The following is a 144,179-nucleotide window of genomic DNA, read 5'->3' on the forward strand; positions in this document are numbered from 1 at the left end:
TTTAACTGAAACATTTAATAATGGAACTAGTTAGTATAAAATATTACTGTGTTACTGTTTACTAAACCTCTTCTTGAATCACCAATAGGCTTTCGTTTCCACATAGACACAATACGAAGAACTGCAACTGTATTTATCGCTCCAAGTATTTAACGATAGGATAACAAACCCACGACCTCCCGCACGCGAAGCGGATGCTCTACCACTGTACTATCGACGTGGTTTTGTTTGCATTGGGTTTTTAGCAAACCTATAGATGCAATGTTTTAAAGTCTCTTCGTTGAAAATTTGCGGCAAAGTAGCTTTTATAATAATATAGTTACGAAAAAGTATTGCAAACTTCGTGGCAAATAGCTTTACAAGATATGGCAGATTTCTTGTTGTTTCTCAAAGATAATCAATCATTATGATCTGGTTAGGTCCAACTGAGGAATCAGTGTAACGGCAAACATGTAATGACCAAAAATCGTGACAAAATGCATTTCTTTATGTTTCTTAGATTCTTTTTAGCTATTTATATTACACAATATTTACGTATTGCTTGTTTGCTGAGTTTGTTTGCCACTCTGTAAGAGAGCTGTCCTTTCCGTCGCATAGTGCTTGTGTTTTCTTCTTATCTGTAGAGATACACAGAACAGCATGGCACCTACAAGAATAACCCCAGCTGCTATTAAGAATGGAGTTGTGTATGATCCCAGCAAATCTCGTAATAACCCTGCAAGAAATAAAAGGGGTTGTCAGTATATGAACAAATGCATGAATACATGTTCCAGATAGTTAGATTACTAAGCGAAAATTATAAATGCAGAAAGAAAATAAAACTCTTCACGTTGTAGAATAAAGTAATATTACGTTACATGAATTCGTATCTAAGGTGCACTGTTAGAATATTTTGTTACTTATAATCAAATGCTGAAGTAAAATAGATAAAAAGAAGAAATTTTAAATGCATAACCATTATGCTGACTTGTAAAAGTTTTTGTATTTCTCATGAGTCATGTAAGTTTTTACATGTATTTTTTTTTTATTGAAAATTGTATGTAGCGGCGTAGCAGAGTTTAATGAAGACAACTGAATGCATAATATGATGAAATTCAGTCATTTTTCAGCATTGTCAGATAAATTTAAAGGTATACACATATTATCTAATGTCTACATTAAACATATTTTGCGCTCATCAGTGAATCAAGAGTAATGAATGGCGATGACGAGATTGGACAAGCTGGAACAGAGCACATAGACCGAAATTCAAACATACCGCTGATTGGTCCGGCTAGGCCACTCCCGAGTCCATTCAGCGTAAACAACACTCCAATAGCATTCGATAGTTGTTTTATTCCGACCAGTTTTAGTGTTGTCACACTGAACACTGATACAAACACTCCATACGGAAGACCAATCAGGCAACACAAAAATAAATTGACTTCCAAACTTTTGACAAACGCTAACCCAACCATTGCTGATGATGTTAGCAAAGCAGCAAATATCGGAACTGATAATGATGCTATACGCCTTGATTGCATTACAATTCCAGGTAGCAGCCTACCAAATATACTAAACATATGGACAAGAAGAAGTCCCAGCGAGGCTTCTTCTTCGGTCAAACCAGCATCAAGAAATAAATCCACAATAAATATGAAAAGAATCCCCAATGCAGGGTATGCAACTCCCATTCCAACTGCAAATAGAACAAAACTAGGATTGAATGCTAGTTGTTTCAAACTTTCCCAAACTGTATCTTTTCCACGATTGTTTGCTTTAACCTCGGGGTTTCTTTTATCTTCAGTTTTTCTTCGTCCCTGTTTGTCATCTATTGTAGTCAACTGCCGCTCTATTAGCACACTATCATTATTTTCATCTGCAGTATCTTCAGTTGAAGTTTGTTGATATTTATCATCGCTTTCAAGAAATCTAGTATCTTCTCTGCATTCTTTGTCTACTTTCTCTGTGTGCTTTGCAGGCTTAACTTTTGTCCTGTCTTCACCAGACATGCTTATGTTTATGTTGCCTTCCTTAGAACGCTTTACACGCGGTGTCCATAGTAACGATGCGGGTATGAGTTGCATATAAAGTCCACCAACAATTAACAGAGCACCTTTGAGCCCGTAGCTGTCGCTGTGGATATAGAATAAGAATAAAATAAGATCACATTATTGTGGTTTAAACTGAATGGTATTCTAATGTTATGTTGTTTTTTTTTTACAAATATAGTTTTGCTGAGACATAAGCAATACTTTAGACAAGCAATTCCGTATGATTCCGAAAAAGATTCAAACATATTTTTATTGATAACACAAGCTTGTTGGTTTCGTTACATTACACTATCCATGTCTACTACTATGATAATAGCTTGGGTGATATTAAAGTCCTAATGATAGTGGAATATACTGCAGGTGATTTCGGATATTGACTGCTCTGCAAGCAACTGGTCTGTTGTGACTCTTACCAAAGTCTTCCAGGACTAAAGGATACACTATTCCTCCGAAGGCCGCCTTAGTCACTTTGTGCGAACATTTGCACGGGGTCTAAATGTTTACATTTAAAATAATTATTAGATTGTTGGTTTTGCCGAGTGATGGTCACTCCAACGAATGACCTAAAAGTTATGTCCTATATTTCAATTTAAATGTTGGAAGAAAACTCCTGATGTCCCTACACGGACACTATTTTGAGTCGTGTACAAATGTAGTTCAGGACGACTACTGAGTATAGACGGAATCTTACCCAAGGTACTCTAAGACAAAAGGGTACAACATTCCGCCAAGACCTCCTCCGGCACTCTGTGCGGACATAAGTACGAGGCCTGTTTTACCTTTGAAATGTTGGCCAACCGCTACTGAGGACGCTATAAACAGGCAAGACGATCCCATTGCTAAAACAGAGTTTCAATACATTTTTAAAAAGGTTAGATGTATACAGAGAACACTGAGCAGCAGGACATCAACAAAAGGCATTGCTGGGTCGCTGACTTCAAATTACTTGCCCATTACTGATATTGGTTTGAGTCTCACTTGGGGGGTAGAATTCTTTATATTAGGAAGCCAGCTGGCTTACGGAAGGTCGTTTGTTATACCCAGGTGCCCGGCCGTGATGAAATAATGCACGGAGGGGCACCTGGGGTCTCCGTCCACCGTGAAAAGCTAGAAAGTCGCCATATGACCTATAATTGTGTCGATGTGACGTTAAACCAAACAAGAACAAGAACAAGAACAAGAACAAAAGGTTTGTATATATCAAAAGAATTCATTATTCATGTCCAGTATTAAAATGATACACAGTATTATCCAACAAGGAATAGTTAATGGTAAAACAGTAAAAAAAATCTCATTTAGTGGTCTGAAAATCTATCGATACTGTTTCTTGAGACGTTTTTCATTTGTTTCTTCTAAAGCGTACACATAATTCCTTAATATAGTTACTACAAGGTACAAAAGCAACTGCAGTATCTTATTGTGCTTTATCGATTATCTTAAAATACAAATGTATTTCAAATTTTAAATATGTTATAATAAAATTATCCTGACAAACCTAATATTACTCCCATACTCAGTACCAGAAACATTACAGACGTGGCAAAATACGACAGAACTAAACCAGCTGATGCCAAACATGATCCGAACAAACCAGCTTTCAGAGCCCCAAATCTCTGAACCACTGCTCCACTGACCATTCCTTCAAGGGAATTAATTAAAGTTTCTGTTAAAAATGTACTAGCATATCTAATTCGAAATGTCAGTTACTTATATCTGGTAAAGGGGTCATTTTCTGCAGCTGCCAACTTTTCGACAAACCGCAACGAATGTTTAATTATTACACGCGAATGAATGCCTTTTGAAGTGAAATGTTTGTACATGCCCTTGTCAAGTACACATATGTATACCGTATGCATTCACAATGAAATATTTCTTATTTTGATATCATGTTTTGCGGGCGGTTCAAAGCATTGTAGTTACATTTTTCTACTCGTATGTGTTTTGGTTCAGAAAGTAGATTCTTACCTATCCCAAATCTCACAGCCATAAGAACGGATTGGACTAAAGCAGCCTCAGATCTGCTGGTGGAGAAAGTGGTCATAATGTCGACAAACAAGGCACCAGAGGAAAATATAAATCCAACATCAATCATCATTGACATGTACGCAGTTGCGAACACAAACCACCTGTGGATATTGTTACCATGGTTGCTGTAACAATGGATATGACAATTAAACCATACCCTGCTAATTTTCTATAATGAACTTGTCCATCTTTCAATTCGGGCAGTATCATTAACTGTTAAAAGTGTGGTGTGGGTGGGGTGGGGGGGGGAGCTTACCAAAAAAAAAATACTGATTGAATAGCGAACAGTGCAGACCATGATCAGATTGCACGGATGTGCAGGCTGATCTTGGTCTGCACTGGTCGCAAAGGCAGAATTACTCGCCGCCAGCAGGCTAAAGGTAAATATTGATCAACCGTGACAAAAAAGATATGACTTTTATCAAATTACAAAATTAAATAATTAAATAATTAGTGATAACATGATAATATTATTTTTTTTTATTTTCTCTTATTGTTTGCTTTGGCTTGTGTTTTTATTTTGCTCTACAGGCAGAACTCTTATCTTTCATGTTTTTTTTTTTTGCTTTTTTTAATCCCTATAATTTGCTTTTACGATTGAGATCTTGATATAATTTGTACCTCATATGCTTGTAATTTTCATCATGTATATTGTAATTAGGGTTATGAATATGTAGTACACTGTACTCCAAAAATACCTACATACAGTTTCAACAAAAATCTCCTTATTTTATATTTATATTACGACCAGCAAACATGTAGTTGTTATTATTCATATTAAATCGTGCCAAATGATATATAGGTTATCGACCGATCCGTGACAGCTAGTTGCGTTCATCATTAACATAAATGTATTTTGGCATTATTCAGAAAGATGTAAATGACAGTCCTTAATACTTAATTTCTATTATTTGCTTTGCAATTTATCACGAGATAAGAAACTGGAAAGGTATGTTAAATGAAGACTTGAACCTATATTTTTACATCTCATTAAAACATGTTTTTGTAATGAAATAAATGAAAGAAGCAATTACGCTGCAAAAAAATTCATACCTTCGTTGTGAACCCGAGATGCGCTCCACTTCACGTTCCATGTTAAAAAATGTCCCAAAAATATCATAACATACTTATTCAATGTTCAAATACACCTGTATATGTTCCCTTTACGAGACACCACGTTTATATCTTACGATATATAGTTTTCTGTATATTTTTACGTTGCAACAGTACGGTACATAGTACTTCATATAAGAGGAGTGTTAAAAATCGCTCCACGACAACTCAGTAATTACCTTTGACTTTATACTAAATCTATTTCAAAAACGGCATTGCGAAAGTAATGTGAACTAAGAGCACCCTCTAAAGTGATCTGAGAAGGCTAAACTTCTTTTTATTATACACAGCTTTTGCTCTGAAAATGTTGATCCGCGGGAAAACGATTGTAATGGGAAAGAAAATGCCAGTGTTGCTTCTAGGTACAGTTAGTAGATACTTTTTGCTGTTTTGTGTTTCCATGGTGATGATTATACTTATTGGTAAGAACTAAAGTGAGAAATAAAAGTATCTACCCTTGTAATATTGTTATTGCTTTCAGTAACCCAGGGAGGCATAAACCGATTTTTTTCAGTTGATCTACGATTTTACAATCTCACAAAGTGTTAATGTTATGTCGGTTTCAATTGAATGTTGTTTTTTTTTTTGTATTATGAGATATTGCTCACATATTTATGCTCGTTGATTGCGGAGAAACTGTTTGATAGCTTTTACAGTTGTGTTAATTATAAAGGCACTTACCTCCAGATTTGGCTAAAAAATAATCTTTCTTTCAAACCGAAGTTTGGTCATATTATGAAAATTAGAATATGAATTTTGTTTCTAAAACATTTAAAAAATTCCAAATCTAGAAAAAATGACCGCGTCGGGAATCGAACTACGGACCGCTGCGGCAAAAAAAGACATTTTCCCGTCGTCGTAACCAATAGCGCTATAGCAGTAGTAGTGAATAATGACTTCAAAATATAGACATTTATAATCAAGACAGTTTACCATGAGTAAAAGCGTGACAAACGTTTTTCGATTTTCATCGTAAAAAGTAGTAAAAACAGCAAATTCTCATGTGTTTCCGTAACATAGTTTGTCAGTAATTAAGTTTTAAAGCCTTCTTAAGAAATATAGCAGTTATTTCAAGATATCTAAAAAAATTAAAAAAGATGTTATTGTCGACGATCTGGAGGCATGCCGCTTTAACATAATACTGAACGAAATAAAGCATCGAAACGTTTACCAGTTAACCCTTACCCTGCTAAATTTCTACAATGAACTTCTGCATCTTTCAATTTGGACAGTACAATTAACTGTTAAAAGGGGTGTTCACCAAAAGATACTGACTGAATAGCGAACAGTGCGGATCATGTTCAGACTGCACGGATGTGCAGGCTGGTCATCATCTACACTGGTCGCAAAGGCAGAATCACTTTGTCCAGCATGATAAGGGTTAACTCATGGTGCTGTATTTTCATACTGATTGTTGTAGTTTAAGAAGGGAAAAGATAGGTCGTGATAGGTCCTGATCCAGGGAGCATCCCCGACTTATTACTTTACTTCCAATATAGGGGATATATAGCGTATTGTAACTGTCCGCACGACGAAACAAAGACTGCTTTATATATAGACAGCTACTTTCTGACGTCTCGTCAATAACTAGAAAGTCTGATGACAACCTGTCTGATTATCAAAGTTAAAAATATCCGTCTTCAGCTTTCTTGTTCAAAGCTACGATATCATTCAATCCGTCGATGAAACAGCCATGCAAAACATAAATTCTACAGTTCAATTCGAAATAGATATGCTACTTAATAATATGCCTATATAACAATATAAAATAGTCCATTACACGTTGATTCTACTTAACTGATAAGTGCTTCTACGCAGTGAGGAAGTCTTTACTCTAATAGTGAACCTTCGATAGTGAGGGAAGTCTTCACTCTAATAGCGAACTTCCGATAGTGAGGCAAGTCTTCACTCTAATAGTGAATTTCCGATAGAGAGGAAGTCTTTACTCAGCAACTAGCTTTGCTTATATTGCATTATACAGGATATTGTAAGACAACTTGCACTTTGTCCCCGTTTTTGACTTTTTGAACTTCCCTTTTACTCTTCTAGCTTTCTTATCATCTCGTTAGGAGATATTGACCCTTTCAGTTAGAATTCAATTCACAAGCACTTACATATATCCTTATCATTAATATTTGCATATAATAATAAACTTAAACTTAAGGATGTTCACTTTAGGTACACATAAAGAACAAACATTTCTCACGTTTTGCTGTTTAATTAAAAGTATTATATATCCGAGCAAAATATAAGAACATATAAGATTTAAAGAAATATCAGGGAGCCGTCTCTACGAAATTTCATAAATTATGTATTAAGTTCTGTCAGAAGTTATACTCTAAAGTGTTTCACACAGCTCACTTATGCATGTTCTAATTAAGGGTTTTTTATGACAGAACCGGAGCTCGGGATCGGGAACGCAGAATTTTCGGCCTTGTCCGACCGAGTTTACGGCCTTTACGAATATGATCAAGACGTTTACGGCTGTATTTTTGATTACGAAATTTCATTAAGGTAGCAGGGTAAACTTGGATTCGAACATTTTGGGCACGGCCAGGCTTACATGTAGCGAGTAGTAGTATTGCACTTCCCTAATGAGCAGAATCAGGGTGGCCATTTTATAAATTGTGTGCATGTTTTGTGCTTTTAATTAATGACAAGATCAGGACTCTCATACAAGAATACAGAAAGTTATCCAAACGAAAGTTTTACACCATCCATTAAAAATAACATGCCAAAATCATCAATTTTGCACTTTTTTAACAGCCTGCAATGATCCCGTTGCAGGAACAATGTCCATTTTTTTGCATTTCTCAATTTAATAGTCCCTACTGAACTACAGGATATTAATGGAATGGGGGCCTAGCCATCTCGCTTTTTCACAAAATAGCCAAACTGTTCCCGAGTATCAACCAACAAGCATGGAACCCTTCTATGATTTGAATTTCCCGCGCCAAGATGACTCATCGATTCATACAAAGCTAGCAGCAGTTAGTTTTACAACGGACATCAGAATTTTACATGTATTAGCTGTTTAAATTTTCTAAAGAATTAACAATCATTATCTCTCACTTTGATTTACAGACATCCAAAATCACGATGTTCTAATTATTACAAATATTGACGGGGGCCAAAATTCGAAGTGTACCCTGCTACCTAAGTGTATCTCACGATGAGACACAAGTATGAGAAGAACAATTATAATATGTTTAAAAAGACATCGTGAGTCCTTAACAACAACAATTTCACAGTATTGTTCTGCATGGTTATAAGCCAAAAAAACTGATCATACGAATTTCTGTGGTTTATAATATTTGTTTTGTACATTGTAGTTCTTATTCAAGAAAAAGGTCTACATGGTGTTTATAGACCTGTGCGAACGACGTTTTAAAATCTCATCACAGGACTTTAAACACCATGCAGACCTATACCGAGGATGATAACTGACTTATCTATACTACATGTGTCTTGCCAAATATTTGTCTGCAATAAGGACACGGCATTTATACTGCATGAAAAACGCATTCACATCTGGTAAACATTTTTTTGAAGAGCATTAGTGTCAGTGTATGTTATTTATTATCTCAAAATTTCGAGTTACTAAGTCGAAATTTCGAGTTAATAAGTCGAAATTTCGAGTTAAGTAACTCGAAATTTCGAGTTGATAACACGAAAGTTCAACTTCGTATCTTGCCCTTTTATCCGAAAACTTTGAACGTCTGTCCGTCTGTCAAAGGCCAAAAAATGTAATGGACGACTTTTGACTCTTTGAAGTGGAATCATCTACACATCCATATATTGTATCCAACATGTAGCGACTTGAATATATACTACCATACATCAATGTATGACCTACCCTATAGCCTTCTATGACCTCTGCCCAAAATCTAGATCTATCCAGGTACCCAATCTTGGTCAGACTCATTACTACACGTTCATGTAGGGTATGTCTATATTTCCTTGCCATATGGGCTCAAACTAGGTCGAAAACCTTCCAGACTTAAACATGGTTTAAATAGTGATATTTGCTTATGAGCAAACGCTGCCCGGTCATCTTAATCATATGACCCTGTAGGGCTACCCGATGTATACACCATGTACCTAATCTTAGCCAGGACCTATACATCAACTTAAACTATTGTAGTTAGTAACTCGAAATTTCGAGATACGTAACTCGAAATTTCGACTTAGTAACTCGAAATTTCGACTCAGTAACTCGAAATTTTCGAGATACGCAACTCGAAATTTCGACTTAGTAGCTCGAAATTTCGAGTTAATAAAAAACATAGACCTGGCACTAATGCTCTTCAGTTGATTATGGTCACTTTCTGAAATCAGCAATGTGCGTCGTTTCAGTTATTTAAACAAATCATTATCAGCTAGTTCGTCAGGATCTGACACAGATGGCATTATATAACAGTTTGTTGTTATCTTTGAAGAAACTTTCTTAGTTTCCTAATTAAATATACATGACCGTATACAGTAAACTCCGCTTATAGAGGACTCCTTGGACTCCTCGGGACAAGCAAAATGTGTTCGCGGGCAGATGGAGTACACCATGGCAATTAGTTTACGGTTCCACACGTTTTGATTTACACGAGCGTGAATACTTTTGCGTTTTCCAACGTGTTCCTTGGTTAACTGTTACATGTGTAAGAGATTCAGGCCTGTTTCTGTTGGCACTGTCTTGTAATATGGGTACATGGTGGGGGTTAAAGAGTGACATTTGGCGCCAGTAAACTAGTTTAAACTCCCCAGTGTTGTTTTTGCCATCGACCGTTTCTATGTGTAACCGGCTGAGTTCCTTCTTCAAGCATGCATGTGTCTGTTACTTCATTGTTATTATCATCGCATACGTTTTGTGTTACATATGTTGGTATGCTTAGATTTACTCGTATGAAAGCTTCCAAAGCATCTATCACATTTGGTGTTATAATAGACTGGATCCCGTCCCTATGTTTGTTCTGTCAAACTAACTCATCTCAAAATTTCGGTTATCTCGAAGACATTTTCAGGTCTCGTCCCGCAAATATGTACACAAAATATCCTTTTAAGTCAAATTTCGGCTATCTCGAAGTAAAACGCTTGATCTATTTGACTTTGAGGTACTGAGTTTTAACTGTGATTGTATTCATTAACAGTGGAAGTTACTCTGGCAGGATGTTTTTGTATTGTCATTTTTAAAAATTTACCTAAAAAAGGTTTGCCGCATTTAAAAAAAAACATGCCACCAGGGAGCCAGGCTAGTATTATAATAACCCTTTAGCAATCAAGAGTATGTAAACAATTGAATAATCTTTTTGAGTTTTAGCGGACACGCAGATATTTGGTTGGCAGAACAAATGAGTGATAAAATCCAGAAAATCCTTTAGTAGTATAGAACATGCCCAAATTAAAATAATAGCAAGCTTGTTTTGATCGAGTCTGTTCATGCATGAACATTTGAGCTTGAGTGGACATTCTACAACAACATAACCGGAACAGAAATATTTGGAAATCGTAATTGCTTTTTTTGTCCTTGTGGAAAACGAAATAAGTTTTGAGAGATGTCAGCTTATCAAGAAAGTTGAGTAAGCCAAGTTTGTGAATTTAAACAGACATACTCTCTCTCTCTCTCTCTCTCTCTCTCTCTCTCTCTCTCTCTCTCTCTCTCTCTCTCTCTCTCTCTCTCTCTGAAGTATCTGCTTAGCGAAACAGATTTGTCTGAACCAAGACAGAAATGAGTCTGTACATAAGTTAAGCTTTTAAGTTACGGATAGCTTACACAAAGTGTATATGAGTCTTATTTTGTGACAAGATGACAAACATGTTAAACTAAAACAAACAATGTCAAACAAAAATATGAAGTGGGCAATCATAGCGTTAGTAAATCACAATAAACATGATTAATACACGAATTTAAAACGCTTATCCCTCCAACATTTTACCGGAAACAACAACTTACAGTGTCCGGATATATTTGTTACGGGATGTTTCAATGTGAATAGATAAATGACTTTCATTGTATCATTGACACAAAGTAAGAAACAAGCTGAAGAAAATGGAGCCTGATTATAGATAAGAAGAAACAGATCGTACAAACTCGGATGAATCTGATCACATTTTCGAGGCATCAGATGAGTACTATGATTTTCAATGTTCCACGTGCCTGAAGGAAAAAAAGAACGTGAATGCAGAAATGTACTGCGTAGAATGCGATCACTTTCTATGCCAGACGTGCTTGAAACAGCACAACAAGTTTGACAGTATGAAACAACACCAAGTCGTGAAGAACGCTAGTGGCAAAGGAAAAGATGATAAGCGGAGAGGCAACTGGGTGGATTTACCCTCGCAGAGATGTGATACCCACCATGGGAAACTTATCGATATGTACTGTCGTGGTCACAACGAAGTTTGCTGCGGAGCATGTGCTTCTATAAATCACAGGTACATTTTTTTAAACAACTGGAAACTTGAAATATATATTTTAAAAAAAAAGTGAGAACTACGATGATGATCGTCTTCTCCTGTACATTTCTAGAGGTTTTATTTGATGTTTACATTTATAACGTTTATGCCGAAAACATGATTAGAATGGTGTCTTTATCTATATATTAATGTGAATGTACTTCAAGTAGATGTATAAAAATTATATTGTATTGTTACGGTGGCTGATTTTTGTCATTTCGTCCTGGCGTGTTGGCGCGATTGAAGAGCGTGAACACACCAACACACCGGGCTAATTTTGTCGTTTCGGCGTTTTAGCACGTTTGAAGGGAACGTAATGGCAGAAATCAGCCACCATATTAGTATATAGTTTCCTTATTATATTTGTCTTTTCTTTTCTTGCATTTCAGTTCTTGCGCAGACCTCTTGTATTTGCCAAAGGCAGCAAAAGCTGCAGACGTGCTTGAAGAAGCAAAAGATATGTTGGTAAAAATGGAAATGGTGCAGTCCAATGCCAAGGATTTATCAAATGCGAGACAACTTCATGTTGCTAACTTAAAGGCGGAGAAAGTCAAAATATCTGATCAAATCAAAGATACCTGCTCCAAAATAATAAACCACTTCAAAAGACTAGAAACAGTGCTTTTAACACAGCTTAGTGATAAAGCGTCTGATGATGAAGATGAAGAACAAGCTGCTATAAGCCAAATTGCGGAGGTGATATCATCGCTTAAAAGCGAACACCTTCTCCTGACAAAGTTTCTTACTGATGAAAATAAGTCATCACTGTTCGTTCAGCTAAAACTTGCCGAAAAATGTCAGTTACAATGTACCGATACTTTGATTAGTTTAAAAACGCCTAGTGCATCAACCCTCGAGTTTTCAGTGAATCACTTAGCTATTGATGCTGTTAATGAAATCAAATCTCTTGGTGAAATTATTGAAAATAAGACAATTAAATCGGTCAGTCTGAATGGCGATGTTGATGTGAAATCTCCTAAAGATAAATCAACATGTGATATTACAGATATAATTATGCATATAGACGGAAGTTACTTGATAACTGACTTTGAAAACAAAAGTCTTAAGAAGCTGGACAGCCAGTACCAAGTTGTAGATATTCTGCCTCTTTCTGGCCAACCAAATGCTGTATGTTTTGTTAGCAGTTCCAGTGTCGCAGTTGCACTTACTGATACAAAGACAGTTCAGTTCGTAAATTTAACAAGAAGATTAGCAATGTCGTCCTCATTCAGTGTTACGGGCCACTGCCGTGGCATCGCCCATAAGGATGGACTCATCTACGTTACCTGCGGTGGAAATCATAAATTCGGCGAAGGCAAAGGTTTTCTATGTGTGTATAATTATTCTGGGAACATGCTAAAAACCTTCGATACAGACATGTCATTACCAAAACATATATTAAAACATAAAGATGGGCTCAGAATGTATGTCGTTGATACTCAAAAATGTTTGCTAATCATCACATCTGACGGACGAACCCTTAAAAGGCGCATTTTCAGAGACATAGATAATCCAAAGGGAATTTGTTCAGGCCCTGGTAGCCAACATTTCTTGAGTGGCTATAGTTCAAGCACCATCATTTTGCTGTCGGGAAATGCCTACCAAGTGTGTGTCATAAATGTAGACGATGTCAAGAGACCTCAGGCACTTTGTTTTGACCAGTTTAAGTCAAGATTGATTGTCGCCATGGATAATACAAACACTCTCAAGGTTCTTGATGTGTCGTTTGAATAGAAATATCCAGGAAAGCTCTGGAAGGAGAAAAGACGTTACTCCAAACTGTTAAAATAAAGGCAATTTAGAGAAATAGATACGTTTACTGTAAAGTCATATTATGTCCAAAATTTCATATTCGAAAATTTGAATGTTCATTACACAGTATTAATGTAGACACAAAATAAATATATCTGTAAGATGCATATCTCTGGCTGTGGTTGCTGTGTTCTGTCCTTGGAAATATACCCTTACTTTATCTGCTATGTTGCACACATTTGATCAAGGTATATCTCATTCTCGCATACCAGAGGTCTCCCGTGGTTCCCCGGATGAACGTTCGTCTCGGGATTTTGACGAACATCTGATGGATGAGAATGGGTATATCTAGACACAGTTTGACTTTGTGCTACTGCTATAATGGCATTTTTAAACACATGCCGCGGTATAGAACTTGAATATTAAAACGGGGAGAAAATGTGTAGTCAGCATGGTATCTTAGTCAGTAGAGCATTGAAAAGGTATCCCGAGGTCCCAGGTGCGAGTCTCCTGTTACATGTTTTTGTTGACAACGTTTTATCATTTCTCTTGCGTCACTGGTCTTAACAGTAAAATACTGGTATACATCGCAATGTTCTTTCTCTAAACGGTTGATTATCATTGGCATCGAAAGGCTTTCTATGCTTTAAAATATTCTACAATTGTTGACCACGTTTTTGTCATTACATTGGCATTACTTGCCTGAATGACAAAATATGTGCACTGATCTTTCCGCACCTTTAAACAATTCATCACCGCATTGATATTATCTTGCATGTCTTTTGCCTGAAGTGTTTGGTATGTGAGTCCCGGAATGTTGTGCATAACGTATCCAAATAATAATACGTCATCTAGGTGGAAAAATGGTGTCTTTCATGCAGATACATACAGGGATGGCAGAATATCATTCGTCATACTTACAAATTTCCCTTTACAAAACTTTAAATACGATATCGTATCTTTAAATTGATATTCACTGACATACCATTTATTTTCTTTGGGTTAATGAATTATTTCGGATTTGTAGTCGCAATATACATTAACTGTTTTCAGTGATTCAGCATATTGAATACTTCGTCAATATATGAACATATTAACCATAAAATCATCGTCTACTTTTAGAATGAATTTTGGATTTCGGCAGCGTTCCTTGAGCCATTTAAATCCCATTACACCCTTATGTGTAAGATTGTAATATGTATCTATAAAGTCGCCTTGTAAAAGATCTTTATGCTGGTCAAATTCTTTTTTGTATCCTAGCCTGAATACTCTGGCTAACGGCTCTACCGAGCAGAAAAAGAACTCTTACTGTACCTAGACCAGAATAATATGTGTCATTAGTCCAAGTTTGACGGATCGCTTGTCTAAGTTCGAAGTGATCTGTCGCTGTATTCGCAACTACGAGAACAGTCAGATTTTTGACTGACTTACACAGTTCAGGATTCTCGATCAAATATGGTGCATTGATAGTAAGAGGGAACTTCGGATTCGTCGCGTTTATAAGTCGAGTCAAATTAGGCAGCAATTTGACAGAATATTTCAGTTGTGTAACACCATTAATAATAGCTGAATATCTTGAAGGATGCAGTGTAATATTATCCCCATAAGCAGCATTTCTAGACGAATGTAGTGAAACACTTTCCCGATAAGCAATATGTCGAAAAGGATGTGAGTTAATGGAATTATTAATGAACATTGAAGTGAACATTAATAATATACCGAGTCCTGTTATACATGGTTTCCTGTGTATTGTGCAATGCGGATAATCACGTGACTTGAAGAGTTTCTTCAACGAACGCATTTTTTCTCGGTTCAACCTAAACAATGACATTTATATACCTAAAAGAACAGTAGGACGAACGGCATGTGCGCTTCCTTGTACTTCCAGAATATACCGTTCTTTTTTCATGAAACTCTTTCGTTTTTCCTGAAAGTCGAATAAAGTGTTCTGTCTGTTGCAAACCAGGGGGATTCTTTGAACGAACTCGCTGTAAGTTTCAGCTGTTTTTGCAGGAAAATGATGTAAATGGAAAAATACTTCGCTCCGTTGAATCAAAACATATCTGCATGCTAGGGTTGGGCGAAAAATATCTGTATAAAAAGAACTGCTGTAGAAACTTTTGTCGCAATCATTTTCAAAGGACACTTTATATTGCGGTGGTTTTAATGTTCACAATAATTTCATAGACCGCTTCACCGCTCTCTGTAGAATAAACGTCGGTAATTTATGATATTGTTGTTATTAAAATTTTTTTATACGATATATAACACACATTCATTTTACTGAATAGCTATTTCACTCAGTTAAATCCAAACGGCAATTAAACATAGAACAATCGCACTTTATCTAGTTCCAAGCCGGTTTCATTGGAATACTGGTGCCTCTTATGGTTGTGTACTTTTGTTCGATAAATTCCCACACAATTACACACATACCATTTATACATCGTTGAAAAAAAAACACAGCGATGTGAATTGTATCAAGTTTCAAGTTTTATTTTACAACTTGGTCCATATTGGCTTCAGCGTTACATTACATTTTTTATATCAGAGGAAAATTGATGGAGCTTGAATTACTAGTAGTTTAAAGCAAAATAGTTCAGCTTAAAGCTATGCTTTGAATATTTAAATAGGAGCACACATGAAATGGTTTAAAGCTGTACTGTGATATTCAAATTGAACTTTCAAGTTGAAATAAAAGTGAAAATTAAGTTGAAAGTAGTTTAAAGAATTAAAACTTGAAAATTTGAATAGGAAAGCAAGAATTAGACGAAAGCTGTGCTGTGATCATTGAATTGAAATGTTTTGAAAGAAGTGTGAAAGTTAACTATATTGAAGTAGCTTAAAGCTGGTCAAGAGAAGATAACTCTATATAATAAGTGATAATAATTCTTTTTTCAGACTTGTACATAGTACATAGTCTACAATTCATGATGTCGACGTGAAAATAAACATGAAATAAAGGACATGTTACAGACAACAATTACAAAATGAATATAACTAAACAAATATAATGATAATATCAGATGGAGAATGAACATGAAGAAATAAGAGTTCAACATTTAAAAGTGCATTTCTAAATAGTAAGAGCTTCTTTAACATATCTAGATAGCTGAATAACTTCCGCTTTGTTATTTGTATTCAAAATTGTATGAATTTATATACTGATGGATGTCTATAATAAAAAGCTTTTAAATATTTCTTCCTAATATCGACGTAACACCTACAGATACAAACAAAATGGTATTCATCTTCAATATCCAAAGTTTCACCACATAAGCAATGTCTCCTATAACATCTTGGCAGAATATCTAAATATCGCTCATATTCAAAAGTACATTACTTTTTTATACATTTACAAAACAGAGCTGTTTTCCAAATTAGCATTCCATTCTTGTTTAACAGAGTCAATAATGCGACATTTGAATTCATGCAAAAACATACTAGTATGCTTTTTTATACCGCTAGAATTACCAAATGCATATGAAAACCCATAATCGTTTAAAAGCTTTCTGACGTTTGAAACCCAGTTTGTAAGACCATTATTGCTATCATCCAATGCTAAATTATACATTGTTTTTAATATTGTATTATCAGTATTATATGGCCACAATAACATAGGTGTTTGTCGCTCTATTGTAATGAAAATTCATCTGTGTATTAAGTCTGTGAAGTACAATTACCGATGTTTCTCTGCCCAATCGCTCGGGTGCTTAGGGCAGGATAACGTTATCAATTTAGACAACAATCAAACCCTTACATTGCAAAAGTTTATATGTATATCATCTGAGAAATACACGGCTTTGGTTGAATTCTTTCAGTTTGCCAGTGGACTCATCCTTATACGGCGCAAAGTAAATGAGAACCGCACCCGATATAACATGCCTTAGTACTATCGGGCCAATGTGTCTTAAGTGTTTGTCGCTCTACTTCGTGTCTATTTAGCTTGTGAATTACAATAAGTGATGCATCGCTTTAGAATCGGTGCAGTGGTAAGGACAGGATGACGTTCTCAATTTAGACAAAAATTTAAATTTGACATTGCAAACGTTAATACACATGACCTATTAAATATATTTGGTGCTGGTTGAATTGTTTCATGGCGTCACAAAACTCATCCTTATACGGCTCAACGCAAATGAGAACCGGATACGGTATTACAAGCCTTAGTAATTTTAGTATTTGTTTCTATATTGCAATGAAAACATATCTGTGTATAAAGATTATTATTTGCACTCGGAAAAAAAAACACGATACCCACAGGGGTCCGTTACGGGTATACAGTGTATGAATATTTTTGGAACTTCGTCAAATCGTTCATAGGGTCCTTTTTGACGCTGTCTCAAATGTCTGTTTATGCCTCGAATATCAGATATTTTTGTATTTTAGAGCTGCAGATCTATGCATTTCAGAAATATTTTCAAAATTAATTTCGTGTTATAAATGTTGATTCTACGGCAGCGTGAAAGGGCCACCCGAGGTTTATATGTTTTAGTACGTTACGGCTATGGAAAGGATTATGCTATGAAAGTGTGTCTAGAAGGTAAAAACATGTTGTAATTTGGAATGGTGGAGCTTATGTTCAGTCACAATGATCCGCGTAGACATGTATTTTGCAGGTTACTTGGTTAGATATTCAAGCATCTGTCATCAATATGATAAAAGATTCTTGCACATCTGTCCAACTGACATTTGATTCGTTCTTATCAGATTATGTTGTCGTTTTACTATCGCTTAAATGTATTCAAATGCCAAATGTAACATACTGGTGGAAAGGTCGTCACTTAAGGTTCAGAATGATACCCTGATCTTAAAACTGGTTTGTTTGGAGAACTCGTAGGGGCTCGTTGTCATGATACTATTCAGGAGCCCAGTTAACAGATTTTTTTTCGACTAACCTTACATACATTGATATTTAATATATAACAGTACATTTCACGTGCGGTCATAATGTTAATCAACATTATTGGTAATGAACGAATCACTGAATCTTGCATCTAACGATACTATTACTTGATTGTACGGGTAATATACCACTAAGATATGCCGCTCTTTATGTATAAGCGTAGCATTCTAACACGGTTTTTTTTTCGTTTACTTTCCAGAATTTCATCATTAGTAGAACTTAATTGTGCCAGATCTATATACCCCTTTCAGAAACATGAAACAGACAGTGAATCAATTGACCATGTTGTATCTAAACTGCTTGTTGCTCTATTACAATGAAACTAGACCTGTGTATTAAAGTGGCAGAGGCCAGTTTCGTATTTGTCCCGGGTAGGTTCTTTAAATTAAATAGGTAGATGTACTTTAAAGGCATTTATATTCAACTGGTTATTTATGGAGTTTATAGAACTAAAGATTCCTGCGTACAAGTAATAATTGTGTAAAATGAATAACTTTCCTAGCTCCATGTAGACGGCCGGATCTAAAATCTAACCTTAGGTAACGAAAGTCAGACGAAATATAAACGGCCATCCATCCATCCAGATTAAGCTCAGATCTGGTGAAATAGTAAACGGTTATGACACACCAGTATTTTTGTCTGGTCACATTCTTTAAAACTGTACATGTGTTTTAGGTCTTTCAATTTGGACAGTACCATTAACTGTTAAAAGGGGTGCTTACCAAAAAAGATTCTGACTGAATAGCGAACAGTGCAGACCGTTCTTGTCGGTTATCGTCCGTTGAACATACGTTACATCCGTTGCATTTCCGGTAATAGTCCGGCCGTGACTCTGGTCCATCGAACAAGAACGGATGCGAACCGGACAAGTACAGAATAAAGAACGCAAGAGTAACGAACATAACGCATAGAGAACGCACGAGTAACGAACATAACGCATATCAGCGCATTGCTACCGTGCATCTAATGGACAAATTTGTCCGTGGTGTACGTTCTAAATTTTGAACATGCTCAAAACCTTTCACCGGATGGAACGAACGTCGCCGAACAAGGAGCGCAGCCGCCGCATGAGAAACGGAAAAGAAACGCATGCGAACGGACACGAACGGATTGAAAATTTTGCTTTTCGTTGGACGTCCTTTAACGCTATACGGTGTTGTGTGACTGAGCCTTTAGTCACACTACACCGTATAGCGTTAACGGACGCCCAACGTGTAGAAAAAATGCGACAGAAAGTTATCCGGTGAGGAAAGGTATCCCCCGCTGCTGCTCGGTGCTCTCGCGATCGGTGTATGGGACGCATGAAACGCACAATGACTGCAAAATCAACGCACATATACAGGACGAACAACGTTCAATTTACGGAAATCACCGTACTAAAAAAAAAACGGACTTGTACCGCGTAAAACATAAGCACAACGCATGAGAAACTGATAAAACGTTCTTCGAACGTTTGACGAATCAGTTATCGTCTGTTAAACATACGTTACATCCGTTGCATGTCCGGTAGTAGTCCGGCCGTGAGTCAGGTCCATCGGACAAGTACGGATGCGAACCAGACAAGTACAGAAAAAAGAACGCACGAGTAACGAACAAAAAGCATACCAGAGCATTGCTACCGTACATCTAACAGGCAACTTTGTCCGGTGGTGTACGTTTCAAATTTTGAACATGCTCAAAACCTTCTATCGGATGGAACGAACATCGCCGGACAAGGAGGTCAGGCGCCGCAGGACAAACGGAAAAGAAACGCATGTGAACGGACACGAACGGATTGAAAATTTTGTTTTACGTTGGACGTCCGTTAACGCTATACGGTGTAGTGTGACTGACCCATTATGTTTGTAATTTTTTGGCATGTATATTGTAATTAGGGTTATGAATGAAGTTGTATTGAATTCAATAGTGAATAGAATGTGATATCAGATTACTTGTTCACAATTCTAATTTTATGAAACCACTTCTTTTCAAAGGTGCTTGTTTGATTTGTTACAGTGGTATGTAGCTTCATAGCTAGTGTTGTACTGCTATACCTTATCCGACATAAAATAAAGCTTCTTGTATCTTGAATAATAATTAATATAATAGCGAATACTGGATATCGTGGTAAAAGGAAAGAAAAGAAGAATCGTTGACATTTTTGTTGTCTAGTATTGCTGTAAATCGAGTTCTCCAAAAATACCTGCCTACATACAATTTCAACCAAAATCTACTTATTTTAAATTTATATTACGATCAGTAAACATGTAGTTGTTGTTATTCATATTAAATCGTGCCAAATGATATATAGGTTATCTGCTGATCCGTGACAGCTAGGTACCCTCATCATTAACATAAATGTATTTAAGCATTATCAAAAAAAAGAAGATGTAAATGATATAGGTCCTTAATACTTTTAAATTTAATTTGTTTACTTTGCAATTTACCGCGAGATAAGAAACTGAAAAGGTATGTTAATACATGAAGCCTTGAACTTATATTTTTTACATCTCATCAAGACATTTTTTTTGTAACGAAATAAATGAAAGAAACAGTTACGCTGCAAAAAAATGCATACCTTCGTTGTGAACCCGAGATGCGCTCCGCTTCACGATCCATGTTAAAAAAAATGTCCCAAAAAATATCATAACATACTTATTTAATGTTCACATACACCTGTATATATTCCCTTTACGAGACACCACGTATATATCTTACTATATATAGTTTTCTGTATTTTATGTTGCAACGGTACGGTACATAGTACTTCATATAAGAGGAGTGTTAAAAAAAATCGCTCGACAACTTAATTACCTATGACTTTATACAACATCGATTTCAAAAACGGCATTGCGAAGGTAATATGAACTAAGAGCAACCTCTAAAGTGATCTGAGAAGGCTAAAATTCTTTTTATTATACACAGCTTTTACTCTGAAAATGTTGATCCGCGGGTAAACGGTTCTAATGCCAGTATTTGCTTCTAGGAGGTACAGTTAGTAGATACTTTTTGCTGTTTTGTGTTTCCATGGTGATGATTATACTTACTGGTAAGAACTAAAGTGAGAAATAAAAGTATCTACCCTTGTAATATTGTTATTCCTTACCCAATGAGGCATAAACCGATTTTTTTTCAGTTGATCTACGATTTTACAATCTCACAAAGTGTTGGTGTTATGTCGGTTTCCATTGAATGTCTTTTGTATTATGAGATATTGCTCACATATTTATGCACTTTAATTGTGGTGAAGCGGTTTTACAGCTGTTACAGTTATGTTAACATGATATTGAACGAAAGAAAGGCATTTAAACGTCTATCAGTTAGCCCTTACCCTGCTAAATTTCTATAATGATCTTCTGCATCTTTCAATTTGGACAGTACCATTAACTGGTAAAAGGGTAGTTTGGCTACCGACTAGGTACTTTTTTTTTTTTTTGAGAAAAAATAATTATTTTATATATTCTGACTTCATCAGTCTTGGCTCTGATTATCTATCGTATGTTTTGAGAAGAAAAGGGACATAATTATACAAAATTTGAATAGCCTCAGGAGTTATCTCCTGTGAATAAAAACATAGGGTCTGAACACAGACTATTAAAAGGGGTGCTTACCAAAAGATACTGACACAGTGGCGAACATTGCAGATCATGATCAGACTGCCAGAATGTGCAGGCTGATCATCATCTACACTGGTCGCAAAGGCAGAATCAATCGTGTCAAGCATGATAAGGGTTAATTGATTGTTGTAGTTTAAAAGGGAAAAGATAGGTCGTGATAGTTCCTGATCCAGGGAGCATCCCTGACTTATTACTTTACTTCCAATATAGGGAATATAGCGTAATACAAATTGTAACTGTCCGCACGCCGAAACAAAGACTGCTTTACTGACAGCTACTTCATGACGGCTCGTCAAAAACTAGAAAGTCTGATGACAGCCTGTCTGATTATCAAAGTAAAAAAAAATCCCTCTTCTGCTTTCTTGTTCAAAGCTCATTCAATCCGTCGACGAAGACAGCCATGCAGAACATAAATTCTACAGTTCAATTCGAAAAAGATATGCTTCTTGGTAATATGCCTATATAACGATATAAAATAGTCCATTACACGTTGAACTGATAAGTGCTTCTATTCTAAAAAAAGAAGCTCCGATAGTGAGGAAGTCTTCACTCTAAAAGTGAACCTCCGATACTGAGGGAAGTCTTCACTCTTACAGTGAACTTCCGATAGTGAGGGAAGTCTTCACTCTAATAGTGAACCTCCGATAGTGAGGGAAGTCTTCACTCTAATAGTGAATTTCCGACAGTGAGGAAATCTTTATGCTTATATTGCATTATAGAGGATATTGTAAGACAACTTGCACTTTGTTCCCCTTTTTGACTTTTTGAACGTCCCTTTTACTCTTCTAGCTTTCTTATCGTGATAAAGACAAAAACTCGTTAGGAGATATTGACCCTTTAAGTTAGAATTTAATTCATAAGCACTTACTTATATCGTTATCATTAATATTTGCATATAAAAATAAACTTAAACTTAAGGATGTACACTCTAGGTTCACATAAAGAACAAACATTTCTCACGTTTTGCTGTTTGATTAAAAGTATTATATATCCGAGCAAAATATAAGAAAATATAAGATTTAAAGAAATATCAGGGAGCCGTTCTACGAAAATTTATAAATTCTGTATTAAGTTCTGTCAGAAGTTATACCATAAAGTGTTTCACACAGCTCGCTTATGCACGTTCTAATTAAGGGTTATTTATGAAATAAATACGAATATGATCAAGACGTTTACGGCCGTATTTTTTATCACGAAATTTTATGGAACGCCTAAACTGCCTTGGCATGATACATTTACTAGTTTGTCCTGTACATTTATTAGTTTGTGCTGTACATTTAGCAGTTTGTTCTGTACAATTAATAGTTCGTTATGTGCATTTTCCAATATATCCGGTACAAATAATGATTTGTGATATAGAAAAAACGGTTTGTTATGTACATTTACTAGTTTGTCCTGTACATTTCTTAGTTCGTGCTGTGCATTAAGCAGTTTGTTCTGTACAATTAATAGTTCGTTATGTGCATTTTCCAATATATTCGGTACAAATAATAATTTGTTATGTAGGTAAAACAGTTTGTTATGTACATTTACTAGTTTGTCCTGTACATTTCTTAGTTTGTGCTATGCATTTAGCAGTTTGTTCTGTATAATTAATAGTTCGTTATGTGCATTTTCCAATATATTCGGTGCAGATTATAATTTGTCATGTCCACTTACCAATTTGTCATGTGGATATAACAATTTGTCTTATACGAAAAACAATTCGTTTTGCGGTTTATTTATACAGATAAATATTAGACACTGCAGCGGCAAAAATAGAGGGATTGCTTATTTACAGTCAACTCATCCCCAAATCTTCTTTTCGTTCTCCAGTCTGCTCATCCCCCTGGCAGTTACAAATAAGTCTTTTCGCCCCTATTATTCCACCTTCTTTTTAATACTTATTTTTTACGAAGTTTGCAAATAAATATAAATTAAATTATGATGTTAAATATATGCATGTTCTGCATAAAAATATGAAAATTAATACACTTTAAAAAAACTACATTTTTTTCGCTTTATGAATACCCGACTGTGTGTAATAGTGTAAAGTGCATGCCCGTTTCGTAGTTTAAAGTGTAAAGTTTGCTGGAATGTTGTTATTCTAATTGTGATTGTTTTGAAATGCCTAATACTTAAAAAATCTTGCTTAAAAACTGATGTTATGTGAATTTACTAAACGTGTACCCTTACTGTTTTGTCAATACATGTTGATTCTCATACATATATACTACTTGTGATAATTGAAAAAAATAAGTTCTTTTCGACAATTATCTATTTTCATAAACCAGTGAAAAGAAAATTTAAACATATCTGTTTATTTACAAGACAATTTATTATTTGTACCGAACATACTGGGGTAAGCACAAACTAGTAAATGCACAACACGAACTAAAATTGTACCGGACAATTTAGATAATGTACATAACAACCTGTTTTGTCTACATAACATATTATGATTTGTACCGAATATAGTAGGAAAAGCACTTAACGAACTATTAATTGTACAGAACAAACTGCTAAATGCACAACACAAACTAAGAAATGTACAGGACAAACTAGTAAATGTACATAACAAACTGTTTTACCTACATAACAAATTATAATTTGTACCTGATATATTGGAAAAATGTACATAACAAACTATTAATTGTACAGAACAAACTGCTAAATGCATAGTACAAACTAAGAAATGTACATGACAAACTAATATATATACATAACAAACTGTTTTATCTACATAACAAATCATTATTTGTATTGGAAAATGCACAATTAATTATCATGCCAAGGCGGTTTAGGCGTTCCATAAAATTTCATTAAGTGTATCTCATGATGAGACAAAAGTTTGGTATATCTAATATGTGCAGAACAATTATAATATGTTTAAAAAAGACATTGCGAGTCCTTCACAGTATTGTTCATCATGGTTATAAGCCAAAAATACTGATCATACGAATTTCTGTGGTTTATAATATTTGTTTTGTACAATGTAGTTCTTGTTCAAGAAAAAGGTGTACATGGTGTTTATAGACCTGTGCGAGCGACGTTTTGAAATATCACCACATGACTTTAAACACCATGCAGACCTATTCCGAGAATGATAACTGACTTACCTACATGCTCCTTTGTCTTGCCAAATATTTGTCTGCAATAAGGACACAGCATATAATTATACTGCATGAAAAACGTATTCACATCTGGTAAACATTTTACGGAAGAGCATTGGTGCCAGTGTATGTTATTTATTATCTCGAAATTTCAAGTTACTAAGTCGAAATTTCGAGTTCAATAACTCGAACTTTCGAGTTGATACGAGTTGATAACACCAAAGTTCGACTTCGACTTCGTATCTTGCCCTTTTATCCGCAAACTTTGAACGTCTGTCCGTCTGTCAAAGGCCAAAAATGTAATGGACGACTTTTGACTTTTCGAAGTGGAATCATCTACATATATATATTGTATCCAACATGTAGCGACTTGAACATATACTACAATACTTCATTGTATGACCTATAAACATGATCTTGGTCATACTCATTACTACACGTTAATGTAGGGTATGTCTATATTTCCATGTCATTTGGGTTCAAACTAGGTCGAAATCTTCCAGATTTAAACATGGTTTAAATAGTGATATTTTCTTATGAGCAAACGCTGCCCTGTCATCTTAATCATATGAACCTTAGGGCTACCCGGTGGATGCACCAGGTACCTAAATCTTAGCCAGGACCTAAACATCAACGTAAACTATTGTAGTTAGTAACTCGAAATTTCGAGATACGTAACACGAAATTTGGACTTAGTAACTCGAAATTTTGACTTGGTAACTCGAAATTTCGAGTAACTAATTCAAAATTTTGAGATAAGCAACTCGAAATTTCGACTTAGTAGCTCGAAATTTCGAGTTAATAAAAACATAGACTTGGCACTAATGCTCTTCCGTAACATTTAGATGATTATAGTTACTTTCTGAAATCAGCTATGTGCGTCTTTTAAGTTATTTAAACAAATCATTATCAGCTAGTTCGTCAGGATTTGACACAGATGGCATTATATAACAGTTTTTTGATATCTTTGAAGAAACTTTCTTAGTTTCCTAATTAAATATACATGACCGTATACAGTACACTCCGCTTATAGAGGACTCCTTGGACTCCTCAGGACAAGCAAAATGTGTTCGCGGGCAGGTGGAGTACATCATGGCAATTAGTTTACGGTTCCACTGGTTTTGATTTACACGAGCGTGAATACTTCTGCGTTTTCCAACGTGTTCCTGGGTTAACTGTTACATGTGTAAGAGATTCAGGCCTAATTCTATAGGCACTATCTTGTAACATGGGTACATAGTGGGGGTTAAAGAGTGACATTTGGCGCCAGTAAACTAGTTTAAACTCTCCAGTGTTGTTTTTGCATCGACCGATCCTAGGTGTAGCCGGCTGAGTTCCTTCTTCAAGCATGCATGTGTCTGTTACTTCATTGTTATTATCATAGCATACGCTTTGTGCTACACATGTTGTTATGCTTAGATTTACTCGTATAAAAGCTTGGAACCAGTACATCTATCACATTTTGTGGTATAATAGATCTCGTCCCTATGTTTGTTCTGTCTTATTTCTCACATACAGTCTCGAATTAACTTATCTCAAAATTTCGGTTATCTCGAAGGCATTTTCAGGTTCCGCAAATACGTGCAGAAAATATCATTTTAAGTCAAATTTCGCTTGATCTGTTTGACTCTGAGATACTGAGTTTCAACTGTAATTGTATTCATTAACAGTGGAAGTAACCATTAACAGCGGAAGTTACTCTGACAGGATGTTTCTGTATTAATATTTTTATTGCCCCTAGCTCCGGCTGTATGGTTTAGCCATCAGATAAAATGTACGTGCTATTTTAGAGGCTTAAAATTAACTTATAAAAGGTTTGCTGCATTTAAAAGAAAAAACATGCCACCAGGGAGCCAGGCTAGTATTATAATAACCCTTTAGCAGTCAAGAGTATATAAACAATGGAATAATCTTTTTGAGTTTTAGCGGACACGCAGATATTTGGTTGGCAGAACAAATAAGTAATAAAATCTAGAAAATCCTTTAGTACCATAGAACATGCCCAAATTAAAATAATAGCAAGCTTGCTTCGATCGAGTCTGTTCATGCATGAACATTTGAGCTTGAATGGACATTCTACAACAACATAACCGTAACAAGAAATATTTGGAAATCGTAATTGCTTTTTTTGCCCTTGTGGAAAACTAAATAAGTTTTGAAAGATGTCAGCTTATCAGGAAAGTTGAGTAAGCCAAGTTCGGGAATTTGAACAGACATCTAAACAAAGACATACTCAGATTTGTCTGAACCAAGACAGAAATGAGTCTGTACATAAATTAAGCTTTTAAGTTACGGATATAGCTTACACAAAGTGTATATGAGTCTTATTTTGTGACAAGATGACAATCATGTTAAACTAAAACAAGCAAGGTCAAACATAAATCTGAAGTGGGCAATCATAGCGTCAATAAATCACAATAAACATGATTAATACACGAAATTAAAACGCTTATCCTTCCAACATTTTACCGGAAACAACAACTTACAGTGTCCGGATATATTTGTTACGGGATGTTTCAATATGAATAGATAAATGACTTTCATAGTATTATTGACACAAAGTAAGAAACAAGCTGAAGAAAATGGAGCCTGATTATAGATTAGAAGAAACAGATCGTACAAGCTCGGATGAATCTGATCACATTTTCGAGGCATCAGATGAGTACTATGATTATCAATGTTCCACGTGCCTGAAGGAGAAAAAGAACGTAAATGCAGAAATGTACTGTGTAGAATGCGATCACTTTCTATGCCAGACGTGCTTGAAACAGCACAACAAGTTTGACAGTATGAAACAACACCAAGTCGTGAAGAACGCTAGTGGCAAAGGAAAAGATGTTAAGCGGAAAGGCAACTGGGTGGATTTACCCTCGCAGAGATGTGATACCCACCATGGGAAACTTATCGATATGTACTGTCGTGGTCACAACGAAGTTTGCTGCGGAGCATGTGCTTCTATAAATCACAAGTATATTTTCTTTTTAAACAACTGGAAACTTGAAATATATATTTTGAAAAAAAGTGAGAACTACGATGATGATCGTCTTTCTCCTGTACATTTCTAGAGGTTTTATTTGATGTTTACATTTATAACGTTTATGCCAAAAACATGATTAGAATGGTGTCTTTATCTATATATTAATGTGCATGTACTTCAAGTAGATGTATAAAAATTATATTGTATTGTTACGGTGGCTGATTTTTGTCATTTCGTCCTGGCGTGTTGGCGCGATTGAAGACCGTGAACACACCAACACACCGGGCTAATTTTGTCGTTTCGGCGTTTTAGCACGTTCGAAGGGAACGTAATGGCAGAAATCAGCCACCATATTAGTATATAGTTTCCTTATTATATTTGTCTTTTCTTTTCTTGCATTTCAGTTCTTGCGCAGACCTCTTGTATTTGCCAAAGGCAGCAAAAGCTGCAGACGTGCTTGAAGAAGCAAAAGATATGTTGGTAAAAATGGAAATGGTGCAGTCCAATGCCAAGGATTTATCAAATGCGAGACAGCTTCATGTTGCTAACTTAAAGGCGGAGAAAGTCAAAATATCTGATCAAATCAAAGATACCTGCTCCAAAATAATAAACCACTTCAAAAGACTAGAAACAGTGCTTTTAACACAGCTTAGCGATAAAGCGTCCGATGATGAAGATGAAGAACAAGCTGCTATAAGCCAAACTGCGGAGGTGATATCATCGCTTAAAAGCGAACACCTTCTCCTGACAAAGTTTCTTACTGATAAAAATATGTCATCACTGTTCGTTCAGCTAAAACTTGCTGAAAAATGTCAGTTACAATGTACCGATACTTTGAATAGTTTAAAACCGCATAGTGCAACAACCCTTGAGTTTTCAGTGAATCACAGAGCTATTGATGTTGTAAATGAAATCAAATCTCTTGGTGAAATTATTGAAAATAAGACAATTAAATCGGTCAGTCTGAATGGCGATTTTGATGTGAAATCTCCTAAAGATAAATCAACATGTGATATTACAGATATAATTATGCATATAGACGGAAGTTACTTGATAACTGACTTTGAAAACAAAAGTCTTAAGAAGCTGGACAGTCAGTACCAAGTTGTAGATATTCTGCCTCTTTCTGGCCAACCAAATGCTGTATGTTTTGTTAGCAGTTCCAGTGTCGCAGTTGCACTTACTGATACAAAGACAGTTCAGTTCGTAAATTTAACAAGAAGATTAGCATTGTCGTCCTCATTCAGTGTTACGGGCCACTGCCGTGGCATCGCCCATAAGGATGGACTCATCTACGTTACCTGCGGTGGAAATCATAAATTCGGCGAAGGCAAAGGTCTTCTATGTGTGTATAATTATTCTGGGAACATGCTAAAAACCTTCGATACAGACATGTCATTACCAAAACATATATTAAAACATAAAGATGGGCTCAGAATGTATGTCGTTGATACTCAAAAATGTTTGCTAATCATCACATCTGACGGACGAACCCTTAAAAGGCGCATTTTCAGAGACATAGATAATCCAAAGGGAATTTGTTCAGGCCCTGGTAGCCAACATTTCTTGAGTGGCTATAGTTCAAACACTATCATTCTGCTGTCGGGAAATGCCTACCAAGTGTGTGTCATAAATGTAGACAATATCAAGAAACCTCAGGCACTTTGTTTTGACCAGTTTAAGTCAAGATTGATTGTCGCCATGGATAATACAAACATTCTCAAGGTTCTTGATGTGTCGTTCGAATAGAAACATCCAGAAAAGCTCTGGAAGGAGAAAAGACGTTACTCCAAACGTTTAAAAATAAAGACAATTTAGAGAAATAGATAAGTTTACTGTAAAGTCATATTATGTCCAAAATTTCATATTCGAAAACTTGAATGTTCATTACAAAGTATTAATGTAGACACAAAATAAATATATCTATAAGATGCATATCTCTGACTGTGTTTGCTGTGTTCTGTCCTTGGAAATATACCCTTACTTTATCTGCTATGTTGCACACATTTGATCAAGGTATATCTAGCCACAGTTTGACTTTGTGCTACCGCTATAATGGCATTTTTAAACACATGCTGCTGTATAGAACTTGAATATTAAAACGGGGAGAAAATGTGTAGGCAGCACGGTATCTTAGTCAGTAGAGCATTGAAAAGGTATCCCGGGGTCCCAGGTGCGAGTCTCCTGTTACATGTTTTGTTGACAATGTTTTATCATTTCTCTTGCGTCACTGGTCTTAACAGTAAAATACTGTTATACATCGCAATGTTCTTTCTCTAAACGGTTGATTATCATTGGCATCGAAAGGCTTTCTATGCTTTAAAATATTCTACAATTGTTGACCACGTTTTTGTCATTACATTGGCACTACTTGCCTGAATGACAAAATATGTGCACTGATCTTTCCGCACCTTTAAACAATTCATCACCGCATTGATATTATCCTGCATGTCTTTTGCCTGAAGTGTTTGGTATGTGGGTCCCGGAATGTTATGCATAACGTATCCAAATAATAGTACGTCATCTAGGTGGAAAAATGGTGTCTTTGATGCAGATACATACAGGGATGGCAGAATATCATTCGTCATACTTACAAATTTCCCTTTACAAAACTTTAAATACGATATCGTATCTTTAAATTGATATTCACTGACATACCATTTATTTCCTTTGGGTTTATGAATTATTTCGGATTTGTAGTCGCAATATACATTAACTGTTTTCAGTGATTCAGCATATTGAATACTTCGTAAATATATGAACATATTAACCATAAAATCATCGTCTACTTTTAGAATGAATTTTGGATTTCGGCAGCGTTCCTTGAGCCATTTAAATCCCATTACACCCTTGTGTGTAAGATTGTAATATGTATCTATAAAGTCGCCTTGTAAAAGATCTTTATGCTGGTCAAATTTTTTTTGTATCCTAGCCTGAATACTCTGGCTAACGGCTCTACCGAGCAGAAAAAGAACTCTTACTGTACCTAGATCAGAATAATATGTGTCATTAGTCCAAGTTTGACGGATCGCTTGTCTAATTTCGAAGTGATCTGTCGCTGTATTCACAACTACGAGAACAGTCAGATTTTTGACTGACTTACAAAGTTCAGGATTCTCGATCAAATATGGTGCATTGATAGTACGAGGGAACTTCGGATTCGTCGCGTTTATAAGTCGAGTCAAATTAGGCAGCAATTTGACAGAATATTTCAGTTGTGTAACACCATCAATAATACCGGAATATCTTAAAGGATGCAGTGTAATATTATCCCAATAAGCCGCATTTCTAGATGAATGTAATGAAACACTTTGCCGATAAGCTATATGTCGAAAAGGATGTGAGTTAATGGAATTATTAATGAACATTGAAGTGGACATTAATAATATACCGAGTTCTATTATACATTGTTTCCTGTGTATTGTGCAATGCGGATAATCACGTGACTTGAAGAGTTTCTTCAACGAACGCATTTTTTCTCGGTTCAACCTAAACAATGGCATTTATATACATAAAAGAACAGTACGCCAACGGCATGTGCGCTTCCTTGTACTTCCAGAATATACCTTTCTTTTTTCATGAAACTCTTTCGTTTTTTCCTGAAAGTCGAATAAAGTGTTCTGTCTGTTGCAAACCAGGGGGATTCTTTGAACGAACTCGTTATAAGTTTCAGCTGTTTTGCAGGAAAATGATGTAAATGGAAAAAATACTTATCTCCGTTGAATCAAAACATATCTGCATGCTAGGGTTGGGCGAAAAATATCTGTATAAATAGAACTGCTGTAGAAACTTTTGTCGCAATCATTTTCAAAGGACACTTTATATTGCGGTGGTTTTAATGTTCACAATAATTTCCTAGACCGCTTTACCGCTCTTCGTAGAATAAACGTCGGTAATTTATGATATTGTTGTTATCAAAAAATTTTATACGATATTCAACACACATTCATTTTACTAAATAGCTATTTCACTCAGTTAAATCCAAACGGCAATTAAACATAGAACAATAGCACTTTATCAAGTTCCAAGCCGGTTTCATTGGACTACTGGTGCCTCTTATGGTTGTGTACTTTTGCTCGATAAATTCCCACACAATTACACACATACCATTTATACATCGTTGAAAAAAAACACATCGAAGTGAATTGTATCAAGTTTCAAGTTTCAAGTTTTATTTTACAACTTTGGCTTCAGCATTACATTACATTTTTATATCAGAGGAAAATTGATGGAGCTTGAATTACTAGTAGTTTAAAGCAAAATAGTTCAGCTTAAAGCTATGCTTTGAATATTTAAATAGGAGCACACATGAAATGGTTTAAAGCTGTACTGTGGTATTCAAATTGAACTTTCAAGATGAAATAAAAGTGAAAATTAAGTTGAAAGTAGTTTAAAGAATTAAAACTTGAAAATTTGAATAGGAAAGCAAGAATTAGACGAAAGCTGTGCTGTGATCATTGAATTGAAATGTTTTGAAAGAAGTGTGAAAGTTAACTTTATTGAAGTAGCTGGTCAAGAGAAGATAACTCTATATAATAAGTGATAATAATTCTTTATTCAGACTTGTACATAGTACATAGTCTACAATTCATGATGTCGACGTGAAAATAAACATGAAATAAAGGACATGTTACAGACAACAATTACAAAATGAATATAACTAAACAAATATAATGATAATATCAGATGGGGAATGAACATGAAGAAATAAGAGTTCAACATTTAAAAGTGCATTTCTAATAGTAAGAGCTTCTTTAACATATCTAGATAGCTGAATAACTTCCGCTTTGTTATTTGTATTTAAAAATTGTTGAATTTATATACTGATGGATGTCTGTAATAAAAAGCTTTTAAATATTTCTTCCTTATATCGGCGTAACACCTACAGATACAAACAAAATGGTATTCATCTTTAATATCTAAAGGTTCATAACATAAGCAATGTCTTTACTCACGGGGAATACGATTTCTATTAAATCTGCCAGTCTGTATTCTAAGTGAGAGACCACTCATCCTAAGTCCTATAACATCTTGGCAGAATATCTAAATATCGCTCATACTGTAAACCTAGAATTGTTTTCGCGCTTTTTAAATTAGCGCCTTTCGCGGGTAGTATATTTCCGTGAAATTAAATAGCCGCGAAAAACTCTGTTCTAACAAAAACGCGAAAGATTCTAGCTTCAGCTTATATAGATCGCTTTAAAATGGTTCTGTGCTTACACATACCTGGAAATTTATAATTCATATTCTAGTACCGTAATTGTATAACATGAGTGCACAAATCCACATTATTTCAATTGATTAACAATTTACTTATTTATGAAGCAACAGGATTTTCAATATCGATCCGTAAGGCAAACAGGGGATAAAAACAAAAACAATATGCATCTATCGAACGACATATACATGCAATTTGCAGTCGGCAGCCAATACGATATATTATTTGTAAGTAAAATATTGTGTCTATTTCTGCTAAGTGTGGATTAATCGCCTATTTAAATGGCAAACAAATGACAGTGTAATAACACATGTTACAGCAATTTACTGAATGTTAATAATTCTAATTATAAGCGGTGACAGTCAGGTGATTCCATATTCCAAGCAAGGTTTCGAACTCTAAGCGGTGACAGTCAGGTGATTCTATATTCCAAGCGAGATTTCGAACTATAAGCGGTGACAGTCAGGTTATTCTTTATTCCAAGCAAGATTTCGAACTCTAAGTTGTGACAGTCAGGTGATTTTATATTCCAAGCGAGATTTCGAACTCTAAGCGGTGACAGTCAGGTGATTCTATATTCCAAGCGAGATTTCGAACTATAAGCGGTGACACTCAGGTGATTCTATTTTCCAAGCGAGGTTTCGAACTCTAAGCGATGACAGTCAGGTGATTCTATATTCCAAGCAAGGTTTCGAATTATAAGCGGTGGCAGTCAGGTGATTCTATTTTCCAAGCGAGTTTTCGAACTATAAGCGGTGACAGTCAGGTGATTCTATATTCCAAGCGAGGTTTCAAACCCTACGCGGTGACAGTCATGTGATTCTATATTCCAAGCGAGGTTTCGAACTATAAGCGGTGACAGTCAGGTGATTCTATATTCCAAGCGAGGTTTCAAACTCATATATACGCGGTGACAGTCAGGTGATTCTATATTCCAAGCGAGGTTTCGAACTATAAGCTGTGACAGTCAAGTGATTCTATATTCCAAGCGAGGTTTCGAACTATAAGCGGTGACAGTCAGGTGATTCTATATTCCAAGCGAGGTTTCGAACTATAAGCGGTGACAGTCAGGTGATTCTATATTCCAAGCGAGGTTTCGAACTATAAGCGATGACAGTCAGGTGATTCTATACTCTACGCGGTGACAATCAGGTGATTCTATATTCCAAGTGAGGTTTCGAACTATAAGCGGTGACAGTCAGGTGATTCTATATTCCAAGCGAGGTTTCGAACTATAAGCGGTGACAGTCAGGTGGCTCTATATGCCAAGCGAGGTTTCGAACTCTTAGCAATGACAGTCAGGTGATTCTATATTCCAAGCGAGGTTTCAAACTCTACGCGGTGACAATCAGGTGATTCTATATTTTGAGCAAGGTTTCGAACTATAAGCGGTCACAGTCAAGTGATTCAAATTCAGAGATTTTAACCAATCGGTCACGCAGGTCCCGGTAATCTTACCTACCTTTATCGTATAACAATATATAAGACTGCAATGTATATAAGTTAATGTTTGAAATTAAAACCTGCCATGTCTGGATGTCTACACCCAAATTAGAAGAGGGAAACCTGTCCATCAGCGGGAAAGACAGCTGGTTATATTTTCTTTCTTTGTTTCTACGTGTAAATCGGGATATTAGAAATTCCACCAAAACTGCGAACGGATAGCTGTAGATATAAATTGGAAATTACAGGAGGTCCACTTAAACGTATTTCGCAATTCAATGCACTTCGTATCATGACGTGAAATACTAGTAATAATGTAATCGATCTTTATATTTGGTCTAAACGATTTGTCTGTTTACATTTATTAATAGCATAAACGTAAACTTTGATGTTATGGACGTCAAATATTTATGTATCTATTGACGTTTTTCAATAAAACGGGTCTTAATTAACTAAACTTGAAATACTGATTTATCCAACCGAGACCAGCTGTAACTTACAGATTATGTAATTTTAGTTCACTTTCTGTTTTAAAAGAGAAACCGAATTTATTTCTTTTAAATAACTTACATACATGTCATATTTACAGATTAAAATGTGAAGGGTCACAGAGTTGAACATTTCAAAATACTTCTCTAAAAATAGTTGTTTTTATAATTATCATAAAATTCATCGAAAACATACGAAAAAAGATTATAGAAAAAATATGAAAAGGTCAGCGCACATATTATTTTTATTGTATGAATCAGTAACATTACTATTAAATACATTGTTACTATGTATATATTCAAATGTTATCTTGATATTGAATTAAGATTTGTTGCACTTACGTTTCCTTCATGCATGTCGTTCTTTCAATGTCAAGAATTGGAGCTAAAACTTAATGTCTACTTTCTATACCACAATAAAACTCGTGCAATTTTTAATCGGACCAGCGTTAAAGTTTTGAATTATGTCTAATCACTCAGTGTTTTATGTTTTATCCTTGTAACCAGAAAATTCATATCGCCTTTGGCATAAAATAAACTTCCGTCAAGGCGATTATACATGTAAATTGAATATGCTCATGTACATAGTCTAAATTTTTTAGAAGATAGTATATTCTTATTCTTTGGCTTTACGTAAGGTATCTGTCAATGTAAGATAGTAAATGTATTAATCAAGATCTATATCCATTTCCAGTTTCTTCTCTTTTTTGTCTTCCCTGTCTTTTACCTCTCCTATTTTCTGTGAAGCTTCATTTACAGCCTTGTTTGAATGTCCTGACCCGTCGATTTTCTGCTTCCCTGCCACAGCAGTGCTGAAAATATTTGCAAGACTTTGTTTAGAAGCACTTTCGGAATCTGCACTGTTTTCGTAGTTCAACTCTCTGTCATGAGCTACCGACTTAAATACGTTATCAAAAGTCTTAAATAATTCTTCTTCATCTCCGGTTTTCATCGAGTTTGTGATTTTTTCAAATCCGTCTATAATTTCCTCTTGCAAACTCTTTGAATTCTGGGCGTCTTTAAAAACGTGTGACGTCCTCTTCCCTATTTCAGACCTAGCCGTCTTCAGCAAGTGCGTAGCAGTTTTATGAAACATTTGTTTGTTTGCTTCACCTTGATCATCACCTTTGCAAAAAGCTGGAAAATGATTTATAAAACCGTTTACTATTTCCTCTGAAAGTCTGTCCTTGTTCTGCGCCTTTGCTTCTTGGCTTAGCATGCCCTCAATCTCACCAATATCTAGAAAATGTGTTTCAGAGTTCGGCGGTTCTGCTAAGAATCTTTCCAAAAATACTAACGGCTTTCTCCGAATCGCTTCAACTTGTCTTATCAAGCTGTCAAATAATGCATAGTCACATCCATTGAATAGGTTCATTTTTCTGACGAAGTAAAATGGTAGGTTTCGGTTTTGAAGGCAATTTTGCATTAAGTCTAAACATTTAAGCACCGCTAAAAGGATGTTTTCATCTTCCCAAAATGATTCGTCCAAATTTTCACTTACCCAAAATACGACGTTTTTCCAGCGATATGATGTAAGGCATTTTGGTCTTGTCTCTAGAAAAGCTTTCTGGTAGGCTTTTAATACCCGCCAACACAACAGCTGTTGTTCTTTCATGCTGTGTGCGAGTATTATTTCAGAAAGTGCAAAAGACAGTCTGAAGTACGGGTCTCTTTCTTCGGCTATTGGCTCACTATACACGACTAAGGGTCGTTTCGCTACAACCTGACATCCTGATTCGAGAACCAATTTTAGCGTTACTTTCGAAGGCCATTTCCTCGGCCGAGTCAGCCACTCATCTGCTACCCGTGGCCATCCTTCAAATTTAAATGCTGGGACAAAGTCTGTCGACTTTATTTTTGAAAACGAGGTCTCATCTTTTGCTGTTCCTTTTTGAGTACATGCCTCTGTTTTACTACTTTCTTTTACGAAATTTTCCAAGGAATCTGAATCAATGGCGTTTTTGTATTCAGGATCGTGGTTTAATTTAGAATCCGAAACAGAGTTATCACGCTTCGTTTCTGCCGTTGTGCAGTCTTGTGATAATTTGCTCTTGTACGCACTGCCACGCAATAATTCAGTCATAATCTTATCTGATGCGTTTTCAGTTCCCTCTGTGTCAAGTGTTTTACATGGCATGGCTTTACATTTTTCGTCAGCAGTATCATCTGTGTACAGATCTTCATTCGTATTCGTTTTATTGTTTATACTACTATCATCGGATTCTTTGCCTTCGCTCATGTCTAGAAATTTGCGCAGCATCTCTAACAGAGAGGTATCGTAATGGTCATTTGAGTCTGGTTGGTTGTGGGTCGCAAACGCACTTAGTCTATCTTCCTCATCCATTTCTTCAGCATTTTTTGCTAGATGCTTTATTCCATCAAGCGCACATTTGGCAAATTTTTCTATTCTTTTCAATGCAAATGTTAATGTTTCTCTGTTATTCTTAAACTCAAAAGCATCCTGTTCGGCTGGATATAACTTCATCTGTTCTTTTCCCACTGCTGAAGTTCTTGTAACGTTTAAGAACTTTCCATCATTTGACATTCCTTCCTGTATTTCAGTATTTAGCCACACTTTAGATAAAAAGAACAATCTTTCTCGAAGTTCTTTAAGAACAGAAATTGGGAGGTAAACACCTTCTATCGGATTTTTCACTGTTTTAAAGTATTTTTCATGTTCGTCTTTAACTCTGATATGTAGAAATGCAGGATTTTCATTGTCGTAATCAAACAATGATTCTTTTAAAAGTACCCGGTTAGAAACTATTAACACGTCAATGTCTCCACTATCGCTTGGCACGGTAACTTTTGAACCATCTATGCAACTTCCAACAGGAATAAGTTCTTCATTTCCAAATATATCGCATTTCAAAAATATATTCATGATTTCGACTTGTTTCAATTGTTTTACTAAGTCTGGATCTATTGTTGAATCAATTTGTTTAACAAGTGTTGTGAAATCAATGTGTTCTTCTTTCCGTTCCATGTCATCCATTGTGTTTTTAGCTATGTTAACAAGCTGTAAACACAAAGAAAAAAAGACTATGTAATAAACTTTAAATTGACATGGTTTCTTTACACATGAGCCATGTTCAAATAGAATGAAATGCGTAACAAATGTGTGTATTTTATCTTCTTGGATATTTCATAAAATGTATCATTAAAATGTAATGCATTTTCATGTGGCAAAACATTTCGGATATGTGAAGAAATAATTAACAACAGATTTATTACAAATGCACATGCTACTTTTATATAATAAAAAAATGAATCATCCCACCGTAGGGATCGAATGTGAATGCACATAATATCATAATGTAAGATAAGTCAAAATCATACAAACAATACATACATGATGAGTTAAACTACCATGATACTTAAGGTATTGGACCCCTAATAGTAATGTTTTAAAAATGGCATTTGCTTGGTATATTCTTAAAGTTGACCATGTTTCACACTGTGTTGCAAATTTTAAACAACTTTCACCGTGCCGTTTTTTGTAAATTTTGTATAATATATGGTATTTCCTCACGCTCAAGAAGAGACAAAATTCAATGTGATGGCCACTATCTAAAACGCTTGCAGAGAATTCATTACAACATTAATTTTGATAAAAGAAACATCAAACTATTGTTAAACAATTAGAAAACACAAAATAAAACTTTAAAACTCATTTTTGTCTAGGGTGCTTCAAGTAAACAGATTTAATGAGACTGAATTCTAACTCAAACATTGAAAAATTAAGGTCGAATCCGGTGGGTCTGTTCTGAATTTTGCTCACTTCATTCAAAAATAACCTTGGGGCAATAGAAAAACCTATCTGCATTTCTTCCACAACATGTAATCTAACGAATGAAGGCAAAATAGAGAACTTTTACCGCACGTAACTCAGTATTTTTAAAGATTTCTAACTCTACCCCTCCTGATTCAGAGGTAAATTCACATTAAACGGCAAAAAATCGCTTATAAAATGAAAATTTTCCATTTTTGTACAATTCATCCATAATTAGTCTTGAAAGAAGTAAAAACTTACTAGAAGAAAAGGAAAACATGGAAAAAAAAATGGTCCCAGTGGGGTTTGAACCTACGCCCCCCTGAAAATTGCAGTCAAAGTAGGTTTATGGTAGGAATTGAATACTCTTCAAAAAGGAGATACTCTATTACGGGTCCAATACCGTAAGCCACTGGGTTGTCTCTTGAGAAAATCTATAATGTAGTATAATACTTATGAGCGTGTAAACACAGACTGAAAGTGTAAGCTAGTGAAAAATTGCGACTGAAGACGTGTTTTTCAATCCGTTCCTTTTTCCTTCTGCTCGATTTGCCACCTAATGTGGTACATAATAATATACACACTTCACCAATAAATGAATTTTACACTTTTCAAGAAGAATTTTAAATGATTTGAATCAATTTGGCAAATCGAAAGTGAAAGTAGGTAATCCAGGTTTCATTTTGTTTTTCATTCGTGTCAAATCATATTTTCTGTCTGAGTCTTTGATAGTGTAGATAGACCGTGTTGCTAAAAAACGTTATAAAGTATGGTACAGAACCCCAATTATTCTCTTAAGCTGGTAAATATTGCTTCTAAAAAAATTGATGACATTAGTATTTTATTTGAGATCACGTTCCGTTTCAGAAATTAAATCATTTTCATTAAATTCCTATAACTGATTAACTAAAGAGTATTATGTTTTCCATCTCACTTTCAGGTATCACTTCATTAAAGTAAATATTATAACTAATATATGATTAAATAAAAAACAGAACAGTAAACAATATTACCTTAGTAAAGCCACTTGATAAATTTGCTGTCTAAAAGGTTTTCAAGTGTGTTAGGTTCATCGATCTGTTAGAAGTGCAATTACTGCCAATATGGTTGACAGATTAATATAAGTTCTTGTTGTGTATGTATACTATACATATTTATATGTAGTACTGGGGGATTTTTAGCCCACCATCATGATGATGGTGGGCTATTAAAATCACTCTGCGTCCGTGGTCCGTCCGTCCGTCATTCCGTCCGTCCGTCCGTCCGTTAACAATTTCTCGTTATCGCATCTCCTCAGAAACTACTGGGGGGATTTTGACCAAACTTTGTCAGAATGATGTATTGGTACCCTAGTTGTGTCCCCCTGAAAATCAGACTGGTTCAACAATTTATGAGTGAGTTATGGCCCTTTGTTTATTTCTATAATTTATATAGATTTATATAGGGAAAAACTTTGAAAACCTTCTTGTCCAAAACCACAGAGCCTAGGGCTTTGATATTTGGTATGAAGCATCATCTAGTGGTCCTCTACCAAGATGATTCAAATTATTTCTCTGGGGTCAAATATGGCCCCGCCCTGGGGGTCACATGGTTTATATAGACTTATATAGGGAAAAACTTTGAATAACCTCTTGTCCAAAACCACAAGGCCTAGGGCTTTGATATTTTGTATGTGACATCATCTAGTGGTCTTCGACTAAGATTGTTCAAATTATACCCCTAGGGTCAAATATGGCCCCGCCCTGGGGGTCATATGGTTTACATAGACTTATATAGGGAAAAACTTTGAAAATCTTCTTGTCCAAACCACAAAGCCTAGGGCTTTGGCATTTGTAATGTAGCATCATCTAGTGGTTCTCTACCAAGTTTGTTCAAATTATCCTCCTAGGGTTTAAATATGGCCCCGCCCCAGGGGTCACATGGTTCATATAGACTTATATAGGGAAAAGCTTTTAAAATGTTCTTGTCAGTAACTACAACATTCAAACTTGGACCACATGTATATTTTTGAGTGGCAAGATGAACCTTGACATGAGTTGACCTTGATTTTGACCTAGTGACCTACTTTCACATTTCTGTAGCTACAGCCTTCAAATTTGGACCACATGCATAATTTTGTGCACTGGAAAAAACTTTGACCTTTATTTTGACCTAGTGACCTACTTTCACATTTTTGAAGGTACAGGCATCAAATTTGGACCATATGCATAGTTTCCTGTTTCAAATGAAATTTGACATTGATTTTGACCTAGTGACCTACTTTCACATTTCTCAAGCTACAGCCTTCAAATTTGGACTACATGCATAGTTTTGTGTACCGAAAAAAACTTTGACCTTGACATTGACCTAGTGACCTACTTTCACATTTTTGAAGGTACAGGCTTCAAATTTGGACCACATGCATAGTTTTGTATTCTGAAATAAAATTTGACCTTGATTTTGACCTAGTGACCTACTTTTACATTTCTCAAGCTACAGCCTTCAAATTTGGACCACTTGCATAGTTTTGTGTACTGAAATGACCTTTGACCTTTACATTGACCTAGTGACCTACTTTCACATTTTTAAGGTACAGGCTTCAAATTTGGACCACATGCATAGTTTTGTATTCCGAAATAAAATTTGACCTTGATTTTGACCTAGTGACCTACTTTTACATTTCTCAAGCTACAGCCTTCAGATTTGGACCACATGCATAGTTTTGTGTACCGAAACAAACTTTGACCTTTACATTGACCTAGTGACCTACTTTCACATTTTTGAAGGTACAGGCTTCAAATTTGGACCACATGCATAGTTTTGTATTCCGAAGTAAAATTTGACCTTGATTTTGACCTAGTGACCTACTTTTACATTTCTCAAGCTACAGCCTTCAAATTTGGACCACTTGCATAGATTTGTGTTGTGTACGGAAATGAAATTTGACCTTGAGCTAGTCAGTAAGTCTTGAAATTTGGAACACTCAAAAATGGCACATTGGTGGGCGCCAAGATCACTCTGTGATCTCTTGTTATTCTTCTTTTTTACCTTTATTTATAGCTTACCTGGTTATTAGCTTAGCTGTACGCCTTTAAAATATTTGATTCCACTTCAGTGTGTAAAATTGTGTCGAATAAATACCAAATTACCATATATATTTTGCATTGAAAGTGCAGTTTATAGAATTTCTGATTAACTGTGTTTTTTTCTGTAAGATAAGAGACAAGATGACAAATGTCCTTCTTTTCTCCATATGTATAAACGGCGACGTGCGAGTATGTGCCTTCAGACAAAACTTTGACATTTTTGGTTATTTAAGTATCAATAATATTTAGCCTTTGCTTATGTAATAAACTTTGTTAAATGACAAAACTTTGACGATTGTCTTCCTTTACCAGTAATTCAAACTTTGATGTTTCTAACGTTGTGCTGACGTTCTGCTGTGAGACATTTATATTATACAAATAAGAATACGAATTACGAAGTTCATTAATCATAAGATATCTTTCAATGTTTATAGCCAATATAACTATAAAATACAGTAAGAAAATGACATATTATTTCACATTTTCTAAAGAGTAAATTAGTCAACTGGAACATTACAGATAGAAATAATTTTCAATGGCTATCCTAACAGATAACTTTACTTAGTGATACGTTTCTTTTCTGCAAAAAAAGTAAGAAAGAGTGGAAACAGTTTTCTTAGACTTTGACGACAAAAGAGTTTCCAATTTAGACACAGTCGACCAATAACAATAATACGGTTTGAAATATTCCATTCTCAGATTTCTGTAATGCGGACATACGAGAAGAATGTGGTATTCAGTTTCGATTTGTTTCATATTACATGATTCGTTTATCCTCTGTTCACGTGGTATAATGTCGTACCTCCCTGTGTCAATAAAAAGACTGAATGTAACTAAAGCAAGTCTAAATACATTTTCTTGTACTAAATCTAAATACATTTTCTTGTACTAAATCTAAATACATGCAGTTTTCTTTTGAATATGCAATATTTCTGTAATCGAGCCGAGTTATCAATCTCAGTATACCAGTTTTTCAAAAATGTATCTATCATTCTGTGTTTGATACATTAAGAGGTATTTCTATTGAACGTTACATGCCTATTTAGCATAGAAAATTATGACACAAAACTCTCGTATTAGCATAATCATTTTTAATATACAATTTCCTAGTGTTTGGTATTAACTTGCCTATAAACTTCATACAAACTTGAGATGACTTTGTTTGTAGACAGTTCACCAGACCGTCCTTAGAATATCTATGTTTGATATATTAGCCCAGCACTTGAAGGCGACTAAATCGATGGCTATATAAAATGTTATAAGAGGTCTTTGCTTTATTGTTTGTTTTTCTTTTATAGCTTCGAAGAAGAGGAGTAGCTAACACTGTTTTACTCCCATCTGTCTATAGGCTGGCCGGCACACACCATTTAGTTTCCGATCGATAACTACATAAAGCTTCTATTAAATGTTAAACGTTGTATGGTGGGTGCATGTGGTCAATAAACAACTCCTATCCTTTTATGGGTCAGTATGTTTAAGGTCAAGGCCATAATGACCATCAGGCTGAAAACTGTTACCGCTCAATAACTGAATCTTGAACGTTTGACGTACATATATCATACTTTATAGGAAGATTGCCAGTGGTTAGTAAATGATCACTTATATTCAATTTGTCAGTAGGTCAAATGTTAAAGTCAATAAAATCACGTTATATAAGAACGCAACGCACGAATTAATGTATGTGATGAACAAATACTTTAAGGTTTTGGAATCAAAGGTCATGTTCACGGTGATATTGAAACATAAAACGGTTTCCAAAGCAATATCAGGACACTGTTGTGCTTAAGTCCGTCAAATTCAATACAATTATTGCTAATAGTCACGAAATGACCCCTGATGGTGTTGTGGTCAGTACCTTCAGGGTCAATGTCGCACTGACTTCGAAAAAACTGTAGATCGACTGTTTGGACATGTGTCCGTTGGACTTACTAGGATGAGTGCCTAGTCAGGAGAGTAACCTTTGTGTTTTAGATCATTGGGTCAAAACATACAAATTTACATACCCAGTTTCCTCTGACAGGCAATCAGGAGTGTCTGGGCTTATTTTGATGGGGGCATTTTCCTCCCATTCTGGACAAATATTTGACTTTGTTTGTTGTTCGATTGTAATGAAACCTTTAGAACAAATTAGCTAGCATAAAAAACAACATGTTCATGAAAAAAAAAGTTTTCTGAGAATTGAACAAAAAGAAGAAAAACAATGAGCCAAACTTTTTCACAGGGATTTCCTACGAAAACTTTTATTTTCGGTTTCGTTAAAAATGAAAGTCATTTAAGATGTCTACAAATTTCAACGTAAAAACGACTTATTGGGAGATGTGGTATTCCACTTTTTTATTTTATTCAAAACATGTTGATCATAGGGTAAAATTAAAAAAAAAAGAAGTATAACATTTCAAGGGAGAAAGAATCTATGAGTTGAACAGCATTTTGTTGGAATTTTAAGCGAAAAAATAATTCCTCTAAAACATCCATAAAAAGAGGGCCATGAAGGCCCTGTATCGCTCACCTGATCTATTGACATAAAGATCATCAAGATAGTTTCATTAAGATATGGTCATAAATGTGGCCTCTAATGTAAACGAACTTTTCCTTTGATTCGACCTGGTGACCTCGTTTTTGACCCCATATGACTCAGATTCGAACTTGACCTAAAGATCATCAAGATTAACATTCTGACTAAGTTCCATTAAGATTGGGCCAAAATTGTGACCTGTAGAGTGTTAACAAGCTTTTCATTTGATTTGACCTGGTGACTTAGTTTTTAACCCCAGATAGCCCAATATCAAACTCGTCCAAGATTTTATTAAGGAGAAACATTCTTTATAAGTTTCATTAAGATTGGGTCAAAACTGTGACCTTTAGAGTGTTAACAAGCCTTTCCTTTGATTTTACCCGGTGACCTAGTTTTTGACTCCAGATAACCCAATATCAAACCCATCTAAGATTTTATTAAGGGTAACATTCTGGCCAAGTGTCATCAAGATTGGGCCATAATTGAGACCTATGGAGTGTTAACAAGCTTTTCCTTTGATTTGACCTGGTGACTTAGTTTTTGACCCCAGATGACCCAATATCAAACTCGTCCAAGACTTTTATGAGGGTAACATTCTGACCAAGTTTCATTAAGATTAGGCCAAAATTGTGACCTTTGGAGTGTTAACAGTCAAATTGTTGACGACGGACGACGACGGACGGACGGACGGACGGATGACGGACGACGTACACAGGGCGATCACAAAAGCTCACTTGAGCACTTCGTGCCCAGGTGAGCTAAAAAGTGAATACTTGGAAAGTTGCTAGTGGTACAAACTTATTGACATAAGAGTTTTGCTAGATATTCTTATAAAAAATGTATCTTACTTTTATTTTCACCCACTTTTTCTCATATATACTATGTCAAACTTGATGGAAATGAACATGTTGAAAAGTTCCCCCAAACTGTGGGCGAATAGCTTTACAGAAAAGTCAATGTTTTTTCATTCATTTACTAGATTTAACTTCCGTCAAAAGTATTAATCTTTATCTTAAGCTACCTGAAGGGATTTGATTTCGTAATGGTCGATTCACAATCGATAATGATGATATTAAAATAATATCTTTTAGTAACTGAAGGCATCTTTTTGGGAGTGTAAACAAGCAAAATTGAAACAGACGAGAAGCAGAATCGCCGAAAAAAACATAATTTATAATTTAATATTTTTACCATTAATTCTGTCTCAAGAAAATTTATGTAGGTATTAAAGTGACAAACACTTTCTCTCAATGCAAATGATTGTTTTGAGCTGTACTGGTCCGCTGAAGAAATTGTTAATGTACTTTTATGACAGAACATAAACGGTTTCATCTTAAAATTAATGAGTGTATAGCTGGTAGAAATTTAACTTTGTGCTCTGCAAAGTTATGTACTTATTTCATGATTTCTGTGTATTTTGTGATATTGTACACTTATGCTGAAGCTGGTCGAAAGCGTAGCCATTTTTTTGTAATTTATATATGTGTACAGAATTAATTAAATGTCACTGTGTATAGATAAGTTACATATTATATTAGACCTTGTGACCCAGTCATCAGGTTTATATATAAACATATCTGATAACAAAATTATTGGTATAAATAATTTACGATAGGCTGAATTATTATGTCAGTTTCTTATTTAGACATTTTTGGACTGTACATTTCACAGCGACACTAGATAGGAAAATGTGTTTATATGTAAATTTATTCATAGTCGCCACATATAACTCATATGGGCGACTCCTCCGGACGACTGTTAGTGCAAGGACAGTGCAAGATACAGAAGACACTCCTATTCCAGAAGCTTCCCTGGTTCTTTAGGGTACCAAGTGTGAAGCACACATTCGCGAGACTCATATACCAAAGTTAGTCTAAATTATTTTAGTTGGAGGAGCGGGGGCTCGAGCGTACAATCTCAGGTTTCAGAGTCACTGGCCCACTGCGTCCGATCTTAGATAGGAAAAAATAGTACAACTGTGGCTGTATAGGATTCATCGGCTTGGAATTGTTACAATCATTCGGAACGTAAATAAATTACATAATATTAAGATTATCCTTAGACTCTAGACACATACCTCAACATTTTGATTAGAAATTACATTTATTGACAAAGCCGGTCTCAAACCATAGATCCAGAGAAAATACGTTTATTCGGGAACACTGAATTAAGATACTAGCTTTAGAATGGAAGCTTCTCATGTTCAATTTCTGAGACTCTTGAGACTCGTCTCTAATGGATGCCAAATTTGTAACAAGTTATGTAAATGCATGCATTTGACTACACGGTGATTACAGCTCAATAGCAACCTAAATGCGAAAACTGATTGAATAGGCCGTACTCTGTCCCTCAACTGTCACTAAGCACAAATGTTTTCTACCATTTACGTAAATGAAAGATTTATGTATAGTAACACTACTTCGTTTTTTTGCTTGTCAATTTGAGCATCCAAAGGAACAGTGGTACCATAATTATAGGAAGGGCATCAATTCTACATATTTCATCTTCAAGTATGTAATATGTGTTCTTAATCATTGTTCCTTGCTATGATAAAAAATAACGTCAAACATGTTACTTTTTCACCTTGAACCCACTGAAAAGTCTCCCAAAAAAATGAAAGTCTGAGTGAAATCAATAACAAAAATTATATAATGTCGCAAAATTTGAATCTTCTGAAGAATCACGTTAACATGAGACACTTGTTTTCAGTTAAATAAAATGGATTATGGTCGTTTTTTCTGTCATGTTACTGCATGGTAACAAGAATGTTTCATCTTTCCCTCGACAGCTACCGGGTATGTATTTGAAATATAACATGACAGTAAACGTTACTAATAACATTCAGTGCACGTAATTTCTTTGCATTAAGTTATTGGCTTATTGACACTGATACACAAGGTCATATGACAACTTTCCAGCTTTTGACGGTCTGCCAATTCGAGTATTATAAAGGTACGAGTGGGCACCAGAGTTCTGAAACCAGCTTGGCGAATTCTTCTGATAAAAGAATTCTATATTCCAAGCTAGGTTTCGAACTCGAAGCGGTGACAGTCAGGTGATTCAAATTCAGAGACATCGGTCACGCAGGTCTCTATAATATTACTTCAGGTCAGCACACACATTATCTTTTTATTGTATGAATCAGTAACATAACGATTAAATACATTGTTACTCTGTATATATTCAATTGTTATCTTGATATTGAATTAAGTTTTGTTGCACTAACGTTTCCTTCATGTCGTTATTTCAATGTCATGAACTGGAGCTAAAACGTTACATATTTTCTTTACCACAATAAAACTCGTGCAATTTTTTAATCGGACCAACGGTTAAAAGTTGCGATCTATGTTTAATCGCCAAACTCAATTTTAACCTTGTAGTCAGAAAATACAGATTGCCTTTGGCATGAAATAAATGTCCGTCAAGGCGATTATACCTGTAAATTGAATATCCTCATGTACATAGTCTTAATTTCGTAGAAGATAGAATATTTTTATTCTTTGGCTTTATGTAAGGTATCTGTCAATATAAGATTTTGAATGTATTAATCTAGTTCTATATCCATTTCTAATTTCTTCTCTTTTTTGTCTTCCCTGCCTGTTATCTCTCCTATTTTCTGTGAAGCTTCATTTATGACCTCCCTAAAGTCATTAGCAAAACTGGCATTTCCGTCTTCATTTTCGGTACTCTTCTGCATTCCTTCAATGAACTTTGGGAAAACGCCTATGAAGGTTGATAGTACTGCATTTTCTTCTTTGCTTTCTTTCTCGTCAGGTTGATCACACTTTTTATTCTTTGACTCGAAGTCTTCTTGCAATTTCATTGCTATTTTGTGAAAACTGTCCAAAACATTGTTTGAATTTCCTGATCCGTCGTCTTTCTGCATACCTGCCATAGCAGATGATAAAGTGCTGAACATATCTGCAAGACTTTGTTTAGTAGCGCTTTCGGAATCGGATTCTGTGCTGTTTTCGTCGTTTAACTCTCTATCATGTGCTACTGACTGAAATGCGTTATCAAAAGACTTAAATATTTCTTCTTCATCTCCATTTCTCAAAGAGTTTGAGACTTTTTCCAAACTGTTTAGCATTTGCTCTTGCAAACTTTTTGACTTCTGAGCGTCTTTAGAAACGTCTGGCGACCTCTTCTCTATTTCAGACCGAGCCGTCTTCAGAAAGTCCGAAACAGTTTCATGAAACTGCTGTTTGTGTGTTTCACCTCGATCATCAATTTTGCAAAACGCTGGAAAATGGTTTATAAAACCATTTACTATTTCCTCTGAAATGCTGTCCTTGTTTTGCGCCTTTGCTTCTTGACTTAGCATGTCCTCAATCTCACCGATGCCTAGAAAGTGTGTTTCAGAGTTAGGAGGCGCTGCTAAGAATCTTTCCAAAAATACTAACGGCTCTCTCCTAATCGCTTCAACTTGTCTTATCAAGCTGTCAAATAACGTCTCGTCACAACCGTTAAACAGATTCATTTTTCTGACGAAGTAAAATGGCAGGGTTCGGTTTTGAAGACAATTTTGCATCAAGTCTAAAGATTTAAGCACCGCTACAAGGATGTTTTCATCTTCCCAAAATGATTCGTCCAAATTTTCACTTACCCAAAATACAACGTTTTTCCAGTGATATGATGTAAGGCATTTTGGTCTAGTCTCTAGAAAAGCTTTCTGGTAGGCTTTTAATACCCGCCAACACAACATCTGTTGCTCCTTCATGCTTTGTGCGAGAATTATTTCAGAAAGTGCAAAAGACAGTCTGAAGTATGGGTCTCTTTCTTCGGCTATTGGTTTACTATACAAGGCTAAAGGTCGTTTTGCAACAACCTGACATCCTGATTCGAGAACCTTTTTCAGCGTTACTTTCGAAGGCCATTTTCTCTGCCGAGTCACCCACTCATCTGCTACCCGTGGCCATCCTTCAAATTTAAATGCTGGGACAAAGTCTGTCGACTTTATTTTTGAAAACGAGGACTTATTTTTTGCTGTTCCATTTTGAATTGGGTTTTTGATGCATGCCTCTGTTTTACTACTTTCTTTTACGGAATTTTCCAAGGAATCTGAATCAATGGCATTTTTGTGTTCAGATGTGCGGTCTAATTCAGAACCAGAACCAGAGTTATCACGCTTCGTGTCTGTTGTTGTGCAGTCTTGTGATAATTTTCTCTTATACGCACCGCCACGCAATAATTCAGTGGAAATCTTATCTGATGTGTTTTCACTTCCTTCTCTGTCAAGCGTTTCACACTGCATGGTTTCACATTTTTCATCAGCAGTATCATCTGTGTACAGATCTTCATTCGTGATCGGATTATTGTTTATATTACTAACACCGTTTTCTTTGCCTTCGGCCATGTCTAGAAATTTGTGCAGCATCTCTAACAGAGAGGAATCTGGTTGGCTGTGTGTCTCAAACGTGTTTAATCCATCTTCGTCATCCATTTCTTCGGCATTATTTACTACATGCATTATTCCACCAAGCGCACATTTGGCAAATTTTTCCATTCTTTTCAATTTAAATGTTAATGTTTCTTGGTTATTCATGAACTGAAAAGCAATCTGTTCGTCCGGATACAATTTCATCTGTTCTTTTCCCACTGCTGAAGTTCTTGTAACGTTTAAGAACTGTCCATCTTCTGATAAGCCTTCCTGCGTTTTACTATTTAGCCACACTTTAGATAGAAAGAACAATCTTTCTCGAAGTTCTTTAAGAACAGAAATTGGGAGGTAAACACCTTTGATCGGATTTTTCACTGTTTTAAAGTATTTTTCATGTTCGTCTTTAACTCTGATATGTAGAAATGCGGGATTTTCATTGTCGTAATCAAACAATGACTCTTTTAAAAGTACCCGGTTAGAAACTATTAACACGTCAATGTCTCCACTATCGCTTGGCACGGTAACTTTTGAACCATCTATGCAACTTCCAACAGGAATAAGTTCTTCATTTCCAAACATATCGCATTTCAAAAGTATATTCAAGGTTTCGACTTGTTTCAATTGTTTAACTAAGTCTGGATCTATTTTTGAATCAATTTGTTTAGCAAGTGTTGTGAAATCAATGTTTTGTTCTTTCTGTTCCATATCAACCACTGTGTTTTGACCTATGTTTATCTGCTGTAAACACAAAGAAAAAAGATTATGTAATAAACTTGGGTAAAATTGGTAGGTCATGCGTGAATGGAATGAAATGCGTAGCAAATGTTTGTATTTTATCTTGTCTTTGATATTTTATAAAATGTGTCGTTATTTTCTTGTGGCCAAACTCTCCAGAAGAGTGAAGAAAACATCAAAATCGGATTTGCTCCCATTTGCACATGCTATTATAATACTACGTAAAAAATCGAAACGTCCCACTGTATGGGATGCAAGTGTACATAATACTATAATGTACGATAAGTTAAAATATCTGCAAACAATACGTGCATGACGAGTTTTAAGTACCATGATTGATACATAAGCATTTTGGTCGTCTCTATTCTAAGATATTTTTTCTGATGTAATATATTACTTATGAGAATGTAAAGACAGATAAGAAGTAATTTAATTACATTGTATTCTGTCCAAAAATCCCAACTAAAGAAGCGTTTTGTTTTTCAATGCGTTCATTTTTTCGTTCTACTTAATTTATCGCCTAATGTGGTACATAATAATATACACACTTACCCAGTAAATGAATTTTACACTTTTCATATAAGCATTTTGATACGATTTTTGTAAATAATTTGAAGCAATGAGGCAAATCGAAAGTGAAAGTAGATATTCCAGATTGCATTTTTTTTCAGTCGCGTGATCGGACCAAATTTAGATTACATTTTCTTCAATAACCTACAATTCTTGGGTCTTAAATAGTCTACACAGAATGTGTTGGTAAAGAACGATTAAAAAAAATGGTAAAGGGTCCTTATTATTCTATGAAGTTGATAAATTAGTAATAAAGACTGACTGATGACTAACCTCTTAAAATAAAATGTTTTTCTTGCTTCACCTTTTTTTAATATTCAGAATTTTATTTCAGATCACGTTATGCGCCAGAAAACTGAATCGTTTAATTAAGAATTATTAATTATTACTCATGATAATAAAAGACTTACGTTCCACTACTTATGAATCGCACAGTATTATGATTTCTATCTGTTTCAGGTATCTCCTTATCAATGTAAATCATTATAACTGTTAATATTTGAATAAATCGAAAACAGAACAGTGAACAATATTACCTTAGTTAAGCCACTTGATATAGATACTGTCTATATGTAAAACGTCTTCAAGTATGCCAGGTTCGTCGACCTGTATTGCCAATACGGCTGCTGTAAATTGTTTCTCGGTCCGCTTCAATGCTATTCCGATGTGTATATATATACTATTTATCTATCTGTTCTGTGTAGTATTAGGGGAATTTTAAACAGTATACATTTATTTATAGCTTACATTATTATTAGACTCTGAAAGATGATCGGCAGTCACATTTGGCATTTTTCAGTTTTCATATATTCTGTTAACGATTTATACAAAAAGACCCATTACATTGAGTTAGATCCCTACTCGAAATGTATATTTTATTTCTTTTCATGAAATTTTGTAATGACCTACTTTTAATATGAAAGTACGTGTATATAAAATGTGGACTATCTCTTCAGATTTCAATATAATCTATAGTTTAACTTTTGCATTTGATAAATATTGGGATATTTCAACTACCTGAAACAAAAGGCAAAACAGCATGTAGCTTTGGAATTCATCTATTTTCTAGCAACCGAATTAGGCAAAGGGAGATAATAATATTTTTATAAACTTGTATTTGTAATGAAGTTTGGAAAAATATATACGTGGTAATGAAAATCTTTGACAAATTAAATAGAATAGTGCTTATATTCATATTATTCATTAGGCAAAATATACTTATCATATTTATACTTGTGCTAAAATAATACTGTGACACAGTCTTGGTTGAACAACCTTGATAGGAAATTCAAATTTTAAAAATACTTATCCTGAAAATCTAATATGTAACGTTATAACACAAATAACTGTAAATGATTAATTGTTAAACTTTTGAACAACTATTAGCTGATCAAAATCTGATACACCACCTTTAATTGCCATCCCTACGAACAATATCAATTAAAACTCATTGTTAAAAGCTAACAACAGAATAAGATCGGCAAATCCATGAATCGCGCTAGAGATTCATGTTTAATTTGCTGATCCTATTCTGGTGTTCATTTCGCACGAATTCCGAAAAAAGTTAATTCATTTTTCATATTTACATTATATTTCCACAAGATTATATTATAAATTGCACACATTTTATTTTTTCTCAGGAGAAATGAATTTAAAAAAAACAACACGTGACCCTAACCAATACGTTAAATGAAATATTAATACATAAAGAGAGGTAATTAAACTTTAGATTTATAAAACTGTCTACTGTCATATAGGTTTAACCACACTAAGGATCTAGCGTGTGATAGGTTATGGGACTTGGGATGGCTTAGCATAGACATCTAACAGTAGGTATTTTCTCGGTGATTTTTATTACTATCGCTTTTGCTATCTCAGTAAAATCCCGTCTGATCTATGACTATGCTTATAGTATGTATAGAAACAAAAGATAATCACAATGTATAAATTTGAATAACCTCGGGAGGTATCTCAAAAACATAGGGTTCGATAATATGGTGAAATATTTCTGCCACGAGATACATCAATAGTTGTCACGAAAATATTCTAAACTTTCCAGGAAATATATGTGCATTTTCCTGAAATCATTACCTGAATAAATGATATTTTCTAGATATTTCTTTATTTCCTGAAAATGGTTTAGCGCAAAGTTTTGCATTAATGCTAGAAAATGCCACGAGATACTAGGTAGCTATCAGGAAAATATTCTAAACTTTTCAGCAATGTTGTACATTTTTTCTGAAAACTAGCGCAATTAGTTATATTTTCTAGAACGCCATTTATTTTAAGGAAACTATACGCTATTGAGACAAACTTTTCAGAAAAAGTTCGGAATATCAGAATAGTTTTTAAACTTACGGTATAGAGAGCTATCTAGCCGACAAGTGGCAGCTGTGAACACTTATGCAAAAAGTATCGAGAACATTATGTGAAGTTTGGGGAGACTTAGCAGTCCGTGTTGGATATTCATCCTTGTTTTTTTTTTATTTTATCAAAATAATATTTTTGAGTATCGCGATAGCTACCAACAGAATAATGCCACGATACTATAAGAACCAGTTCTTTTTAAGTTTAATTTACTATATATTAAAAAACAACAACAGAGAAGTATGTGTTTGAGTAGAACTAAACGAGATTCAAGAAACTTAGTAATACCAGGCCATAACAGTTTAATTTTGACGAATTTAAAATACTTATTACCCTTACTTAGTAATACCAGGCCATAACAGTTTAATTTTGATGAATTAAAATACTTATTACCCCTACTTTTCTAATCATTTTTGTCAATTTTAAGATAATTCTTTAAGATAAGGTTATGGTTTGTATTATATTTGTGACAGCACTGTGGCGGATCTAGTTTTGAAATTTAGAGTCTTGTAACCCCATAATTTGCCTTTCTCACATATATGCTTTTCTTCCAAGACGCTTTAGAAAAAGCGCGGGAACAGCTGTCAAAAATATTGCCTGTGCATAATCCAACAAATACACAATGCCAAAGAAAAGAAAACGGGGTTTGTATTTCCTGCCTCTAAGAAAAATAAAATTACGAGAAAGTAAACATGTTTGTACGCGACTGACTATCTCTTGGTAACAGAGTAACAACACATGCCCCATCTACACTACAGTAGTCCAAGTAATTGTACGTAAATGATAAATCGCGAAATAATTTGTGATATTTTTTTCACAGGTCAATATCTCTACTCCACGTACAACATAGGAAGGACCTTTTCCTTGGTGAAAGTTCTGTGACAATTCTGAGTGGCGATTTTTAAATGAAGTATCTGGAAAGAATATTCATTTTTTTTCTTCTATTCACTAATTCAGTTGATGTTTATGTGAATATACGGCAAAACACGAGTTTGACACTGTTTTAAACGACACACTGTAAAGTTTACATACATTTTACATGGCTCTGCTTCATATCATGTGATTGGTAACGACTAGTCCAACTTATTGTACATGAACCACGATATTGTGGTAATTTTTGCATAGATCAATATCTTTCCTCCACGAACAATATAGAAAGTACCTTTTCAGTGTTGAGCCTTCTGCGACGATTTCTGCGCGGAGAGGCGGTGATTTTTAAATCGCATTTTAACTATTAAAAAACAAAAATATTAGTGAAATTTTAAGATACCTGGAAACAGAGAATATCCATTTTTTCCTTCTATTCAGTTGATGTTTATGTGAATAAATGGCAAAACACGAGTTTGTTACTGTTTTAAATAACACACCCTAAAGTTTACACAAATTTTACATGGCACCGATTCATGTCACGTGATCGATAACACTGTTGAAGCATGTACTGAGTGTAATGGCGGACGTGTAAATACAGTGAGGTAGCCAAACTGAAACATATAGTGTTTAAGCTTTATTAACGTGTTTTCATGTTATGTTTAAACCATAAAATGATTCAGTTTTATTTTGTTATACGATTTCATTGTGTAAATATATTGCCTGATCGTGTTTTTACCTAAATCTATTTCACCACAGAAAAGGTCGTTATTGGTTTTGAAGTAAAGAGAGGGATTATGACCTATCACGAAAATATCTCCGAATCACTTTTGACATCAAATTATTTGGACTATGTAATGACCAACCGCACTCTCAGATGCTTGGTTAGAGGTTACTTAAACCTCTGAATGGTCATAGTTATGACGAATATGTTTGCATGCATATAGACCGAAGATGCCCAGAAAGTAACATAATAATGGGTTTTACAGACAGCCGGCGGATCAGACTAGCCTTAATAATTATTTTGTTTGCAGCCTTGCCAGATGACACTAGTGCTGTTAATGACAACAAATGACTCAAATTTGACGCCATCCTAGGAAATATTGAGATAATTTTTCGGTATGGGGGCAATATCCTCACTCTCGTCAAACACTCGAAAGACCAAAATAGTGGAAGCAATTTCCGATGAAATTTTCATCGCTGCCGACACTTTACATGCTATAGGTTTAAATGCCGATTATTTCATGAATTGCCCATAAATTAAATAAAACTTAAATGTATCGAAAGGGGATTCAATTCCTCATTGATTTATGTAAATATTATCAAATAATAACCAAAATTACGATTTTTTTTGAGATTTAAACCTATCTATGTACTGTACAGGATTAACGTTTACCGTGTCTACATGCCAATATGCGCAAGCGATAAAACCAATAACTTTACATGACTGTGTACTGTGATTTAACCTCCATTATTATGGTCCTTCATACTCGTGGGTTGATTATATATTGTTTATGTAAAATTCTATAAAATCATAGGATTCTGATAGGATATTTCTCGATTAATAAAAGCTTTTTTTACTGAAAAAAAACAGAACATTATGCTACTATTAGTAAAACTAAACTGGAACTTTGTTTAGGCCATTGCAATGTCATAACATCATATCTGTTTACAGATGTTAAGTTTCCTGACTTGTTTTCAAATACCCTACTGTAAGATTACAGTGCTATGAAGAATGTATTTTGTTTTGCTTTAGTTACTCTATAATTTCAATTAATTTTCATAATATGGTATGCAGGAAAAATAATATACCACTGGTTGTATATGCAGATGGGAATATCCGTCTCATGGGTTTTGGTGGAAACTGCCAGAACAGATACCCTCAAACCAGATATTCCCTTCTGAATCTACAACTGTTTACAGATTAATATCTTGGCTTCTGAACAAACATGTATTTGAAATTCATGACAAATCAAACAAAATATTAATTTTCCAGAGTCAACAGTAACAAGAAGCCAGCTGAAAGAAGAGCAGGACGGCGGAGATGTAAAGTCTGCAAGGAAAATCTTGAAGCCAAAGTCAAAGCTGGATTCCAGTACTGTCCAATATACACATTGGCTGATGAAGTCTGAGCCGGAATCAAGATTTGAGAATGGTGTTGATGTGAAGGTGTCTGTCTATCTCTTAATACTTCCTCACAACTTCCACAAATATGATGGGATAATTTTATCCCTTACAAGACATTTCTATTAAAAAATCATTTTGGTTATTATAATAGTAGTTTGATCTGGGATATTGTATTTGAAGCAAACTTGTATGACCTTTATACATTTTTTTGAAAATCAAGGGCCATACCTCTGGTCTTGCCAAAAGAAATCTGGAACAAAGCCCTAGATGCACAATTTCATATGCTGAATAATATTCTTGTAATGTCTCATGACTCTAGGTCAAATGCCTTTTGAGATACATGTGACACAAACTATTAGCCCATTCAAATATATTTTGACAAAGTCAAGGGCCGTAACTCTGGTCTGGCAGAGTGAGATCTCTAAAAAACATCCAAGGTGCACAACATAACATGCTGAATAAAATTCTTACGATGTTCCAAATACAAACTTTTAGGCCCTACTGTATATCGGAGTCTTGTGTATCTTACTCTCTATAGTAAGTAACTTGTTCTTAACCCACAATATTTTTCAGTTTGGTATAGAAGACTTGAAGGTGTGCCCCAACCAGACAGCATGCTGGGATGGTGTTCGTAATTATCAGGTAAAATATACTGGTTTATATTTGGTTTGATTTAGTTTTAGTCCTTGAGAGGGATAGGGATTTGTACTACTGAAAATGCCTTCAACTGCCTAACACATACCTGACCTTGGAGGAGATATGAAGACACAAGTTGGTAGTTCTGTGCTTAGCAGGTCGGTTGTTTTTAGCTCACCTGTCGTGTAGTGAGAGGGTGAGCTTTTGTGATCGCCCTTCGTCTGTCATCCGTCCGTTCACAATTTCCTTGTGAACACAATAGAGACCACATTTTGTATTTGATTTTAATCAAACTTGCATACAACTTGTATGGGCATAATATCTTGGTTTCTTTCGAAAACTGGTCAGATCCCATCATGGGTTCCAGGGTTGTGGCCCCTTAAAGTGCTAAAATTTGCCATTTTTGGCTTGTGAACATGATAGAGACCACATTTTGCAATCAGCTTTAATAAAACTTGCACACAACTGTATTGGCATAATATCTCGGTTCCTTTCGAAAACTGGCCTGATCCCATCAAGGGGTCCAGAGTTATGGCCCCTTAAATTCGCTATATTTTGGCTTGTGAATATGATAGATACAGCATTTTGCAATCAACTTTAATCAAACTTGCACACAACTTGTATTGGCATAATATCTCGGTTCCTTTTGAAAACTGGCCAGATCCCTTCATGGGGTCCAGAGTTCTGGCCCCTTAAAGGTCCAGAATTTGCTATTACGGCTTTTGCAGCCATATAGAGACTTCATTTATGGTTTGATTTGATACAAACTTGCAAAATATCTTCAACAACAATAAATCTTGGATTCCATGATGAATGTGTCAGAACTAATCATAGGTTCCGGAGTTATTTTATATCTGATTACCTCCCTGATTTTAATAAAAAATGGATTTATATCAGTAAGTACTTGTAGGACTCATTTGAAATTTCATTATTGTCATTAGTTGGACTGAGACAGTCAGGGTAGATAACTTTGGACTGATTTTATATCAAATTACCTCCCTATATTTCAAACAAAAATGGGTATATCTCCATAACTAATGAAGATACTGATCTGAAATTTCATTTATGCCATCAGATTGACTTGGACAATCAATGAATTGTTTTTACTGAATTTATCACAAATTACCTCCCTTTATTTTATGTAAATGAATATACTTAGCAGCTTCTTACGAGATTGGTTTGAAACGTTATTTATGTCTTCCATGGTAAGAAATAGTCATGTTAGATAACTCTTGATTGAACGTTTATCGATATGAATACTTTTCTAATATATTGTTGTAAAGGTTTGTACTCTGTATCTTCTATATGCATATACCAGTCCATGATTACCTCCCCTGATTAGTTGGACTGAGACAATCAGGGTAGATAACTACAGACTGATTTTATGTCAAATTACCTCCCTTTGTTTCAAATTAAAATAGGTGTATCTCAGAAACAAATTTAAATTGTTGTACTGGTATCTCTGTAACCAATGAAGATACTGATTTGAAATGTCATTTATGCCATCAGATGGACTCGGACAACCAGGGTAGATAACTTTTGACTGAATTTATGACAAATTACCTCCCTTTATTGTATGTAAATGAGTATACTTCAGCAGCATCTAATGAGATTGGTTTGAAATGTTAAATGTCTTCCAGGGTAAGAAATAGTCATGCTAGTACAAAAATGCAGTATTTGAGCTAGGACCCTCAAACTCCATTTGGAGATTGGCCCTGACTTGTATGTGACCGATAGATCAAAAGGGACTGTTACAAGAGAATATTTTTGTCCTGATTATATTTAGTGTGTATGCCTATGTAATCCATGTCAAAACTTGATCAGCAATGGTACTCAGGTGAGTGATATAGGGCCATCATGGCCCTCTTATTTATCACACTCGGTTACTAGTTCTGTATCATTTGATTTGGTGAATTCATTATGTCTCTATATAACTTATCATAAGTTTACATTTTAGGAAAATCAAAGGCCACCAAGCATGTACTGTGACACTGCTTAATGGTACCAATTAAGAGCTTAAAATGAACTTTGATCATTAATTGTTAACACTAGGTCAAATTGCATTATACATAATTATATGCATTGCAGAAGTGTTCATGAAACAGTAAAAAATTTGTCTAAACGTAATGTTACAACTTCCAAACTAAAAATCTGTTAATGTTAGTTCCTGTTATGAGATGTGTATTTTACCTTTTCACTTTTTTGAGGCAAGGAATTTCATGAGGGATCAGATGAGAAAGGGCCATAAAGTCTTTTTCTACCATAGCAACACAAAGGAACCTGGGATAGCAGGGGTTTGTGAGGTAATAACCTTTTTTCTGGAAATTTAATGTACATAAATCATATATTTTTTTATGCAGTGGTCTGCAGTAACACTGTGTACTAAAATACTAGGTGTTGGGATTTCCAGTCACCACTCATTCAACTAAAAGTACTTACATTTGAAGTTTACAGATGCGTTATAAATGACTTGCATATGGTATCTGTATATCTTTATTTGCATTTGGTTATTTTCATGGTCCTGTTGAAATTCACTGTAAATAATGAACTTAAGCAGTTCCCATTCTAGCATCTTTGTTAAATCTTTGTTGAATTGTTAGATTTGTGGACATGAATTATTTTTATGCTCCCGAAGGGAGTCATATTAGTTTTCAACTGTCCGTTCGTTCGTTCGTTCGTTAGTCACAACGTTAACTTTTTGCATGAAGGCACTGTACTCGCGAACCACTGCACCCAGGACCTTCAAACTTCACTTGCTGATAGTACTTATTGAGTACACCACCCCTATTGACTTTGGGATCACCAGGTCAAAGGTCAAGGTCACAGGGGCCAACGTTAACTTTTTGCATGAAGGCCTTTTACTCGCGAACCACTGCTCCCAGGACCTTCAAACTTCACGTGCTGATAGTACTTATTGAGTACACCATCCCTACTGACTTTGGGGTCACCAGGTCAAAGGTCAAGGTCACAGGGACTAACGTTAACTTTTTGCATGAAGGCACTTTACTCGCGAACCACTGCACCCAGGACCTTCAAACTTCACCTGCTGATAGTACTTATTGAGTACATGACCCCTACTGACTTTGGGGTCACCAGGTCAAAGGTCAAGGTCACAGGGGCCAACGTTAACTTTTTGCATGAAGGCCTTTTACTTGCGAACCACTGCACCCAGGACCTTGAACTTCACTTGCTGATAGTACTTATTGAGTACACCACCCCTACTGACTTTGGGGTCACCAGGTCAAAGGTCAAGGTCACAGGGGCCAACGTTAACTTTTTGCATGAAGGCACTTTACTCGCGAACCACTGCACCCAGGACCTTCAAGCTTCACATGCTGATAGTACTTATTGAGTACACCACCCCTACTGACTTTGGGGTAAAAGGTCATGGTCACAGGGGCCAATGTTACCTTTTTGCATGAAGGCTCTTTACTCGCGAACCACTGCACCCAGGACCTTCAAACTTCACATGCTGATAATACTTATTGAGTACATGACCCCTACTGACTTTGGGGTCACCAGGTCAAAGGTCAATGTCACAGGGGCCAAGGTAAACTTTTTGCATGAAGGCACTTTACTCGCGAACCACTGCACCCAGGACCTTCAAACTTCACCTGCTGATAGTACTTATTGAGTACACCACTCCTACTGACTTTGGGGTCAAAGGTCAAGGTCACAGGGGCCAATGTTAACTTTTTGCATGAAGGCACTTTACTGACGAACCACTTCATCCAGGACCTTCAAACTTTACAAGCTGATAGTACTTTATGAGTACACCACCTCTACTGACTTTGGGGTCAAAGGTCAAGGTCACGGGGGCCAACATTAACTTTTTGCATGAAGGCACTTTACTCGCGAACCACTTCACCCAGGACCTTCAAACTTTACATGCTGATAGTACTTATTGAGTACACCACCCCTACTGACTTTGGGGTCACTAGGTCAAAGGTCAAGGTCACCAGGTCAAAGGTCAAGGTGCTGCGGGGGCATTTGTCACCATTAGTGACAGCTCTTGTTTCTACATTAGATATTCAGTCTATTTAACTAAAAGGCGAGAATGAAAAATGGTTCAAGCTGCCTTTTAAACAGACTGTAAAGCTTTGAAGTTGTTTTATATAACAGGTCCTTGTTAGTAGGTCGTAAAGAGTTCTAGCGGATTCCCATGTTCACATTTTACCATTTAAAATACTGTACCTGTTTCTTTTATTTTTGAGAATTTGTGTTACTTGTTCATCTTGAGATCCATTAAGCTAGGGCAGATTCAGAATTCGGGTTTAAATTGATGGGGTATACCAGTGTGGTACCATGTTCCTTGAATATTAAGGAGCCGCACTCGAATAAACATTTTTGTATGAATATTTGGCAGCTTTTCCATATGAATGTCCATTTTCCATAGATTTTCAATACATAGATGTCACTGACAGAATCCCCACCTTCTATTACCAGATATATACCAGTACATTTATTATATAGTTTCAAAGGGATGTGAGCTGAAATTCTTCCACACTGACTTTGCATTTCATTTTAAAGCTATACAAATCATATGCCTAACAGATATTAGTGGAGATATTGTCACTTCAGTACATGTACTTCTCTGCATCTGCCAATGTTGATTATGGCACATTATTTACTAGCATTAAGATAAAGATTAACTTACAGTTGATTACATGTGTATTATATGCATTATTTTTTTTCAAGGTTGTAAAAGAAAGTTATGTAGATCACACACAGTTTGATTCAAAAGACCCCCATTTTGACAGGTAAGTATAAGTGTGTTCATTACATTTTTGTCGAGCCCACTTGCGGTCGTCACTTTTGGCGGGTTGGTGTATGTGTATCCGTGCATCCATCCAATTTTGTCCGGACCATAACTTTGACATGCATGGACCAATCTTGTTATGTCTCCCTCGCTCTGGGGAACAGATATTGTTTTTGCCCTGTCTGTCTGTCCTTCCGTCCTTCCATACGTCACACTTATTTTCCGATCAGTAACTGGTGAACCATTTGACCTAAAACCTTCAAACTTCATATGGTGGCTTATGGAGTAGACTACCCCTATTGTTTTTGGGGTCACTCGGTCAAAGGTCAAGGTCACAGGGACCTGAATATTGAAAACCATTTCCGAGAACCACTTGACCCAGAACGTTGAAACTTCATATGGTGATTGGTCATGCAGAGTAGATGACCCCTAATGTTTTTGGGGTCACTCTAGTAAAGGTCAAGGTCACAGGGGCCTGAACATGGAAACAGTTTCCAATCAATAACTTGAGAACTGTTTGACCCAGAATGTTGAACCTTCATAGGATGATTGGACATGCAGAGTAGATGACCCCTATTGATTTTGGGATCTCTCTATTAAAGGTCAAGGTCACAGGGGCCTGTACATAAAAAACATTTCCGGTCAGTAACTTGATAACCACTTGACCCAGAATATTGAAACTTCATAGGATGATTGAACATGCAGAGTAGATGACCCCTAATGGTCACTCTGTTAAAGGTCAAAGTCGCAGCAAACAGAACATGGAAATCCATTTCCGGTCAGTAACTTGAGAACTTTTTGACCCAGAATGTTGTAAACTTCATAGGGTTATAAGACTTACAGAGTAGATGACCCTATTGTTTTTGGGGTTACTTTATAAAAGGTCAAGGTCGCAACAAACAGAACATGGAAATCCATTTCCAGTCAATAACTTGAGAACCATTTGACCTAAAACTTTCAAATTTCATAGGTTGATAGGAGTTACAGAGGAGATGACCCTTATTGCTTTTAGGGTCACACCATCAAAATTCAAGGTCACAGGGGGCTGAACATAGAAAATGTTTTCAATCTGTAACTTGAGAACCACTTGACCCAGAATGTCGAAACTATATAGGATGATTAGACATGCAGAGTAGATGACTCATACTGATGTTGGGGTCACTGGATCAAAGGTCAAGGTCACAGGGGCCTGAACATGGAAACAGTTTCCAATTCATAACTTGAGAACCACTAAGCCCAGAATGTTGAAACTTTTTAGAATGATTGGACATGCCAAGTAGATGATTCCTGTTGCAGCCAACCATCAATATCGCTTTGCTTTTCGCTCCTGTCCCCTGTTGACTTACTGTCTATATGACTATGCATTGGGGCATTTTTCGGAGCATTTCTTCTTCATGCATGGATGAATGTTTACCTCAGTGAGAAGGAGTGTCATGCACAAATCCTATGTTCCTGTCTCAAAAGTTAAGTTCACAGTTAGAGGTCAAAGGTTGAATTTAATTTTTTCCGGAGCATTTCTTCTTCATGCATGGTGGGATTTTGATGTAACTTGGCGTGAATGTTCACCGATATGGGACGGAGTGTCATGCGCATGAACAAGGTCCCTAGGTCTAAAGTCAAGGTCACACTTAAGAGTGAAACATATGAGATCTCCCAGTTACCTGGCTTCTTTAATACTCTGTATTCATTATATTCTTGCTCAGTAATTGCCTTTGTCCTGTAGGATGAATACATGTACGATCACATATCTTTCAGGTCTTACACTTTCATTTGTGGCTACACTACTTTTGAAAATAATTTTGCATCTTGTGTTTATTTAATGAACATTATTATGATCTTGTAATACGAGGGGTGTTCAAAATATTTTGAGACTAATGAGCTTCCGTAGAAAGTTACCGTTTGATTTTCACGAATTTCACGGGATCTTATTGTTAGCATTTCGTTGACAATCGAGTAAAATTTCATTGAAATCAAATCAAGCGTTTTAAAGTTATTGTGCATTATTTATCATATACTCGTATACACTGGTCAATTGTACGTGTAAATATGAAACCTAGTGAAAAATTAGAGATTCGAGGATATATAAAAGTGCGATGTAGTTTAGGAATTACTGCAAAGAAGATTCTGAATGAAGTGCATAGACACTTTGGAATCAACAGTGTATCGAGAAGCACAGTTTACAGGTGGTTCAAAGCATTCACTAATGGATTGAATAATGTCAAAGATAGGAACCGTTCTGGCAGACCTCAGACAGCAATCTCTTCCAGAAATATTGCTGCTGTGAAAACCCTCATAGAAGATGATGCTCGGTACACGGTACGTGAGATAGCTAGTTATCTGAACTTATCAACGGGAACAGTTCAGAACATTCTGACGAAGAAATTGTATTTAAGAAAGATTTGTTCCAGATGGGTGCCCCATCTCCTGACCAAGGATCAGAAAAAAGAAAGAGTGCGTTGTGCTAAAGAAAACATTGAAAAGAATCAAAGAGCTCGATTCCAGGAAAACAAATGAACTGATTACGGGCGATGAAACATGGATCTACTTCTTCGAGCCACAGAGACGCATAAACAATAAGCAATGGCTCCGCAAAGACCAGCCTAGACCCATCATTGCTAAAAGGACCAAGAGTGCCAAAAAAGTCATGTATGCTGTTTTCTTTAACTCACAAGGCCCTGTGGTACAGGTTGCAGTTCCAGAAGGAAAAACTGTCACTGGAAAATTCTATCGGGATAAGGTCTTGAAACGTGTCAAGGTGTTTTATGAAAATCGTCGGCTTAGAACTGGTTGAAGAGGGCTGTACCTCATTCATGATAACGCTTCATCTCATAAAAGTGATGTTGTGCATAGGTTCATTGAGGCAGAAAAAGTTGTACAAGTAGTGCATCCCCCTTAATCTCCTGATCTTAGTCCATGTGACTTTTTTCTCTTCTCTGAAGTCAAGAAGCGGCTGTCTGGGAGGCGTTACGCATCACGCAGCGCGCTGGGAAGTGCGCTATATCAGTGCCTTTTGGGTATCCCCAAGGGGGACTACTCTGACGCTTTCCGGAGATGGATCGATCGACTTCAGAAGTGTATTCGTGTTCATGGAAACTATTTTGAGGGATTAAAATAGAATGGAATTTCATATCTTTTGTTGTTTTTATTCTATTGCTACAGTCTCAAAACTTTTTGAACACCCCTCGTAAAACCAATATCCCCTATGGATTTCATGTAGATGTAATTATTTTTAAGACTTTGGTTTAGATATACAGTCAGACTATAAAGACCACCCTTGGGAGGGCCAAAATATGGTCTTTATTGGAAAATGGTCTTTATTCTCCGGTTAAAATACACTGTAAATGTTAAAATGGGAAACAAAACATGTGGTCTTTAACACAGGTTTGACTGTATTGCAAAAACATGATATGTAGTAACTTCTGTTAAACACTTCTGAATTGCAATGGCATGAATGGAGGGATTATTTTGGCACAAGAGAGTAGCCCAGGTGCAAATGTAAGTTTTAATGATAAGCATAACTGCTGAAATCACAGCTTAACCTTTACTGTTTAATGAGGTTTGTTTACAAGTCATGTCGGTACATTTCCAGATTTTGGAACTATTAACATACGATTTTGTTACTTTTTATTTTAAGGTATATAATGAATCTTTTATGCTTTAAATGTATACTAGTATTCCTGTCACAACTTGTATCAAATATCAGCATGAATTTTGATATTTCATGATATGCTTTGAGCTACAATATTTTTCCAAATGAACTGTTTCAATTGATGAAATGACATAGAAATTAAATGAAATAGACTCAAATTTATATTTGAAACAACAAAAAATTACTTTGTAGTATTTATGTTAACATAAAAATAAAATGTGTTTGAACATAAATAGTACTGTGTGTTGAGTTTGACCATTATGTACTGGGGGAGACATATTGTTTTTGCCCTGTCCGTCCATCCCTATGTCACACTTCATTTCCAATCAATAACTGGAGAACCATTTGACCTAGAACCTTCAAAATTCATAGGGTGGTAGGGCTGCTGTAGTACATGACCCCTAATGTTTTTGGGGTCACTCCATCAAAGGTCAAGGTCACAAGGGCGTGAACATTGAAAACCATTTACCGATCAGTAACCTGAGAACCACTTGACCCAGAATGTTGAAACTTCATAGGATGATTGGTCATGCAAAGTAGATGCCCCTGTTGCTTTTGGGGTCACTCTATTAAAGGTCAAAGTCACAGGGGCCTGAACTTGGAAAACCGTTTCCAGTCAGTAATTTGAGAACCACTTGACCCAGAATGTTGAAACTTCATAGGATGTTTGGTGATGCAGAGTAGATGCCCCCTATTGATTTTTGGGTCACTCTATTAAAGGTCAAGGTCACAGGGGCCTGGTCATGTAAAAACATTTCGGACAGTAACTTGAGAATCACTTGACCCAGAATGTTGAAACTTCATAGGATGATTGGACAAACAGAGTAGATGACCTCTATTGAATTTGGGGTCAGTCTATTGAAGGTCGAGGTTACAACGGACAGAAAATGGAAATCCATTTCTAGTCCATAACATGAGAACCATTTGACCTAGAACCTTCAAACTTTATAGGGTGATAGGACTTACAGAGTAGATGTATGGCCCCTATTGTTTTTGAGAACCACTAGGCCCAGAATGTTGAATCTTTGTGGGATGACCGTACATGCCAAGTAGATGATCTCTTTTGCAGCCAACCATCAGTGTCTATTTGACTTTTGCTCCTGTCCTCTATTGACTTCTTGCCTATACGTTTATGCATTTGGGGAGACATTCGCTTTTTAGCTCACCTGTCACAAAGTGACAAGGTGAGCTTTTGTGATCGCGCGGTGTCCGTCGTCCGTCCGTGCATGCGTCCATAAACTTTTGCTTGTGACCACTCTGGAGGTCACATTTTTCATGGGATCTTTATGAAAGTTGGTCAGAATGTTCATCTTGATGATATCTAGGTCAAGTTCGAAACTGGGTCACGTGCCATCAAAAACTAGGTCAGTAGGTCTAAAAATAGAAAAACCTTGTGACCTCTCTAGAGGCCATATATTTCACAAGATCTTCATGAAACTTGGTTAGAATGTTCACCTTGATGATATCTAGGTCAAGTTTGAAACTGGGTCACGTGCCTTAAAAAAACTAGGTCAGTAGGTCAAATAACAAAAAAAACCTTGTGACCTCTCTAGAGGCCATATTTTTCATGGGATCTGTATGAAAATTGGCCAGAATGTTCATCTTGATGATATCTAGGTCAGGTTCGAAACTGGGTCAACTGCAGTCAAAAACTAGGTCAGTAGGTCTAAAAATATAAAAACCTTGTGACCTCTCTAGAGGCCATACTTGTGAATGGATCTTCATGAAAATTGGTCAGAATGTTCACCTTGATGATATCTAGGTCAAGTTTGAAACTGGGTCACATGCCATCAATAACTAGGTCAGTAGGTCAAATAACAAAAAAAACCTTGTGACCTCTAGAGGCCATATTTTTCATGGGATCTGTATGAAAATTGGTCAGAATTTTTATCTTGATGATATCTAGGTCAAGTTCAAAACTGGTTCAACTGTGGTCAAAAACTAGGTCAGTAGGTCTAAAAATAGAAAAACCTTGTGACCTCTCTAGAGGCCATACTTTTCAATGGATCTTCATGAAAATAAGTCAGAATGTTCACCTTGATGATATCTAGATCTTGTTCGAAACTTGGTCACGTGTTTTTAATAACTAAGTCAGTAGGTCAAATAACAAAAAAAACCTTGTGACCTCTCTAGAGGCCATATTTTTCATGGGATCTGTATGAAAATTGGTCTGAATGTTCATCTTGATGATATCTAGATCAGATTTGAAACTGGGTCAACTGCAGTCAAAAACTAGGTCAGTAGGTCTAAAAATAGAAAAACCTTGTGACCTCTCTAGAGGCCATACTTTTGAATGGATCTTTATGAAAATTGGTCAGAATGTTCCCCTTGATGATATCTAGGTCAGTTTCGAAACTGGGTCACGTGCTTTCAATAACTAGGTCAGTAGGTCAAATAATAAAAAATCTTGTGACCTCTCTAGAGGTCATATTTTTCAGTGGATCTTCATGAAAATTGGTTAGAATTTTCATCTTGATGATATCTAGGTCAGATTCAACACTGGGTCACATGAGCTCAAAAACTAGGTCACACTGTCAAATAATAGAAAAAAACGACATCATACTCGGTTTAAAACTGGGTCATGTGGGGACAGGTGAGCGATTCAGGACCATCATGGTCCTCTTGTTCATGGGATCTGTATGAAAGTTGGTCTGAATGTTCATCTTGATGATATCTAGGTTAAGTGTGAAACTGGGTCATGTGTGGTCAAAAACTAGGTCAGTAGGTCTAAAAATAGAAAAACCTTGTGACCTCTCTAGAGGCCATATATTTCATGAGATCTTCATGAAAATTGGTCAGAATGTTCACCTTGATGATATCTAGGTCAGTTTCGAAAGTGGGTCACGTGCGGTCAAAAACGATGTCAGTAGGTCAAATAATAGAAAAACCTTGTGACCTCTCTAGACGCCATATTTTTCAAGGGATCTGTATGAAAATTGGTTTGAATGTTCATCTTGATGATATCTAGGTCAAGTTTGAAAGTGGGTCACGTGCCATCAAAAACTAGGTCAGTAGGTCAAATAATAGAAAAACCTTGTGACCTCTCTAGAGGCCATATTTTTCATGGGATCTGTATGAAAATTGGTCTGAATGTTCATCTTGATGATATCTAGGTCAAGTTCGAAACTGGGTCATGTACGGTCAAAAACTAGGTCATTAGATCTAAAAATAGAAAAACCTTGTGACCTCTCTAGAGACCATACTTGTGAATGGATCTTCATAAAAATTGGTCAGAATGTTCACCTTGATGATATCTAGGTCAAGTTTGAAACTGGGTCACGTGCCTTAAAAAAACTAGGTCAGTAGGTCAAATAATAAAAAAACCTTGTGACCTCTCTAGAGGCCATACTTTTTATGGGATCTGTATGAAAGTTGGTCTGAATGTTCATCTTGATGATATCTAGGTCAAGTTTGAAACTGGGTCAGCTGCGGTCAAAAACTAGGTCAGTAGGTCTAAAATTATTAAAATCTTTTGACCTCTCTAGAGACCATATTTTTCAATGGATCTTCGTGAAAATTGGTCAGAATTTTTATCTTGATAATATCTAGGTCAAGTTTAAAACTGGGTCACATGAGCTCAGAAACTAGTCACTATGTCAAATAATAGAAAAAACGACGTCATACTCAAAACTGGGTCATGTGGGAAGAGGTGAGCGATTCAGGACCATCATGGTCCTCTTGTTTTACAAAAGCATCTTCTAGTTATCATGCTGCACACAATAGATTCTGCCTTTGTGACCAGTTCAGATCATGATTATCCTGCACATCAGTGCAGTCTGATCATGACCTGCACTGTTCGACATTCAGTCAGTACAGTTTTGGTTTGCACCCCTTTTAACATTTAATGGTATTGAAGGATGGACAAGTTCATTATAGAAATTTAGCAGGGTAAGGGTTAAAGTAGTACAGTTTAATGCATGTATAGCTAAGCACAGTATTGATGTATACTAGCTCGAAAAATCTGGAAGTGAAATCATTATGTTCATTGTAAACATTGTAAAAATGCTTCATTTCACCCAGGCAGGCAGAAACTTGTAGTATTTGAAAATGCCACTTTCCTTTAAGATACTGATGTCACATTAAAAATATGAATTATATTGAATTTATTGTAAATTTCAGTTCATCCAAGAAAGACAACCCAAAGTGGTTCATGGTGGATGTACAGTTTAAGAGAATGATGAAGCGGTACATTCGTTTGTCTGAGCTGAAGGCTCTTCACCTAAAGCACAAAGAGAGTGGCGGGCCACTCAAGAATGTTGCATTGTTCACAAAAGCTAGACTATCTGTGCAACCTCTTACACAAGGTATGATTTTATATATTTAACCCCTAAATTCCTAAAATGGACTGGTCCAACATTATCAGCCTGCACTGGTCGTAAAGGCAGAATCACTTGGGGCCAGCAGGCTAAAGGGTTAATTTTGTTGTCCATTGTCAAGAATCCAAGGTTTGTAAACTCAGTATCTGAATGCAATCTTGCCATTGATCAGTTTCAGAACTGTGCTCACCAGCAACCTAGAGCCATGCCTTGTGGAATCCTGTGTAGTCATTATACCCTCGCCAAACTTTGTGCAGATAGGAGCTGTAAAGGAATCACTTCGTCTTGTCCCCTGAAACCTAGCATACATATATCACGTATTGCTTTTTTTTTAGGCTGAAAGTCCCCTAATTCTTGATGCCAGTTTTGGTAAATAGGTATTGTCATAACGTGTCCCGTCTCTGGGATCCATTCATGTATCATTTTGAAACTTAAATTTTAGAAGTCGTAGTTATGGACATAATTTGTTAACTTGTCTTAAGATCATAAATACAACATGTTGATTGATTTGGGTTTAACAAAGTATGGTGCACCAACATAATTCTAACAGTGTATCACAGAACTGTTTTTCTTGAGCGTATGCGGCCTCCATTGCCAAGTGGTTAACGTCGCTGACTTCAAATCACTTGCCTCTCACCGATGTTTGTTTGAGCCTCACTCAGTGGTATTCAACTCGGTGCATTGATCTTCATGTGAGGAAGCCATCCAGCTGGCTTATGAAAGATTGGTGGTTTTACTAAGGTGCCAGACCCTGATGAAATAATGCATGGAGGTGAGTCTGGGGTTTTCCTCCTATGTCATTGATTGAAAGTCGCCATATGACCTATAATTGTGCCGATGTGACGTTAAACCCAACAAAAACAAAAATTCTTGAGCATAATCTGTTTTATGTTTGACTGTTCCAGTTTGCAGTAGTCTTTCAGAAAATAAATATGTTCTTTTATGTATATTTCAGAGGAGTGGGATTTTATTCTTTCACTAGAAGACAAAGAATAATGGCTATTCTTTGAAACGTCTTAAATTTGACCACCATGTTGTGTTCTGATGAGACTTAGAAAAATCGGACTTTCTGAAGGAAAACAACTTTCCAGTGATCTGTTATGTGAAAAATACATTTTGTAACGCGCTTTGTGCATTTTCTGATTACTCTGTGTCTGTAGTTACCATATATCATCATCAGTCAAAAACAAGTTTGGCCCAGTTTTAATGAAGCATAGTCAGAATGTTTTCCTCTGTAAAATATATGACCAGTTCTTTACTGGGTCATCACATCATACCTAATGTTTTTATTTCGATGTAAATGAGATGTGAAATTAAAATGTGAGTCCTGTTTGGCGCCATATAACGTATACTGTGTTTATGCGCCGTAAAACCCAAATAAATAAATAAATAAATCATCTTATATAAAAGTAGGTTACATGGTAAATTAGTGGGAAGTCCTTGTTAACACTCTAGAGACCACATTTTCTTCCTCGTCTTCATAAGACCGTTTATAAAACTTTATTAACATGACAAGAGGCCATTTTTTCTACTTTACCTTCATAAAACTTTGTTAGAATGCTTGTCTTTGTGAAACAGAGATCAGAAGTCCAAATCCAGGTCAACGTCTTAATCTGTTACTAAGTCAAACCATAGAATAAAAACTTTTGTGGCCTAATTTTCTATTTGATCATCCTAAGTTTTTGTTAGATTTTTTTTCTTACTGAAATCAAGGTCATTTTCAAAATTAGATTAGGACAAAAACTAAGCCACTAGGTCAAATCATAGCAAAAACCTTGTAAACAGTCTAGAGGCCACATTTTCTACATGATCATCATAGATCTCTGTAAGAGTGTTTGTCTGTAGGAAACTAGGTCAAGCTGAAAACTCGGTTACCCAAGGTCTTAAACAAGGTCACTAGCTCGAGTTATAGAAAACTTTTTTAAGGGCCACATTGTCTACTTTATCATCATCGATCTTTGTTAGAATGTTTGTCTGAAATTTAGGTCATGTTCAAAAGTTTGGTGTGGTCAAAAACTAAGTCATTATGTTAAAACTTAGAAAATCCATGTTAAGTCTGTGAATGGACTTCCAAGGATGATTGTTTGGATTAACTGAACAATCTGGCCGCCATGTGCAGGGTTCAGTGTATATAGGACTCTGATAATTTAAAACTTGTTTGAAGTTGTTTAATGCAGAAAAAAATATCACGCAAATGTTCTTTTAGTGAACCTCTTCAAGAATTGTTACTGGATCGTAAACATAATCCTAAAGAAACTTGTTTTAGGTCTGAAATACGGGTGAGTGATCTAGGACCAGCATGGTCCTTTGCAGACCGAAGTGGATGTGTTAAGTTCAAAGAAGATGCTTATAACAATTAGTGTTAATCGATATATGTTGACATTGAAGGGGGAATTTTCAAATTAATCTTGACTGCTTTGTATATCGCTTTCCATCCAAATTGTGGAATTACTTGAAAAGTCTGCTTATTGTACACGTGCTTCTTTCAGCTGTTATTAGTACAAAACACACAAATTCCACACTACTGAAATACTAGTTTGCTTTGTAACGATTATAAAATTTTTAACAAATTGTCTATTTCAATATAGATGACCATTTGATCCCATTATTACCACGGTTACAGTGAGTAAGATTTGAAATTTAATCATGTAGCATATTATTCTTTGTTAAAAGTTAATTTTGACACCAGAATGTAAAGCCATGAAACTCGCAGATATAAAAGTATGTGTTTAACACTTGATCTTTTAACACGCTCACTGTCCTATTGTAACACACTGAAAACAACGGTAGCACCAGTGTGATGCTAGAATATCGTTTTAGGACGAGTATGATAAAAAAGGAGATAACGTGAACAAGTCTTTTGTATATGCAGTAACATAGCAAAACAGTAGTCTACAATGGCCCTGTAAGGCATAATTAAAACAAGCCTAAAAAGAAATGAACGTATAACAACATAATGTTCATTTAATTCAGTTTTTTACTTTCTTAAAGCTGAAAAGCATTTACTGCATGTTTCTTCCTGTTAAAACACCTGCAGAATCCTTCGGGTTACGATGTAAACGGGCTCGGGCACCAGCCAGTCCCTCCAGCTTTTGCATTTGTTGTAATAAAAATATGTGAAATTCCTACAAGAGCTATAATTGTGCGGCGTTAACCCTTTAAAAAAGGTTTCGATTTTGTTATTGAAAATGCGAGCAGATTTTAGGTGTAATGATTAAGATTTATTGTAAAATATAGTTTATGCCAACTTTCTGAAGCCAGAAATACCCACATTTTTGGTGTTTTTGGACAATTTTAGCGACACATGTAATCAAAAGTCAGTATTTATATCCGATACAAGTAGCTGTATGTATTGGATTTATTGTAGGGAGATATTTTGAGAATAAATTGATACATTGGCATATTTCTACATAATTTGACGTTGCGCATTTTATTTTGAATTTAGAAAATGCGGTAAATTTGAAACAAATCCGGTTAAGTACATTTTTACTGTTTATTTATAATGAGTTGGCCGAGATCTACAAATGAGCCAAATTACAGGAAAATCAGTGAAAAAAAACTGCAGCTGAGCAGTCACACACTGTTTTCCCGCGCAATATTTCAAACTATGCCAGACAACAATTACTGTCGCATATCCGATAATTTATTTATACAACAGGGTTGACGACTTTGTATCTATGGATCGATTTAGAATCTTAAATACGCATACCTGACGCATTTATGTAGGTTACCAGTATAGGAAATTACCTTTTATTAATAACGGCTGGTGAGAATGTTTATTTTGGTTATAGGTACGTCAAGTTTATCGCTGTTTCTGTTTGATTAGTTAAAAACAATGGTTAACTGTTTGCTTCTATGCTACAACTGTCTGTGGTATATAAACATGGACGAAAACCATGGGTTTAAGTATATCTACAAGTGATCTGATCCGGACGGTTTATATTTTGCTGGTTAAAAGGTAAGTTTTTACTTTCAAATGCTTATTTCTATAATATGATTGCAATGTTAGTTTTATGGTGGAAAAGTGTACTTTAATAGGTATGTACTGATTGTAAGAGATTAATTGTTGGAATACATTGCAAGCATTGGGGATGCAAACAAATTTATAGCTATTACTCGTGACGTTATACTTTAATCGATACGTTACTATCTCGTGGCGTGATCTTTGTCACTGATGTACATAATATTAAGGGTCGTAGAATTCTTTCATGTTAAGAAACCATCCATACAGGTACCTGTCCATATTCGAGGTAATGCCCTGAGAGAACCTGGAGTCTTCATTCATTACAATCAGTTACATGACATCATTTAAATCCATTGAAAACTTATTCTAGCAGCATGTAAGTTGACAAATAGATCTATCACTTTATGTTTAATTATGTGTACGATGGTGTTCTTAATGTGTTCGTTTGACAAGGAAGTAAGCAATAAATAGATGGTAATTTAATTCAAAACCTTACAAAGAAAGTTTTGACGATGGGCACGATATAATGGCAGGTTGCTTGGGCGTTCGAAATGGGAATTGATTCAATTGAATAGATTATCAAACTGCATTAATCACCAGTTTCTACTCTTGAATATTTCTTGTCAAATCGATTGCACGAATATTCTTGTTAAGCTTCCAACTGTAGTTGACGACCATTTATTACAGAAAAGACTTAAGAACAAACGATTCAAGGTTCCAAAAAGTAGTTCTACCTCCTCCACCATATTTGCATTAACTAAATGATAATCATATTTATTCCCCACCAGTACGAAGAGGGAGTATATTGTTTTGGTCATTGCCGGTCTGTCTGTGGGACGGTTGACCATTTGGTTTCCGACCAACAACTAGAGAATGCTTAAGTCTCGCAAAGCTGATCTTCATAGGATGGTTGCATTGCCTGTGGTCAGTAGATGATCCCTTTTGTTTGGGGATCGGCCCCAGTGACCTGAAAATGGTCTCGGCTAACTAAAGAACGGCAGCCTTACGCTTTGACCTATAGTCGTCGGTGTTATAGGAGGTTTGCCTGTGGACAAATATACCTATTGCTTGGGATCAGTTGGTCAAAGGTCAAGGTCACAGTGACCTTGGGACCAAAAATGGTTTACACTCGGTAACTTGAGAACTCTGGCATACAGTTTTGAAACTTTGTAGGATGATTCCCAGTGACCCTTGTTGTTTTTAGGTAAAAGGTCAAGGTCACATATACATTGAGACTGGAAACGTTTTTTGTCCATGCTTTGGCCTACTATCGTCAAATTAAACTTCATAGGATGAATGCCTGTGGTCAGGAGATGGTCCCATTTGTTTGGATTTTTAGATGGGTCAAAGGTTACGGGGAATGCAAGTCTGAAAATATTTGACTCTCGTCAACTAAAGAACGCTTTGGTCTACAGAGGGTGATTGCCTGTGGTGTGTAGATGGTACCATATTCTTTTAGGTGTCTGTGAATCAAAGATCAATGTCACAGTGGCCTCGAGGCTGAAAACGGTTTCTGCTGTATAATCAAAATATGCTTTGGCTGACAATCATGCGCTTGCTGCCCGTAGTCAGTAGATAGACTCTTGATGTTTATTATGTCATTTGGTCAAAGGTCAATGTCACAACATACGGACAGTGGTTTCGACCCACTAGATAAAGCTAACCATTACGGAAACTGACGATGGAATTGCATGTTTGAGGTGGAAAAACGGTGCAGCTCGGAGAAAAGGCTTCATATGGAGACTAATGTAGTCTCCTGTAAGCTGAAAATTTAATACCGAAAACAGAGGTTGAAACACAAGTTTGTAATTCAATTATTAAATACAAGTCACAACACTCGAGACGAGTTCAGAAAATGCATGTTTGGATAAGCAGACTTAATGAACAGCATTATTGCATAGATCTTGTGCTGCTGCTGCTAAATTCTGTACACATTTTTAAGGTTTTGGAGTATATCATTATTAACTGGGACTTTTCTGAAAATATTTGTGTCAAAAAATGAAGGGGGTTATGCCTTTAGAGCATCAGTAAGATGATTTCCAACATCGCTGACCATGTTTAAAGCATAAAGTCAGTTTTGCAACTTTTTGTTAGGGTTGAAAAAATATTCTTCAAGGCCATAAAAACATTTGGGGTCGAGCCAAAAATTTAGGGTAGGTCAGGATACCGGAAACAAACAATTTTTACGCCTAATCTTAAGATATGGAAACATTTTAAATCTCGGATACCGCTACCGCTGCAAAGGTTCTGAAAGGGGAGTTCAGCAAAGAATTTGCGAAGGTGTTTAAGTATTCCAGGAGCGTCAGTGACTTGCTGAGTTAAAGAGCTTATGGTCTTAATATATAAATCGGCCAACTTGAATACTTACTAGTGTCCTTCGGTACCTTCTCTACTGTTCATCACAATTAAAATTCGTAAGTTCGTACTATACATTAAAAAAAAACGGAATATAACCATTTGTGCATATACAAATCCATGGTTACTGCTCAAAGTTTTCCAAAATAAAAAAGTTTTTGGAAACATAAAAATTATTGCGAAAGAAACCGGGGTAAACAAATGTAAACACAACTGCCAGCTACATAATGACGTTTTAACAAACACAGAGAATGACGTATGTCCTCTTTAAATGTCTCCGATATATCAGATTAAATCGCCATTTATAACAGATAGTAGACTTTTAAATATTTGATGTTTAAATAGGTACTTAACATCTACAGAACTATTTTTGGTAGCTGTGATTAGGCCAAGAGGTTAACACGATAACAAATAGACCCTCTGACTCACAGAACATGTACTATACTGATTATTTGCGTACCATACTTAAAGGTTAAAGACTGGGAGTTTATAAGTTATTCTACTATAATATTTGAAAACAGTCAACAGCGTATGTCGGATCGTAAATATGTTTGTATGTAATCATTTGACTAAAATATAACTGGAATATTTCATGTTATTTTCCGAAGGGATAATATATAAACAAGGTAATTAAATGTTTAAAAAATAAATAAAACCTTTTAGTGTTCGATATTTTCGCTTCTCCTATGTAATCTTATTGACAAGATCTAAAATGTTATACCATTTAGAACTGAATAACTATTTGTAATACTACAATTAATTTTGTAGAGATATTTTCGGGCGGTTCAATATATATTGATTTCTCCGTTTAACATTTTTCCAAATGACCGACTTTGAACATGGATTTATTAAATGTGTAATGTGAGACACGCGTAATTTTACAAAGTACATTTTAAAAGGGGTCTTTCATAAATGAATGCACCATTTACAGTGCTTTGAACGTTATAGATTGTTAAATAAAAAGAGAAATAAGAAAATATATAGTTTAAATCTACCATTTTGTTTTACACTGCTATCGAAACAAAATGGCTGTCGTGCCTTTTTGTTCAAATGTAATGTTCATTATGTTTTGGCCGATTTTAAACATTCTTTCACTGCTTTCTAATGAATTAAGAAGCCCTAACAGACGAAATGAGAACAATAATAACAACGTTGCTTTTTCCTCAAATGCTATCGAAAAGCGAAAATTTTAGTAAAAGGTTTTATATGCATATACACACACCTACAACCGCCTGCTTTTTATTTATCGTCGGATTCGTTTTACGTTTTGGTAGTATGTTAGACTAACCACTCTACTGATAATAAATATATTTATACATTTTTCCCCTTTATTTGACGAATTCAATTTCATAGAGACAAAAGCCAGTCTATTTTAGAGAATTTCACAGAGGAATGATGTTGAAATTATCATGATATTGGTCATAGGATATAGACTGGCTCAGTTCACTACATTTAATCATAAAAATGTAAAAAGATATATCATAGTCTAGGAGCTAGTCTAGTAGTATGTCTAACTGATCAAATTGTATTTTATTTTCAGACGAGAAACGATTGCCATAAAACATTTACAGCGTCTTTAAATAAATACCAACATCTGCTTCTCAAACAGTTTTATACCACAGTGGGTAGTTAATAGATCGTTTGTTATGTCGCTACCTGACGATAAAAAAATCGAGTACACAACAGAAATTGATGAAACATCGACATTGGAGGAAACACAGACAGTTGAGGATATGAAACAGCAACTGTGTTCATTGTTTCATCGGAATTGTAGAGAAATGTCAAATTCGGTGAAAAGAAAACTTGTTTTACATTTCGATGTCAACAAAACGATAGTTCCTGTGGATTCTGCGACGGGTGAGACTGTAGAGGCGGCGCTAAATATCTACCTTTCCGGTTTGGCTTGGGGGAAGGACCGAGAAGGGGAATGGCACTCCTCTAGACACGAGCCTTCAAGTTCTCCTCTCGATGCCAGTGACGTCAGTTTTTACAAATTCGAAGAGAAGCGTCTTCTGCCGCAAATCTCGCGAGACCGTGCGGCACTTCGGTATCACCTGACCTCGTTCACGGATCGGCCACAGGGTACGAACTTTAAACCTTACCTAAATACTCTTTTGGAGATTCTCAAATGGAAACTGCCATACGATGAAAAATTGCACAAAGAAATGACTGTACCTGGAACAAAATCGAGTCGGTTCCATTTTATACTACCAGCCTTCTATAACCTTCTTAACTATTTGGTTAGAGAAGAGAGAAATTTCACTGTTGTATTCAGAACTTACGGAAGTGATGCAAAAAGCGTTCTAAAAAGTATTAAATCTGCCATAGGTTGCCATATGCCATTCTGCCATAACTTGGACGGTCTGTTAGAAGAGCTGTCGGAGGATGTGACAGTTTTAAGAAGAGACGCAAGTTTCGGAACATTTCGGTTCTTATCTGAATGTGAAGACTGTTGCGAAAACTCGAACAAGTGAAAAGTGGAAATGTGAAAACTGACAACGAAATTTATTCCTATCTCACACACTTGACTGGTATATCTGCTATCAGAGACGATTGTGAGGACTGGTATAAGCATAATTTTGATCCGCGGAGAGGAAAGCCATTGTGGATTGACCAGTCCGATCCAAATACACATCACGTTTTCTTCGACGATAATCTCCGACCCGGAAATGCCGATAGTATCGTAAATCTGCGGGTACGGGAAACACCGGACTACTTCCGTGATGTGTCGAGAGCGGAGGAATACAAATTCGTTAATACAAACATAGTTCCAGTTGTTTTTTCTGAAGCAATATTAGATAATGATTATTTTGTGCAGAAACTGATTCAATGTGAAGAAAATTATTCCAGGGTGCTTGAAAGTTAATTGTTTTTATTGCTCAAAGTTACTGCCAAAACGTCTTTTTCAACATCGCTCTACAGTGTCTTGGAAATGAGTAAAACATTGGATGATTAAAACTCATAATTTTACTAACAAATAAAACAAGAGGGTTTTTCGAAATTCTGTTGGAGAGTTTCTATATAAAGTCTACAAATATATTTTGTTGAATCTGATATCAAAACAGGAAGTTGCAGTGATACTTTACGTCAATCTCGTATAGATTATCATTTTCTTATTCAAATTATATATACCTATAGAGTTACCTACTCATATTTACGTTAATCATTTTCTTATTTCATTACTTATATTTATTTCTGTTCATCTCCTGTGAAAATATACTTAGCCGCCATGCATAAAACACTGAAGTATACGTCATTCAGCATTTGTTACATGCTTTCAAGTTGTTTTTTTTTTGTTTGTTTTTTTCACTTCATAATAATTATCTTTTTGAGATTACTTTTGTTGCAATAGCTATTTTTGAATTTGATATTTACATATATCATTTTATGCCATTATTGTGTTATAAATAAAACAGCTTTTAAAAGTCATATTTGGTGTCTTTTATAACCACTGCATGGTATCAAACGCATACCTCGGATATATATGGCAGAATAACATGAAACATATAAAAGTAACAAGTTATTAAAAATTCCGAAACAGTGCGTTGACAGCTCAACTTCTTTATTCAAAACCGTCGTAAACTATGAAATCGACTTCATCTACAATGTTAAAGAATATCATTAACTGTAACAATAAGTCAATGAACTTCGGTTCTATATTCTACAACACGCACCCATGGTATTATCCCGGCCAAGAGTTCAAACACTTTAAGTTTCGTCACAGTAAGGACAATCAATACATAGACGGTCTATTTAACTGGCAAATAGAAGCTTTTGCCCAAGCGAGTAGTAAACATAGAAATAATTGATTATGCTATGTTGCCGATTTGTTTTGTTGTGGGGTTTAACGTAATCTCGGATATAACTGCGGTCAGTTACCGTCGCTGCCCCTAAATTTTGTACTCAAGTCCTCTTTTGGGACAGATATGGCGAGGAATGACGTAAAGATATTCTTTTACGAGATACAACTTCAATGGAGGACATTCTCCTCGTCCAGGGATTAAACTCATGAAAGTTAGTTCGACAGTCGTCTGCTCTTCAAACATAGCTACTTATGGGGCTCACGTATTTCCAGACGATTGTTATATAACAGATTACGAAAAAGGTTGTTTGAAAAGTAACAAATTCCTAGTAATGATTGTCAATAACCATTGTTATACTTCATAACGTGTTGTCTCTAGTAGGAATAGGATTTGCAGGAACTTTTACAAATCGGCTTTTTTTAATTAAAACAGGTAATGAACGTAGCCATATATAGTAGTTTGCCTTGTTAACACTTTAGAGGCCACATTTGTGACCCAATCTTTATGAAACTTGGGTCAAAATCTTGATATCTATAGGCCAAGTTCGAAACTGGGTCATGTTTGGTCAACAACTTGATCAGATCAAAGGAAAATCATGTTAACACTCTAGAGTCTAGTTTAAGTTTGAAACTCATGAGAATTGGTCAAAATGTTTGTCTTGATGACTTCTAGGTCAAGTTCGAATCTGGGTCATATGGGGTCAAAAACTAGGTCACAGTCAAATCAAAGGAAAAACCTGTTAACACTCTAAGAGGCCACAGTTGTAACCCTTTCTTCGTGAAACTTGGTCAGAATGGTTGTCTTGATGATCTCTTGGTCAAGTTACGAAACTGGTCATGTGGGGTCAAAATGCCACATAACTATGCATTCAACGATTCACCGTCAAAAAACTTGCCACAATGAACGACCCGTGCAAAGTCAAGAATTTAAGATGAAATATTTTTTTTTCTCTCTTTCATGTTAATATCAATATCAAATACAATTCAGTGGCAGAAATAATGATACATCAGAGTAATAACACTAATATCACATTATTTAAGCTGTTAGTACTGCAAAGTTTCTCATGTGTTTATCATGTTTCGTTTCTCAGATGATGTTCCATGTCACTTTTCAAAGACTGGTTTACAACTTTTGTTTAATCAAACATATTTAACAATTAAATACAGTAACATATTTTTCTACCCTCTGATTAACTGCCCCCAGTAACAAATCTTGTACTAGGCAAGTCTTGTGCTTTGCTGAACAAGTATCTGGTTCCACAAATGCCCTGCAATGACTATTTGCATCCTTGCTACATCTTAAAAGATTTCTTACACTTTATTCAACTTCTCATTGCTGCAAGTCACAATAAAGGCAGCACTGAATCGACTGCAAGTTCCAACTACAAATTTTGAAGTTCAGTAGCACCTCTAAAACTACAAGTATCAGTTTCCTTATCACACATATGTTAACCTGTCAGACACATTCATATGTAATCTCATGACGCAGGAAAGAACTTAGTAAATCATGGAGGACGCAAGTTTGAAATCCATCGTTTTTGAATGCAAGCTGACCTCTTGTAGCACATGGTATGTTAGTCAATTCTGTCTACACTGTGGGCTGCAAGATTTAAGTAACACGGTGGATTGCATGTTTAAATCAGAGTGCTTCGTGAACTGCATGCGCGATTCGGTGTAAACACTTGCTACAGCTAATTCCCTCACTTTGTGACGCAAGAATTGCAGTCTAGTAATCGGTGACTGCACGTTATGAATACAAAAACATTTGTGAACTGCAAGAGCTATCTCGTGTAACACGTGCTAACTGCCAGTCACAATTCTGTCCTACATTTTTATGGACTGCAAGAACTGATTCTAGTAACATTGCTTCTCAAATGGAAATCACAGATGTTTGAGTGTGATGGATGGCTTCTTAGAAACTTGCTAAACTGCATTCGATTCGTTCCACTTGATGACTGCAAGTAATCCTAGCCAAACTGCAAGTAATCCTAGCCAAACTGCAAGTATAAACTCCTGTGCACTCCTCGATTGTATTGTTCACAGAACCTGTGCTTTTCAGTACATTGTGATAGTGAATTGAGGTATATCACAGAATTGTACTTAGAGAAGCTATCCAAAAGCTCTGCTGAATGTGGTTGTCTGACCTATTTAAAAAATAATTTTTTTTACTCAAACCAACTGAATAAATCAGAATTAATTACTGTAATACCAATTATTCTGCATGAATCATATTTCATGAAGTTGAAAAGTCCTAATCTTAGTCATTAAAACTTCCAAAGAAATTAATTAAATATTCGTCTTTTGCGACCACACATTTCTGAAAATTTTCACCAATAAAGATGAATACAATAAAGATGTAAGTACTATTTGAGTTAACTGTAATACAGTAAATCCATCCTTTTTTTACATTTCTACAAATATTTTATATTTTTAACAGACTGCCACAAAGGTGAGTAACACTACTTCATTCCTTTAAGTTTTAAATGTAAAACTTGTATATAAAACTATCTAGGTGATAAAACATAGACTTACGCCGACAGAGAACTACCAGCTGATTTCCTGAGGTCCCAAACCCTTATACAGCTATCTAGACCACCTGTAAAATATAACTCAACAATTTAAATCATTCATGATGTTAACAATATCAAATTACTTAAGTAAGCATGATAGAAAACTTTGTCAAATTAGGATTTTGGCAAAATAAGTTCTACGTTCTCTACAGAAATACACTACAAGCAGACAATGTAAGTGTTTTAAATGCAAAATTTATTTTTTAAAACACAGCACATTCTCTAAAATGCTTATTCTACTTATTCCTTGCAATCTGGCAGTATAAATACCCTGAAATCATTTGTATTTACGAACAGGTAAAATTCCAAACCATTTTCAATTCAAAAGTTGAAGTCCATGTATTCATATCCCTACAAAATAGACACTTTGCCCAAAACCGCAGAATTTCATGCTCACAAAATTAAATGATTTCATAGTACTACCAAAAAGTAAAGAATATACCAAAATGAAAATTCAGTTAAAGGGAGGTAACAAAATCAATAACATGAACCATTTCCCAAACCCTGCCACAAGTAATTGCAGGAAATTTAAATGTATCTAACCTGGAAACATAGCATTGGATAGGAAACACTATTTTCATTTGTCCATTACTAGTATAACATTTTTATATATGGGTGTTAGGATAGGTATGAATCTGTTTCATTTGCTTTTCACCGTATGAAACGGAAAGTTTAAAAATATGAGTATGTAATCAGCCTTACCTAATAGCAATTAGGGGTATAAATTCTAAAAAAAGTTACCTGAAGCTAGTGTGGAGCTGTTCTGGTTAAAAGAGAGAGAATATATGGTATCAGTATGTCCTCTGAACTCTTTAAACAGCAGCCCATTCCGGAGATCCCAAACTCGTATCCGTCTGTCCTCACCTAGATTATGATGAATATGATGATAAACATTATTCTAATAAAAGATTTTACAAACTATGCTAAAATTGACACAATATAACTTGCTGGAAACTTTTAAAGCCTGATATTTAGTTTAAAAAAATCCTTGTAATTTGTTAAAATATATTAACAACTGAAATTTTGCAGAATATACAGAGGGTGCTATATTTGAACAAGGTTTCATTAAATTCTACGAAATATTTGAAAAAACTTGAGTGAAAAGTATTTTTAGCTGTTCAAAGCCAAAGTCTAAGCTTTTATGAATATGGGCAAAGGTCTCAATTAATGGCAAATCTGGAAAGTATCAATGACTCACAAACCTGCTGATGCCAGCAGCATGCCATTTGGTGAGAATGCAAGTGCAAGTATCGAACTCTTGTGTCCCGGCAGCAGACGTACAGATTTCCCATCCTGAACACTCCACATCCGAACAGTCTTATCACCTGACCCAGTCGCTACATAGTTGCTGTTTGGATGGAATCTTACACACTGAAAACCAACAAAAAAAAACACATTACCTGTGTTAATTTGTAATAAAATACAATATGGACAAAAAAAGACAAGTTGAAAATAGGAGCACTAAAATACCAGGGTATACATATAAAGAGTAACATAAAATTATATATAGAGTCAGTCTAAGGTATATTTACACTAATGTACTCAACAACATGTCTGAAGTTAGAGTACTAAGAGCCTAACTTCAAAGGGCTTGACTAAGCAAGTTGCAAGACTGCAAGACAAAATTTTACTCCCTCGGTCTGTTTTTGAAGGATTTACAATGTAGGAGAAAAGCATTACAGAGTCTTACACTTTATTAGTCATTGTACTATCAAATAAGAAAGGATTGCGACTAACTGTAGAGGGGTCAATTATAAACCATAAAGCCCTTGTAGAAACTGTACCTTGGCAGGGTTTAAGACCCTAGTTTGAGAGAATGTACACTATGTGATCCCTCAACAGGTGACAATTTTCTCCATCTCTTTGATGTAGATTTTCTGTTTATCAAAGGAAAAATATCTCAAAGCTATTTCTAATTTGAATAAGCTAAGACAGACAAGAACTGTCTGAGGACTGCAAGGCTAGACAATTCAACAGCCTTACCACTAAAGAAAATTAACTGAATGAATGTATAAGTTGAAAAGGAGGCATAACGTTACGGAGTTAAGGAACCTGTAAAATGCATATCAGCTCATCAGATCTCTGCTACATTGTTAATGTTCTTATGTATTTCACTAAACAAACAACGGTTGTCTATAAAGAATTATTAAGCTTCCATCCCACTTTTCCAAATATCATCCAACACAATTCTTTATACACATATATCCTGTTACTTTTCATTTTTTTCCCAATTTAGACAATTCATGGAGATATTTTCCCAATTAACCAGTTCTAGCGGCATTCCAAAAATGATGAAAAATGGCGTGACAATGTAAATAATAATTGAACTTACATCAACATCGTATGTGTGTCCTACAAAACTCCTTATCGGGTAAGTTCTTTCAGATGACCATAATTTAGCAGTTTGGTCATGTGAACAGCTGGCAAAATAATCTCCCATTGCACTGAAAGCATAAAAACATATATACTGTGTAACAAAGACATTTATGACAACAGTATGAAACAAATATTAATTCTTTGCTTTTAAAATGTTTGTTTTGTTGGATTTAAAATCACAAGCTCAATATAAGCATTCTTGCATATCAGATGTTTACCATGGTTCCCTAGCTTGTCTCGGGGTACCTTGTTGAACATCTGATGAATGAGAATGAATATAGGTCACAAAACAACTTTCTAGCTTCTAATGGTGGAGGAAGACCCAAGTGTCTCCTCAGTGCTTATATTTCAGGCACAGCTAGATTCCTGGACTGAACCACCAACCTTTGTCAGGCGCAGCTGGGTTCCTGGATAGAACCACCATCCTTCTTATAGGATATCCTAAGCTAAGGTCAAACCCACAAATATACAGGGATTTCAATTCAACAATATCAAGTTTTATATGTATATCAAGTGCCATTTAACGATCATTTATCATATTCCAGTACAGATTCAGTGTTTTACAGCTTCTTTCAGGTTTGTATATTATTATGGAAAAGAATCATTGAGGAGATTATCTATGACGTCAGCGATTTAGCTGCTACAAAGCTTCACTAAATACACTGGATGCGAAATACGCAAAACCTTAATAGCTGAAGAATGTAACATCGCAGGCAAAATCACAGGTAATTTAAGCAGGTAAGGTAAGACTGCTCACAAACTGGGCAAATAACTGATCATTTATCCTCAGCACAAACTACCATGCTTTACGACCGTGAGCATAATTCACGTTCCTCCATACACAATTAACAACATACTACTAACTACAGAATTCTGTTACAACAAAAAACGCTAAACATAAAAGTAGTGAGAAAAATTATTCTATTGCTAATATATTACCGTATCATTTAAGAAACTTTTTGTATAAGCGAAGTGGCGAACATAATAAATAGAAATCATTAAATCTATGAAAAGATCTGCACTACACCTTGTATCTAGATCCCATACAGGATAGTTATGTCCCCTGTATACCGCAGCATTAGTCTGTTTCTCTATGTCCCATAGCCTCACTGCAACAAGAACAGTAATTGAGCTGCACCATGAGAAAACCAACATAGTGCATTTGCAACCAGCATGGATCTATGCTGTTCGCATTCAAAGCCTATTGCAATTAGAGAAACCGTTAGCGAACAGCATGGATCCTGACCAGAGCCTGGATCTATGCTGGTCGCAAATACACTATGTTGGTTTTCTTATGGCGCTGCTCAATTATCAATCACAAACAAATGTTACACAAAAGTTGGCATAACAAATCAATACTGAGATTTACAATCTCAATACTTCATAAAACAGAAACTATTCTAATTTATATCTACATGTAATTTTCTTTCTACAACAACAAAAGAGACAGAATCATATTACCAGTGATATGTAGAATTTCACTTTACATTTTTAACAATAAATCAGTCCAAGAATTTGGTAATTCTCCATGTTTTAAGAACCAGAACTTATGACGTAACATCATTTATCCGGATCACAGAGAATAAGGCCTGGACCTAGCTCACCAAATGTTCATCATGACACAAGTAAATGGCAAAACTGACAAAACTAAATCTAAAGGTTATAACTAAAATGCTGACATATATATGAAAACGTTCCAAAAATGTCAAAATAATCTGCTTGAAATTTGCGGATTTCATAAATTGTTGAAAATGCCTAAAAACAAATCACACAAACCTTATCTTTTATTCAAGTCATTGATAAAATGGGATGATTTATCTACACGATGCTTACCTGTTGTATCATCAGAGCAGGTAAACAGAAACTTTGAGTCCCAGGAGAACCTGGCTTGATACACACTTCCTGTATGGCCCTTTAATACAACACATTCTTTCTCTTCACTGAAAAAAAAAATCCCACCAATTGTGAGTCATAATACTTAACAAGAGTGCCAGACTGTCACAAAATACGCCCATCAGATGAAAACTGTTTGACTTAAGAGAGCGGACAAGGCTAAATTCGCAGTTTTTCAAGTAATTCAAGGGCCATAATCCAAGAGTGCCTCAGGCAATTTGAGTGGTTATCAAACTTGGCTGAGATATTATGCCCAAAAACATTGTCAGCAAGTTTGTTGAAGATTGGATGAAGACTGTTTGACTTAGAAAGCTGACATGCTTTGGACGCTCCCCGCCCGCCTGCATGGGTGTTCACATAATTCCCATCACACATACCACTTTTTATCCTCTTCATCTTCTAAAACCTTTAGATAATTGGCTGCAAGATGGATCACTGACGGACCATCACTGTTATCCACAGCAGGAAATAGTCCCGGGTTCAGCTTCCACAATCTCACAGAACTATCCTCGAAACCTCCACTCAGATATATACTGTTGGCAGATGTTGAGGAGCAGCAAAGCCTGAAATACAAATACTGTATAACCTCTGTTTAAGATACCTCCAAAGAGCAGAGGTGGAATAATGTCAGGGATAGACTGAATTACTAATGTTAGATGAACTTGTGTCCCAGACTTTTTACCATTCTTTAAAAAGTTTTGTTTACCTTCTGTATATGAGCCGTGCCATGAGAAAACCAACATACTGCATTTGCAACCAGCATGGATCAAGACCAGCCTGCACATCCGCGCAGTCCAGTCAGGATCCATGCTGTTTGCTAACGGTTTCTCTAATTGCAATAGGCTATGAAAGCAAACAGCATGGATCCTGACCAGACTGCACGGATGCGCAGGCTGGTCTGGATCCATGCTGGTCGCAAAGCCACTATGCTGGTTTTCTCATGGCGTGGCTCATATGTTCACTCTGAAAAAAAAAAAGAGGACTGAATAAAATATGTTTAAATCAAAGGCAGATATTTTCTGTCCAGTTTGATACAGTACAGCACAACTTGTATCAAGAGACCATCTATAGAAAAGGTTAAAAGCTGTCTCTCAAACATGCAGTACACCTTGTTAGCAGGGTAGACTCAGATTTATTGAACTTTATAGAAGAATACATTTTTTTCAGAAAGAAGGGAAATATTTTCACTGACAATTTTCAGTGCTTCTCCAATTGGCATAAAATAATATGACAGTAACCCTATGGTCTTACATGAAATGATCATGCAGCTTACCCTTGATACGCATTGAGGAAACTGTAGAAGCATATAGAAGGTAATCCAGGTGGCCCATCTCTCACTTCCTTAATGATCTGTTTCAAACTTGACAAGCCTAAATCATCTTGTACCACCTTGTTGTCCGGAATCACCGCTGGTGAGATAGGTTGCTGCTGACGATTTTCTAGCTTCTCATCCTGAAGGCCTAGTACAGGGCTTGCGTCAGTCTTCACTGTAACATGAAGCAAATTATCATAATATGAAGCAAATTATTGTAACATGAAGAAAATTACCGTAACATAAAGCAATTTTCTGTATCATGAAGAAAATTACCTTAACACAAAGCAATTTTCTGTAACAAGAAGCAAATTACTATTATATGAAGCAAATTACTGTAACAACTAACAAAATTGAAGCAAATTACTGTTATATGAAGCAAATTACTGTAATATGAAGCAAATTACTATAACATGAAGCAAATTGCTTTAATATGAAGCAAATCACTGTAATACAAAGCAAATTACTGTAACATGAAGCAAATTACTGTAACACTGCAAATAAAATATCAAAACAAGCTTTGGAATATAAAGTTATTTAAATCGGATGTAACGAAAAAAAATCTCACAGCTTAAGTCAAAAAGAGCATTTCTAGCTTCAAGTATTTTAGAAGCACCCATAGTGCAATTTGAAAAGTATTGTTTTGTACATTTACTTTAGTCAAAGAAATAACTAGTAAAAAATTGCCTGAATAAATAACAGGATTTATAAGAGCCAAGAAAGATAAAATTAGAACATTTTAAAGGAATGGTGGAAATTAAAAGAAAAAAGTTTTATCTGGAGATTACCTATAAATATGTTTTCATTTTGAAAATTAAGATAAACATAATTATTAAAAGAAAAATCCTAATTTTCCAATAATGTAGCACAAAAATGAAATAAAAAGCAGAAGATATTTTTAGTCCAATCAGCATAGGATTTACATACTAAGAAAATTAAGAAAATGGCCCTAAATTTTCAGATTTTTCTTAATTTAAAGACAACAATGTAGAAAGGCTAGCTTTTATTAGAGTGATGTATAATATAATAAAAGCAAAAAAGATGCCAACACTGTGTGACACATGCCCACTGAAAATGCTTGATAGCATGAACTATATGGTTAAAGCTGGGGCAAACTCAAAAATGATAAACAAACACAATAGTCCCAAAAACATGTGCATGTCTACTTCATACTGAAGATGTATACTAACAGGAAAGGTCTGATACCAATAGCATATACAGCAAAGATTGGGAACAGGAAAGGTTTTGATACCAATAGTATGTCGTATAGCAGGTTATTTCTACTGGGGTGATATTTCTGCGTTTCTGCGGTCTCTCGGTATAATTGCAAAATTATTTGCAGCAGACTATTTACCCAACAAAACTTTAAACCACAAAACAAGAGGGCCAAGATGGCCCTAGGTTGCTCACCTGAGAAACAAACCATAACGGTGTAAACATGTTTGACCTAGTGATTTCATGGAAACAAATATTCTGGCAAACTTTCATTAGGATTGGACCCAAAATGTGGTCTCTTGAGTTTAAACAAATATTTTTTTTATATGACCTAGTGACCTAGTTTTTGACCCCAGATTACCCATTTTCGAACTTGGCCTAGATTTCATCATGGCAACCATTCAGACCAAATTTCATGAGGATCAAGTGAAAAATACAGCCTCTATCGCATACACAAGGTTTTTCTTTGATTTGACCTAGTGACCTAGTTTTTGATCCAAGAAGACCCATTTCCGAACTTAGCCTAGATTTCATCAAGGTTATCATTCTGACAAAAAATCATTAAGATCAGTTGAAAAATACAGCCTCTATCCCATACACAAGGTTTTTTTCTTATTTTATCTAGTGACCTAGTTTTTGACCCAAGAAGTCCCATTTTCGAAATTAGCCTAGATTTCATCAAGGTTATCATTCTGACAAAATTTTATGAAGATCAGCTGAAAAATACAGCCTCTTTCGCATACACAAACTAAATGTGGACGGACAGACGACAGACAGACAGACAGACGACAGGCGCCGGACGCCGGACATTGAGTGATCACAAAAACCCAGGTGAGCTAAAAATCTGCATTTTTCCACCACCATTGTTTTAAGCTACGTTACCCAAGGTAATCAAGTTCACAATTGGATGGTTTAATTATTGGAAATTACCATTTTCATTTATCAATTACCGCTAATTGTATAACTGAGTGTGATGGTCAATAAAATTCCTAACTGTTAATCCCACAGAATTTTTTTTATGTGAATGAAATAAACTGAGTGAATTTCACGTGACTTGTTCTTATTATACCAATATATTTATGCCAATAAACTTTGAAACATGAAACTTGGTATACCGTAGTTTGCAGTTGTAGTTTGTACAATTGTTGTTGGACTTTACGATACTTAAAGCAATTTGCTAACATATATTTTTTTCAATTCACATGTAATTATATCTTACAATGTTTTCATTAAAAGCAGGGTTACAGCAGTAACCTGTAATTTAGTTCAATGTTTTTCATGCGCTAGTCATTCTCACGACGACGCGTCATTCGGGGAATTACCTCCTCCTTGGCATCAAAAACGCAGAAATTTCTCTTCCTTTTATGTGAAAACACAGAAAGAAAACACGCAGAAATTTATTCCACAATTTTTGAGACCAAAACGCAGAATTTTTTTACCGCAGAAATAACGCTATATGGTATACAGAAGACATCTTGAACAGGAAAGGTCTGATACCAATAGCATATACAGTAGACATTGTGAACAGGAAAGTTCTGATACCAATAGCATAAACAGTAGACATTGTGAACAGGAAAGGTCTGATACCAATAGCATAAACAGTAGACATTGTGAACAGGAAACGTCTGATACCAATAGCATATACAGTAGACATTGTGAACAGGAAAGGTCTGATACCAACAGCATAAACAGTAGACATTGTGAACAGGAAAGGTCTGATACCAATATAGCATAAACAGTAGACATTGTGAACAGGTAAGGTCTGATACCAATAGCATATACTGTAGACATTGTGAACAGGAAAGGTCTAATACCAATAGCATATACAGTAGACATTGGGAAAGGAAAGGTCTGATACCAATATAGCATATACAGTAGACATTGTGAACAGGTAAGGTCTGATACCAATAGCATATACTGTAGACATTGTGAACAGGAAAGGTCTAATACTAATAGCATATACAGTAGACATTCTGAACAGGAAAGGTCTGATACCAATAGCATATACAGTAGACATTGTGAACAGGAAAGGTCTGATACAAATAGCATATACACTAGACATTGTGAACAGGAAAGGTCTGATACCAATAGCATATACAGAAGACATTGTGAACAGGAAATGTCTGATACCAATAGCATAAACAGTAGACATTGTGAACAGGAAAGGTCTGATACAAATAGCATATACAGTAGACATTGGGAACAGGAAAGGTCTGATACCAATAGCATATACAGTAGACATTGGGAACAGGTAAGGTCTGATACCAATAGCATAAACAGTAGACATTGTGAACAGGAAAGGTCTGATACCAATAGCATATACAGTAGACATTGTGAACAGGTAAGGTCTGATACAAATAGCATATACAGTAGACATTGTGAACAGGTAAGGTCTGATACCAATAGCATATACAGTAGACATTGTGAACAGGTAAGGTCTGATACAAATAGCATATACAGTAGACATTGTGAACAGGAAAGGTCTGATACCAATAGCATATACAGTAGACATTGTGAACAGGTAAGGTCTGATACCAATAGCATATACAGTAGACATTGGGAACAGGAAAGGTCTGATACAAATAGCATATACAGTAGACATTGGGAACAGAAAAGATCTGATACCAATAGCATAAACAGTAGATTTTGGGAACAGGAAAGGTCTGATACCAATAGCATAAACAGCAGACCTTCAGAACAGGAAAGGTGTGATACCAATAGCATATACAGTAGACATTGTGAACAGGTAAGGTCTGATACAAATAGCATATACAGTAGACATTGTGAACAGGAAAGATCTGATACAAATAGCATATACAGTAGACATTGGGAAGAGAAAAGATCTGATACCAATAGCATAAACAGTAGATTTTGGGAACAGGAAAGGTCTGATACCAATAGCATAAACAGCAGACCTTCAGAACAGGAAAGTTCTGATACCAATAGCATAAACAGCAGACATTGCAAACAGGGAAGGTTTGGTTTAAACAATATTTATTTTCCAAATATGTATCATACAAACATATATTAATGTGATAGGATTGAGGAGTAAGCTAAAAGCTTGTATTAAAACCTCTTTCCTGGGAAGGTTTGATACCAATAGCATAAACAGTAGACATTGTGAACAGGGAAGGTTTGTTACCAATAGCATAAACAGCAGACCTTGGGAACAGGAAAGTTCTGATACCAATAGCATAAACAGGAGACATTGGGACAGGGAAGGTTTGATACCAATAGCACAAACAGCAGACATTGGAAACAGGGAAGGTTTAATACTAACAGCATAAACAGTAGACATTGGGAACAGGAAAGGTCTGATACCAATAGCATAAACAGCAAACGTTGTGAACAGGAAAGGTCTGTTAGCAACAGCATAAACAGTAGACATTGTGAACAGGAAAGGTCTGATACCATATATACAGTAGACATTGTGACAGGAAAGGTCTGATACCAATAACATATAGAGTAGACATTGTGAACAGGAAAGGTCTGATACCAATAACATATAGACATTGTGAACAGGAAAGGTCTGATACCAATAACATATAGAGTAGACATTGTGAACAGGAAAGGTCTGATACCAATAGCATATACAGTAGACATTGTGACATGAAAGGTCTGATACCAATAACATATAGAGTAGACATTGTGAACAGGAAAGGTCTGATACCAATAGCATATACAGTAGACATTGGGAACAGGAAAGGTCTGATACCAACAGCATATACAGTAGACATTGTGAACAGGAAAGGTCTGGTACCAATAGCATATACAGTAGACACTGGGAACAGGAAAGATCTGATACCAATAGCATATACAGTAGACACTGGGAACAGGAAAGATCTGATACCAATAGCATATACAGTAGACATTGTGAACAGGAAAGTTCTGATACCAATAGCATAAACAGTAGACATTGTGAACAGGAAAGGTCTGATACCAATAGCATAAACAGTAGACATTGTGAACAGGAAAGTTCTGATACCAATAGCATATACAGTAGACATTGTGAACAGGAAAGGTTTGATACCAACAGCATAAACAGTAGACATTGTGAACAGGAAAGGTCTGATACCAATATAGCATAAACAGTAGACATTGTGAACAGGTAAGGTCTGATACCAATAGCATATACTGTAGACATTGTGAACAGGAAAGATCTAATACCAATAGCATATACAGTAGACATTGGGAAAGGAAAGGTTTGATACCAATATAGCATATACAGTAGACATTGTGAACAGGTAAGGTCTGATACCAATAGCATATACTGTAGACATTGTGAACAGGAAAGGTCTAATACTAATAGCATATACAGTAGACATTCTGAACAGGAAAGGTCTGATACCAATAGCATATACAGTAGACATTGTGAACAGGAAAGGTCTGATACCAATAGCATATACAGTAGACATTGTGAACAGGAAAGGTCTGATACCAATAGCATAAACAGTAGACATTGTGAACAGGAAAGGTCTGATACCAATAGCATATACAGTAGACATTGGGAACAGGAAAGGTCTGATACCAATAGCATATACAGTAGACATTGGGAACAGGAAAGGTCTGATACCAATAGCATATACAGTAGACATTGTGAACAGGAAAGGTCTGATACCAATAGCATATACAGTAGACATTGGGAACAGGTAAGGTCTGATACCAATAGCATATACAGTAGACATTGGGAACAGGAAAGGTCTGATACCAATAGCATATACAGTAGACATTGGGAACAGGAAAGGTCTGATACAAATAGCATATACAGTAGACATTGTGAACAGGAAAGATCTGATACAAATAGCATATACAGTAGACATTGGGAACAGAAAAGATCTGATACCAATAGCATAAACAGTAGATTTTGGGAACAGGAAAGGTCTGATACCAATAGCATAAACAGCAGACCTTCAGAACAGGAAAGTTCTGATACCAATAGCATAAACAGCAGACATTGCAAACAGGGAAGGTTTGGTTTAAACAATATTTATTTTCCAAATATGTATCATACAAACATATATTAATGTGATAGGATTGAGGAGTAAGCTAAAAGCTTGTATTAAAACCTCTTTCCTGGGAAGGTTTGATACCAATAGCATAAACAGTAGACATTGTGAACAGGGAAGGTTTGTTACCAATGGCATAAACAGCAGACATTGGGAACAGGAAAGTTCTGATACCAATAGCATAAACAGGAGACATTGGGACAGGGAAGGTTTGATACCAATAGCACAAACAGCAGACATTGGGAACAGGGAAGGTTTAATACTAACAGCATAAACAGTAGACATTGGGAACAGGAAAGGTCTGATACCAATAGCATAAACAGCAAACGTTGTGAACAGGAAAGGTCTGATAGCAACAGCATAAACAGTAGACATTGTGAACAGGAAAGGTCTGATATCATATATACAGTAGACATTGTGACAGGAAAGGTCTGATACCAATAACATATAGAGTAGACATTGTGAACAGGAAAGGTCTGATACCAATAACATATAGAGTAGACATTGTGAACAGGAAAGGTCTGATACCAATAACATATAGAGTAGACATTGTGAACAGGAAAGGTCTGATACCAATAGCATATACAGTAGACATTGTGACAGGAAAGGTCTGATACCAATAACATATAGAGTAGACATTGTGATCAGGAAAGGTCTGATATCAATAGCATATACAGTAGACATTGTGAACAGGAAAGGTCTGATACAAATAGCATATACAGTAGACATTGGGAACAGGAAAGGTCTAATACCAATAGCATATACAGTAGACATTGTGAACAGGAAAGGTCTGATACCAATAGCATATACAGTAGACATTGTGAACAGGTAAGGTCTGATACCAATAGCATATACAGTAGACATTGGGAACAGGAAAGGTCTGATACCAATAGCATATACAGTAGACATTGGGAACAGGAAAGGTCTGATACAAATAGCATATACAGTAGACATTGTGAACAGGAAAGATCTGATACAATAGCATATACATAGACATTGGGAAGAGAAAAGATCTGATACCAATAGCATAAACAGTAGATTTTGGAACAGAAAGGTCTGATACCAATAGCATAAACAGCAGACCTTCAGAACAGAAAGTTCTGATACAATAGCATAAACAGCAGACATTGCAAACAGGGAAGGTTTGGTTTAAACAATATTTATTTTCCAAATATGTATCATACAAACATTATTAATGTGATAGGATTGAGGAGTAAGCTAAAAGCTTGTATTAAAACCTCTTTCTGGAAGGTTTGATACCAATAGCATAAACAGTAGACATTGTGAACAGGGAAGGTTGTTACCATGGCATAAACAGCAGACATTGGAACAGGAAAGTTCTGATACCAATAGCATAACAGGAGACATTGGGACAGGGAAGGTTTGATACCATAGCACAAACAGCAGACATTGGGAACAGGGAAGGTTTAATACTAACAGCATAAACAGTAGACATTGGGAACAGGAAAGGTCTGATACCAATAGCATAAACAGCAAACGTTGTGAACAGGAAAGGTCTGATAGCAACAGCATAAACAGTAGACATTGTGAACAGGAAAGGTCTGATACCATATATACAGTAGACATTGTGACAGGAAAGGTCTGATACCAATAACATATACAGTAGACATTGGGAACAGGAAAGGTCTGATACCAATAACATATAGAGTAGACATTGTGAACAGGAAAGGTCTGATACCAATAACATATAGAGTAGACATTGTGAACAGGAAAGGTCTGATACCAATAGCATATACAGTAGACATTGTAACAGGAAAGGTCTGATACCAATAACATATAGAGTAGACATTGTGAACAGGAAAGGTCTGATACCAATAGCATATACAGTAGACATTGGGAACAGGAAAGGTCTGATACCAACAGCATATACAGTAGACATAGTGAACAGGAAAGGTCTGATACCAATAGCATATACAGTATACATTGGAAACAGGAAAGGTCTGATACCAATAGCATATACAGTAGACATTGTGAACAGGAAAGGTCTGATACCAATAGCATATACAGTAGACATTAGGAACAGGAAAGGTCTGATACCAATAGCATATACAGTAGACATTTTGAACAGGAAAGGTCTGATACCAATAGCATATACAGTAGACATTGTGAACAGGAAAGGTCTGATACCAATAGCATATACAGTAGACATTGGGAACAGGGATGTTCTGATACAAACAGCAAATACAGCTTTGATTTGGAAACAGGAAATTCTGATACCAATAGCATATATGGATTTGTGAACAGGAGATTCTGATACCAATAGCATTTTTAAATTAATGATTTACAGCTGGGATTTGGGAACACTGGATTCCAATACTAACAGCATATACACCGGGAAATTTCAATACATTACCAATAGAATGTACAACAATGATTTGGGTAAAGGAGGAGTCTGTTACAATAAATGGGAATGAAAGTTTTCAATTTTACAATATAAGGAAAATACATAATTAATCCTGTGATATTTAAAAAAAAAAACAGCATGAGCCTATCAATTTTGATTGTATGCTGGTCTCAAAATACCATTTCCAGAAAATGTATAACTTTGGGAAAATGTGCAAACAAATACTGAGAATGTAATGCAAACAACAATATGCAAAACAACCAATGTCAATGTAACAAAAAACTACAAGCTCTAAATATTACATGCATGCTGTAATAGGCTGTGCAAGCAAACCAAGGCTCAAGTTAGAGCTCTTATATTTCAGATTATAATCGTCAAGAAATCTTGAATTTCATTCCTATTCCAATAACTGTCGAGACATTTCTATTGTCATTCTAAGGGTCAAGATCACAATGCTGAATGGTTCAATTCATCCCTCTTGACTAACTTTACGACTTCCCCCAACCTGCCCGCCCGCCACTCCCCCCAGCTACCTCTCACTTAATCCAGATGACAAGCTAGAACACTATCAGCAATTCCCTTTGGTAAGTGCCATTTTAAGCTGTGTAATTATCAGTTATGAAATTTTTATGCATTTTTTTTTCAACATATTTTGGATTTGTGCCAATTTTCAATAAAATTTCTGTAAAGTAATTTGGAAATTTTTCCATTTTTCAACTTTGTCTCCAAAAGGTAATTCAATATAATATACATGTATCAATTTTCAAAAGTATTTCAGTAATATAAATAGAGTGTGTGCCATTTTTTAACATGATTTTAGAATCAGTAATTTGGATACATGTATGTGCAGATTTACAACAGTATTTCCATAAAGAAATTAGCATTTTTGAAAATTTTTCAATAAAATTCCAATGTATTTTGAACCAATTTTTGACAATATTTCATACTACATGTATTGCTTGTTTGTTCCTAGCTTATGCCATAAATTTTTAATCCTAATTTCCCCCTTTGTTCCTAGCTTAACCCTTGAATTTTCTAGTCCTGATTTCCAACTTTGTTCCTAGCTTCTAATCCTAATTTCCCCCTTTGCTCCCAGCTAAAGCCATGAATTTTCTAATCCTAATTTCCCCCTTTACCCCTAGCTAAAGCCATGAATTTTCTTATCCTAATTTCCCCCTTTGTTCCTAGCTTAAGCCATGAATTTTCTAATCCTAATTTCCCCCTTTGTTCCTAGCTTAAGCCATGAATTTTCTTATCCTAATTTCCCCCTTTGTTCCTAGCTTAAGCCTTGAAAGCAATATAAAACTCAAGAGTTTACCCTGCTCGAATGGTGTGGTAGCTCTACTGTACACGCCTGCAACTACATAAACTATGCATTCTTAACATAAAGCTATACACATTACAATGTGTAAAGCTAGAATCACACTGCCCCGGATGGGCTTGCTAATGGAGTTCGGATCCCCATCCCCGGATTGCTCCGGATGTGTAAGAAAAAAAAAGAGTTTTGCGAATTCGTTACATTATAAATGTCTAAAGCAATCATAACAGAATCTTAATTAACCTTATAAGAACCGGAATAAAACCATAATAGCTCGTATTTTTTTACCACAGTGATTGTCTTCTGGACTGTTACGATCTTTCCAGACTGTATTTCTTACGGATACCGTATATTATCCATGGCAAAATTTTGAGCATGTTCAATACTTCGCACCCTTGCATCCGGATGCCTCCGATTTCTAAATGGATACATCGGATGACTTATAAATTTAAGAGTTCTATGGATGCTATCCGTAACTCATCCGCAAGCCCATCCGTGGCAGTGTGATTCTAGCTTAAGTTAAAAGTAAGTGTAAGATAAAAAGAATGTGCTGAGTTTATAAAATAAAATACTAAATTGTCACCTGTCATAAAAACTAAGGACTTTGCTTCATATCTTGCAACTATACAATAGAAGCCATGCATGTTGCTTTTCCAATTTAATGGTCACCATTCATTTTTTTTTTCCTGAAAAACTGGAGTACACTGGAATTTCCTAGTCCATGAGACTTTTGCAAACCATTAAAGTTTTAATATCTAAAAGTCATCCTGCTGGAAAACCAACACTGGTGACTATTATTTACTATCTTGTAAGAAAACATAAGGCCATTTTTTCTATGAAAAGTCACACTGAGAAGCTAAAAAATTATGGCTACAAACAATTTTAGAAACAAAGTTATAAACCCAATCCACTCCAGATTAAAATAGGAAATGGGAAAAGCATTCTGTAATAACTTACAAAATAGATATGAAAATGCATGCATTATAACTTTAATACCTGCAAAACAACTCTGCATTATTTTATCATTCATTTGTTTAAACTTAGTTAATCTTTACCCTGCTAAATTTCTAAAATGGACTGGTCTGTCATTCAATTTGGGCAGTACCATTTATTATTCGAAGGGGTGTTCACTGAAACTTTAATGACTGAATAGCAAACAGTGCAGACCATGATCCTGTGACTTGGTCTTCAGTGGTCGCAAAAGCAGAATCACATACTGCCAGCAGACTAAAGGTTAAGGTATCAACCAGAAACTGATGAGCAGCTCAAGGTCACCACAACCTTGACCTTTGACTTACTGATTTGAAAACCAATCATCAGCTCAAAGTTACTGCGACCTTGACCTTTGAGCTACCAACCTCAAAATCAATTTGGGACATCTACTGGTCCAGCCAACCTGCCTACCTAGCTGAAGCTCCTTGGCTGAAGTGTTCTTCAGTTATACCAGAAATCAGGGGACAGACAGACAGATTAACAGAGATAGGAATGGTCCCATATGCCACCTATTGGAGGCATTAAAAAATTGTTTTAATCATTTACATTGTGGACTACTCCTCTGTTCAAATTACCGTATATCAGGATTTTTTGGCAAGTATCTAATTTTCGCTATATTCGCGTGCCCCTGAATATTTCGAAAAATAGACCAGCAAAAAATTCAATACAAGAAATTCGTGAGTTTCTGTAACTGGATTTCCAACTTTCGATTTGCTTCCCGGCATCTTCTTAAATAGTATACGTTGTGTTATCCAGGTATCAGATCAATACCTATACCAATATCCAATGATACAATAATACCATAATTGTATTCCCGGGGATACTAAGCAAACATTTACAGTAAATAACAAATCTTTAGTGACTGAGTGAGCGAAGTTCGGCACATACACAGGTATATAGCATCATAAATCTCAGACAAATAGAGTAACGTCCCTTTGCCAGCAGAAGTAGCGCAAAATAAGAGTAGAGTATAACAAATTCGTTAAAATTAGATTCGCTAAAATTAAATTAATGCCAAAATCGTGAAATTTGCCACACGCAAAAAAAACCTGATATACAGTATGTCACTGCAGTTGGGCCTTTTACAGTACATTATGTATACATGTACATGTTTATTTGCATCGTTTTTAAAACAGTTACTATATTCCAAAGAATTCTGGTTCTCTAGTAAAAGGTTCAGTCCCTTGGAACTGAAGATACCAAGTTTTAACTGCAGTTTCAATGCTTTAATGTATAGGAGATTTTATGGACCCCCTTTTTTATTCTTTATAGTATTTGTGTTAACACAGTTAGTTAAATTGCAGGTATTAAAGACAAAACATAATTATCTAAATATACAAGAATATATTAAGGTAGTTCTGCATGTTTTGATTTAATCCTGATTTTCAAAGGATCATGCTATATTTTTCTATGATAAGGTCAAATAAAATGCCAATTAACGCATATAACAGAAAATTTGCCATTTTTTCATGACATGTTGTTCGTTTCTGTATGCCAGACCCCATTTTATTTCCGGCTCTCAAGACAAGTAATGTGAAGTAATAACTTCCGGTAAAATAACATGCAGAACAACCATAAGCACTATAACTGTTAGAAGCAATTAAAACCTCTACAAAAAACATAGGACAAAATATTGAACTTGCAATGTTTGTACAATGGTGGGATGAATGTGGAACAAGTCTAAGTGCTTCTCTATCTATATGCATTTAGAATTCTTTCACATTCACTCCTCAACATGTACCCATCAATGTACAGAATCTAAAATTTAGACAGATATACAGGTGCAGATTTCAAAATTTATGTAAAATGTTTCGAAATTTTGAAAACATTTGTTATTTGTTTTGAAGTCTCAAAATATATAGGAACTGTAATAATGTAGAAATCAAGCTGTGAAGAAGACTGTTATAAATTGTTGCACACACTGTCCAGTTCTGGTAAGGTTTATATACTAAGAAAGTGGTTAATGAGAGATTTTAATTTGGGTTTTACAAAGCAGAAAATTTGAGAAGAACAGTACAGGTTATATGGCGCCAAACATTGTAATTCTGAAATTTTTGACATACATGTATAAGATGGATATTTGTGCAAAGTTTGATAAAAAAAAATAATTAAATTTCTACGTACAAAGATGAATACAAGCCCAGTATTTTTATTAATGCTAAATTAAAATAGATCCAGTTCAGATATTGAACATTTTCTCTCAGAACTTTATTGTCTGCATTTGAACCCTTCAGGGTATCTGTATTATTTTTATAGATGATAATTCCAGCCACATTTTTTTTAAGTCTAACAAAATTCTAGCACTTGAAAAAGAAAAACAAGAGGGCCATGATGGCCCTATACCGCTCACCTGTTATCATTGCACTTGAGGACAAGGTCCTCAGAAAAAATATCTAAGTCCAAAGGACAGGAACAACAAAGGGAAGGAATTTAACCAAAAAGAAAAAAAATCTTACAAGGTATAGATATGTTAAAATACACCTAAAAATTGGAGGTACCATCCATGTTGTACCACAGAAAACTGGTCTCGTGTTTTCCCTACGGCCAATAATAAAAAAGTTACTAAAATAAGCTATTTATAGTAAGGTAAAAGGGAAGTAATTAAAAAAAAAAATATTGTAAGTGGACAAAAGAAGGATCTGTCAAATAAATCTGTTGACATAAATGAAATTTCAGATCAGTATCTTCATAAGTTATGGAGATATAACAATTTGTATTTGAAATAAAGGGAGGTAATTTGACATAAAATCAGTCCATAGTTATCTACCCTGATTGTCTCAGTCCAACTAATAACAATAATGAAATTTCAAATAAGTCCTGTAAGTACTTACTGATATAAATCCATTTTGATTACAATCAGGGGAGGTAATCAGATATAAAATAACTCCTGAACATATGATTGGATCTGATTTGTCATGGAATCCAAGATTTATTGTTGTTGAAGATATTTTGGAAGTTTGTATCAAATAAAACCATAAATGAAGTCTCTATATGGCCGCAAAAGCCAAAATAGCCAATTTTGGACCTTTAAGGGGCCATAACTCTGGAACCCAAGATGGAATCTGGCCAGTTGAAGAAAGGAAGCAAGATCTTGTGGTGATACAAGTTGTGTGCAAGTTGGATTAAAATCAAATCATAAATGAAGCTGCTATTGTGCAGACAAGGTCAAAATAGCTAATTTTAGCCCTTTCAGGGGCCATAACTCTGGAACCCATTACGGGATCTGGCCGTTTCAAGAAAGGAACCGAAATCTTTTGGTGACACAAGTTTTGTGCAAGTTTGATTAAATTCAAATCATAAATGAAGCTGCTATTGTGCAGACAAGGTCAAAATAGCTAATTCTGGCCCTTTCAGGGGCCATAACTCTGGAACCCATAAAGAAATCTCACCAGTTCAAGAAAGGAACTGAGACCTTATGGTGATACAAGTTGTGTGCAAGTTTGGTTAAAATCAAATCATAAATGAAGCTGCTATTGTGCAGACAAGGTCAAAATAGCTAATTCTGGCCCTTTCAGGGGCCATAACTCTGGAACCCATAATGGAATCTGGCCAGTTCAAGAAAGGAACCGAGATCTTATGGTGATACAAGTTGTGTGCCAGTTTGGTAAAATTCAAATCATAAATAAAGCTGCTATTGTGCAGACAAGGTCAAAATAGCTAATTTTGGCCCTTTCAGGGGCCATAACTCTGGAACCCATAATGGGTTCTGGCCAGTTCAAGAAAGGAACCGTGATCTTATGGTGATACAAGTTGTGTGCAAGTTTGGTTAAAATAAAATCATAAATGAAACCACTATCGTGCAGACAAGAAATTGTTGACGGACGCACGGACGGACGCACGGACGGACTGACGACGGACGACGGACGAAGTGTGATCACAAAAGCTCACCTTGTCACTATGTGACAGGTGAGCTAAAAACAAGACAACATGCAAAAATAATTCATAAAACAAGAGCACCGCCTTGCGGGTGCTGACGCTCATCTGATTTTTTTTTGTGTAATAGAAATATTGTCCTACCCATGATTTTCTAAGTCTAAAAAGGGCCATCATTCTTGCAAAAAGCAGGATGGAGTTATGTTTCTTGATGTTCAGTGTCCACTTATGATGGTGAAAAACTGTTGCAAGTTTTAAAGCAATAGCTTTGATAGTTTATGAGAAAAGTTGACTTAAACATAATACTCAACCAAGAAAATGATTTTCTAAGTCCAAAAGGGGCAATAATTATTGCAAAAAGCAGGATGGAGTTATGTTGCTTGCTGTACAGGGTCAGCTTATGATGGTGAACAAGTGTTGCAAGTTTCAAAGCAATAGCTTTGATAGTTTAAGAGAAAAAAGTTGACCTAAACATAAAACTTAACCAAGAAATCTGATATTTTCTAAGTCCAAAAGGGGCCATAAATCTTGCAAAAAGCAGGATGGAGTTATGTTTCTTGCTGTACAGGGTCAACTTATGATGGTGAACAAGTGTTGCAAGTTTTAAAGCAATAGCTTTGACAGTTTAGGAGAAAAGCTGACCTAAACATAAAACTTAACCAAGAAAACTGATTTTCTAAGTCCAAAAGGGGCAATAATTCTTCCAAAAAGCAAGATGGAGTTATGTTTCTTGATGTACAGGGTCTGCTTATGATGGTGAACAAGTATTCCAAGTTTCAAAGCAATAGCTTTGATAGTTTAGGAGAAAAGTTGACCTAAACATAAAACTTAACCAAGAAATCTGATATTTTCTAAGTACAAAAGGGGCCATAAATCTTGCAAAAATCAAGATGGAGTTATGTTTCTTGCTATACAGGGTCAGCTTATGATGGTGAACAAGTATTCCAAGTTTCAAAGCAATAGCTTTGATAGTTTAGGAGAAAAGCTGACCTAAACATAAAACTTAACCAGGCAACGCCGACGCAGACGCCGACGCCGACGCCGACAACCGCTCAAGTGATGACAATAACTCATCATTTTTTTTCAAAAAATCAGATGAGCTAAAAATGTTTCCTCAGCATAATGTTACATAAGCTACCAAGATGATCTGATTTCAAAGTTATCACAAAGCAACTACAGCCTACCTACTCAAAACAAAAAAGCAAATTTAAAGTGATTCACCCATAAAGACAAATCAGAAATTTCCATTCCATAACATATTCTCACAGGTCATTTCAACATATTCTGGCAGTTAATAAAACTAATACTAGCACACGTCTTTGCCGCTTAAGGGAATGCTGAAATCGAATATGGAGAATTTGTAATTGAAACAAAATTGCTGACTTGTATTATGGATGCATCACCTTAATTAACCACCTACCTTGCAACTGTATGTGCTGATTAAGTATCTGCAACAGCATCATGTTGTCTTCAGCCTGTGTAAAGTAAACCATACAGTCATACTGTCAACCCTGAGAGCGGTGGTCTAGTGGCTAAGATGTCAGCCGCTCAACCCGGGGGTCGTGGGTTCGAGCCCCACTATGGTCAAGACCATGAGCTCTCAAATTACACCATTACTGGTTTTTCCAGGAAGCGGACTTGAGAGTGGTTTAAATAAGCTTTAAGCTTTCACCACAATAGAGCTAAAATAAATTAGTATAAACTAAGCCAACCCTTTTAAATTCAAATGAAATTATATTTTCCCAATAAAAGCTTCTTGGTCAAAGTTGGGGATGGAGGCATTTTAGATGAAAAATGAAAAACATGTGTTGAAAAATAACAAAAGCAAACAAGAAGGCCAAATAGGAGAAAAGATAGCCCAAGGTTTCTGTAGGGCCATGACAGGAAAACTAGACCATCCCGTACTGCATTTTTTTTTAAGCAAGATGGCTTTTACAGTATTACTCTAAGAAACAGTTCTGTGAAATAAGTTCTGAACTAGATCAGTGGTTAATGAGGAAATGGTGTTTGAAGACTTTTCTAAGATTCCCCCCCCCACCCACCCCGAGGAAAATATTTAGAAATTATCTACAAAGCTGACCTGCAATTCAGCCTCTTAGAGATGCTGTTCGCTAACGGTTTCTCTAATTGCAATAGGATTTGAAAGCGAACAGCATGGATCCTGACCAGACTGCACGGATGTACAGGCTGGACTGGATCCATGTTAGTCGCAAATGCACTATGTTGGTTTTCTCATGGCGTGGCTCATATATGCAAATAGCTTCTACACAGTATTTTGATTTTTTTAATAATGGCAACTAAGAATGGAATTTTACTACAAGATATATGAAAAAATAATCATATATCAAATTCAACAAAATATACCTTCATAAATCTCTGTAGGCTTTCAAATTTGTTCCTTGGGAGAACCACTTGGTACTTCATATCTCTGAAAAAATAACACATATATTATACAAGTCAGACACAGCCATGTCATTGCAAATTACTTTTGCTACTATTAAACCTGTACAATATCATACATGTACACTTACTGAGTGGCTCGTATGTCAACAGTCAAAACTACTGTACCAGGCCAGACGGCCCATGGTTCTGGTTACCAGTGGCAAAGCCAGTATTCGTTTAACTATTCATAAATTAATTTCTAGTTTAGTTTTCAAATTTATGACTTATTAGCCCAGTAAACAAGTGCTCTGAATACAGTACAATCAAACAGCACAAACAATGGGCCAGCCATTTAATGATTTATCCTTTAGCCTGCTCGTGGCAAGTGATTCTGCCTTGGCAACTAGAGTAGACCAAGATCAGCCTGCACATCTGTGCAGTCTAATCATGGTCTGCACTGTTGGCTGTTTAGTCAGTAAATTTTCAGTGAACACCTCTTTGAATAATAAATGGTACTGCCCAAATTGAATGATGGACCAGTCCATTTCAGAAATTTAGCAGGCTAAAGGCTAAAACAGTCATGTAATAATATATTTTCATAATTTCTTATAACTAGAACCTATGGGAGGCAACAACCTCTATTTTGAGGTTCTTTTTATGCCGAAGATGCTAAAATCCATCAACAAGACTACAAGGTTTTAACTCAATAAATATCTACCAGACACAAGAGATACTTACTTGAATGCCTGGACTTCTTTACATGAAATCATATCAGCTTTAGAGTAGAGCTTTGACAGTTGATCCAGTAAGCTCTGTTGTTCTACATCCGTTTTGAACACGCTACTATGTCGGCTGAAGAATTTGTGAGCTATAAACAGGAAGTAGTTCAATGTTTCATTACACAACGCCATTTTAACTCACAGCTGCTGCTAAACAGATCAATTTGTTAAAGAAATAATATATTTAGAGTTAAAATTCATCAATTTGACTCATTCATCGCTTTCAGCAATTTTAATTGTCAGTACAGTCAATATCTTTACATAAAGACAAAACTTGAGAGAACCAAAATGTGGTTGAAATACACAGCAAATTCTTAGACAAGAAATCAAACTACCGGACTTTCAAGACAGGTTGTCTCTCCAAGAAGCACTGAACAACCCAGAAATAAACTATCTTCCATATGGATGATTTACCAGTTTATTTTATACTCATTGTTTTTGTTTGATTGTGATGAAAGCTTGGAGCTTATCTGAATCACTCTCAAGTCTGCTTTCTGGATAAACCAGTACCGGTGTCATATGAGAAGGCATGGTCACAACCCCAGCAAGGCTTAAACTCATGACCCATGACCCAAGGTTGAGCGGCCGAATCCTTAACCACTAAACCACCACTCCTACCGGTATTTATTTGGATTTTATGGCTCATCAGCAATTTTAGTACAGGGTATATTGTGCCAAACTGGATTAAAAATTGGTTTCACACCTCATTTACATTGAAATAAAAGTACAAGTCAAGGAATCCAAACTTTTTAATTTGCTGGAATCACAGAGATACAGCAAAACCAAGAGTTCAGACCCTGTTAGTCCTCTTTTAGAATCATGCAATGGTAAGACAGTGGTTCTAATTCTTTTCACAAACAAGTTGTCCCACATGCCACATACCTCTGTATCATCAACTCCAAAACACAAACAATTTAATAGTACATTGTATTACGAATTACTCTTTTTTTCACTGATGTAGAATAGCAATCAAAGAACTTGACTACAAGCTGCAATGCTTCTAATCCTTTGCTAATTCTTGCACAAAAACAAGTTTGCACAAAATTATGAAATATCTAATTTGCACGGCCAGAGATCAAACTCTTAACATTTTCAATCAGTGAAAAAATAGTTCCCCACAGGTTACTAGAATAAAATTTCACCTGGTGCTTTGTGTCCATTACTAAGCAACTCTATGTAAATGTGTACAAATACTGGAAACAACAAACATTGTAGGTCTGAGCTCTGTAACACTATCTTCTCACTGAGGAATGTTTTCAACCTGGTGGAAAGAAACAGATTTTACAATACTTTTATTTTGTAGTAAAGCTTATAAATTTCAATGTTAATAGATTATCTGAGCCCCACCATGAGAAAACCAATGCCTATTGCAACTAGAGAAACCATTAGCGAACAGCATGGATTCTGACCAGACTGCATGGATGCACAGGCTGGTCTGGATCCATGCTGGTCGTAAACGCACTATGTTGGTTTTCTCATGGTGCAGCTCATTTACTTTTGTACTGTGAATAAGCTACTGAAATATTCCAGATGGAGAAGCCTTGTATTACACAAGCTTCTATAAATGTGAGTTGGCCTCAGAGTGATTAAAAAATACGACGTATCCATACTTCCTTCACTATCTAATACAAAGTAAAGTAATATATTTGAAGCTATGACAGAAAGAATTAAGCTAACATTTCAGGGTTTAATCAATTCTGCCAAATGTTCTTCTACTTTCTATTACCTGCACAGACTTCGTATTATCATATACTATTATTACCTTTTTAACATCCTTGGAAAAGTGATATCAACTAAACTTTAGACTTATATGTATGTGAGAACAACAGCATCAAATCAGTTAATAAATTATCGATGTTGCCCATTGGAGAGCTGGAGCAGTCTTCTGCGCATGTCCGGAAGTGATTATCAATTTGAGCGCAGGGCAAAAATACACAAATTATTGCATGTCCACACGCATTTAGTGTATAATATGTATAATATACTGACTAAAGGTTAGGGTTAATATCACTATGGTTACAAAATATATACATTTAAGATACTTTTCGTTCAAATTGCTTGAATCCGGTATATACCGGAGTCTGTAATTTATACAGGCGCTCCAGGTCTGCATTGAATCACACTCATAAATTATTACAATACTGTTATTGTTATGCACTCACTGCTGATTCATACCCTAGTCAGGTGATTTTGTTTTGAGTGACTGAATTTTTTATACAGTAAGATTTTGTAGTAAGAAGTATTTGATATTCAGACCTTGTAAATATTTGCTCACAAACTGCAGCATCTCCGGTAATACTGCTAAACGAGAGTGTGTTATCCTGAGTGATCTCCCCTGATGTAGAGCCCTTTAGTGCCATGCTGGGTAGCTGCTGAATCCATCTACATTCTTTTTTCTGTGTTGTTTCACTCTCCTGCAGACATGATGATTTTAAAAATGTAAAAAGTTGTAAATAATCATATTTACATTTTGTCTTGTATATGAAAAAAGCTGAATGTTTTTCTGGCTATAGTTTAGAGATAGACCCTAAAATTTTCAATGATAGTATTACATTAAATAAAGTCTAGAAATTGATTTCCAAGTCCTTGAAATAACCAAAAATGATTTCACAAATGTGAAGTTTATGATAGTTTTGTTAATATCAATAACAGAAGTTTTAATTTTTAATTTAAAGTTGTGATCCACAAAGAATGATAACTCTTGCCTTGGGCTAGTACTTATAAGTAGAGATCTATTAGTTTACTTCCCTTGCAATTACACAATTGAGTGGAAAATGAAAACTGTTTTAGACACAATATCATACTTTCTTGCACAACAAAATCATTTAGGATTTATTCATTTGTGTTTGATTTACCCCTCAAGACATGGTTCCTATGATTCTGTCAACTTACATATCGAGGGTTCAACGCAATAAGGGCGTATCTACATATAATAATCATATGTAGATACGCCCTTATTGCGATGAACCCTCGAATTATGGTAAAAAATTAACTTTTAACAAGCCAATAATAAAACGAAGTACCAGTAGATAATTAATAGTGCAGATAATACAGTTTTGCTTGTATCAAAATGTCACAATAGAACCATTTTTGTAATACAGAACACCTGGTAGGATAAGTAAAGGTGCAATTATATTGATCTCTATTTCCTATGCCTATATAGTTACTGTGTATGTAATATTAAATCCTTAGCCTGCTAAATTTTGACACCGTGCAAATTGTCAACAGTCCGGATAGCGTTGATTAGCGCAACCTGGCGCAGACATGCAATTCAGCTTGATCTTCCTGTGAAATTCGTAACACTGTTTACATGTACTGATACGACCATATTTTAAAATAAATTCGTATTGATACTGCCACATTTTAAAATAAATTCGTCTTGATACGGCCGCATTTTAAAATAAATTCGTATCTGACCTCTAACAAATTCGTAATTACGAAAATACGGCCCTTATCTGGAGCTTTGATTATATTATGTGTAGACATTGTAATTTTCATTTACAATTATTTTCGCTGGAAAAAAAAATGGTCGAAAGTGATTGAGTACGAATGTGAAATATAGAATTTTTCATGTTTTAAGGGCATAAAAGAAAATCTGACATAGTGATAATATTACCGAATATTGTCTTCTTTTCAAGTATTGTGATATTGTAGAATGCAAGTGTTCAGACTTTGTGCGTTTCATTATTTTTCGTGCTGAAAACACATTTTTCATTCATCAACGTCACCAAGTGCTTGATTGGTAGATAAACCCCATGCAGAGCCGTCCTTTCCCCGTGCCTTGTCGTCGTGATTTCAGTTTTTTTGTTGTTTTTTTTTTTGTTTTGTTTTGTTTTGTTTTTTATTATTATGTACGTAGTAGATACCGACCAAAGTGTAGATAAGTTCAAGAAAACAACAAAAAAATGCTTCCTTTTAAAAAAATTCTCTAAACTTAAAAAATAAAAGTACTTATTCAAAAGAAATGTTGGAATTCTTACTGGGATTACATGAACAATATTGTATGTAGCGTGGAAGAAAACTAACATGGTACAACAAAACGATTCTGCATGGAGCTTCATAAAAAGTCTGATTATTGTGGTGTTGCACCTTTGCGAGAAAATGGCATTTTAAAATCTAGTTCAAATGAGAAGTCAGAGATCTTGAACAGACAATTTTTTTCCGTTTTTTCTTTACAAATGATTCAAGCAGGCCTACTGATTATAATTTACCTGACCATGGACCCAGCGCCAAATACTAATATGACTGAAAATGGTGTTAAAAAGTTATTGCTTAATCTTGATCTACATAAGGCAGCAGGTGCGTCCTGACCAAATCCAACCCAGAATTTTGAAAGCGTGTGCCGAGGAAATAGCACCAATCATTACAATTTTGTTCAATAAATCTTTATCTAGTGGATCCATACCAACCAGATTGGTCTAGTAACTTTCAAAAAGGGTGAACAATTTATGGCTAGTAATTATATTAGGCCAGTTTCTTTAACCTGTATCCCTTGTAAAATATCAGAACAAATTGTTGTAAGTAATATTCTTGACCATTTGGACAAATTTCAAATCCTTGTTAACAACCAACATGGGTTTCGTTCGGGACCGTAGATCCTGTGAAACCCAACTAGTGAGGGTTTATTCAAGACTCAGCTGAATCAGCTCAACGAAACTTGAATCAGTCTCCGGATTCAAGACTGCGCTGGCTGAATACATACTCCAACCATAAATTTTAATGTATTGCATTTGCTTTCATCTTGTTTTTAACCTTTTATCTTGTTTTTAACCCTACTAACATCTTCCTTTCTGCACAACGTAGTCTGTATGTACATTTTTTATTCAGGTAGGGACTTAAGGTTCTCTTTAAGTTTTGCGACCCCGCCGAGCGAAAACACAAGAAAATGGCGGGGTTACGTGTTGCAATTATCTATGTGGCTGATTTGTACCATTTCGACTTTTCGCCCCGAGACCTCGCCGAGCGAAAGCACGAGGATTAAGATGGTTAAAATGGTGGGGGCGCGGGGCGAAAGTTTGCAAGCGCCTGTGCACAGTTCTTGACCCTTGTTGAAAAGTTTAGACATTTCTTGGAACGAACTTCCGACGACGTGACCCCAACCTGAAATATATCATGTTATTATACCTCATATAAATGTCCAACGGTGCAATGTCATAGTATATATTACTTCCTTTTTCTTGAAATTATATATCACAGGGTGATATAAAACATGTCACATGTGCGGAAACTGTGCGGCAAAACAATCAATCAGAGGACTTGTTGACTGTCGCAAATTATTGATATAAAAAGCGCCTGTTATCTAAAACACAGTTTCTGGTTTGTTTATGTTTTAATGATTTATTTGAATATTCTCGTATAATAAACTGAATATTGCATTCATTAGAGGGTGATATGAAAAATGATCACCCCTCGAAACATAAATCATCCGCAAGGACGACATTTTCACAGTTTGTCATTTTTGTAAATTTTCTCATATGACAGTGTTGCCTCCCCCACCCCCCTCCTCCCCTCCTCTTCCTGAAAATACCTGAACATTTTTACTATTGTCAGCAAAAACGATTACTAGAGTATACTTTGTGAAAACGGCAATTATCTGACAAGCTATTCCGTGATTCCGCGGCCGCGTTTCGACCATACAGCATCTTGGCTAATTACTGTCTGTAGAAGCAGGGGTGCATTCTGAAATGTAGATCGGCCTGATCAAACATAGTATCAACATATATTTCGAAGAGTGGGGGAGGGGAGGGGAGGGGGGGGGGGGGGGGGGGAGACATCTGTTACAACAGTACTAGAGTATTATGGCAGTGCCACTTACAGTGAACGTAGTGATAAGCCCTTTTACTCCTGTCTGTCCGGAGTTTCCGACGCAGCCTTTGTTTAAACCAGACTGTGCAAATACATGTACATGCTCGCAGCAATTTCAGTAACATATGCAAGCTTGTTAACTTAATTACCGGTCACCAACATATAGTCACAGTACGCAGTGTCACGCGTATTTTTCCGTGGCTTAGCGGAAGTTTTCCGAGCGCCATCTGCTGTAATAATATGAGACGTACATTATTGTAACTGTGTATTGTGCTTAGTGCTATGTATTCTGCATAGTGGCAAGGGAGAGTGCGTGCTCGCGTGTCCTAACTTAATTAAGGCGAATATATCTGTCAACTGTTCATGCGTACGAGTGAGCACATTTACCCGGTCCAAAAACCACTTTTATTCCTATCTTCGGTAAATGTACAATGTAGACGCACATAGAAGGAACGATATAAGTTTACCACAAGCCAATAAACACTGAATATAAGAATCGTTATCGTCACCAAATGTGTTATTTGGGAAACCCCTTGTTATTTACGGCCAATGGGGAATATTGTTTGTTTCACCCGTTTTATAATTTCTTCATTTTTTTTTGTCAGATCTATCCTTTAAATTTTAATGACATAAAAGCTTTGTTTTTTAACAAGCAAGATATATATAGGACCCTGCACATGTCCTTTCTTCTAAAACGTTAAGTAATTTTGTAAGATTATCAAATTTCGACCTAAAGATTTATTTACCATCGCATGATATTATGATCAAAAGACACCATGAACTTAAAAGCTCTTGTGCGACCATCTAGATATGCTGTAACAGGCATACTTGCCTGGGCTAATTTTACTTCCTGTGCAACCTTTTAAATAATGACTGCCAACCTCTTGTTTCTTTTAGTCAAGATGGAACACTCATGACGTCTGTTATGTAGGTTAAATATGGACCAGGTTTGCCACATTTCTGATTACATACATCTACTTTTTCTAACACAGTATCGCGCTGCAAATCTTTTCTCCAACCACCACAGAGCAAATACCATTTGAGCCGCGCCATGGGAAAACCAACATAGTGGCTTTGCGACCAGTCTGGTCAGGATCCATGCTGTTCGCTAACATTTTCTCTAATTGCAATAGTCTTTGAATGTGAACAGCATGGATCCTGACCAGACTGCGCGGATGCGCAAGCTGGTCTGGATCCATGCTGGTCGCAAAGCCACCATGTTGATTTTCACATGGCGCGGCTCATTTGTCAATCTCTTATGCTGTGGTCACTTGCACTAGATATTGTAAAAAAACAAACCCGGAGGTGTTCAACATATCCAACGCATATAAGGCGCATATATATTTTTTTATTCAAGCTCTTTTTTATCCGTGAGTTATGACCTACCAGAAGCAGTAAAAAAAGTTGTATATCATGAAATTTGTGATTTCGTTACGCTTAGCAAAATCCATGATAGTAATGAATGTACTCTTTCTGGTAGTCTGGCTACCGACTAGATAATCTTTTATAAAGTTTTTAACCTTTTCTCTTCTATATTCTGGCCGATCTTTCTTTTTCTTGGCCCTGATTATCTACAGTGTTTTGAGAAGAAAAGTAACATAATTATACAAAATTTGAACAACCTCAAGAGTTATCTCCTTTGAACAAAACACAGGGTCTGAACACAGACTATCTTTCTGGATGTGACTGGCCATAGTTCAGGGGTTAAATGTTAACTGTTTTCACTAAAATATCATCTCCTTTACGTATACTCACGATAATATCAGAATGCTAGAAACATGCTTTGCCTTGTTCCATTAAAATGTACTACGTGTATTTGTTCACTTATACATCATGTATAAAGAAATCGATAAATTGTTAAGTTTCGTAAAATAAATAATTCGATAAAGAAAACAGATATCTGTATAGAAATAGAAATTACCACTCAAGTTTGGTGGGTAGGACTGAAACCTTTTTTTTTTTTTTTTTGTTATGCCCTATGCCGGTTTAACTTCTCAAAATGAACTAAATTAACCCCGCAACAAGAGATAACTTGTGACAGTCCGTGAAAAGTTTAGCTTTCCAAAAGTGATATGAGTGTATGACTGAATTTTGAAATACTGGCAATAGCAACACAAAAATGTAATGTTTGTTTGCTAGTGTGTTTATTGTCGCTTTTCCAGGATTTCGTTAGTTATTTTGAAATAGATCTAGTATAAGGCCTAGAAATTCTTTGTTTCCGGTAACATGGTAAAAAAAATAGGGTAGGTAGGTCGGAATTCATTTTTCTTTTTGGTTTTTTTTTTTTATTAAGCGCGACTTTTCGGAAATTATTTTTGTGTCAAAAATGACTACAAGTAAGGGGTTATGCCTTTAGAGCATCAGAAAGTTGATTTCTAACATCACTGGTCATGTTTAAAGCATAAAAAGTGCAGTTTTGCAACTTCTCGTTTAAAAGTTGAAAAAAAAAATCTCCAAAGCCATAAAAAACATTTAGGGCCAGGCCAAAAATTTAGGGTAGGTCTGGATACCGGAAACAAACCATTTTTTACGCCTAATGTTTATAGATGCTTTGGGCAAAATTGCTATAGTTTTATTTCCCCTTTATTGTTTAAATAGGGCCAAAATTCTATAGCTTATCATTGTATTTTATAATATTTAAGGATTATGTTAACACCACCAGTAATTACATGGCTTCCTGATTCGAACAATTCAACACCAAGAGTGAGGCCCGAACCCGGCCACGTCAGTCAGGGGTAAGTGCTTCAAAGTCAGCGACCTTAACTTCTCGGCCACGAAAGGCCCAATCAAAGTACCGATCACTTGAAGGCTAAAAAGGTGAAATAAAAGCATCTTATATTCATTTAGTAAAAGGTATGCTCGTGGCTACGTCGCGGTGCTGAACACATTGCATCCAAAGTTCATTCGGTGAAACAAACAAAAATCTTCTACGTATTTGTTTGCATTTGCTGATAAGGGTACGGAGTGTACTGTGATTGACTGCATGTAATCAGATAAGGTAAATCCGGTGTAATATTTCATCATCAAAACATTTGCATTTGTATGTAATCTTTATAGAAAACCAGACGTCTCTTTACGTCTCTGCGTTACGTTTTCACAGAGATGGCAAACACTCAGGGACTTTAAAATAGTTCATTTTTCATTCTTGCAACTTGTATGCAAATATGTTAACATCCGCTTATAGTAATTCATTTAATATGATGCAATATGGTGGTTTTCATGGTATGTGAAAATGTGAACGTTGTCACATGTGCACGATAAGCTCGTGTTCACGGTGTTGTTATTCAAGTCAGAGCACATTTGCAAACAATAACTATTTTCACATGTTAAAAGTCAAAATTCTCCGATTTCTTATTATTATTATAATTAAAAGTATGTTAATTGAAAACATCATAGATATTTTTCTCGGCTACTCAAAAGTTTCAACGCATACTCTAAGTCAACATGTATAGTCTTGAGTGTACACAAAAATGATTTTTGGTTCAAATCATGGTTGGATTTTTTTTTTCAAATTCTATTTCTTTGGGCTTTTGCATGGGCTTCTCATTAAACCATACTGATACTTTCCGGCGAAGAACATGCTCTTTTTATGCTACAGTGTGTGCATCGAATTAAGCCGAAATGGAAGTGTAAATACATAACTTTAAGTGTTTGAAGAACTATCCTACCATACGCCAGTCTAAATTTAGTACATAAGAAATACGCAGTGCATAAAACAACTATCGTGGGGAAAAGACTTCGTTACAAAATTACAGTAAGCATATTCATAAACTGTATTTGAGTTATTGGCCTTTATTTTATTATGATAAACAGACTTGTGACTATTTGCATCTACGTTGAAATTATAGGTTTCGTTAATAAGATTCAACCATTTCCTCAGTATAATACGTGTTTTACATATTTGATATTTCTTTAACTTTTTTTCTCTGCAAACATCCAAACACGCCTATTGGTGTCCATTTTTGATGAACTGAATAGCAATTCTTGAACTTCCCTTTAAGTTTAGGAAATAGATCTATTACCTCATGCTACAAGTGAAAATCTAAAAGCTGTTTTTTTTTCGGGGCACACAGAAAACAAAGAAATCTTCCAACTTTCCTTTGCCTTAAAAGGTGACATACGGCGTGTTTGATAAAGTTAACAACATAATATCGGAAGTTCACTTACCCGTTTATACCCGCTACTGTATTCATATGAAACATCCATTATACGCGATGGATAATTATCGAAAACAAAAGTTGATATGTTTTTTTCTATGTTTGATCGGCATGATAGCAATCATGTTTGAAGTGATTGGTTGTTTTACCGAAGCATGGCTAAGATATGATATGGACATACATATTAAACGCGTTTTCAGTTTTGATATTAGGAAAAAGGACTCGGTATCTATTGGATTATGGACAGTCACAGCTTGCGAGACCGACGAAAGCAACTCCTTTTACGTGGTCAACCCAGTGACAGTATGCAAAACAGCTACTATTGAGCAATTAAACAAGGCCATTGCTATGTCTAATAGCACTTCCAAAGGTATATGGTACATGCTCCATTTTCTAAAAGTTTTATTTTAAATTTGCTATTTTTAACCGATAGATAACCTTGTGTATCTGGTTTTTTTTAAAAACGTGCAAAACATATTCGCCCGTTTATAAATTTTGGTTCTGTTTTTCAGAAGAAGGAAAGGAATTTCTGTGCAAAACATATTCGCCCGTTTATAAATTTTGGTTCTGTGTTTCAGAAGAAGGAAAGGAATTTCTGAAGAGTTTTCTCCCGCAAAAGATTCTAACAGTAGCCGGTGGATTGCTAGGAATATGCAGCTTAGCGCTAACATACGCGTTCGCTAGGACTAAGCCGAATGAAACTACGGGATCTTACACAGTGAGCGCAGTTTCCTGCATAGTTTGCTGGGTCATATCAGGTAAGACATAGGAGGACTGCTTACACCAATAAAAAGTTCCTGCTCATTGTTACACAATTTGAGTAGCCGAAAACAAAGTTCCAAATTGTTGAAGAAATATGGTATAACAAGTAATATATGGTTCTTACTAAATACTATATGGTCTCTTTACTGTGAGATTTGTAAGATATGTTATTTATTTCAGTAACCTACATTTTTGTTTTCATAAGACTTTCCAGATTTTATTTATCTGTTTAAAGATTTTAAAGAACTTTCTCAAAATTTATAGGTTTATATCATTTCTAAAACTTTTATTTGAAATAATAAAAGGACATAAAAAAATTGAGAATTTTAGCGAATAAAGTCTCATAAAAAGTTTTTCTGATCATTTTAATAATACAGACAAACAAATACCGAATATAATTAATTTGTTTTCCTAATAAATGCTGTCTGATTATTTAAATAGATTTCACAACCGCTCACGAAGTTATCGGTTGAATAGTGCACGTATTTCAGTCAAGAATGCAGAAGAAAAACTTGGTGTTTATGTATTAAAATTAGGGGAGAAAATAGTGTTTAGCAGTTTCAAGTTCAATTCTAAATTTATGGTTCGGAACGTTAATTAATGCAGGTTAAAGACGAGCTAGTAACCTTTACATTTTGTGGCCCGGTCGTCTAGTGGTAACACGCTTGACTGTTAATCCAATGGCCCGGCGTTTGAATCCCAGTCCAGGCACTAGAAATGACGTTAAGTGTCTCCCTCCTAACTATAGACCAGTTACTGTACTAGATCTTCCCAAGAAAGACGGTTTCGCGTCTAGTGGTGCTATACACTGTGCATGTTAAAGAACCAGACTGTCTATTCACAAAGAGCTAGTCTAAGTTAGTCGGACAGGCCTGTATCTAAAAAGGATTTCTTTCTCTCAGTTCTGAAGGTTTTGTTTCAATCTGGCCCTCTGATCAGATCACTATTTGTCTGTACTAGTGGCTGGGTTTGCGCTGTGTAAAACGCCTTTGAACATGTTTATCAGGAAAAGGGCGCTATATAAATCTGGTATAATATATTGTTTTCAGGCGCACTATTGTTTGCAGCTGTGGATATCCAGAACCACAACAATGCTAATTTTGAAAAAGAAACTCAAATGGCGGCTGATAAACCGGAAATAAGAGACGTATTGACATTTTCATTCGGTTCTTCGGCTTCCATCATTTTGTTGGGTATGTATACATCATGTGTGATAGTAATCACCCCTCAACAAAACTATATGTAATAGTAATCATTCCGTAACAAACTTACGTGTAAAAGTAATCATTCCTTAATAAAACCATGTGTAATAGCAAGGACGTAAATATCTACGGTGAAAATTGACTATGAATATAACAAGCAGCTTCTAAATAAATTACTATTTCGTTTCCAAATGGATTTAAATACCGTTTAGACCATTTATGTAGTGAATGATCTTCTTCTTTGCTGCGCAGATTATTGAGATCGACCGAAAAGTTTTAGTGAAAATCGAAGCTGAATGACAGAAGAAAATTAATCAAAAATGGCGAGAGTGAAAATGCGTAAAGTTTTCGTAGTAAAGCAAGATCCGGACAATGCCGACAAGCTTGATCTTATAATCAGCGTGTAGACTGATTTATCGCAGCCTACATGAGTTACTTACATTTTTGATTTTCTCGGTGTTTATTTCGTGATTTAACTTAACATTACCTGTATGTATTGGTACATTTTACAAATACGTCAAGCATATTTTCCAACCTGATTTCGCAGAAGTACGGGTTTTGAGGTTATTGTTGTATATTTTACTTATATTAAGACCTCAGTTAAATTTAGATTTATGTTTATTTGAATAGAATTTTGACAGCCTTTAATCTATTCTTTCGAAAAAAAAAATATGACAAATAATGGTTTACGGACTTGACGTGGGGCTGGCTGTTAATTTATCGATCGCTGATTGATTATTCAATTACTGAACAAGTGCTCGGTGAAAGTCGACGATTATTGTCGGAAATTGTCGAAGGTAGCGCAAAGGTTCATGGGAAAATTAAAAAGTTAGTCCCGTCTACTCGATAATTTCTTATCCAGCCGATTTACGTCCTTGGTAATAGTAATTATTCCCTAACAAAATATATGTGTAATAGTAATCATTCCGTAACAAAACCTACGTGTAATGGTAATCATTTAATTGCAAATTACTTGTCCATTACCTTTATTTATCTTGTTATTTTTCAGGAATTGGAGGTTCATTTGGAGTACTCCTGGCACTAATTATACCTATAATGATTGTCTGCCGTATTAGGAGTGGTAATGATGCGGAGGCATATACAAACCAGGCTATTTAAAGCTGTTTGTAATGCATAATAATTGTGTTTATTGCCTACGCCATTGTACAGTCTATTATTCAACAACAACATCAACACCACTTACAACAGCAATACCAACACTAATTTCAGGACAATGTGTAAAGTCTGTCTCAAAAAAATTTGGACCTCTGATGACTTATTTATACTGAATCTAACCAGGAAGGTCTAATACGTATCAGTTGTTCTAGATCTAACATTGTCAAAAATGTCATCGTTGAGACTAGAAGGTTAATATCTCTAGACATGTTTTAAATATTCAATGAAGTCATAAATCAAGAGTTTGTGATTTCGAAACGTAACACGCGAAATTTCCGTTAAATCTCCAAAACAGAGAATCTTTGGCAATGGTTACCAGAAATAAACCGTGAACAGCGAATTTCCGTATTGAAAATAAAATTCGGTCGCATGTGAAAACGACTGTTGCACAAATCTTTGAAATTCCCGAAGGTGACTTTTTTAATTCACAAAATCATGTTTTATGTCAGTTGATCTTTTTCCATTACTTTATATCAGCCCAAAATTTAGGTCCAAAATGAGATGAAACAGACTTAGTTCAAGGTTACCGTAATAGTTAACTCCCTTTGCAAATCTTGCAGCCATTAAATTTGTCAATACTTTTCAAAATCAGTTAAAAATCTAAGGACATAAAATAGACACTTGTCAAATGCCTTCCTATGTGCAGAGATTACATACGTAGCAACAATACAAGAACATTCTTTTATCGGTAAACAGAAGATAAATTCTTGTCTAATCTGTAGCAGTGTTTATATAAGTAAAATGGCTACCAGGGGAGATAATGTGTGCTATGTGAAAACTATCACAGGGCTAAAAGGCAGCTACTCCACGAACATAAACATCAGATCATTTCGTAATAGAAGTATCTTCACAGTTACCCACCTTTGCAGGTAAAGTTTATGTCTATAAAACTCGGATGTGTGAGTTTTCGACTGTAATAGCTGTGTCAGCTGCCTACTGTCTCAATGGAGTTATATCATTCTTCCACACCCGCTTCTAGCTCTGTAAAAAGAGACTGAGGTTCCTAATGACCTATTGTTTTATATCTTTAGTTGCTGACAGGATGGATTACATGCTGAATTTTGTCATTACATGATTCATAAACTTACGCGTTATATTATGACGATGTCACATTTTTGTATCGTTACTTCAAATAAAATTCTCTCGCCATCCATTATCATACTTCATTTCTTTCAGGCTTGCACTATGGTTTGTTTTGTGTTTCTTAATTCACATTCTGGCATTGCCAAGCTTTTTTTCTGCTTTAGCAACAATTCTTACACGTGCATTTAATGAGAATAAATTGAAATTGGATTGTTTTCGTTTGTCTTTATTAGTCAGTCGTGAAAATATTGCATTATAGTGTTCACTCGGTGAAATATAGTTCGATCTTACACTGAAACAAACAAATATCCTCTATATCTTGATTTTTTTCTTGATAGTGAATATGTATTATGTGTTTTCTCGACAAAACTATTGTTCCATTACAGAGAATTGAAACATAAAATTTATAGAAATACAATAACAAACTTGTTAACTTAAACAAGCTATGTTTGTAAAACACGCACCCCGAGACAACTATGACCTTTGTCATTTGACCTACTGACCCCGAAAACAAGAGGCAATCATCCAATGAAGTTTGACGCCTGTAGGCCAAAATATTCTAAAATTATCGAGCGGAAAACATTTTCCGTCCAAGGGCCACCGTTACTTTGACCTACTGATCCCCAAAACAACAGGATCATTTTCTGACCACAGGCAATAATTCTATGAAGTTTGACTCCTGTAGGCCAACGCGTTCTTAAGTTATCGATTGGAAACCGTTTTCAGTCTCAAGGTCACTGTGACTTATTGACCAAAAAAAGATAAGTATATAAGTGTCTTTAATAAGGCATCGGTAAAAGGGACAAGTTAGGATGAAACGATAATCATTTTCAATTTGATTAACACGCACACATACACACAGACACACACACACACACGCGCGCACGCACACACGTATACACACGCACACACAAATATATAAAGAATCTTTGATACCGGTACCAATATGCCTACCATTTTTGATCATTAATCAAAGAATGTTACGAGCAGGTAGAAAATATCTAAATTACTTTGTCAACACTCATAACACAAAACGGACTTAACGTTACTTAAGTTATTTGAATTACATGCTGCTATCCAGTTCATTTAGGCTTACTGCATCATCTATTGATTTTCTCACTGATATATCCAAATCCAGTTCTCTGTGTAGATGTAGCCTCACTTTGGATGTCCAGTTTTGATGTCGTATACTAACATTATATAACAGTATATAATAACATTTTAACATACCTAAAATTTCACATATCAAGACTTTTTAACCGTTAAAAAGATAATATTTGTAACGGATATATTCCACAATCTCATACAAAAATTGCATTGAATGATATAATTGTAAATATGCTTACATGTATCTAGGACTAATAAGGGTAAATATCAGCCAAATCTGATCTTTGCCTGTTAGGGGAGGGGTAGAGGTGGGGTGGGTAAAAGTTTGTTTGCATTTCAAATTACACATTATCGTAATGTCCAGTATCATGTTGGAAAGTTACCCATTTGTAAAAATAAACTTTATGTTCCCAACAGATCTCATATATAATTAGTTCAATTACGACAATCATTTCCCCATGTGTAGTCTATTTAAAGCACGCTTTAGATATCCAGTGACCACAGGTGCACAGGGATTTTTTCCTATGGACTTGCCATGGCAGTTTTTGTTGTTTTTTTTGTTTGTTTGGGGTTTTTTTGTTGTTGTTGTTTTTTTGCAAAATACTGCGATGACAGAACTTTAAAAAATATAGAACATAATATAGAAAATATAGTTCTTAATATTATGACAGGAAACAAGTTAAAACACACATATTTTAGATTTGTTTTTAAATCTGCCATGGCAAAATGATAAATTTTCTTTCCATAGCAGAATTATTTTGCCATGGCAATGCATTCTGCCATGGCAAAAGACGGCTTTGCCACGGCAAATTCATATTTGCCGTGGCAAGTGCAATCTTTTCATACATTTTTTAACAAAAAAGACTAGTTATGTTACGAAATCAAATTACATGTATACTAACTTTCAAACAGGTTAATAAATATAACAATGTAAGACACTTCATTTTTGTGTGAAGCGGCTGGATTTGCCAAATAACGGCTTGGCAAAAAGAAACCGGTGGAAATTATGAAAGGTAGTTTCAGAAAAAGTACTAAATTCACCAACATATGCTGTTTGTCCGGTGACCAGACGTATAGCCTTAACACTCTCGCGTGTTTCCGTGTTTCAGTGCAATGAGGTTATCTCCACTTGAAAAAGAATTTGAGAAATTATTTTAAAACGAACTGAACAAGTTGTCGAATCACGGTCCTCGCTGAAGTACATATGTAAGGACTTGGTTCCCATCTTACATGGCTCTAATTTCAATAGGACTGGGCACGCGATCAGAACAGTGTACTATTTTACTCCTTTCACACCAATAAGTAGACTACTCTGTCACTCTGCCACTCTAATACGGAGTGATCTCCCGTAAACGATTTACAGACTACTCGTCCCCTAGTCAACTATTTTTTCATTTCGTATCCCTTAACGATTCCAAAAATGGTCATTTCGTCCCCCACTTTTCGGCCCCACCTTTTTAGTCTTTTTTTTTGTCAATGTTTCCTAGATTATGATGAAAATTATGTGTTCTGTAACATAAATTCTGCATAAAAAAACATGAAAATTTTACTTTAATAACTACATTTTGTTTTGCTTTATAAATACCGGATCGTATGTAAAAGTGCTGAGTGCATGCACGTTTCGAAGCTTAAAGTGTGCATTGACTAATGCGGCCGTGTATCTTTTTTATTTCTTGTTTTTTTTTTGTTTTTTTTTTGTTTGTTTTTGTTTTTTTTTTCAAATACTTGGATGAGGCGTTTTTATAGTCTTTGGTGTACAACATGCATGATCTTTGGTTCAAATCAGCGCCGGAAGTTTTTTTTTTTTCAAATTCTAGATCTTTGAACTTCTTATTAAGTCATACTTTCCGGCGAAGATCACGCTTTTTATACAACAATGGACTTCTCAATAAGTCATACTTTCCTTTTTTATACTACAATGCGTCAAGCATTTCCGTCGGATTGTGTGAGTAAAATACAGTTTTATAAAAAAATATTTGAAGAACTGTCCTACGAAATACGCTGGCCTCGTACATATGAAATGCGTGCATTTAACATCTAATAGAAGTATAATCACATGGAAAAACTCCGGTACCGTGTCGCAGGAAGCATACTCATACACTGTATTTGAGTTTTTGGCATTTATTTTCTGATTCACTAAATCTATCTTGTAATTTACTTAAAAGGTTTATCGAAGCAAGAACTGTTTATTCACGTGAGATCTAATTACGAAAAAAAAAAAAAAAAAAAAAAACACAAAAAATTGTATTCAAGGTGAACAAGAAACCAATATATTTAGTCTTCGTGTCATGATCTTTTATGCAAGAATAGCAAGAAAATATGTTTCTCTTGAACTCCTTTTTAACTTCAGGAAATATCACCGCATTCTACAAGTGGAAATTCAAAGAGCTTTTGTTCCGAGGCACACAGAAAACAAAGAAATCTTCCAACTTCCCTTTGCCTTTGTTTGCAGTGACAAACGGCGTATGACAAAGTTCACTTACTCGTTTATATTCGCTACAGTACTGTATTCATATTCAGGGCAAAAAGGATACACGCGATGGATAATTATAGAAAACAAAAGTTGATATGTTTTTTTCTATGTTTGGTCGGCATGATTGCAATCATGTTTGAAGTAATCGGTTGTTCTACCGAAGCATGGCTAAGCTATGATATGGACATACATATTAGTTCATATAAGATAAAGACCTCGGTATCTATTGGATTATGGACTGTCACTTCTTGCGTAACCGACGAAAGCAACTCCATTTATGTGGGCAACCCAGTGACAGAATGCAAAACAGTTACTATTGAGCAATTAAACAAGGCCATTGCTATGTCTAATGGCACTTTCAAAGGTTTGTTTGTTAGTGATCTGTCTAAATGTAAATTTCCCAGAAAGGGTCTCTAAATAAAATGATAGATATCAGTAAAACTTTGGCCAGTTAATTTCAGTCAGTAAGAAAAATACACGTGTTGAATGGATTGCCAGTTAAAAGTCAAAACTATTGCCTAAGTTCAGCTGTAAGTAGTATTAAACGTACTGAGAGGCTTGCCAGATAAAAGTCAAAACTATTTCCCGGGATAAGACGGTCATGGGTCAATAGTTTTGATTATTTACCGGCAAGCCAATCAGTAAGTCTTCAATAACATGACGTCAGTAAATATTTTTCACATTTTCCCCAAATGTTTGGCTTACTGATTTTATCTAACGGGACGTCTACTAACATTAAATGTGCACATCATTATTATACACCATTTTATGAGTTAAAAGTCGTCAGAACACTATCGACAAGTATTCACGTAAAAACCTTTCAGGACAGTGCACTTTGAGTTACTTTTTACATAATTTGAAACTTGTCAAAATTTTGTAAACAATATTTGTGGCTATTACTAATTATCACTGCCAAGAAAAGGTGGCTTGAAGTGATTTCACCACACTATGAAAGGGTGAGTTTTTTTTTATTATTCTCCAAGTTCAAGACCACTTCAAAATGCTTAAATTGTTTTTCTCTTCAGTTAGTATTATGAAAAAGAAAAACAGTAATGGTAATTGACCTGTAATTACAATCGACAAATTATGAATTCTCCATATGCGACTTCGGCAATTTCCGGATTTTAAGGAAAGCCATATGAGTGTTCAACGGTGGTTTTGCCACTGACCGTTCCAAGGCGGTGCCCCACTGTGTTCCTGTATTTGTTTGTTTTGTCCTTTTGTGTTCATTTTTGTGTGTGGTGTGCGAGAGTTGTTCGTGTGTGTCTTTGGGGAGGCTGCGTTTTTTGAACTTGGCTTTCCCTGTTGGATATTCTTCCTTGTTTTTTTTTTTTCACGGGTTCGCGACCTAAATATAACGCCATGGTACATGCTCAATGTTTTTAAGTTTTATTTTAAATTTGCTATTTTTGACTGATAGATAACATTGTGTATCTGTTTTATTAAAGAAGTGCAATACATATTCACCCGTTTATAAACCTTGGTTCTGTGTTTCAGAACAAGGAAAGGAGTTTCTGAAGAGTTTTCTCCCGCAGAAGATTCTAACAGTAGCCGGTGGATTGCTAGCATTATGCAGCTTAGCGCTAACATACTCGTTCGCCAGGACTAAGCCAATGAAACTACACCGTGAGCGCAGTTTCCTGCATAGTATGCTGGATCATATCAGGTAAGACATAGGAGGACTGTTTACACCAAATAAAAAGCTCCTTCTCATTGTTACACAATTTGAGTGGCTGAAAACAAAGTTCCAAATTGTTGAAAAAATATGGTATAATGAGTCATATAAGGCTTCTTGAGTATAATCACTTTAATGTATATGAATATAAAACATAAATCATAAAACATGAAATACTATGTAATTCATATATGGATTATAAGAAACAGCCACAAACAAAGTTGATGTAATAATTATATTTTGGCTTAGTTTTTTTAAGAAAAGATATAGACCACATCCAGTGCGAATTTCTGGCTATACAAATTATGATTCTTATTTTTCTTCTTCTATCAAGTACTGAAAAGTGTCTCAATCAAGATTTACTTGTATATATGAAGTACAGAAAATAATAAGTATAATGTAACCAAAAGGAACTGAACAGTTTTTTATTCGTTTTGGAGTCTCGTTGAACTGAACTCTGTAGCGCTATGGGAAGTAATCGCTGCGGGGGAATACTTAGTACGTAAAAAAACTTTATGTAATTTTAAAATGTCTAAAGTTGTATATCTTTTTTCTTTTTTTATAATATTTAGAAAGTGTTAAACGTGCACATATTTATTTTGGAAAGCTCCTTTAGATACGTAAACAGCTAAAACAAAACTGATCCTAGTCCACCATTTATTGGAAAGTGAAAAGTTGGGTCACCGGACTTTACGGAAATCACCGGCCTTTTCTTTGCGATTTTATTCGTCTGCTTGCGAATTCATAATAAACAGGTCAATAAAGTGATCTTTTTTTTATTTGAACAAGACTAAACACATTTTGTATTGAATTTTATTCATTATTCACTACTGTCACAGATTTTTGAAAACAAAGTTTCAGTTTTATGACATATCTATATGATTATGGGGTTACTGCATAAAGGGTAAAAAAGAAATAAATTTTCTGCAAAATGGTTCCCCCAAGAAAGGTCTACTGTATAGGTTACCCTTAGCTGTGATCTGAGAGATTTGTAAGATATGTTATTCATTTCAGTAGCCTACATTTTTTGTTGTCATAAGAACTTGAATCACTTGTTTTGTCTGTTTACAGATTTTAAAGAACTTTCTCAAACTATATAGGTTTATTTGATTTCTAAAAATAAAAAAGGGAGATAAACAATTTGAGAATTTTAGCGAATAAAGTCTCATAAAGCTTTATGCTCAAGCTTAGAGAAAAGTCTTTTCTGATAATTTTAACAATTCAGACAAACACATTCCGAATATAATCAATTTGTTTTCCTTATGAATGCATTCTAATTATTTAAGTATATGCACTGCAGGTCATTTCACAACCGCACATGAAGTTATCGGTTGAATAGTGCACGTATGTTAGTCAAGAATGCAGAAGAGAAACTTAGTGTTTATGTGTTGAAATAAGAAAAAAATAGAGTTTAGCAGTTTTAACTTCAATTTTAAATTTATGATTCGGAACGTTAATTAATGCAGCTCAAAGGCGAGCTAGTAACCTTTATATTTTGTGGCCCGGTTGTCTAGTGGAAACACGCTTGACTTTAATCCAATGGTCCGGTGTTCTAATCCCGTTCGCGCCTAGCGGTGCTATACACTGAGCACGTTAAAGTATCAGACTGTCTAAAACTAGCTGGACAGGCCTGTATCTAAAAGATTCTCTCTCTCTCTCTCTCTCTCTCTCTCTCGACGATTTAGCCGTTCAAATTAGGACTCTCTGTCTCTCTCTCTCTCCCTCTCTCTCTCTCTGTATGTGTGAGTGCGTGCGTGCGCGTGTCTGTCTGTCTGTTTGTCTGTCTATTCTGGGGGCTTTGTCTCAATCTGTCCCTCTTGTCAGATCACTATGTGTCTGTACAAGAACAGGTTGAATTTGGCGCCTTATGCTATGTAAAGCGCCTTTGAACATGTTTATCATGAAAAGGGCGCTATCAAAGTCTGGTATAATACATAAATCTGGTATAATATATTGTTTTCAGGCGCACTACTGTTTGTAGCTGTGGGTATCCAGAACCACAACAATGCTAATTTTGAAAAAGAAACTCAAATGGCGGCTGATAAACCGGAAATAAGAGACATATTGACATTTTCATTCGGTACACATGCTTCCATCATTTTGTTGGGTATGTATACATTATGTGTAATAGTAATCACCCCTTGAACAAAACTTGTAATAGTAATCATTCCGTAACAAACTTATTTGTAAAAGTAATCATTCCGTGACAAACATATGTGTAAAAGTAATCATTACGTAACAAACCTAATAGTGATCATTCCGTAACAAACTTATGTGTAAAAGTAATCATCCCTTAACAAAACTATGTGTAATAGCAAGGACGTAAATATCTGCGGTGAAAGTTGACGATAAAAATGGATTAATATATCGTTTAGACCATTAATGTAGTGAATGATCTTTTTTTGCGCAGGTTTTCGAGATCGACTGAAAAGTTTTAGTGAAAATCGGAGCCGAATGACTGAAGTCAAGAAATAAAAAATGGCGAGAATGAAAATGCGTGAAGTTTTTGCAGTAAAGCAAGATCCGTGACAATGCCGACAAGCTTGATCTTATAATGAGCTTGTAGACTGATTTATCTGCCTACATGAATAATACGTACATTTTTGAATTTCTCGGTGTTTAATTGGCAATTTAGCTTTACATTACCTGTATGTTTTGGTACATTTTACAAATACGGCAAGTATATTTCGCAGAAGTACAGGTTTTGAGATTATTGTCGTATATTTAAGACCTCAATTAAATTTGGATTTATTTTTATTTTGAAAAGAATTTTGTCAGCGTTTCATCTATGCTTTCGAACGAAGTATGCCAAATAATGGTTTACGGACTTGACGCGGGGCTTGGTGTTAATTTGTCGATCGCTGATTGATTATCCAATTACTGAACAAGTACTCGGTGAAAATCGACGATTATTGTCGGAAATTGTCGAAGGTAGCGCAAAGGTTCGTGGGAGAATTAAAACGTTAGTCTTGTCTACTCGATAATTTCTTATCCAATCGATTTACGTCCTTGGTAATAGTAATTATTCCCTAACAAAAACTATGTGTAATAGTAATCATTCTGTTACAAAACTTAAGTGTAAAGCTTTAATCATTCGTTCATTACCTTTATCTAACTGGTTATGTTTCAGGAATTGGAGGTTCGTTTGGAGTACTCCTGGCACTAATTATAGCTATAATGATTGTCTGCCGTATTAGAAGTGGTAATGGTGTGGAGGGATATAGAAACCAGGCTATTTAAAGCTGTTTGTAATGCAGAAAGATTGTGTTTATTGCCTACGCCATTGTACAGTCCGTCATTCAACTACATGTGCACCGACACTACTTACAACAGCAACATCAACATTAATTTCAGGACCCAATGTCTTAAGTTTGTCTCTTCTAATCTTGGATGATTTATACTCCAGTGCGTTCCATTACTTCATATCAGCCCAAACTTAAGGTCCAATATGAGATGTGACAGACTTAGTTCCAGGTTACCGCAATAGTTAACTCCCTTTGCAAATCTTGCAGCCATTGGGGGTTAACTTGTATGTCATGTGCCATAAGGATACTTTACAAAATGGACACTTGTCAAATTTCTTCCTATGTGTAGAGATTACATATGCAGCAACACTAAAAATCATTCTTTTATCGGTAAACAGAAGATAATTTCTTGTCTAATCTGTAGTAGAGTTTATGTCAGTATTAACCCTAAAAAGGCTGCCAGGGGAGATAATGTGTGCTATGTGAAAACTATCATAGGGCTAAAAGGCAGCTACTCGATGCACATATACATCATTTCGTTATTAAAGTATCTTCACAGTTACCTATCTTTGCAAAGTAAATACAAAGGTAAAGTTGATACCTATAGAACTAGGATGTGTGAGTATTCGACTGTAATAGCTGTCAGCTGCCTACTGTCTCCATGGAGTTTTATCATTCTTCCCCACACCTTTGCAAAGTAAATTAAAAGATATCTATAAATCTGATATGTGAGTTTTTTCGTCTGTAGCCTATTAGCTGTTAGCTTTCTACTGTCTCCATGGAGTTTTATCATTCTTCCACATCCGCTTCAAGCTCTGTAAAAAGAGACTGATGTTCCTAATGGCTTATCGTTTTATTTCTTTAGTTGCTGACAGGATGTATCACATGCTGAGTTTTGTCATTACCTGATTCATAAACTTACGCGTCGTATTGTGACGATGTCACATTTTTTGTATCATTAATTCAATCAAAATTCTCTCGCCTTCCATTACGTACCACACTTCGTTTCTTTCTGGCTTGAACTTAGACTTGTTTTTGTGATTTAATTCACATTCTGGCATTGGCAAGCTTTTTCTGCTTTAGCAACAATACACGTGCATTGAATGAGAATAAATTGAAATTGTATTGTTTTCGTTTGTCTTTATTAGTCTTTATTATGGATATAAATAATTCATTTAATGGGAACTTAAAATCGAATTTAAGATAACATTTCATTTAATGATATCTTAAAATGGATTTAGTGATATCACAAAACTGATTATTTATTGTATGATTTTCTTAATTCTATTAAATAAAATCTTAAATTCATTTTTAATAATTTTTGGATATATAAAACAGAATTCAAGATTTCATTAAATGGAATTAAGGATTTCAGGACGTCCGATAATTTTTGGATATCTTAAAACAGAATTAAGGATTTCAGGATGTCCAATAATCGAACTGTATATATCTATAAATCATTTTTTATGAAATTTAAAATGATAAAAAATGTAAATGATTAAGGATATCATAAAACAAAGAATTTGTGCTATTAGAAAAACGAATTAATGATATCACAAAGTGAACTTGTGATATCCATAAATGTATTAAGGATGTCTGTAAATGAATTTAGAATAAAGCGATTTAAACAGTGAATAAAAAGTAAAACGACACCCCATAGAAACAATATTTGTTTTTTGTTGTAAATTGGTTCACTATATCATAAAAAGTGTACAGTGAACATACAAATTATAACGGGTAAGATGAAAAATGGTACATAATTATATATGTCTGAAGATAAAATGTATACTGGTATCTACTTACAAAAATATTTAACATATAACGCATCAATTGGCAGTGGACTAAGCACCTCATATAACATGCATTTCTGCCTGTTCTTTATCTACACGAAACGGAATTATATCAACTTGTAATTGCAATCTTCCTTTGATGTTTGACGCCTGTTACTAAGGCCTCAGCGATCTTCAGTTATCGATCAGAAACCGGTAGACGGACGAACAGCAGGATGGTCCGACCCCGTTGGGAGGCATTATAACTATACAGAACTGAAGATCTTTTCTTAAAACCATAATGTATGAATATTGCGAAACATATCATAGTGTGGTCATGTCTAGAGGAAATCAACGTACAAAAAATATTCAGAACAGGATTTTATGATATTTTTTAACACGCACGCACGCACACACGCACACGCACACACACACACACACACTCCAGTTTGCCTACCATTTTTGATCATTAATCAAAGAATGTTACGATGATCGTAGAGCAGGTAGAAAATATCTAAATTATTTTGTCAACAATGTTAAGATAATATTCATACCAAAAAACGGACTTAACGTTACTTCAGTTATTTGAATTACATACTGCTATCCAGTTCATTTAGGCTTGTGCCAAGTGTAAATCTGCACCATCTATTGAGTTTCTGATTGATATCCAAACCCAGTTCTGTGTAGACGTTGCCCAGATTTGATGTCCTATACTAACATTATATAACAGCATATAATAACATCTTAACATACCTAAACTTTCACATATCAAGACTTTTTAACTGTTAAAAAGATAATATTTGTAACGGATATATTCCACAATCTCAAACAATAACTGCATTGAATGATTGTAAATGTGCATGTATCTAGGACTAATAAGGGTAAATCACAGCCGAATCTGATCTTTGCAAGGTTAGTGGGGTGGGGCGGGTAAAAGTAAGTTTCTTTGCATTTGAAATTACACATTCCCGTTATGTCCAATATCATGTTGGAAAGTCATCCATTTGTAAAAATAAACTGATCTCATATATAATTAGTTCAATTACGACAATCCTTTCCTCTTGTGTAGGCTTTAATAATATCCAGTGACCACAGTTGCACAGTGTTTTTTCCCATGGACTTGCCATGGCAGATTTTTTGCAAAATACTGCGATGACAAAACTTTAAAAAAGATAGATTACATAGAAAATATAGTTCTAAATATACGTAGGACAGGAAACACGTAAAAAAAAAAAACACGTATTTCAATTTTTTTTTCAAATCTGCCATGGCAAAATGATACATTTTCTTTCCGTGGTAGAATTATAATGCATTTCACTGAAAATAATAATATACCAGGTCTTTTAATGATGACTGATTTTGAGAAGGCGTTTGATACCTTATCGTTTGATTTTATTAATAACACTCTTGATTTCTTTAAGTTTGGTCCTATGTTTAAAAAGATACAGATACGTTAACTTCCGTGTAGTTAAATGGTTTTCTGTCTGATTTCTTTAGAATTGAACGTGGTTGTCGTCAAGGAGACCCCATAAGCCCCTACATCTTTATATTATGTGCAGAGATCTTGGCACATAAAATTAGAAATAATAAAGACAGAAAAGGTATTGTTATAGATGGCGTTGAATATAAAATAAGTCAGTTTGCTGACAATACCTCTATACTCCTTGGTGGAACAGATAAAACTCTAAACTTTAAACTCCACTTTAAACATTTTGAATGAATTTGCAAAATATTCAGGGTTAAAAGTAAATTTTGAAAAGACACATGTTGTTTGGATAGGATCTCTCAAGTATACTACAAGATCAATTAAAACAAAATGGAAATTGAATTGGAACACACAGGCTTTTAAACTTCTTGGATTTACATTTCATATAGACTTAGAAAAAATGATTGAAAGTAATTTCAAAGAGAAAATTGACAAAATAAAGAGCAGCATTCTATACTGGAAGAAACGACAACTTACTCCAATTGGTAAAATAAGAGTAATAAAATCCCTTCTTTTACCGTTACTAACGCACCTTTTTACATCCTTACCAAATCCTTCAGCACAGATGTTGCAGCAAATTCAGACCTTATTCTATGAATTTCTTTGGCAAGGCCCACCGGAAATAAAAAAGTTCAGTTTTAGTTAAAAGCTGTGCCGAGGGTGGTCTTAAAATGGTTGATATTGTAGCTTATATGAAAAGTTTAACACTAACTTGGTTACGTAGAATATTGACAATTCAATCAAATAAATGTTATATATATAGTCTAACAAATAATATAATACATTTTGAAAAATTGTTTAATTTTGGAAAAGATTACGTTGACATATTAGTAAAACAAATTAAAAACCCTTTCTGGAAAGATGTTCTGTGCTCGTACTCTCATTTTATTGAACAGATGTTCTTCAAATTGACACAATGACTAAAATTCTAGAAACGCCGCTGTTTTATAATCATTTGATACAAATCGATAAGAAACCTGTTAATATGAAATATCTTTATCAAAGAGGAATAAGGTTTGTGAAAGATATAATGAATACAGATGGCAGTATAATTGATCGAGTAGAACTGGAAAGAAATATTGGTACAAATATTAATTTCCTTGCATTTGCAGCAATTCGAAATATCTTAAACAAACTTATGAAAACGGTAAAATCAAATGAAAGCGGTAAAAGTATTGAATGTGAATTTCCTATTATACCGCTGTATTTAAAACCTATCTTAAAACGAATCATATATACATTATACTTGTTAAAATCAGAGACATTCCTACTTGTCATGATAAATGGATGAATGTTTTTGAAATTCATAATTCAGAATGGGAAGTAATTCATGGCTGAGTTTTTGAAATTAGTAATGATCCTTACTTACAATGGCTGCAAACAAGAATTGTTCATCGAATTTTAGGAACAAACGTTCTGTTGTATAAAATGAAGATATCCAAAACAGAAGTATGTTCTTTTTGCAAATTAGAAAAAGAAACATTGCTTCATTTGTTCTGGGAGTGTACCCATATACAATCTTTACTTGGAGATGTAACGAATATAATTAAACGCTTTGATGTAAAATTTTACGCAGATAATAAATCTTTTATTTTAGGATATACGAAAAAAACAAGAAACTTTTAACATTTTGAGTCTAGAAATAAAAAGATACATATTTTTGTGTAAAAGAAAAGAAAAAATTCCATCGCTGCAAGGTTTAAGAAATAGCTTGAAGTTTGCCTCCTCAATTAATAGCGAAACAGATAAAGCTGGGAAAATTAAAGCTCACTGGTCACTTATAAAAAAGCTAATTTGTGAATAGTTGTAAATGAATATAATTATATAAATAACCATTATAATGAATTGCGTTTCTGTACGTGAATATGGCTATATTATATATATATATATATATCAGTAGTGTATTTTGTACTATGTGTTGAGGCCTCAGACCATAAACATAATTACATAATTATCTTTCCTGAACATTGTCATTGCGGAACCCGTTTTTCCTATGTTTTTTCTTTTATATTTTACATTTAACTCATTTGTATGTGTGTATTTGTAAGGTTAGCATGGGATGGTTCCCCGACCCATGTCTAACCATGTGACGGGGAGAATAAACGGGGTTACCCAATGGGGCCTCAAACGGAAAACAAAAAGAATCATTTTGCCATGGCAATGCATTCTGCCCTTGCAAAAGACGGTTATGAATATGAATTTGCCATGGCAAGTGCAATCTTTTCATACATATTTTTTTACCAGAAAAGACTAGTTATGTTACGAAATCAAATTATTCTAACTTTCAAACAGGTGAATAAATATAACAATTTAAGACACTTTTCATTTTAGTGAGAAGCGGCTGAATTTGCCAAATACCGGCGTGGCAAAAAGAAACCGGTGGATATTTATGAAAGGCAGTTTCAGAAAAAGTACTAATTTCACCGACATATTTTGTTTGTCCAGTGACCAGACGTGTAGCCTTAACACTCTCGCGTGTTTCCATGTTTCAGTACAAGGAGGTTATCTCCACTTGAAAAAGAATTTGAACGAACTTAACAAGTTGTCGCAACGCATAATAAGCCACAGCTAAATCATATGTATTGCATTCACACATTTAATGAACCATTTGCGTTATTTTCATCAATAAATATATACGTGTACCATTGACGCTCCAAGAAGGTTTGTTGATTATATCTTAGAAAAATAGGCATGGGCATTTAAGAATGCAATGTCGACTTGTCAGTAGAGACATGGGTACGCCAAAAATAGATCCAATTTTTACCTCGATACAGTTCCATAATTATCTGCGCACTACTAAATTGCCTTAACGGTTTGTTGATAAAGTGACGCACATACAAAAGCTCGAAGATTTTTTTCTTTCTTGTTTGCTGGCATTGCACAGGGTAGTTATTATTGTTTTCAGATATAAATCGTAAGGCTATATTTGAATTCAACTCAACCATTATGATATGTTATCAGTGTAGATGTTAATATGTTTCATTTCTGGGTACTGGTAGAGGTGTGTCTTTTTTTTTTTTCGAATGTTTCAGTATCTCGTATGATTTGGAATTCAGTTAACACAATCAACATTCTTCAAAGGTATTGATATTTAATGATAATTACCGGTTATCATTTTTTTGTTATTTTTTATGTTACATGTATAGATAAACATTCAGATCGTTAAAAAATGTGACCAATTTGTGCATGAGTAGCTTTAACCTTATTATATTTGATAAGAGAATTTCGCACTTAGCCATTCATTCCTCTTTAATAGGTAAAGTACAAATGTGCTTTGATTTGAGGAAATATAAACATATGCTACGAGTGAAATCTAACAGTTTTTTTTCGAGGCACACAGAAAACAAATAATTCTTCCAACATTCCTTTCCCTTATTAGGATTGGTTTTAGTCCATTTTCGGGATCACGTAAGTACGCCCTTTTTAAATGGTCGTAAGAAAGTCGACTTTCAGAGATCGTTTTTGCCATAGAACATGTTATATCTTTTTCATTTTTACATAATTTGTTCTCCATTTCAGCAGCACAAGCACGTGACCGACGCCTATTCAACAAGTACATGTAGTTTACTGTTTCAGTTGCAGTCAAATATAGCTTTCCATTTCTTTGAACGCTATATGCGTCGACCTGTGATGATATCCTGTAAAGCTTTTGCTTCGTGTAATGCGTCGTGTGCTTCGAATGTAAAACCAAATGCCTGTTCATACAGACCAGTTAGTTTTTATGACTGCATCCTTGGTTTCTGTTTTCTAAGGAGAGGGAGTGTGTCAATAAATCCGTAGATATTTTCACAGAAGAGATGAAAGTAATTTTTTTTTTTAATTTCGGCTACCGAGGTAACCCATTTATTGTCCCCGTCATAGATGTGCGAGGGTCGGGGATCCATCCCCCATCACATCTTACAAAAAGTAACATGATTGCTATTACAACTAAAATATAATCATATTAGCTAATGAACTGTTGTAATAAAATTATCGGGGATTTTTTTTTTTTTTTTGACAATAGGGACTAATACCTTCTTAATATACAATTTAAGTGAATCTTTATTTAACAGCTAAACTATATAAAAATATATTTACTTAATCTGTTTAATTATGCACTTCATAAAAAGGTTATATGCATAATATTAGCTAATTAGACAAATCATTTTTTTGATAAAAACAAAAATTAAATGACATTTATAATAGTTAAATTGTATAAACTGTCTTCCGTTGTCTAGCGATTTAATTTAGACATTTTTTGCGTAGGAAAATATTTCACTTAAAATATAAAGAGACAAAATCTGCATTTCGAAGATAAAAAGGCCTTAGTTCGAAACAAAAAACGTTTACTTTATATGTGATTGCAAATATTTTATGTAAAACAAAAAACAACAAATTTCGGGCGAAAGAGTGAAAAATGAAACGCCTGGGTTGGTCTGGACACGTAGAGGGGGCATCTTATATGTGATACAAAAGAAACATAATGTCAACAGTAAAAGCTTACAAGTATATTCTTTCGTATATATTCTATATCGTTTTATAGTGTTTTGGAAGTTATTTAACCTTAAGTTTCACTGAAAAAATCTCCAATGTATTACTCTTGAAAAAGATTTTTATATTTTCTCCATAGAGTTTCAAATTTAGTCATTTCAAAATTTTTGAAAGCAATATATCTTTCCGTTTTGTAGTAAGAGATCATTTTTCTTTTAAATACATCGATTGATGGCATCTGACCTTGTATTTTGTTATAGTATAAGAAGTGTTTGGCCTGCAACAGAATAATATTAATAGGTACATCGAACTTTCTATTACCGAACAAAATATCTGAAGGATTCCATTCTGCTAAATTAATGTTACATTTATTTCTTATATAAGTTAATAGTTGGGTCCAAAAAAGCTTAGTTATCTCACAGTTCCAGAATAAATGTATTATGGTTTCTTGGAAATTGTTACAAAAAGTACAGCTATCATTACCAGTTATATTCATTTTCTTTAATAAATAGTTTATGGCTAAAATTCTATGGTTTATCCTATACTGAAACCAAATTAATTTTGGGTCTTTAGTAATTCTAAAAACGATGTCATATATTGAATAATTAGGTATAATATTAACTTGTAAATCGATTAACTCATTTTGCCATTTTAAAAATGATTTTGGGTACTCTCCCTTTTTATTTATCTGCTTATAGATTGATCTGCAACCTTTATTATCTTTCTTTAACAATGCAAGACTTATTGGTATAAGCGGATTGTAGCTTTTTACAGGTAAGTATCCCATACCCTTAACGTCGAGGAAACGCCTGACGGATGCCAAAAAAAGGCCATTGTACTCTAGAAAATTAGTCCTAATGTTATAACTGGAAATAAAGTCGTAATATGTGAAGAAACTTCCTTCGGCATTAATGAGATCGCCTAAAAAATATACACCCTTTGCAAGCCATCTTCTATAACATACACTTGAACCTCCGACCTTAATACTTGGGTTATACCACAGATTAACCGTGCTAAATTGGCTACTGCATGTGGGATTTATATTTAACATTAGAGAAAGATAACTAGATAACACATCTTTCCAAAAAGGATTTTGCTCTTGAAGCATCTTTCTTTTTGTATAGTCTGAGCCATATTTATAAATGTCTTGTAAAGCCGGACAAATATATTCAACCAAGCGACTGAATTTATTATTCATGTCTAACAAACGTCTTAACCAAGTGGCTTTTAAACTATGAACAAAAGTCTTAATATCAATCATTTTAAGGCCACCGTATTTGTATTCCTGTGTAATTGTGCTTCGTTTTACTTTATCTTTAGAATTATTCCAAAGAAAATTGAAAAATAACTTTTGCATTATATTAAGCTTTTCTTGTGAAGGATTAGGTATTGCTAAGATTAAATGGTTTAGTTTGGCGAGAGCCAATGTTTTTATCACAACAAGCTTTCCTAATGGTGAGATTACTCTTTTTGACCAGCAAGAGAAAAGTTTTTTGATTTCCTCAATTTTATCATCATAATTAATATTTACCATGTCTTTCAGATTAACAGAGAATTTCACCCCAAGTACGGTAAAAACAGTGTTTTCCCACGAAAAGTTATATTCTGGGCAGAGAACCATTGGACTATACTTTCGTGCTCCAAACAATATAACTTTTGTTTTATCTGTATTTATATTAAGGCCGGAGATTCTGCCATAGAATTTTAAAACTAACATTGTGTTTATTAAAGATTCTCGGGAGCCATCTAAAGTAAGACTTGTGTCATCAGCATACTGAGATATAACATATTCTTTACCGTGTATTTTTATACCTTTTATATTTGGGTTATTTCTTAGTAAAACTGCAAGAATTTCTGCACAAAGAATGAATAGGTAGGGCGACAAAGCATCACCTTGACGACAGCCTCTTTGCAAGAAGAACCAGTCTGACATATGACCATTAATTATTACACATGATTCAATATTAGTATAAAATAACGAAATCCATTTTCTGACTGATGGACCAAAATTGAAAAATTCGAGAACTTTCGCCATAAAACTCCACGATACTGTATCAAAAGCTGCTGCAAAGTCTATTAGTAGTAGAAGACCAGGGATGTTATATTTTTCTGTAAAAAACAAAATGTCATACAATAGCCTAATGTTAGTTGCCATCAGCCTGCCTGGCAAAAATCCTGTTTGGTCTTCATTAATGATATTATGCAATGTGTTCTTTATTCTAAAGGCTATGGAAGCGGATGCGATTTGTAGGACACATTTAACAAAGAAATAGGTCGCCAGTTCTTTAAAAGAGATTTATCTTTGTTGCCTTTTGGTATACATGTTATTACTCCTTGCTTCTGTGTGATAGAAAGTTCTCCAACAGAGTATGAATAATTAATAGACCTTAACAAAAAATATGCCTATGTCATTCCAGAAAAACTTAAAAAACTCTACAGTGAAACCATCGTTCCCTGGACTACTGTTATTGGACATTCTCTTTAAGCTATTTAGCATTTCTAGATCGGCGTGAAGTTGGCAGTACAGCAGTAGCAGCAGTAGGAGCAGTTAACTGCTGTAACTGCTGGCAGTAGCAGCAGTTAACTGCTCCTACTGCCAGCAGTTACAGCAGTTAACTGCTCCTACTGCCAGCAGTTACAGCAGTTTATTGCTTTCAAGGGCAGAAAATTCAGGATCAAGCCTGGGTACCTATGATCTTTAATACATATTTTCTTTCTAAATTTGATTCTCAGACAGTATACAAAGTTTAAAGAAATTCTGCCCGTAGGAAAAAAATGTTGCCCTATATAAAATTGTCCCATTCACCCTTAAATTCTCCTGTAAACTATGCAATACCAGCAGTTAAATGATTTAAAAGTCTCATTTATGTTTCTGACAGCAGAGTTGTCTATGAGAGCATGTCACTTCCAGCAGTGAAATGAGTCAAATGACCAATGAAAGCAGTTCTCTATGTGTTACTGGCAGTAGTCAAATGGTTTATAAGACCAGTATACCAGTTTTTTTACATGTAACTACCAGCGATTAAATGTTTACAAGGCTCCTATTACTGCTAGCAGTAAGATGTTTATGACAGCAAATAACAAGGCTCCTGTTACAGCTAATGAGAGCAATTTACCAGTTTCGTATATATTTCTGGTGTATTCACTGCTGAAAGAAAAGCACTCAAGCCGAATTCAGCCTCGAGTTCCTAAAAAAAAGAGTTCCCCTTGGAAACACCGCCCCAGCTCACCCCGGGTTCCTCCCAAACAAGAGTTTTCCCCGAATGGCGGCCACCCGTGCCGGGTGGGGGACGACCCCCTCTACAACGGCCACCCGGTCCGATCCAAAAGTCAAGGTCTGGGGCGGAGCTGGGGGTGCCCAAACTGAAAAATGTGACAATTTCCAAAAACGGCCTCGGACCAAGTTTGAGACCCGCTCACGGGTAAACAAGAGTTTTCCCGGGGTAGCCGCTATGCTGGCCCCCCATACACCGTCACCCTCTACAACGGCCACCCGGTCCCGTCCCAAAGTCAAGGTCCCGTAGGGTCCTCCTATTAACTGCTGTAAGCATTTCAGGCCACCCCCGCCTCACACCTCACCCCGGGTTCCTCCCAAACAAGAGTTTTCCCCGAATGGCGGCCACCCGTGCCGGGTGGGGGACGACCCCCTCTACAACGGCCACCCGGTCCGATCCAAAAGTCAAGGTCTGGGGCGGAGCTGGGGGTGCCCAAACTGAAAAATGTGACAATTTCCAAAAACGGCCTCGGACCAAGTTTGAGACCCGCTCACGGGTAAACAAGAGTTTTCCCGGGGTAGCCGCTATGCTGGCCCCCCATACACCGTCACCCTCTACAACGGCCACCCGGTCCCGTCCCAAAGTCAAGGTCCCGTAGGGTCCTCCTATTAACTGCTGTAAGCATTTCAGGCCACCCCCGCCTCACACCTCACCCCGGGTTCCTCCCAAACAAGAGTTTTCCCCGAATGGCGGCCACCCGTGCCGGGTGGGGGACGACCCCCTCTACAACGGCCACCCGGTCCGATCCAAAAGTCAAGGTCTGGGGCGGAGCTGGGGGTGCCCAAACTGAAAAATGTGACAATTTCCAAAAACGGCCTCGGACCAAGTTTGAGACCCGCTCACGGGTAAACAAGAGTTTTCCCGGGTAGCCGCTATGCTGGCCCCCCATACACCGTCACCCTCTACAACGGCCACCCGGTCCCGTCCCAAAGTCAAGGTCCCGTAGGGTCCTCCTATTAACTGCTGTAAGCATTTCAGGCCACCCCCCGCCTCACACCTCACCCCGGGTTCCTCCCAAACAAGAGTTTTCCCCGAATGGCGGCCACCCGTGCCGGGTGGGGGACGACCCCCTCTACAACGGCCACCCGGTCCGATCCAAAAGTCAAGGTCTGGGGCGGAGCTGGGGGTGCCCAAACTGAAAAATGTGACAATTTCCAAAAACGGCCTCGGACCAAGTTTGAGACCCGCTCACGGGTAAACAAGAGTTTTCCCGGGGTAGCCGCTATGCTGGCCCCCCATACACCGTCACCCTCTACAACGGCCGCCCGGTCCCGTCCCAAAGTCAAGGTCCCGTAGGGTCCTCCTATTAACTGCTGTAAGCATTTCAGGCCACCCCCGCCTCACACCTCACCCCGGGTTCCTCCCAAACAAGAGTTTTCCCCGAATGGCGGCCACCCGTGCCGGGTGGGGGACGACCCCCTCTACAACGGCCACCCGGTCCGATCCAAAAGTCAATGTCTGGGCGGAGCTGGGGTGCCCAAACTGAAAAATGTGACAATTTCCAAAAACGGCCTCGGACCAAGTTTGAGACCCGCTCACGGGTAAACAAGAGTTTTCCCGGGGTAGCCGCTATGCTGGCCCCCCATACACCGTCACCCTCTACAACGGCCACCCGGTCCCGTCCCAAAGTCAAGGTCCCGTAGGGTCCTCCTATTAACTGCTGTAAGCATTTCAGGCCACCCCCGCCTCACACCTCACCCCGGGTTCCTCCCAAACAAGAGTTTTCCCCGAATGGCGGCCACCCGTGCCGGGTGGGGGACGACCCCCTCTACAACGGCCACCCGGTCCGATCCAAAAGTCAAGGTCTGGGGCGGAGCTGCGGAACCCCAAACTTCTGTCTGATTTTACAGTCATGATGTTAATCTGTACAATGTACATGAATGACTACATTGATGGATAATTGTCCTTTCCTGTTTTGCATAATCTTCCTCGCCTTTCAATTTTCAGTCGGGAGCTGGTAAAATTCGATTTTAGCACACAACAACTTTATTCAAACTATTGTTTGTATTTTTACTTCAGTTATCATTAAAAATAACTATTTTAATATAAATGCCTATAAAACACATGTACTCATTTTATTTAGAAAACGTGCCGGGCCAAATTCGAAACCATCCCTTGCAATTTAGAAAAGCGCGGGATTTTCTACTTTCAGTTTCTTAAAATACAATCTGGGGAGGTAATTACATCATAGAAAAGGCCAAAACTCAAGAGTTAAATACACTACACTATAAACTGATTTGACATTTGAGAGTTCAATTTATAGGCTCGTCTCAATTTTGTAAATCAGCCGTGTTTTATTACAAATGTATATTCACTTCCTGTCTAAATAAAATGGTGTTGTGGTTGCGTGGAGTATTGTCCCGTAAGCGGTCGGGACTCTGTACTCTGTCAATTCATTTTTTATTAACCTTTTATGTGCGATAAAATTAATTCATTCTTTCATTTACTAGTGTATGTTTTCTATTTTTCTTTTCATCTTAACGCAAAATACCATGCATAATTTTCATTATTGGTAAGTTTCGCCAGCTAATTCGTCAGAGTCCACAGTACAATATTTTTTAGCCAAGAATTTCATAAAAATATAAATAATTTGATTTGCACATGCATGCATCACATCCATTGTGCATTATATAAAATATTTTGTACTTACTTCTAAAAAAATATGATAATACGCATTAGACTTCGATATAATTTCGTTTGATCTGTTGCGGCTTTACATAACACTGTATTAAAGATGAAAATTTATATTGATTAAAATACTAATGGATATACAAGCACTGCTTATACCTACCATAATATCACAGCTATTTAGGCGGTTCATCTTTTTGTTGGTAAAATTAATTATTATACAAAATAAATCTATACTACTATATTGTATTTGCAAACACTATCCAAATTACAGACCGTTCCATTAAAAAAGTATAAAGCACCGCTAACTTTAAAACCGAGTAATAACTCATGGCAATAGCAGCACTTCACTTGTGGTAGTCCAAACAATTTAACTGTTGTAACTGCTGGCAGTAGCAGCAGTTAACTGCCCGTACTGCTGGCAGTAGCGGCAGTTAACTGATGTAACTGCTGGCAGTAGGAGCAGTTAACTGTTGCTACTGCTGCTACTGCTGTACTGCCAACTTCACGCCGATCATTTCTAGGTATGTTAGTTCTCCCTCGATGGATATTTTTTCGTTTTCGGAAAGTTTTGGAACTTGTATATTATTAAATAAATCATTTAAAGATACATCTTCCGTGTCAGTGGCTTTATAAAGTTTTTCATAATGACGTTTACTTTCTGTCAGTATTTCTTCCTGTGTGTTTAAAATTTTCCCATTTTCCGTTTTTAATGTGTTCATGAACTTGGATACATAATTTCTGTTTTCTAAATTGCAAAAATATTTTGTCGGTTTTTCGCCTTCTTGAATCCATCTAGCTCTTGATCTTACCATAACTACTTCCATTTTTTTATTCCTCAAATCTAAAAGTTCCCTCTTTTTACTATCTAATAAATCATAATTAATAACTGTTTGTTTTTCTATTTTCTCAATTTCTTTCTCACTGAGAATGATGGAATTTTCTTTATCAATTTCTAATTTCTTTTTATGGGATGCATATGAAATGGTTTTTCCTCTAACTGCTAAAAGCAAAGATTCAAAGAACAGCTGATCACTTATGCTAAATGTTAATTCTTGCAAAGGCACATCATTTATGTCATTATATGTTTCAAGCGAATTTATTGCATATTGAGATTTTATGGTTTTTATAACCTTTTTTATTTCACTTACATAAGTGGTGTCCTTTAACAGACAGTTATTAAATTTCCAGTATGATATTCCTTTTTTAAATTTACCAAATTTTAATGAAATAAAAACTAAAGAATGGTCTGTCCGATATCCGGGTAATATTTTAGTACTTTCTATATCCGTAAACAGTGTATCCGTTATAAGAAAAAAGTCCAGTCTTGCTTTTTTAACTGGATTTCTCCTAAACCATGTATATTCTTTATTTTCTAAGTGATTCTCTCTCCAGCAATCTATAAGATTAAAATCTGACATTATACTTGTTACTTTATCTCTGGCATTAGGGTTATTTACATTAACATAATTATACGAATCTACTTCCGGGTTAAGAATTAAATTAAAGTCTCCCGCCAAAATGAAAAGAGAATTATTATAACTGGACATTTTATCATACACCTCCTGGTAAAAAGTTGGATTGTCTCTGTTTGGACCATATATGTTTACCAACGTAATATCTTTATCACAAATTTTACAATTTAAGATTAATAAATTACCTCCCTTATCACGTTCACTTTTAATTAATTTAAAGTCGAAGTTATTGTTTACAACAGTTGCAACACCCCGAGATTGACTACTGTAGCTACTAAAAAAACATTCATAGCCCCATTGACTTCTTATATATTTTTCTTCCACCTCTGTAAAATGAGTA

At 35.6% G+C, this 144,179-nt stretch overlaps 10 protein-coding genes across 17 annotated transcripts; 6 read left to right on the forward strand and 4 right to left on the reverse strand.

Moving 5' to 3' along the window:
- Positions 1–477: 477 nt before the first annotated feature.
- On the reverse strand, positions 478–20,982 carry LOC123536389 (monocarboxylate transporter 12-like). Of its 2 annotated transcripts, none has more exons than XM_045319545.2 (6): positions 20,834–20,982; positions 3,999–4,183; positions 3,529–3,672; positions 2,725–2,872; positions 1,259–2,115; positions 478–715 (listed from the first exon to the last, which is right to left on the reverse strand). In XM_045319545.2, the coding sequence occupies exons 1-6, from the start codon at positions 20,872–20,874 to the stop codon at positions 531–533; spliced, it is 1,560 nt and encodes a 519-aa protein (XP_045175480.2). In that variant the 5' UTR covers positions 20,875–20,982; the 3' UTR covers positions 478–530. The 2 variants fall into 2 exon arrangements, with proteins under 2 accessions (XP_045175480.2, XP_045175479.2); XM_045319544.2 differs by lacking the exon at positions 20,834–20,982 and adding an exon at positions 5,112–5,314.
- Positions 11,136–13,537, forward strand: LOC123536387 (uncharacterized). The gene is made up of 2 exons (XM_045319543.2): positions 11,136–11,597; positions 12,008–13,537. Exons 1-2 carry the CDS (start codon positions 11,350–11,352, stop codon positions 13,350–13,352), a joined length of 1,593 nt encoding a protein of 530 aa, XP_045175478.2. The 5' UTR covers positions 11,136–11,349; the 3' UTR covers positions 13,353–13,537.
- A 6,490-nt stretch (positions 20,983–27,472) lies between the features above and the next one.
- Positions 27,473–29,878, forward strand: LOC123536886 (uncharacterized). Its single transcript, XM_045320378.2, has 2 exons — positions 27,473–27,932; positions 28,346–29,878. The coding sequence occupies exons 1-2, from the start codon at positions 27,547–27,549 to the stop codon at positions 29,688–29,690; spliced, it is 1,731 nt and encodes a 576-aa protein (XP_045176313.2). The 5' UTR covers positions 27,473–27,546; the 3' UTR covers positions 29,691–29,878.
- A 5,445-nt stretch (positions 29,879–35,323) lies between these two features.
- On the reverse strand, positions 35,324–39,990 carry LOC123537287 (uncharacterized). The gene is made up of 2 exons (XM_053529010.1): positions 39,876–39,990; positions 35,324–38,109 (listed from the first exon to the last, which is right to left on the reverse strand). The coding sequence occupies exon 2, from the start codon at positions 38,083–38,085 to the stop codon at positions 35,758–35,760; it is 2,328 nt and encodes a 775-aa protein (XP_053384985.1). The 5' UTR covers positions 38,086–38,109; positions 39,876–39,990; the 3' UTR covers positions 35,324–35,757.
- Positions 39,991–47,551: 7,561 nt separating this feature from the next.
- LOC123537286 (uncharacterized) lies at positions 47,552–51,802 on the reverse strand. 2 transcript variants are annotated; one of them, XM_045320957.2, is made up of 2 exons: positions 51,664–51,802; positions 47,552–50,560 (listed from the first exon to the last, which is right to left on the reverse strand). In XM_045320957.2, exon 2 carries the CDS (start codon positions 50,525–50,527, stop codon positions 47,987–47,989), a length of 2,541 nt encoding a protein of 846 aa, XP_045176892.2. In that variant the 5' UTR covers positions 50,528–50,560; positions 51,664–51,802; the 3' UTR covers positions 47,552–47,986. The 2 variants fall into 2 exon arrangements, with proteins under 2 accessions (XP_045176892.2, XP_045176891.2); XM_045320956.2 differs by lacking the exon at positions 51,664–51,802 and adding an exon at positions 51,110–51,254.
- Positions 51,803–54,044: 2,242 nt separating this feature from the next.
- On the forward strand, positions 54,045–72,310 carry LOC123535961 (thymocyte nuclear protein 1-like). Of its 2 annotated transcripts, XM_053529015.1 has the most exons (7): positions 54,045–54,138; positions 56,358–56,530; positions 57,062–57,130; positions 59,332–59,427; positions 61,823–61,884; positions 69,652–69,836; positions 70,804–72,310. In XM_053529015.1, exons 1-7 carry the CDS (start codon positions 54,117–54,119, stop codon positions 70,842–70,844), a joined length of 648 nt encoding a protein of 215 aa, XP_053384990.1. In that variant the 5' UTR covers positions 54,045–54,116; the 3' UTR covers positions 70,845–72,310. The 2 variants fall into 2 exon arrangements, with proteins under 2 accessions (XP_053384990.1, XP_053384991.1); XM_053529016.1 differs by lacking the exon at positions 59,332–59,427.
- A 1,118-nt stretch (positions 72,311–73,428) lies between these two features.
- Positions 73,429–79,575, forward strand: LOC128550279 (uncharacterized). Of its 4 annotated transcripts, none has more exons than XM_053529013.1 (2): positions 73,429–73,639; positions 77,708–79,575. In XM_053529013.1, the coding sequence occupies exon 2, from the start codon at positions 77,814–77,816 to the stop codon at positions 78,639–78,641; it is 828 nt and encodes a 275-aa protein (XP_053384988.1). In that variant the 5' UTR covers positions 73,429–73,639; positions 77,708–77,813; the 3' UTR covers positions 78,642–79,575. The 4 variants fall into 4 exon arrangements, with proteins under 4 accessions (XP_053384988.1, XP_053384986.1, XP_053384989.1 ...); XM_053529011.1 differs by having other exon boundaries at positions 73,430–73,806; XM_053529014.1 differs by lacking the exon at positions 73,429–73,639 and adding an exon at positions 76,154–76,720.
- A 2,480-nt stretch (positions 79,576–82,055) lies between these two features.
- LOC123536393 (TAF5-like RNA polymerase II p300/CBP-associated factor-associated factor 65 kDa subunit 5L) lies at positions 82,056–109,796 on the reverse strand. The gene is made up of 16 exons (XM_045319553.2): positions 109,668–109,796; positions 108,308–108,465; positions 107,194–107,312; positions 106,011–106,140; positions 105,255–105,318; positions 104,311–104,365; positions 98,025–98,060; positions 88,082–88,295; positions 87,186–87,371; positions 86,749–86,855; positions 85,943–86,024; positions 84,872–84,983; positions 83,742–83,910; positions 83,281–83,403; positions 82,502–82,565; positions 82,056–82,113 (listed from the first exon to the last, which is right to left on the reverse strand). Exons 1-16 carry the CDS (start codon positions 109,764–109,766, stop codon positions 82,056–82,058), a joined length of 1,776 nt encoding a protein of 591 aa, XP_045175488.2. The 5' UTR covers positions 109,767–109,796.
- Positions 109,797–115,996: 6,200 nt separating this feature from the next.
- On the forward strand, positions 115,997–120,446 carry LOC123537048 (uncharacterized). The gene is made up of 4 exons (XM_053529017.1): positions 115,997–116,383; positions 116,592–116,771; positions 117,825–117,968; positions 118,987–120,446. Exons 1-4 carry the CDS (start codon positions 116,050–116,052, stop codon positions 119,094–119,096), a joined length of 768 nt encoding a protein of 255 aa, XP_053384992.1. The 5' UTR covers positions 115,997–116,049; the 3' UTR covers positions 119,097–120,446.
- Positions 120,447–123,788: 3,342 nt separating this feature from the next.
- LOC128545881 (uncharacterized) lies at positions 123,789–129,861 on the forward strand. Of its 2 annotated transcripts, none has more exons than XM_045320590.2 (4): positions 123,789–124,180; positions 125,314–125,482; positions 127,455–127,598; positions 128,622–129,861. In XM_045320590.2, exons 1-3 carry the CDS (start codon positions 123,883–123,885, stop codon positions 127,501–127,503), a joined length of 516 nt encoding a protein of 171 aa, XP_045176525.2. In that variant the 5' UTR covers positions 123,789–123,882; the 3' UTR covers positions 127,504–127,598; positions 128,622–129,861. The 2 variants fall into 2 exon arrangements, 1 of the variants encoding a protein (XP_045176525.2); XR_008368195.1 differs by having other exon boundaries at positions 123,792–123,806.
- The last annotated feature ends 14,318 nt before the right edge of the window (positions 129,862–144,179 follow it).

This window comes from Mercenaria mercenaria, chromosome 17 (genome assembly GCF_021730395.1).
Source record: "Mercenaria mercenaria strain notata chromosome 17, MADL_Memer_1, whole genome shotgun sequence".
Lineage (NCBI taxonomy): Eukaryota > Metazoa > Mollusca > Bivalvia > Venerida > Veneridae > Mercenaria > Mercenaria mercenaria.

Coding starts and splice junctions, on each gene's coding strand:
- LOC128550279 (XM_053529013.1), top strand. CDS start 77,814: ATGTCGCTACCTGACGATAAAAAAATCGAGTACACAACAGAAATTGAT.
- LOC123536886 (XM_045320378.2), top strand. CDS start 27,547: ATGGAGCCTGATTATAGATTAGAAGAAACAGATCGTACAAGCTCGGAT. Junction 27,933..28,345: donor TGTGCTTCTATAAATCACAA/GTATATTTTCTT, acceptor CTTGCATTTCAG/TTCTTGCGCAGACCTCTTGT.
- LOC123537048 (XM_053529017.1), top strand. CDS start 116,050: ATGAAACATCCATTATACGCGATGGATAATTATCGAAAACAAAAGTTG. Junction 116,772..117,824: donor AGTTTGCTGGGTCATATCAG/GTAAGACATAGG, acceptor TATTGTTTTCAG/GCGCACTATTGTTTGCAGCT. Junction 117,969..118,986: donor GGCTTCCATCATTTTGTTGG/GTATGTATACAT, acceptor GTTATTTTTCAG/GAATTGGAGGTTCATTTGGA.
- LOC123536389 (XM_045319545.2), bottom strand. CDS start 20,874: ATGGATCGTGAAGCGGAGCGCATCTCGGGTTCACAACGAAG. Junction 4,184..20,833: donor ATCTCGGGTTCACAACGAAG/GTATGCATTTTT, acceptor CCATTGTTACAG/CAACCATGGTAACAATATCC. Junction 2,873..3,528: donor GAGTATGGGAGTAATATTAG/GTTTGTCAGGAT, acceptor ACTCTGTTTTAG/CAATGGGATCGTCTTGCCTG.
- LOC123537287 (XM_053529010.1), bottom strand. CDS start 38,085: ATGGATGACATGGAACGGAAAGAAGAACACATTGATTTCACAACACTT.
- LOC123536393 (XM_045319553.2), bottom strand. CDS start 109,766: ATGAAAAATGTGTTTTCAGCACGAAAAATAATGAAACGCACAAAGTCT. Junction 87,372..88,081: donor TTCCTCAATGCGTATCAAGG/GTAAGCTGCATG, acceptor TTTGTATTTCAG/GCTTTGCTGCTCCTCAACAT. Junction 86,025..86,748: donor CTGCTCTGATGATACAACAG/GTAAGCATCGTG, acceptor TTCTTGTTGCAG/TGAGGCTATGGGACATAGAG.
- LOC128545881 (XM_045320590.2), top strand. CDS start 123,883: ATGGATAATTATAGAAAACAAAAGTTGATATGTTTTTTTCTATGTTTG. Junction 124,181..125,313: donor GTCTAATGGCACTTTCAAAG/GTTTGTTTGTTA, acceptor TCTGTGTTTCAG/AACAAGGAAAGGAGTTTCTG. Junction 125,483..127,454: donor AGTATGCTGGATCATATCAG/GTAAGACATAGG, acceptor TATTGTTTTCAG/GCGCACTACTGTTTGTAGCT.
- LOC123537286 (XM_045320956.2), bottom strand. CDS start 51,136: ATGAAAAGTGTAAAATTCATTTACTGG. Junction 50,561..51,109: donor GTGTAAAATTCATTTACTGG/GTAAGTGTGTAT, acceptor TTGTGTTTACAG/CAGATAAACATAGGTCAAAA.
- LOC123536387 (XM_045319543.2), top strand. CDS start 11,350: ATGTACTGCGTAGAATGCGATCACTTTCTATGCCAGACGTGCTTGAAA. Junction 11,598..12,007: donor TGTGCTTCTATAAATCACAG/GTACATTTTTTT, acceptor CTTGCATTTCAG/TTCTTGCGCAGACCTCTTGT.
- LOC123535961 (XM_053529015.1), top strand. CDS start 54,117: ATGCCAAAGAAAAGAAAACGGG. Junction 56,531..57,061: donor AGAATGGTGTTGATGTGAAG/GTGTCTGTCTAT, acceptor AATATTTTTCAG/TTTGGTATAGAAGACTTGAA. Junction 57,131..59,331: donor ATGGTGTTCGTAATTATCAG/GTAAAATATACT, acceptor CACTTTTTTGAG/GCAAGGAATTTCATGAGGGA.